Genomic DNA, 144179 nt, shown 5'->3' on the forward strand with positions numbered 1-144179 from the left:
CCGTGGAGGACGTTAACAGCCGCCATGTTCAACTTCTTTTGTAAATGGAATCATTTGATTTCTTTTGCTATTTTCTTGCATGCAGGCCCACCACGTGGCTGAGTTAACAACAACAACAAAGAGCTTGCATTCTTCATTTGTATAACCACGAATTCCATTGTTTATTTAATAAACAATTTTGCTTTACCTCCTTTGAATTATACAAGCTGATTTCTGTGTTTCTTAGTTTAATATATCTGTCAACCGAGTTCCTTTCCATTCAATCACCCTGCCACTTCGTTAATTTCTTTTGTAATTTGAGGTGCCTTTGATTTAATAAACAAACAAACAAAACTCAAATGATCCATGCATGCCAAGTAACCATGTTGGATGGCTAATTTAGGATAATTAATAAATAAAAATATTTGATATTAAAAAATAAATTAAATAAATAAATTTAATTTCATTTATTTATCTAATTAAAAATCAAACCTTAATTTATTTTCCCAAAATTAAAAGTTGATGTTAAATTAAATAAATAAATGAGTTGGACTTCATTTATTTATTTAATAAAAAATCAAATATTAATTTATTTATTTTAAAATCAATTGTGATATAAAATTAAATAAATAAATGAGTTGAATTTGATTTATTCATTTGTTGTTCTACCAGTCAGTAATTAAAAATAACTCATGTAAATCCTCGAGCTGTACTCCTCTGTATCTGCAGGCCATCTAATCTTCGAATTTTGTATCTCAAAATATTTCCAGACTCCGTGAGTACAAACACCACTTCACAATATTTCTAAGAATAATACTCCATTTCCTTTCACGGATTACTGCGTCTCGTGCACGGGTCTGATCCACAAACGACTAGTTCCGCTCTCAGGCATATCGTATTATACCTGTACAAAACCACTGTTAAGTCTTCTACCAAATATAACCAACTTCACTAGGTATCTTGAGGTCTTCACACTGATTCTGATAACTACTTCGAATGACTCCAACCTTATTCCCTCCGATGCCTGAACATATTAATGAACTTCATACGGATCACTGTTGATGTCTTCTTCACTGCAGCTGACAAAACCTTTTGTGCATATACCCAATTAACAATCTGTATTGATCCTAGTGGAACATAGATTATTTCAAAGTCCTTATTCTATATTGATTTATCCAAACCAGTATTGATGATTTATACATACAGCTTCAATCTTGCTCAACAACCATTTTCAAGAAGAAATTCTGAGAGAGTGTCAACCATATTATTGGCGCTTTGCTTAAGACTATAAAGAGCCTTGAAGAGTAAATAGAAAAAATATTCTAACTCAGGATCTATGAAGCCAGGGGTTGCTCCACATAGACCTTTTCTTCAAGCTCACCATTTAGGAAAGCACTTTTCACATCCATTTGATATACTTTAAAATTTGAATATGCTGCAAATGCTAAAAACATCCTGATTGCTTCAAATCTAGCGAATGGTGTAAAGGTTTCATTATAGTCAATCCCTTCTTCTTGAGAATAACTCTTAGCAACCAGTCTCGCCTAGTTTTTTGTAACAATTGCATCTTCATCAAGCTTGTTTCTAAAAACCCACTTGGTGCTAATCACATATTTATCTTTAGGCATGAGTACAAGCTTCACACTTTCTGTCTTTTGAATTGATTGAGCTTCTCTTGCATATCAATCACCCAATCTAGATCACCCAGAGCTTCATATACCTTCTTTGGTTCCATTTGACATAGAAACCCAAAATAAAACCATATATTTTAATGTAGCTCATCTAGTCTGAACTCCAGCATCCGGATCACCAAGTACCAAATACCAAGGATGATCTTTACTTCATACTTTTTGTCTTAGAAGATTTGTTCTTGATGGCTCAACAATTTTAGCATTATGTTGAGTCTGACTAGCGGATCCTTGTTCTTCTTCTTGTTCTGCTCCCCCTAAGTTGTTGTCAGCTTGATCTCTAGAATTTGAAACTTATGGACTTGTCTTAGAGATAGTATGAATCTGCTCTTCTACATTTCCATAATCACCACTATCATCTAGATCATCAGAATCTGAGTCAGAATTATGATTATTATCAGGATCATTGTCATGGTCCTTGTTATCTAGAACAATCCCAGGTTCATTTTTGTTATTAAAAAGATCTTCTACATCAAGATTATCAGAACTATCTTCCTTCTGAATACTTGGGAGCTTGGCATCATCAAAAGTTACATTAAGGCTCTCCACAACCTTTCGATCACTAATCACATATACCCTATATGCTTTTGACTCCATAGAATAGCCCAGAAAGATACCTTCTTCAGTTTTAGCATCAAATTTTCCAAGTTGCTCATTGTCCTTAAGCACGAAGCACTTTCCTCCAAACACGTGAAATTATTTCACTGATGGTTTCTTATTGTCCACTAACTTATAAGGGGTCTTCTCGTACATCTTGTTAATTATGGTTCTGTTTTGAGTATATCATGCAGTGTTAACTACTTCTTCTCAGAAGTAGGTAGGATAATTGGCTTCATTAAGCATAGTCCTTGCAGTTTCAACCAGTGTTAGATTCTTCCTCTAAGCCACTCCATTCTATTGTGGTGTTCTTGGTGCTGAAAACTATCTTGAAATACCCTTCTCGATACAGAAATTATTCAACTTCGTATTTCTAAATTTTGTTCCATTATCTGATCTGATAGTACGAAAAAGCATTCCAGCTTCTAACTTAATTTTACTGATGTGATCAATAATCATATTAGCTGCTTCATCCTTTGAATGTATGAATAACACCCACGTGTATCTGGAATAGTCATCAATAATCACTAAGCCATATTTCTTTCTTGACATTGATATGACATTGACTGGTCCAAACAAATCCATGTGAAGGAGTTATAGTGGCTCAGTGATGTCAGTCATTGTATTCTTCTTGTGTGATTCTCTCTTTCACTTTTCTTTCTCGCATGCTTCACAAAGTGCATCAGGACTAAATTTCATTTCGGGCAGACCTCTCACCAATTCCCTCTTAACCAAAGAATTCATGGAATTGAAGTTTATGTTGTGAATATGTTGTGTACTTGATGATTACCTAAACAAAACATCTAAGTAAATTTTACTTAGTGAAATAATGTAGCACTCGACGGATAAGAATTATAGTCCCGACGGATAACTCGTTTTAGTCCCGACGGATGAGTAACTTATTATCCATCGAGTGAGTAGCTTATGTAATAATAAGTTTGTAGCACAGTGTTGTATGCACCTTTGTATAGAATCTGTAGTAGTATATAAGTCATGTTGACTTTAACTAGATATGCAGAATAGGTTGATTAACTGTACATAAGCAATGTCTTGTAATTCTGTATAAGTGAAATGAAGTCAAGTGCCAAAATAGCTATCAACGGATGCTTAACAAAGCTTCGACGGATGATCAAATGACTTTCAACGGATGTTTAAAATAGCAGTCGACGGATGATCAAGTAAGTCATCGATGGATGATCTGAAAGTCGACGGATGATCATATCAAGATTCAAACATCAGTTGAACAGTAAAAGCTGACACACAGCCGTCGAGTTGGATACAAACACACTGTGGAAGCCCATTAACTGGGTAATAGAGGATGAAAAGCAGCAAAGATCAAGACTGTTAGATTTTATATTTATTTAGTTCTTTTGACTTTGTAATCTTGGTAATATATAAACCAAGAGAGTAGAAAAAAGAAAAACAACTAAGAGAGCTAAGAAACAAACACAGAGAAATCTTTGTAAGCACTATCTTTAGCATTTCCTGTATTCTTAGTAGTTCTATTTTGTATAAGCAGCTGTGAGCATTTCTGCACACAGAGTCCTCTCGATATATTAAATATATCTCTGGTGGAATTGTTTAAATCCTCCAGAAAGTTTTTAAAGACTCTTATTTTTAATTACTCTTGTTTTGATTCATTAAAGTTTATATTCCGCATTGTGCTAATCAAAACAAATATATCTATAATCGAGTTGAACATTTTTATTTCAAGAAAAAGTTCAAGAATTCCATTCAACCCCCCTTCTGTAATTCTTGCTATATTGTTAAGGGACTAATAATTGGTATCAGAGCAGGCTCTTAATCTACAAAGAGTTTAAAGATCAAAACAATACAGCAAGATGAACAAGAAAGATGTTGGAGTCAAGATTCCTTTTCTTGATAAAGATAATTACCATCATTGGAAGGTAAAGATGCATCTTCATATGCTTTCTCAAGATGAGGCCTATGTGGACTGCATAGAAAGAGGCCCTCATGTTCCAATGAGAGCTGCAACAGGAAATGAACCATCTGTTCCAAAGCCAAGGCATGAATGGTCTGACCCTGATCTTGAACAAGTTAGGAAAGATAAAAAGGCCATGAACATTCTGTTCAATGGTGTTGATGCAGATATGTTTGATAACATCATCAACAGCAAGACTGCCAAGGAAGTTTGGGACACAATACAGATAATCTGTGATGGTACTGAGCAAGTAAGAGAAAATAAAATGTAGCTCCTGATTTAGCAATATGAGCATTTTCACAATGAAGAAAGTGAGTCACTCACTGACATTTTTAGTAGATTCCAAAAGCTACTAAATGCTCTTAAATTGTATGGAAGAGTCTATCAGACTAAAGACTCCAATCTGAAATTTCTCAGATCTCTTCCAAAGGAATGGAAACCGATGACAGTCTCATTGAGAAACTCTCAAGATTATAAGGAGTTTACTTTGGAGAGACTGTATGGCATTCTGAAGACCTATGAGCTTGAAATAGAGCAGGATGAAAGAATGGAGAGAGGAAAGAAGAAAGGAGGATCCATTGCACTAGTGGCTGAACTGGAAAAGGAGAAGGAAGTGAAGATGGAAGCTGTGGAATCAACTTCAAAGGCCTGTGAAAGCAAGGGTAAAGGGCTAGCTACAGAAAGTGAAGATTCTTTGAGTCAAGATGACATGGAGGACATTAATGAGCACCTAGTATTTCTTTCAAGAAGATTTTCCAAGCTCAGTTCAAGAAGAACTTTGGAGCTGCCAAGCCAAATAGAAACATGGTGGATAAGTCAAAATTCAAGTGTTTCAAATGTGGCTTGGCAGGGCATTTTGCAAATGAGTGTAGAAAGTCAGATTCCAGTAAGAAGAGATTTGAGTCTGTGGATTATAAGCAAAAATACTTTGATCTACTCAAACAGAAGGAAAGGGCTTTTATTACACAAGAGAATGATTGGGCAGCTGATGGTTTGGATGAAGATGGGGATGTCAGCTATGTCAATCTAGCCCTTATGGCCAAATCTGATGAAACAGAGACAAGTTCCTCAAGCAATCAGGTAATTACTACAAACCTTGCACATTTATCTAAAGCTGAGTGTAATGATGCATTAAATGACATGTCTACAGAATTGTATCATTTGTGTGTTACACTTAAGTCCCTCACTAAAGAAAATGCTAAAATCAAAGAAAACAACTTGTTTTGAGTGAAAGGAATAATGTGCTTGAGTCTCAGTTTGTTGAGTTTGAGAAACTAAAAATTGAGTGTAGAATTGCTAAGGAGGAATTAACTGAGTCCTTGAAAAAGGAAGAAATTTTAAAGAAGCAGCTTGATCGTGAACAGGAGGTGATTAAAGCATGGAAAACATCCAGAGATGTTCATGCTCAAATCACCAAGGTTCAAGGAATTGAGTCCTTTTATGATGAAGCCTGGAAAAAGAATAAGGAGAAACTAGAACCTACTTTGGTAGATGGATTGCTGACAGATGTCTCGACGGATGATGAGGACTATCCGTCGGATAACAAAATGTGTTATCCGTCGAATGATAAAAATCCTAATCCGTCGGCTGTGAGCAAACCCCTTAGCAAAGCCAAATTAACCAAGCTAAATGAAAAGTATGGGTCTGTTTCCAAGAACTTTATTTCAGGGGAATCAAGTCAAGCCAAGAAAGGGAAGAAGGCTAATGTTGGTCACATGACTGTCAAACAGTTGAGTGACAGACTTGAGAAGATAGAGGTAAAAACAGAGACTAAAAGGAAAAACAATAGGAATGGTAAAGTAGGGATTAACAAACATAATAACTACACACCTGACAAATATGCTCCTAGAAAATTCTGTGTCAAATGTGGTAGTGTAAATCATTTTTCTGATAATTACAAATCTGCCATGCCTACTCCCATATCTGTTCAGCCTCAATTCTCTAACATGAATGACATGCCTCCTATGCCTGTTAATGCTATGCCTACACTGAACATGAATGCACAGTTTGCTAACATGCCATTTGCACCTAATCCATATTATGCTGCATACAATATGCCTCAAATGCCATTTAGCATGCCTTACTGGAATAACGTGTTTGCACCAAGCATGCCATTTCCTGTTAGCCATAACATGCATAATAATTCTGTTGCATCTAGTGGTTTCAAAGGCCCAACCCAAATGACTAAGGAAGAATCTGAAATTCCTAAGTCAAATAAGTTAAGACCTAAGAAACAGAAGAAGAAAGCTAACAAGGCAGGACCCAAGGAAACTTGGGTACCAAAATTAACTTGATTTGATTTTGATGTGTGCAGGGAAACAGAAGGAATCTTTGGTACTTGGATAGTGGTTGTTCAAGACACATGACTGGTGATTCTACCCTGCTCACAGAGTTTGAAGAGAGAGCTGGCCCAAGTATCACTTTTGGAGATGACAGCAAATGTAACACCCCCAGATCCGGGATCGGGGATCCGGGTCGTCACGGTCTTTCTTTCCACAATATCACTTCACTTAATTAATAATAATAACCTTATGCTGTGACCCCACACTAACACACACCACAACCCGTTATAGTCTCAGAGATGAAATTGAAATAAGTACAAGTCTTCGAATCCACAATTTAAAAGTTATTACAACCCAAAATGATTACTTGATAAATTTACAGTTAATTGCCATTATCTGCCACAAGTTATAATTATACATAATTGATTCTCAAAAGTAGATGGTCTGATCTACAATAGATCTACCTCTACAGCTATAGCAGCTACAACATCATCGGGAAGACGCGGGACGCTTCCCACGCGCTTGCGCTGGGTCTGCTGGAGTCTGGCCATCTTTCCTAACTGTTGTTGTGTGATGAAGAAATAAAGCAAGAGTGAGCCTTACAGCTCGCAAGATAATACATAGTGATAACAATAATATAAGTATCTAAATGGATACTTACTAAAATCTTGTACCAAGTGTAAGATAATTACTTACTAGATATAAGTAAAAACAAGGGATGAAGTTACCAAATACTTCCCTATACTTATATCATTTATAAAGCTACTAGAACTACCACTGTTCAAAGTATAAAGAGTTTTCAACAGTTCATCACATAGATGAGACTACAAGACAAGATTTGAATAGATTAAATCTTTGAAATTTTATTAAAGGAAATGAAGTCATGATACTTCATTAAGTTCTGATATATATATATATATATCCACATATACATCTTCTTTATACAATTTCCTGAAAACCTCTGTCATGTAAAGTATAACAGAATTGTAATATCCAATAAATTTGGAAAGGAAAAGAATTTTGGCATAAACCAGATATCTTGCTGATCAGGCAAAGATACCCATAAGTAACCTTTTCTACTAGTAGATGGACGAATTCCCCACTGGTCATCACCCTGGTCTCAATAGGACCTTATGCTGGACTGCCACTCAGCCACTTATGCATTTGATGGACTCCCACTGAGCCACTTACACTATTATGGACGCCCACTGAGCCCATGTTGCTTATGCCTGACTCAATAGATGGACTTACTTCCCGAACGTTGGGTAAGTAATCAAGTCATTTACCCAAAACTGCAACTGTGTTGCGAATATAAAATACACCACAGAGCCGGATCCCTCAGGTTTTGAGCGAGTATTTAAATCCCCTTAAAAAGGAAGATCTTAAATATAAAAATGAGTTTTGGGATCCGCTCTAACTTTTAAAAATTATTTTGAAGACTCGAAAACACTTTATAGAGTGTTTGGAGTAAAGCTGATTTAATGAAGTAAATCAGTCCCCAGAATATTTAGAAAATGACTTGAATATTATTATTTAAATAATATTCCCATAAAGAATAATCTTTATAAAAATAATTGAAGTAGAAGTATTAAAACTTATACTTGAAACGAGTATTAAATAACCAAAGATATACTTATATGAAAGTACTATCTTTATTTGAATAATCGAAAATAAGTTTGATTATTTACACCTTATTCTTTAATAAAATAAAGAACAAATCTCAGCCAATAATCGGAGTCATAGATCCTCAAATGAATATTCAAAAATATTCATTAAATAATATAAACTGAGTCATAAGCCCTCGAATGAATATTCAAATAATATTCAGATAATAAAATAAAAGGAGTCATAAGTCCTCGGAGGAATATTCAAGTAATATTCATTAAATAAAATAAAGTGAGTCATACATCCTCAATTGAATATTCAAATAATATTCATTTAATATAAAGGAGTCATACGCCTTCGAATAATATTCGAAATAATATTCAATAATAAAATAAAGTTAAAGTTATCGAATAACCTTATTCGATTAATAGTTTTCAAAACTAATGACCATATATATATATATATAAGTCTATATATATATATATATACCATATATACAAAATCTACTCTGGATCCTCGACTCCCGGTGTTTAGAAAAATATTTCACCTTTGGGTCCCTATACTAAGGGTATATGCAAATTACCGCTATCCTCTAGCATAGGTATTATCAACAATTATATATGGAAAGAATACGAACAGGCATGCATATATATATACCATAGCAGCATGCTTCAATATATAACAACATTTGCTAATTAACCAACATGCATCTATCGCAAGATAATGCAAATACATATACTCATCACCACAACAGTTATAACGGGTAGAAAACTTGCCTAGCGACTTGGGTGATAAAAGGCTCGGGACGAGTCTGGTAACCTATAAACAACAAGCAAGTTGGAATTAAACCAAAGTCACTTGTAAATCTATACTTTAACTAACTTAGACTCTAACGCTTGTTTTGCGCTTACTGATTCGCTTAAGTCACTCGAGTACCCTCGGCTCCATCTATTTTAATAATTTAACCTTTATGAGTTTTAAGACGATTCCTTCGCGAGTGTCTTACCAACTGCCTAACACACTTACCATAGATGTTTCATACATTAATTAACCCTTTTTGGTCTTTAACCTATGTTTCAAAGTAAGGCGAGGGGAAAAGTTTCAGTTCGCGAAATGCCGTTACTTGAACGGTCGTTTCTCCTAAACCGTGCATCGGAATCGAACGAACTATATATCAAAATGAAGCTCGTAACATGAGCTATCCAAACATGGCAATGGTCATAATCTATCAGGGGGTTCTCGGGTCCTAATGTTATGCACAAAAACAGTCTAAAGAAAATCGGACGTAACGACGGCTATGTTTACGTGATTCCCAATTTTAAACCATTCAAAACCAACCCAATTCAACCTCAAATCCAACATACAACCAACATCCATCCTTATCACATCATAACAACCCCAACCAATTCAATTTTAACATTCATACTTATGCCTAAGCTTAACTTTAACCATTCTTAAGTTCTTTTAATCAAAACAACAACATTTACCATTCCAATTCAATACCATTTCAAATCCCAAACTCTAAATCACAACATCAAGCTACAATATCACCCTACTAATCAAAAGCATCTTATAATACATAGGAATCTAGGGTTTGGAGATGATATACCTTCCTTGAAGTGGTGGGAGGAGCTAAGAAGCCTTAAGAAGCTTTGAGAAGTCTTAGGAATGCTTGGATCTTCAAGGAAAACAAGAAAAATTTCAAGTTAAAAACTTGAAAACACTATTCATAGTCTTCTTCTTTGATTAAATGAAGAAGATGGAGAAGGAATTGATGGCTTAAACTCATGATATAGCCCTAACTAAGCATGAAGATGATTAGGGAATTAACTCACCAATTTAGGAAGCTTGGATCTTTGATTTTTGAATTTCCTTGCCTTTTGAATAGTAAAAAGCCGAGAGCTCTCAAGAACAAAGCCTTGGTTCTTTTTGATTTTGATGAAAAATGATTTTGCTTGGCTTGGTTGACTTGTTTTTGTGTTTGATTTAGTTAATTACCTTGTTGCCCTTGAATTTGTGTGGTTCTCATTCAACCACACCTCCTTCCTTCCCATGTCATGCCTATGTCATGTTGTGATGTCATCTTTCCCTCCTTGTCCTCCTCTCATTGGTTGGGTGACATCACTCCCTCTAATCCCTTTGCTTAACTTCCTAATCGTTTGCCTAATGACCGCTGATCTGTTATACGGTTCGCTTAACTTTCGTTCTCGTTTATCGTTTGAAGGATCATACCCGGGATCTTATTACTTAGGTTCCCTTAACCTTTCTCAATACATTATATTCCTTTTTATGATCCTATATTATAATCCTTTAATTTAAATCTTTTTTATCTTGTTACCTTATACTCAATCCTTTCCGTATATAGTGGATTCCGGGAAAATTCCAAGTGTTCGGAAATTGGATTCTGACGATCTTTACATACACTTATATACCACATAGAGTACTAATAATATCCCAGAAGATCAATAACAGAACCCCTACATAGTGTGGCATGAAAAGTTTTCTCATTCAGCAAAACACTATTCACAAGGCTTACAAAAAGTTGAAAATTTTGGGGGTTATTACAGTCTCCCCTCCTTAAAGGATTCCGTCCCGGAATCAAACAGAAAACAAATGGGGGTACTTTTCTAGCATTGCGCTCTCTAGTTCCCAAGTTAATTCTTCCACATTATGATTCTGCCATAGTACTCTGACTAGCTTGATCACTTTGTTCCGAAGCACCTGCTCCTTCTTATCTATAATCCTTACTGGCTTCTCCACGTAAGTTAGATCTGGCTGCATATCTACCTGCTCGTACTCCACTATATGTCTGGCATCCCGATGATACTTCCTTAGCATTGACACATGGAACACATTATGAACTTGTTGCAAATTAGGGGGTAAGGCTAGCTCGTAAGCTAACTTTCCAATCCGTCTTAATATCTCAAAAGGTCCAATGTATCTTGGGCTTAGTTTTCCTTTCTTTCCGAACCTCATTAATCCCTTCCAAGGGGATACCTTTAGCAGTACTAAGTCCCCTACTTCATATTCCTTGTCCTTTCGGGCTAGGTCTGCATATTTCTTCTGTCTGTCTTGGGCTGCTACAAGTCGCCCTCTGATAAGATCCACTATATCTTTGGTCCTTTGGACCATTTCGGGTCCGAGCATCTTCCGCTCTCCTACTTCATCCCAGTATAAGGGAGATCGACACCTTCTTCCGTACAGGGCCTCATAAGGCGGCATTCCGATGCTAGCATGAAAGCTATTGTTATAAGAAAACTCGATCAACGGCAAGTGATCATCCCAACTCCCTTTAAAGTCTATTGCACAGACTCTCAACATATCCTCTAGTGTCTGGATGGTCCTTTCACTCTGCCCATCCGTCTGGGGATGATACGCGGTACTCATATTTAACTTGGTCCCCGCACATTCCTGAAAGCTCCTCCAAAATCTGGAGTTGAACCTGGGGTCTCGGTCTGAGACAATGGACGCTAGGACTCCATGTCGCGTCACTATTTCCTTAAGCTAAATGTCCACCAGTCTATCGACTGTGTATCTCTCATTGATAGGAATGAAATGAGCTGACTTTGTCAGTCGGTCTATAATTACCCATATGGCGTCGTGATTGGCTTTCGTCCTTGACAAGCCTACAACAAAATCCATCGCTATCTGTTCCCATTTCCATTCGGGAATCTCCAGGGGTCGTAAGAGTCCACTGGGTCTCTGGTGCTCTGCCTTTTACCCTTTGGCAAGTCAAACATTTGTTTACCCATTCTGCTACGTCCTTCTTCATGTTGGGCCACCAGTAATACTCCTTCAAATCCCTATACATCTTGGTACTTCCCGGGTGAATGGAATACCTTGAACTATGGCTTTCATCCAATATCTCATCTTTAAGCTCTTGAACATTCGGAACCCAAATCCGGTAGGAGTACCTCATTATCCCTTTATCATCTTTCTCAGTATGGATCTCCTCTCCAGTCATTGACTCTCTGCCTTCATTCATTATTTTCTCCTGGAACAATCTGATCTTTTCCAATAACTCTGGCTGCATTGAGATCTCAAAAAGCTTTTCAGTTCCGGTTCCGGTTACCTTTACTTCTATTTCCATTTTCTCAAAATCCCTTATCAATTCTTCCGAAGTCGTTATCATTCTGAGTCTTTCCTTTCTACTAAGGGCATCAGCCACCACATTGGCTTTCCCTGGATGATAGAGAATCTCACAATCATAGTCCTTGATTAGTTCTAACCATCTCCTCTGGTGCATGTTGAGCTCTTTCTGCGTAAATATGTACTTGAGGCTCTTATGGTCTGTGAAAATCTCGCACTTCTCTCCATACAAGTAGTGCCTCCAAATTTTTAAGGCAAATACTATTGCCGCGAGCTCAAGGTCATGAGTAGGATATCTAACCTCGTATTCCTTCAGTTGTCTCGACGCATACGTAATCACTTTACCGTGCTGCATAAGCACACACCCTAGTCCTTTGTACGACGCGTCACTATATATCACAAAATCTCCTTTTCCGTCCGGCAATGCCAATACCGGAGCCGTTATCAACCTTTTCTTTAATTCCTGAAAACTGTTCTCGCATTTCTCCGTCCATTCAAACTTCTCTGTCTTACGAGTAAGTCGTGTCAAAGGGGCTGCGATCTTCGCAAAGTCCTGTACAAATCTACGATAGTAGCCGGCCAATCCTATGAAACTCCTTACCTCTGTGGGTGTGGTTGGCCTTTCCCAATTTGAGACCGCCTCTATCTTGGAGGGGTCGACCAATACTCCTTCTTTATTGATCACATGTCCTAAAAACTGTACTTCATTCCGCCAGAATTCACACTTCGAGAATTTGGCATATAACTGTTCCTCTCTGAGTATTCCTAGAGCTATCCTCAAATGCTCTGCATGTTCTGTCTCAGTCCTTGAGTAGATCAAAATATCATCGATAAAAACTATCACACATTTGTCCAAGTACTTCTTAAATACTCTATTCATTAAATCCATGAAAGCCGCTGGGGCGTTGGTTAATCCAAAGGAGATTACCAAGAACTCATAATGCCCATACCTAGTACGGAACGCTGTCTTGGAAATATCTTCGGGTTTAATCTTTAGTTGGTGATATCCAGTTCTCAGGTCGATCTTGGAAAAATAAACAGCATCCTTTAGCTGGTCGAACAGATCGTCTATTCTAGGTAATGTGTACCTGTTCTTTATGGTTAGCTTGTTCAACTCTCGATAGTCTATGCACAGCCTCATGCTCCCATCTTTCTTCTTAACAAATAAAACTGGTGCTCCCCATGGAGACACACTGGGTCTTATCATACCCTTATCCAAGAGTTCCTGCAATTGGATAGCTAATTACTTCATTTCTAACGGGGCTAACCGGTAAGGTGCTTTTGAAACTGGCGCCGTCCCTGGGGCCAACTCAATAGCAAATTCAATCACTCTATCGGGTGGTAATCCCGGAAGGTCTTGTGGGAATACATCTTCAAATTCGTTGACTACTGGAATATCTTGTAAGTTGCGCACCTCCTTCTGCGTGTCCACCACATAGGCTAGGTAGGCCTCATTTCCTTTTCGTAGCATCCTTTTAGCCTGGGTCATGGTCAAAAATTTCTGCGTCTGCCTCTTTCCTCTAAATATAACTTCTTTCTTCCCTGGGACATTTAGCTTAACTTTCTTCCCTTTACAGTCTATCTGAGCATCATTGCTAGATAGCCAGTCCATTCCCAAAATTACATCAAACTCCCCTAATTTAAAAGGAATCAGATCAACACTAAAAGATTGCTCCCCTATGCCTATCTCACAGGCGGGGTGAATCTGGTTAACAGGAATAATTTCATGATTGGCTATTTCTACTTGTAAGGGTTCTATCAAGGGTTCAGCCTTAAGTCTTAACTTACGCGCAAGGTCCTTTAATATAAAAGATTTAGTTGCTCCCGAATCAAATAAAACGTTTGCACTGACTTAATTTAGAGAAAGGGTACCTGCTATGACATCTGAATCTTTCATAGCATCCTGGACTGTCATGTTGAAATTCCTTGCAGTAGGTGGCTTATTAGAAGCAGCCCTGCTTGCTCCCGAAGCTGCTGGTTTGTTCATTGGGCATTCCCTCTTCCAATGACCCGGGCGTCCACACTGATGACAAGTGGTGGTTGGAATGACGGCAGGGGTTGATGATGGGCACTTAGTTGAATAGTGGCCTTCCCGACCGCACTTAAAATAGGTTACTGGCTTTCCTTTACACTCCCCAGTGTGATTCCTTCCACATATGTTACAGGCTGGCAATGGGGGTCGAGACTGGTTGGAATAGGACATTCTTGACTTCTGGCCGCCCTGGCTCACGCTCACACTCATTGGCCGCTTAAACCCAGTGTTCCTTCCTGGTAGGGACACTGCTCCTCGATTAAATCTAGTTGGGAAGCTTCTTCCTGCGGAACCTCAACCCATGCTCATACTTTTCCTCTTTATTCCTTTCTTCTCTCTTTCCTTCTGCATCTGTTCACTTCCGACTTCTACAATTGTTGCCTTTTACACCAGAGTGGCATAGTCCGTAAGCTCAAGGATTGCCACCCTATTCTGAATCCACGGTTTCAGTCCCTGCTGAAACCTCCTAGCTTTCTTTTCCTCGGTGCTCACAAACTCCGGCACAAACCTTGATAACTCAGTAAATTTCGCTTCGTACTCTGCTACAGACAAGTTATTCTTCTTTAGCTCCAAGAACTTGAGCTCCATCTGGTTTTCCATAAACCTCGGGAAATACTTTCCCAGAAACAGCTGACTAAATCTCTCCCAGGTTATAATAGCATCTGTCTCCATGTTTTTCTTGGCCTCCCACCAGTAGTTAGCTTCTCCTTTCAGAAGGTAGGTAGCAAATACAGTCTTCTGTGCCTCATCGGTACTCAAAATCTCAAAAGATTTCTCCATTTCATTTAACCATGCCCTTGCCTCAACTGGGTCGGCTGATCCGTGGAACTCAGGGGGCTTAAGGGACTTAAAAGCCCTGAAACAGTTTGCCACAGCATTGTTATTTCCTTGAGGGGGTGGGTTGGGTTGACGTTCCAAATTTTGCCTTAGGAGTTGCATGAACTGGCCCATGGGATCCATGCCTGGGTTTGGTACTGGTTGCTCAACCTCAGTTTCTCCTTCTTCAGCCTCTATCTCAAATCCCTCAACATCATAGGTTTCCTCTTCCTCTTCATACAGGGAGTCATCCTGTTCTACATAATCCTCATCTTCCTCTTCACTGTGTTCCTGGTTCCTATCATCCTGGTTATGGCTTCCCTGGTCCTCAGATCCAGGGTTCGCCCTAGTTCCAATCTTTCTTGGCGGCATGATTCTGATAATAAAAAAAAATATTGGGAAAATTCAACGTTAGGTCACAATCATATACAACATTGTGCCTTGCACAGCTCTTATAATGGGGAGAACGTATATCGCAATTCTATTATTTTAAGAAAGTTCTAATACGAAGTGCAGTAATAATAATGATAAAAACAGTGATCCCGTCACTAATGAACTGAACCAAAGGAAACAAATATATACATAATGCGAGAAATACATAGTTTGATCTGGTCAAAAGTACAACAGTGCTACAGTCATCTGTCCCAAAAGTGATACACAAGAGTCTATCTGTCTAGTCAGAAAAAGGGATGCTATATACAAGTCAACTATCCCGGAAAATTGGCTCTTACTAAGGCCTCGGCTAACTAGACAACTAGACTATTCCATCATCAATCCTGAATCACACACCGGAGCGGGTCAGCTCCCATACCCTTTCCATCGCACGACGGAAGATATAGTCGGCTTGCCGCCTGGAGATCCTACCATGCCTGTCCCCCTGGAGCGATCTGAGCCTCGCTCGGGATGTGAGCTCTATCCCCGTAAGCTCCCTCCTCAAGGATCGGGGTATAGAAGCCCTAGTCTCATAAGCTCGGGTACGCCTACCCGCCCTCTCTGCATCCAACTCCCTCATGGCCTCATCCAGTCGGCCCTCGGCAACAGCCACTCGGGTCCTCAGAACATCCTGAACATATCCATGAGCTAACGAAGACTGCCTGTGGGCAGGGTCAAGAGGTGGTGAATCCGGAGCCGCTGAGGGTGCCTCCTCGGTCTGCCTAGGCTCGGAAGTATGGGTCTCTGAGCTGTCATCATCGGGAATCCAAGATAGTGGTGGAGGGGTAGAGGCTCTGACCACCGGAAGTGTGGGTAATGGGATACCAGCATACACTACCATAGGTCCAACACGCTCCTCAGCTACTGGGACCTCATCCGGGTCCTCCTCATCTGGAATAGCAATAACCTCTGTCTCTGACTCCTCTGAGGGGTCCTCCTCATCTGAAATAGCAATGACCTCCGTCTCTGACTCCTCTGAGGGGTCCTCCTCATCCTCCTCCATCTCAGGCTCCTCCTGATCCTCAACATCTAGCAATGCCTCATCATGCTCACGCTCGAACATCTCAGGGTCCTCTATCTCAGGCGCCTACACATTAAACGAGCTAAGTTACTATCATGAAACTTATAAGGGTTCCCGTAAGGGTTTTAACTGTCAGCACTACTTTAAGTAGTCCGACCATGAACTTGGCAAGAGTTCTTATTATCTTTGTGAGTTTGTTATTATATCGACGCATCATCTCTGAGGTTTATAACGCTTAGCTCTGATACCATTTCTGTAACACCCCCAGATCCGGGGTCGGGGATCCGGGTCGTCACGGTCTTTCTTTCCACAATATCACTTCACTTAATTAATAATAATAACCTTATGCTGTGACCCCACACTAACACACACCACAACCCATTATAGTCTCAGAGATGAAATAGAAATAAGTACAAGTCTTTGAATCCACAATTTAAAAGTTATTACAACCCAAAATGATTACTAGATAAATTTACAGTTAATTTCCATTATCTGCCACAAGTTATAATTATACATAATTTGAGTCTCAAAATAGAATGCCTGATCTACCAATAGATCTACCTCTGCAGCTATAGCAGCTACAACATCATCGGGAAGACGCGGGACGCTTCCCACGCGCTTGCGCTGGGTCTGCTGGAGTCTGGCCATCTTTCCTAACTGTTGTTGTGTGATGAAGAAATAAAGCAAGAGTGAGCCTTACAGCTCACAAGATAATATATAGTGATAACAATAATATAAGTATCTAAATGGATACTTACTAGAATCTTTTATCATGGGTAAGATAATTACTTACTAGATATAAGTAAAAACAAGGGATGAAGTTACCAAATACTTCACTATACTTATATCATTTAAAAAAAGCTGCTTGAACTACCACTGTTCAAAGTATAATGAGCTTTCAACAGTTCATCAGATAGATGAGACTACAAGACAAGATTTGAATAGATTAAATCTTTGAAATTTTATTAAAGGAAATGAAGTCATGATATACTTCATTAAGTTCTGATATATATATATATATATATATATATATATATATATATATATATATCCACATATACATCTTCTTTATACAATTTCCTGAAAACCTCTGTCATGTAAAGTATGAACAGAATTACAATATCCAATAAATTTGGAAAGGAAAAGAATTTGGCATAAACCAGATATCTTGCTGATCAGGCAAAGATACCCATAAGTAACCTTTTCTACTAGTAGATGGACGAATTCCCCACTGGTCATTACCCTGGTCGTAATAGGACCTTATGCTGGACTGCCACTCAGCCACTTATGCATTTGATGGACTTCCACTGAGCCACTTACACTATCATGGACGCTCACTGAGCCCATGTTGCTTATGCCGACTCAATAGATGGACTTACTTCCCGAACGTTGGGTAAGTAATCAATTCATTTACCAAAACTGCAACCGTGTTGCGAATATAAAATACACCACAGAGCCGGATCCCTCAGGTTTTGAGCGAGTATTTAAATCCCCTTAAAAAGGAAGATCTTAAATATAAAAATGAGTTTTGGGATCCGCTCTAACTTTTAAAAATCATTTTGAAGACTCGAAAACACTTTATAGAGTGTTTGGAGTAAAGCTGATTTAATGAAGTAAATCAGTCCCCAGAATATTTAGAAAATGACTGAATATTATTATTTAAATAATATTCCCATAAAGAATAATCTTTATAAAAATAATTGAAGTAGAAGTATTAAAACTTATACTTGAAACGAGTATTAAATAACCAAAGATATACTTATATGAAAGTACTATCTTTATTTGAATAATCGAAAATAAGTTTGATTATTTATACCTTATTCTTTAATAAAATAAAGAACAAATCTCAGCCAATAATCGGAGTCATAGATCCTCAAATGAATATTCAAAAATATTCATTAAATAATATAAACTGAGTCATAAGCCCTCAAATGAATATTCAAATAATATTCAGATAATAAAATAAAAGGAGTCATAAGTCCTCGGAGGAATATTCAAGTAATATTCATTAAATAAAATAAAGTGAGTCATACATCCTCAATTGAATATTCAAATAATATTCATTTAATATAAAGGAGTCATACGCCTTCGAATAATATTCGAAATAATATTCAATAATAAAATAAAGTTAAAGTTATCGAATAAACCTTATTCGATTAATAGTTTTGAAAACTATGACCATATATATATATAAGTATATATATATATATATATTTATATCCATATATACAAAATCTACTCGGGATCCTCGACTCCCGGTTTTAGAAAATATTTCCATCTTTGGGTCCCTATACTAAGGGTATATGCAAATTACCGTTATCCTCTAGCATAGATATTATCAACAGTTATATATGGAAAGAATACGAAATAGGCATGCATATATATATACCATAGCAGCATGCTTCAATATATTGCAATATTTGCTAATTAACTAACATGCATCTATCGCAAGATAATGCAAATACATATATACATCTCAACAACGGTTATAACGGGTAGAAAACTTGCCTGAGCGACTTGGGGTGATAAACGGCTCGGGACGAGTCTGGTAACCTATAAACAACAAGTAAGTTGGAATTAAACCAAAGTCACTTGTAAATCTATACTTTAACTAACTTAGACTCTAACGCTTGCTTTGCGCTTACTGATTTGCTTAAGTCACTCGGGTACCCTCGGCTCCACCATTTTTAATAATTTAACCTTTATGAGTTTTAAGGAGATTCCTTCGCGAGTGTCTTACCAACTGCCTAACACACTTACCATAAATGTTTCATACATTAATTAACCCTTTTTGGTCTTTAACCTATGTTTCAAAGTAAGGCGAGGGGAAAAGTTTCGTTCGCGAAACGCCGTTACTTGAAACGGTCGTTTCTCCTAAACCGTGCATCGGAATCGAACGAACTACATATCAAAACGAAGCTCGTAACATGAGCTATCTAAGCATGGCAATGGTCATAATCTAGCAGGGGGTTCTCGGGTCCTAATGTTATGAACAAAAACAGTCTAAAGAAAATCGGACGTTAGGACGGCTATGTTTACGTGATTTCCCAATTTTAAACCATTCAAAACCAACCCAATTCAACCTCAAATCCAACATACAACCAACATCCATCCTTATCACATCATAACAACCCCAACCAATTCAATTTTAACATTCATACTTATGCCTAAGCTTAACTTTAAGCATTCTTAAGTTCTTTTAATCAAAACAACAACATTTACCATTCCAATTCAATACCATTTCAAATCCCAAACTCTAAATCACAACATCAAGCTACAATATCACCCTACTAATCAAAATCATCTTATAATACATAGTAATCTAGGGTTTGGAGATGATATACCTTCCTTGAAGTGGTGGGAGGAGCTAGGAAGCCTTAAGAAGCTTTGAGAAGTCTTAGGAATGCTTGGATCTTCAAGGAAAACAAGAAAAATTTCAAGTTAAAAACTTGAAAACACTATTCATAGTCTTCTTCTTTGATTAAATGAAGAAGATGGAGAAGGAATTGATGGCTTAAACTCATGATATAGCCCTAACTAAGCATGAAGATGATTAGGGAATTAACTCACCAATTTAGGAAGCTTGGATCTTTGATTTTTTGAATTTCCTTGCCTTTTGAATAGTAAAAAGCCGAGAGCTCTCAAGAACAAAACCTTGGTTCTTTTTTATTTTGATGAAAAATGATTTTGCTTGGCTTGGTTGACTTGTTTTTGTGTTTGATTTAGTTAATTACCTTGTTGCCCTTGAATTTGTGTGGTTCTTATTCAACCACACCTCCTTCCATCCCATGTCATGCCTATGTCATGTTGTGATGTCATCTTTCCCTCCTTGTCCTCCTCTCATTGGTTGGGTGACATCACTCCCTCTAATCCTTTTGCTTAACTTCCTAATCGTTTGCCTAATGACCGCTGATCTGTTATACGGTTCGCTTAACTTTCGTTCTCGTTTATCGTTTGAAGGATCATACCCGGGATCTTATTACTTAGGTTCCCTTAACCTTTCTCAATACATTATATTCCTTTTTATGATCCTCTATTATAATCCTTTAATTTAAATCCTTTTTATCCTGTTACCTTATACTCAATCCTTTCCGTATCTAGAGGATTTCCGGGAAATATCCAAGTGTTCGGAAATTGGATTCTGACGATCTTTACATACACTTATATACCACATAGAGTACTAATAATATCCCAGAAGATCAATAACAGAACCCCTACATAGTGTGGCATGAAAAGTTTTCTCATTCAGCAAAAACACTATTCACAAGGGTTATAAAAAGTTGAAAATTTTGGGGGTTATTACAGTGCTTTTCTCTCATTTTCTCTCTTTTCTTGCATCAAGGGCTCCCCTTGGCTTCCTACCCTCACACCCCCACCTTCACCTTTTAAGATGGGACTCCTCTCACTCTTTTTTGCCAAGATGGAAGAAATAGCTTGCATATGTTCACTCATTTACTCTCTTTTTTTGCTGAGAGCAACTCAGCCTCTCACTCTGTTCACTCCCTTCCCTCAATCCTAGGAGTGATTGTGCAACCACTAGATCATCTGTACCTGTAGCAATAGTTGAAATTTCAAGCGGTGCTGTGATATTTAACGGATAAGAAACATCTGTCGAGGTAGTAGTTGAGAGTTTCAACGGATGACTGCTATTAAGCACATCCGTCGAGATACAATCACTGGTCAACGGATGAAGGATATTCGTAGAGATAGTAGAAATGATAGAATTCGGAGTAGAAATTATTGTTGAATCTGTGGTGATTGATTTGAGATTTTGCACAGATTTCTCAGTAAAATCAGAAAGAAATGGCAAGTGAGCCAACAAATCATCTAAAAGATGATGCTCACTTGCTTGAGATTTTGGCTTCTCCATGAGAGTTAAAGATGAAGAATCAGGAATTGATGTGTGAATCATGTCCAAATCCAAAGAATTTGTGGGTGAGTTTTGTGTGTGAGGTGTGTAACGCCCCCAAATCCGGGGTCAGGGGATTTGGTCGTCACTATAAAACTTCAATCCAAATTAACCTGTTAAATCAATAAATAAATGCCAGCGGAAGATAATTATCATCTATGACCCCAAATTAATCCAAGATCTTTTAAGGTTACAGTTCTAGAAACAAGAATTCCAAATTCCACAAATAAATTTTTCACTTTCTTTTAAATCTCTTTTCAATAAATTCCAACTCAAAACTAAACCCACTAGTATAACTTCGAAATGAAGTATACTAGGCCCAAATAAAATATACAACTATATATAATATAATATAAACAACTTTACATAATAAAACTTACACTAGTCCGCAAACCCTGGACCAACCACCTTCGAAAAGCTTCTTCTTTGCTTCCTCGAATTACGCGGCTAAACAGCAAGCTAATCTTCACTGGAGGTTAAAAATTTAAAAACAGGCAAGTATGAGCGGAAGAAATGCTCAGCAAGATTATTATGACATATATAGGGTCGTTTTGATATAAAACCGACATCTGCATCTGCGCAGAACATTTAAAATTATAATTGCTGAATCATAAAACTTTAGTTGAGGAATCCCAGATTTAATTCCTTAATTATTTTCAAAACCATTTTGATATTTTTGAGCAACATGCTTCAGCAATACTTTGAATCTTGACGAGAATAAAACTCGTAAAAACAGTGTTTACGGAAATATCGTAAACCACAATAACATGAAACAATGATCATGGAATGAATCATAAACTTTACTCAAAACTCAACTATTGATATTAATACTTATTTTGTTGTCATATCAAATTAGATATCAATACGAACTTTGATGCTCACAACACCCATACTGAAATCAACATCAATCATCTATACTAATACCACCTTTGATATTTAACAACAACGTAAGTATCAGCAAAAATAAGAAACTGAATCAAAACCACAATCCACTTTAATCTAAAACAGAATCAGTATTTTTAATCCAAAACAGAATCAGTTGATAAATCATTTATGCTATGATTATCAAAACAATAAAGAATTTTAGATATCTATTCAGATTGGAACCAATTATGCACTATGCTGTTCCTGATGATCAGTCACGAAACAACACCGGTATCCCGCAGCCATACCGTAAATATAGGTACTACCCGTATCCCGAAGACATACGGTACCTATAGGGCGCCAAGAAAAGGCATAACAAGCCTTGTCAGATATTACACTTCCGTATTACACTTCTGTATAATAGCTCACGCTGGACCGGTGCCTCGGCCTCTTACGCTACCAGTAACCATCAAATCTCAAAACCTTTTATTGAAAAAGGGTCATAATACTCGACATCCGAAATAATTTTATTTCCCCCAATTCTTGGGCAGGAATACTTGCAACAAAATCATTTTTCTCAAAATCCAAAATATTTATAAATTCATTCACTTGATAAGTAAAACCACTTAGCTACTCTCAACATAGAATAGCGGAAGAATACTTGCATAAACAAAATTATTTAATTCAGCGATATATAAAACATTTATCGATTCTAAACTGAGAATAGGGAAAGCAATACTTGCATGATACGATTCAAAATAAATATCACTTGAACAATAAGTGATGATAGAAATACTTGCCTTTGGGTTTTAGCAGTTAGTCACACTCGTAAAGACGCATCTATTCTGACATTCGGTATTAAAGTATCACCGTCTTTCTTTTCAACACTTCACCGATATGCTGCTCATGCAATTGCTAGAAGCCAGATATCCAATACCATTCCATTTCATTCTTTATCCAACGTCTTGTCTTGATCAACTCGAGAGATCCACATCTATAATTAAAAGATATAGCTTTAATTGTCTAAATGATAATTACTTGACGAACGGCGCGTCAAAACCCTATCGTCTACCCATACGATAGCCCACATATAAATATAACAGACAAACACAGGACTCTTAATCCACACACACACATAATTCACATAGCACATAAGCACATAACTCATGTATCACTTAATTCATATCACATATGACTCGGTTCATCAAAAGGGTCGACTCGATACGTTTAAAACGGAAATCAGGTCAAAAATATGATTTATCGATGAATAATCGACTTAGAATCATTCATAAAACAAGCGACCTTTCGAAACAAAAGGATTTGGGTCTCGAAAGTATTTTTAATGAAAGCAGAATATTTTTCTGAGTCTGTACGCGTTCGTTTCGTATTAAACAGACGAACGGTTGATTTATTATGAATTTTTGAATATTTTTCAGAATAAAAACGATCTCTAAATCATTTAATAATAAAATTATAGGGTTCAAACACCCTAAAATAATTTTATAAGATTTATCGAGCCTGGAAAATAATTTAAAATAATATCTTAAAACTCGAAACTATTTTTCGGAATTTTTAAATCAAAAATAAATAATTAAATCTAATTAAATAATCAATTAAAATTAATTAATAACTAATTAAAATAATTAATCAATTAACTTTTAAATTAATTGACTAATTAAATAATTAATTATCAACTAAAATTAATTAACTAACTAATTTGGATTTATTTTTGAATTAAAATAAATTTTCAGAATTAAAATAATGATTTTTTTTAAAAATAGAAATGAATTTTTCAGAAATTAAAATAGGAATTTTGAATTATTTTTAAAATAGAAATTCAGAAACATGTTTTTAGAGAACTGATTTGGGGGCAAATGAATCAAAACCGGGTCGTGAAGATCCAATCGGGTCGGGTATGAAGGTCCATCGGTTTCTGGGAAATCCCCAGATTCCGACGACCGTCCCTGAACTCCGGCGGACTTCCGACGGCCATTACACACACAGAAGATCTCCGATTTTTCATCAAAATCACTCCAATTCCTTCGAACAACTCGAATGCAACACAGCAGTCACCAACCATCATAGGAGCCCAAAATCCGGCCACCATCACCATTAAAACCGGTGACGAGCTCGGATTTTTCCGGCCAACACCGAATTCATCCGATTCTACACCAAAATCAACGAACTAGGTACGAAAATGAAGCTTAAATCATCCCCAATTCATTACAATCGATAATAACTTTAAATCATCATCAAACAATTTAGAAAAACAAAATCAAAATCAAGGAAAAACAAGAACTCGGTTTAATCGTTCTTGGACTAAAACATTTCAACCAAACACTCAAATCGATTCTAAAGATCATTTTAAAGCTATTCGTAAACTCAGAATCAGTCAACAATCCTCCAAAATCAAAAATCGAAATTCAAGAATAAGCACCAAAAATCGATTTTCATGAATACTTACTCTCAGATTGTGATGTTGATATCAACAAAAAGGGCTTGAAACAAGGATCGTTTTGGTGTGTAGAGCGTTTGATTTGGTTTCCTGGTTAGTCCAAAATCATCAATCAAAGTTTGAGAAAGAATTTCACCCCCAAGAACAAGTTCTTGATTTTCTGAAATTTTTATAAAAAAACTGAATAAAATAATTAAATCTGTTGGTATTTATATTAACTGAAAAATAAATCCCCAAAAATCAAATAAGGGTGTTTTTATCTCCTCATTAAAATAATTAAGCCCCAAAATAATAATTATGGGGAATAATTTTAAAAGCGATAAAATATAAAATTTGTATCAAAATTTCCCAAAATTTGCGAATAATGCAAAGATGCAGAAATACCGGGTATTTGAAATACGATTGGTTTTATAAAAATACAACATGAATTTTGTGGGATTTGACATCCCGAAAACACATAACCAGCATCACATTGGATCATATCGGATCCGAAAATACATTACTTAGCCGCTAAGTAACTATTAACGATACAATTTAATACCAGAATTGGATAATTATTAAAACCGAGCTTTTTATAAAACACTATATACGAAAATAACATAAAAATATCCCGTCTCTCGAGAATACGGGTTTTATTGATTACCGAAATAACTATCGTATCGAAAATCTTGCGCCGGGCCGCGCACGGGTTAAACCGTAATCCGGATTGAAAAAGTCAAAACACGGAAAATGTCCAGAATTACCAGATTAGGTTAGGAAGGAGTTTTCGGAAGAGTTTCGGGTTATAAAAACGCAAAAACGGTTGAGGTTGGACGATTCCCGGCTTTATAAAATAATTTTGGTAATTATTCAGAAAATAATTAATAATTCATAAATTAATATAAAATCATCTAACAGTCCAAAAATTATCAGAAAAATATCACAATTATCTATATTTTATTCTGGACATATAATAATTCAAATACTCAAATAATATCACATATAAACACCCGAACATCAATTCCACTTATCAGATAATTCACCAAAATTCATGTAAAATCACATAAATAATTCTAAATAATAATAATGATAATATTTGAAAATATGGGATATTACAATCTACCCTCCTTATAAGGATTCCGTCCTCGGAATCAGCAGAAGACAGCACTTAGGGTTTTCTAACCAACTTTCCATTTCCAAATAACCTCAATTTTCCATAATCTCAAATAAATCTTATATTCCTTGTATAATAAAACTTTTACAGGAGCTTCATGTGCACCACTGTTCCATTCACATCATTTGACCAATTCCTCAATAGAATCGCTTTACTGATTGCGAGTAAGAAGAATAAAGAGAAAGATATAGGGAAGAAAAGAAAGAAAGATAGAGAGAGAAATAAAAGAACAGATTGACTTCGCTATACGCCCCTGATATTCTAATCGCATTGCAGTCCACTGTCGTCCTTCGTAATTCCATCACATCGTCTTACTTTGACTTGAACAGGATACTCAGCTTAACTTGATTGGCATACCTTCGAATATTTGAAATGATAAAATCATAGAAAAGAAAAGAATTTCATATCATAACAGAATAGAATCTGAATTGGAGAAAAAGTATTGTTGAAATAAAATAATAACTGAGAGATCAATATGATCAAACGAACTTGGTATTGCGTGTCCAAATTAAGACACTACTAAAGGTTGTTAACCTTCATGTATTCACAACACACACAAGTGATGGCGTCCCATCCAACTCCTATCACACAGACAGGTATACCTTGTGTCCCCTATAGTTAGGGTTATTCATCTCAGTCAGAATGAAAGAATATCAAAGTAATTAAAAATTAAATGAATAAACTGAAAAGATTTCAAAGTTGATATTTCTGAAGAAAAATGAAATCCAGAAAACAAGATTCTGTAATAAAATGATTAAACGAGTGTTAGAGAATATATCCTCTAACAGGTACCTCTTTTGAGAGAGGTCAAAAGAAATTATAGAAAGAGAAGGTATTGCCAAAGTCTTAATACTTATCTTCTATTTGAACTCTTCTGTTAACCCGTCATCCGATTCTCGACACTTCTTCATATTTCAGGGATATCGATAATCTTCATCGTCGTCAAATCGTAGTAGCCTCGGAAGATTCCACCATAGAAGTTTGCAGCTTCTCGGAGTTCCATCCAGTTCAGGACAATCATCTCATACAAATACGCCTTATCTTAACTTATTCGTTGGTACTATATTCAGTAGTCCAACAGGAACTCGATATGAGCTCAAACGTCCTCACATAGCTATACACACTCCTACACACTCTCGTTTCTAGTTTACTATAACCTCAGCTCTGATACCAACCTGTAACGCCCCCAAATCCGGGGTCAGGGGATTTGGTCGTCACTATAAAACTTCAATCCAAATTAACCTGTTAAATCAATAAATAAATGCCAGCGGAAGATAATTATCATCTATGACCCCAAATTAATCCAAGATCTTTTAAGGTTACAGTTCTAGAAACAAGAATTCCAAATTCCACAAATAAATTTTTCACTTTCTTTTAAATCTCTTTTCAATAAATTCCAACTCAAAACTAAACCCACTAGTATAACTTCGAAATAAAGTATACTAGGCCCAAATAAAATATACAACTATATATAATATAATATAAACAACTTTACATAATAAAACTTACACTAGTCCGCAAACCCTGGACCAACCACCTTCGAAAAGCTTCTTCTTTGCTTCCTCGAATTACGCGGCTAAACAGCAAGCTAATCTTCACTGGAGGTTAAAAATTTAAAAACAGGCAAGTATGAGCGGAAGAAATGCTCAGCAAGATTATTATGACATATATAGGGTCGTTTTGATATAAAACCGACATCTGCATCAGCGCAGAACATTTAAAATTATAATTGCTGAATCATAAAACTTTAGTTGAGGAATCCCAGATTTAATTCCTTAATTATTTTCAAAACCATTTTGATATTTTTGAGCAACATGCTTCAGCAATACTTTGAATCTTGACGAGAATAAAACTCGTAAAAACAGTGTTTACGGAAATATCGTAAACCACAATAACATGAAACAATGATCATGGAATGAATCATAAACTTTACTCAAAACTCAACTATTGATATTAATACTTATTTTGTTGTCATATCAAATTAGATATCAATACGAACTTTGATGCTCACAACACCCATACTGAAATCAACATCAATCATCTATACTAATACCACCTTTGATATTTAACAACAACGTAAGTATCAGCAAAAATAAGAAACTGAATCAAAACCACAATCCACTTTAATCTAAAACAGAATCAGTATTTTTAATCCAAAACAGAATCAGTTGATAAATCATTTATGCTATGATTATCAAAACAATAAAGAATTTTAGATATCTATTCAGATTGGAACCAATTATGCACTATGCTGTTCCTGATGATCAGTCACGAAACAACACCGGTATCCCGCAGCCATACCGTAAATATAGGTACTACCCGTATCCCGAAGACATACGGTACCTATAGGGCGCCAAGAAAAGGCATAACAAGCCTTGTAAGATATTACACTTCCGTATTACACTTCTGTATAATAGCTCACGCTGGACCGGTGCCTCGGCCTCTTACGCTACCAGTAACCATCAAATCTCAAAACCTTTTATTGAAAAAGGGTCATAATACTCGACATCCGAAATAATTTTATTTCCCCCAATTCTTGGGCAGGAATACTTGCAACAAAATCATTTTTCTCAAAATCCAAAATATTTATAAATTCATTCACTTGATAAGTAAAACCACTTAGCTACTCTCAACATAGAATAGCGGAAGAATACTTGCATAAACAAAATTATTTAATTCAGCGATATATAAAACATTTATCGATTCTAAACTGAGAATAGGGAAAGCAATACTTGCATGATACGATTCAAAATAAATATCACTTGAACAATAAGTGATGATAGAAATACTTGCCTTTGGGTTTTAGCAGTTAGTCACACTCGTAAAGACGCATCTATTCTGACATTCGGTATTAAAGTATCACCGTCTTTCTTTTCAACACTTCACCGATATGCTGCTCATGCAATTGCTAGAAGCCAGATATCCAATACCATTCCATTTCATTCTTTATCCAACGTCTTGTCTTGATCAACTCGAGAGATCCACATCTATAATTAAAAGATATAGCTTTAATTGTCTAAATGATAATTACTTGACGAACGGCGCGTCAAAACCCTATCGTCTACCCATACGATAGCCCACATATAAATATAACAGACAAACACAGGACTCTTAATCCACACACACACATAATTCACATAGCACATAAGCACATAACTCATGTATCACTTAATTCATATCACATATGACTCGGTTCATCAAAAGGGTCGACTCGATACGTTTAAAACAGAAATCAGGTCAAAAATATGATTTATCGATGAATAATCGACTTAGAATCATTCATAAAACAAGCGACCTTTCGAAACAAAAGGATTTGGGTCTCGAAAGTATTTTTAATGAAAGCAGAATATTTTTCTGAGTCTGTACGCGTTCGTTTCGTATTAAACAGACGAACGGTTGATTTATTATGAATTTTTGAATATTTTTCGGAATAAAAACGATCTCTAAATCATTTAATAATAAAATTATAGGGTTCAAACACCCTAAAATAATTTTATAAGATTTATCGAGCCTGGAAAATAATTTAAAATAATATCTTAAAACTCGAAACTATTTTTCGGAATTTTTAAATCAAAAATAAATAATTAAATCTAATTAAATAATCAATTAAAATTAATTAATAACTAATTAAAATAATTAATCAATTAACTTTTAAATTAATTGACTAATTAAATAATTAATTATCAACTAAAATTAATTAACTAAATAATTTGGATTTATTTTTGAATTAAAATAAATTTTCAGAATTAAAATAATGATTTTTTTTTAAAATAGAAATGAATTTTTCAGAAATTAAAATAGGATTTTTGAATTATTTTTAAAATAGAAATTCAGAAACATGTTTTTAGAGAACTGATTTGGGGGCAAATGAATCAAAACCGGGTCGTGAAGATCCAATCGGGTCGGGTATGAAGGTCCATCGGTTTCTGGGAAATCCCCAGATTCCGACGACCGTCCCTGAACTCCGGCGGACTTCCGACGGCCATTACACACACAGAAGATCTCCGATTTTTCATCAAAATCACTCCAATTCCTTCGAACAACTCGAATGCAACACAGCAGTCACCAACCATCATAGGAGCCCAAAATCCGGCCACCATCACCATTAAAACCGGTGACGAGCTCGGATTTTTCCGGCCAACACCGAATTCATCCGATTCTACACCAAAATCAACGAACTAGGTACGAAAATGAAGCTTAAATCATCCCCAATTCATTACAATCGACAATAACTTTAAATCATCATCAAACAATTTAGAAAAACAAAATCAAAATCAAGGAAAAACAAGAACTCGGTTTAATCGTTCTTGGACTAAAACATTTCAACCAAACACTCAAATCGATTCTAAAGATCATTTTAAAGCTATTCGTAAACTCAGAATCAGTCAACAATCCTCCAAAATCAAAAATCGAAATTCAAGAATAAGCACCAAAAATCGATTTTCATGAATACTTACTCTCAGATTGTGATGTTGATATCAACAAAAAGGGCTTGAAACAAGGATCGTTTTGGTGTGTAGAGCGTTTGATTTGGTTTCCTGGTTAGTCCAAAATCATCAATCAAAGTTTGAGAAAGAATTTCACCCCCAAGAACAAGTTCTTGATTTTCTGAAATTTTTATAAAAAAACTGAATAAAATAATTAAATCTGTTGGTATTTATATTAACTGAAAAATAAATCCCCAAAAATCAAATAAGGGTGTTTTTATCTCCTCATTAAAATAATTAAGCCCCAAAATAATAATTATGGGGAATAATTTTAAAAGCGATAAAATATAAAATTTGTATCAAAATTTCCCAAAATTTGCGAATAATGCAAAGATGCAGAAATACCGGGTATTTGAAATACGATTGGTTTTATAAAAATACAACATGAATTTTGTGGGATTTGACATCCCGAAAACACATAACCAGCATCACATTGGATCATATCGGATCCGAAAATACATTACTTAGCCGCTAAGTAACTATTAACGATACAATTTAATACCAGAATTGGATAATTATTAAAACCGAGCTTTTTATAAAACACTATATACGAAAATAACGTAAAAATATCCCGTCTCTCGAGAATACGGGTTTTATTGATTACCGAAATAACTATCGTATCGAAAATCTTGCGTCGGGCCGCGCACAGGTTAAACCGTAATCCGGATTGAAAAAGTCAAAACACGGAAAATGTCCAGAATTACCAGATTAGGTTAGGAAGGAGTTTTCGGAAGAGTTTCGGGTTATAAAAACGCAAAAACGGTTGAGGTTGGACGATTCCCGGCTTTATAAAATAATTTTGGTAATTATTCAGAAAATAATTAATAATTCATAAATTAATATAAAATCATCTAACAGTCCAAAAATTACCAGAAAAATATCACAATTATCTATATTTTATTCTGGACATATAATAATTCAAATACTCAAATAATATCACATATAAACACCCGAACATCAATTCCACTTATCAGATAATTCACCAAAATTCATGTAAAATCACATAAATAATTCTAAATAATAATAATGATAATATTTGAAAATATGGGATATTACAAGGTGCTTCTATGATTAAAGATTTTGGTTGTGACTCCACATTTATTAGAGCCATGTCAATCTGACTTTGAGAAGGTGTTATAATTGAGTCTTTGACTGCAGTTTGCACAGTGTGTGCACCCTGTGTATCCCCAAGTGTTTTAGATTTCTTCTTTCTTGTGTAAGTTTGGGGTGATTCTGTGTCCCTAACCCTTTTGGCATGTGCTCTTGGCTGAGAGCTTTGTTCAATAGTTACATCCTTTTGGGAGGATGCAACTAGTAATGAGCTAGATTCCTTATTAATCACTACAGTTTGTTGGGAAACTGCAGTGTGGCTAGGCTTGGTAGCACACACCTCTCCCTCCTTATCCTTAGGGTTTCTTTGATTTTCACCATGTCCCTCACCAGGCTCACTTCCCTTCACACTCCCCTATTTAGTTTTAGTAGATTTTGAAACTAGTCCCCTTTGAAAGGAACTAGAGTGGGGTCTTTGAACTTGGATTTAGACATTTTGGTTTTGGTGGCTTGGGTAGGCATCTGTTGGGGCAAACACACGGATGTCATAGCCACAGTTGTCTGCAAAGAAATTTGTGGTAAAGAAGTAGCAGAGACAGAAGTATTTATCTCACTTACCTGAGGCCCCTCCATGATTGGCAAGTAGACTAGAGGAACCTCACTGAGGTTGTTTGCCCTGTTCAAATCAGCGATAACCCTTCTTTCTAGAACCCAACAATTAAGCTTGTTGGTTGGGTTTTTAATGATAAGATCTTCATAAACAAAATTAGCTAGCAACATAAAGAATCGGGCATAATATATGTTTTTAGACCTTTTCTTAATGTCTTCTAGCTTAAAACCTAATTCATACAGGACAGACTCATTGAAGTTATGGTACTTATCACTAAGCAACATATATAGCATGTTAACAAGTGAGTAAGTCACGGTATCAAAGTTACTAATTTTTCCAGAATATACTTTAATAAAAGAGTCACAGATAAAGCTCCACTCCTTTCTAAGGACTTTTCTCCTAACCTCACCTAGTTTGGCAGGGTCAAAAGAATAACCCATAGAAATAAGCATGGAGCTTACATCTGTGTCTGTGTGTGGAACTAGTATATTATTCTCAAGCAATTGATGACAGGCACAAATTATATCACTATTTATACAGTAATCTTTACCTTTAAGAGTGAAGGTAATAGTTTTGTCCTTCGAGTTGTAAACAGTAGTAGTCCATATCTCCTCAACCACTTCACAGTAGATGACAGGAGACTCTAAAATAGCATGTTTCAGTTTGTAGCTTCGAATGAAATCCATCATTTTGTGGTAATCTTCAGAAGATGCAATCTCCTTGTTCACCAGTGCGACGAAGTTATTCTTTTCATAAACAACCCCAGTTTGGGACATGCTCTTGACTAGGGGTGCCATTGCTGAGAATAAAAGTAATTGCAGAGAAGAAAGTTTTTGCTTTCGAGATGAAAGAGTTAGAAAAATTGCTTGAGAAAGATAAAAGTAAAATTGAAAAAGAAATAGGCTTTTATACTCTCTCAGAAATAAATGGTTAAAAATAAAAGCAAAAATAAAGTAACTAATCAAAGTTGCCCAAAATAGCTGTATAAAAATAAAGAAAACTGTCAAAATTCTAATGACTATCCATCGAAATATACTTACATGATGTAAGTAAATTCAACGGATAATGCCTAAAATTAACAGCTAAGATTGAGAGCAATTCAACGGATAAGGATTAAAAGTACCAAGAATAATATTTGATATTTCAACAGATGAAAAGATTCAATGGATATTCATTTTCAACGGATAATGAACATCCGTCGAGATGTAGATTCTGACTTAGCCAAAATTTCATCTTTGACATGAAATATCAAGTTTTATTCTGGATGCATTATAAATTGCTTAGATATCAAAACAGATTAAGAGTTACATAACTCACTTACCAACCTAGTAAATGTGGATTCATCAAGTGGATTGGTGAAGATGTCTGCAAGTTGCTTCTCACTTGAAACAAAATGAAATTCCAAAGTACCATTCATGACATGTTTTCTAGTGAAATGGTACTTGATGTCAATATTCTTGGTCCTTGAATATTGTACTGGATTTTCAGTAATTGCAATTATAACACCCTCCAAATTCGGGGTATAGATTTGGGGCATTATTAATACTAACTACTCATTAAACCTGTACAAGTATAATATAAATAAAATAATTACCCCGAACTACTACTCACGATCTTTTCAAGGTTAAGAATTGAAAATAAGAACGACAACCCAACGTTATTATAAACCAAACTAAACAACTGTCTCAAGAACTCTCTTTGTTACAAAACATTATTCTATTCATATTTTAAACTAAACAACTTTTATTCAAACTATCACTATTACTTATCCTGTTACACCAGATCTGGCAACTCAAAGCTCTCTTCTGGGATAGGGACAAACACCCTTGGTATAATAGGGTCCCCCTGCTTGACTCGCTTCTTGACTACTCGGGTTCTGATGGGTTTCATTCTCTACCTTAACTGAAAAACAAGATGAATAACAATAAAAGGGGGTGAGCCAAAATTGCTCAACAAGCCTGCAACAATATATATAGTGTAAAGAGAAAAGAATAAGTTAACCGTAATCTGTTGGTTTGAACAATCATCTGATTCTGTAAAGAATTATAATTTTCTATTACTGGCGAGTGCCAAATGAATAAGACTGGAAACAAGAACCAACATATGCACTATAACCTGTTGATCAGTCAGGATACAGTGCGGATCTATACCCAGCTGCATAGACCCAACCAACATAAGGGGTACCCAGGCAACTATGGCCTAATAATCAAGGGTCTGGTTAATACCCGGCCCACATCGTAACCATCCAGTCCATAGCTTAGCATCCGGAACAATCGATATGCTTTTGATGTATCCCAACATCAGGATATATCAAAGTATATGTAAGTAAGGTTATCAATATTGGAATATGAATAAAGAATTCAATAAATTGGGAGAACTCAAGAATCGAAATGAATTAGAAACAAGAATCAATAATTGTGTATCAGTGTATGTGAACAAGAATTATCAAGGTGTAATTGATATGGAAAGTGGGATATATTTCACTATTCAGAACTAAGAATAGGGGAAAACTTGTCTGGTGTGCACTTCACCTCGTATGCTTCACTGCCTTCTGTCTCTTGCTTGATTCGCCTTGAGGATATGGAATCTATCAAGGAAAGATAGTCATTTAAACAACTTACTTCATACGCGTATGAAATAAGTTTCACATAATCACGTAAAGCACATAAGGCACATAATTGATTTTAGATTCATAATTATTTTTAAAATCGATACTAGACTTATATTTGTATTAACAAACACTATCTGGTTCGATTTCTCATTTTTCGGGATTTATTTGACTTGATTCTACCCCTAATAGGACCTACAAGAAATTAATTAACATAAGACAACTCGCTTTTGAAAGAAATTATGATTTATAATTATTTTTAATGGAATCGGATCATTTTTCTGAGTCCAAGGGTCTTCATTTCACTTAAATCGGACTAACGGTTTAATTACTACGAAATAAATAAGATTTAATTAATTATAAATCAATTATAAAAAATTAAACCTTAATTATATTTTTAAATAATTATTTAAGAATTATTAGATGTTAAAATAATTAATCCTTAATTTTTAGAAATAATTACAAATTATTAGAATTACTTACAAATTATTCGATTAAATCGACTATTTACAAATAATTATTCAATAGGAATAACTATTACAGCTCTTCTCGTATAAATAAACGAACGCTTGAATAATAATTTCAACTTATCGAACTACTACTCGTATAAATATGAGTTACTCGCATTATTCACTCAATTATCGAATTATTAATTACATTATTTGATTATTTAATCTTATTTATTAAATTAATTACTTAATTATTAATTAATAGATAATTAAATAAATAATTATATAATTAATTAATTAATTAATTAATTTCAAATTTCTAAATTAATAAAATAATTTAGAAATTATTTATAATATTTTTCAGAGTTTAAAACCAATTTTTAATTGATTTTTAGAATTATTAAAAACTGATTTTGATTTTATAAAAATACAAATAAATAATAAAATTACAGAAACATAAAACAGGTAAAGGATTTCAGGTTTTGGGGATCAAACGGCGGGGGAGGGGAGGAACAGTTCGCCGGCGAGAGGAAGAAGATGACTGGCGCGGAAGAACTCGACGGAGAAGCCCAGAATCCGGCGAACTTCCGACGTCCGACGTCGATAAATTCTCGACCATTCGTGCACCATTCGACTCCGTTTTTGTTCCTAAATCCATCTAAACGTTACCAGGAATTCACCCATCACCACAGCAGCTCACAATCATCACGACATCAGCAAAAACGGCCAAAATCTCCGATGAACTCGCGGTTTTCCGGCGAGAGACCAAAATCCCTCAAAACGCAACCAAACAACTCGATTCTTATGCCAAATTAAAGCTACAGACTTCTATAATCATTCCCAACAGTTCATATCAATCAAAAATATCTATAAATCTAAAGAAAATAAATCAAAAACACTAAAACCCAAGAACTCGACATAACGTTCCAGGGGTTATAAAATCAAAGTAAAAATACCCAATCACTCCTGAGACTACAATAAAACTAACTGAATCAACCAAACAATCAAACGATTCTTCAAACTCAAAAACCAAAATTCATATCAAGAACACAAAAATCGATTTTTAAGATTAAACAAACCTCAGTTGATGATATTAGTATCAATAGATTCGTCTCTTCACAAGGATTGTATTGGTTACTCGAGCTTTTTCAATGGATTAGTAAATCTCCCAAAATCATTGATTGATCTTCTCCCTCCTCCAAGAACACAAGCTTCACCACACTTTCTAATTTTTATTTTCTGATTTTTAACAATTAATTAACTAAAAATTAATAATAATCCATCTATTTATACTATGGAAAATAATACCCCTAAATAAAATTAAGGGTCCAATTACACATCAAATAAAAATATTTGGCCCCAATTTTTATAATTTTTGGGTATCAATTATAAATATCCAATAAATACAAAATATATGCCAAAAATTCCCAAAAAATATGAATATTACAAAAATGCAAGTAAAAATGATGTTTGATAATTTCATGATCATATAAAAATAAAAATATGATTTTTGTGGGGTTTTTGACTCCCGAAGGGGTCCGGAAAAGTCATTTTTCGCGAAAAAGGTAAATTTGTAAAACGTCTAGGGGTTCAGAATAACGATATGGTATAGGTCGTTCTTGGCAAAATAGGGCCAATGATTTTGTTTGAAATACAGGCTTTTAAAACACTGTTTGAGCTGTACGGATTTTGATATAAAACCTATAACTTATAATAAAACACTCAACAAATACACGAAACACATTCTGATCAAAACAGACAACACGTAACACATAGCAGTTAGGGTTTTATGACTCAACACATTTAATCACATAATAATACACATAATTATCTTTATTAGAATATAATACGAACGTAATTTCTCGGTCGTTATAGCAATAGCATTTGTATTATCACAGAAAATAAGAATCTTTTTAACCTGTAGACCATAGTCCAACAGTTGATTTTTCATCCATAAAATATGTGCACAACAGCTACCAGCAGCAATATATTCAGCCTCAGCTGTAGAAGAAGAAACTGAATTTTTCTTTTTAATGAACCAGGATATTAGCTTATTTCCTAGAAATTGACAGGTTTCTGTAGTACTTTTTCAATCAATTTTACTGTTAGATATATTTGATAATGTCATGGCTAATATGTTTTATGTTTAGCTTTCAGATCTTATTGAACAGGATAATTCAGTACTTAACTGTTGATCAGTACTTATACTGGAAGTCAGGACTTAAGGATATCAGTACGTATGTTATCAGGATATAATCATCAGAAGATAGATATCAGAACTTAAGTGCTGAAGGACAATCAGATAAGGACAGTAGCTGATTAAAGGAAAGAAGATCAAGATAAACATAAGAAGAGATATGCATGAAGAAGGAATTCTGTGAAGAATGGAATACTTGGAAGAAAAGATATCTGATTGATATATTTTAGGAAGCAGAATTATATTCCATGTCAATTAGCGATTATCTTGTAACTGTGTAGTATATAAACACAGATATAGGGTTTACACTATAAGTGTTATCATTATTAGAGAAGATTATTCATTGTAACCCTAGCAGCTCTCGTGATATTTGTTCATCACTGAGAGGTAACAGTTCCATACTGTAACAGAGTTTATTGTTTCAATAAAGTTTGTTTTCTGTTACTTAAATTCTTAAAGTTCGAATTGAGTGTACTATACACTGTATTCACCCCCTCTACAGTGTGTGTGTGTGTGACCTAACAATTGGTATTAGAGCCTATCTGTTAACATACATACAGTTAAAGATCCAAACACAATCATGTCGGACACAGAAACTCCAACTAAGCCTACCAAAACTGAGGAACCACCAAAGACATAAATTCAGAGTCGGTATGAGACCATCATAGTTCCCATACTGAGACCATCTGAATATCCCATATGAAAGGTAAGGATGACCATGTTACTGGAAGCAACAGATCCAGAATACCTTGATAGAATCAAGCAAGGTCCTCACAAACCAACCAAACTCATTGTTGCAGTTGCAGGTGAAGCAGCAAAGACCGTACCAAAGGAGAAGAGTGATTATACTGCTGAAGACATAACATCAATTGCTAAGGATGCTAAGGTACGATACTTACTGCATAGTGCCATTGATAATGTAATGTCAAACAGGGTAATCAACTGCAAGACTGCTAAGGAGATATGGGATGCTCTGGAAACAAGGTGTCAGGGAACTGACACAATTAAGAAGAACAGGAAGACAATACTCACTCAAGAGTATGAAACTTTGACTCAAAGACTAATGAGTCATTGAATGATTTATATGATAGATTTGTCAAACTTTTGAATGATTTGTCATTGGTTGATAAAGAGTATGATCTTGAAGATTCAAACCTTAAGTTCCTGTTAGCTCTTCCTGAATGCTGGGATTTGAAGGCAATGACAATAAGAGACAACTACAATCTTGATGAAACAACTCTTGACGAAATCTATGGAATGCTCAAGACTCATGAGCTGGAGATGGAACAAAGAAGCAAGAGGAAAGGAGGAAAGTCAATGACAGTTGCTCTTAAGGCTGAAGAAGAATTCCCCAAAGCAGCTTCCTCAAAGAAAGACAAGGGTAAAGCTCTTTTCATAAAGTCTGATACTGAGTCATCAAGTTCTGAGAGTGATGATGACTCAGATTCTGAAAGCTTGCCTGAGACTGATGCTGATGAGGAGATGATGAAGCTGTGTGCTCTTATTATGAAAGGAATCACAAAGATTGCATACAGGAAGTTCAGGAAGGGAAAGAAGTTTTCCAAGAAAGGCATAAGTTCTGATAAGAAGAATTTCAGAAGATCTGAAGGCAGAGGAGGAAAGTCTGACAGAGGAGATTACACCAATGTTAAATGCTATAACTGTGGTGAGAAAGGCCACATATCTCCTGACTGCAAGAAGGTAAAGGGTGACAAAGGCAAGGCTCTTGTCACAAAGCAGAAAAGCTGGACAGACACCTCAGACTCTGAAAGTGAGGAGAACTATGCATTGATGGCAAATGCTGATAAAGAAAGTGCTGAGAGCAGTTCTGAAGCTGCTGAAACAAAGGTACCTGAGACTACTTATGCTTTTCATACTGATGATATTAATGAGTTGAGAAGATATCTTAAAACCATGTTTGTTAGCTATAGAGATCAAACTTTAACATGTGAAAGATTTACTTCTGAAAATCTTGCATATAAGAAAAGAAATGATTTCTTAGAAAAAGAGTTAGTCATGTTCCATCAAACTCAGAAGGATAGAGATGATGATGTTTATGTTAGGAATGAAGTGCTAAAATTAAATGAATCTCTAAAAACTGAGTTAGAAAAGGAAAGAGAGATTATCAGGACTTGGACTAACTCTGGCAAAACAACTCAAAATTTGCTAAGTAGTGGAAACTGGAAAGAGGGCTTAGGTTATGGAGAAGATAAGAATGATAAAGGAACTGAAGAAATTAAGCCTGTTGTTAAGCAAAAGCCAAAGTTTAAACCTGTTAAGTTTGTAACTGTAAAGTCTGAAAATGAGAAATCAGAAGTTAAAGAGGAATTAACTTCTGACAAACTAAAACAGGAAAAGACAGCTGAAGTGAACATAGGCTTAATGACAAAGAAGCAGCTTAAACATAAGCTGAAAGATGTTAAGAATGCAAACAAGGTAAAATCACCTAGGAAAAATAGGAATGGAAAGGAAGGTGTGAATAAAAGCAATGATTATAAACTTGTTCCTGATGCTCCTAGGAAAACATGTCATAACTGTGGAAGTTCTAACCATCTGGCTTCTTTTTGCAGGAAGAATAAGAATATTAACTCCTTACCGTCAAAAACAGGAGTTAAGAGTCAGTCTGTTAGATACAAACCACAAAATCCTTGTTTTCATTGTGGTAGTTTATGGCATTCCATTTATACTTGTAAGGAATATCATAGTTTGTACTATGATTATTATCAAATAAAACCTTCTTTGAAGAAAGTTTCCATTGTTCCTTCTAGTGTAAATTCTGATTCAAAGTCTGATAGTGTAAGTTCTGATAAGAAAAATGTTAACATAAACTCTGATGCTAAATCCGCTGCAAATGTTAACAAACTTAATAAGGCCAAAAGATCCAAGCAAGTCTGGGTCCTTAAAACTAATAATTAGTGGTCTTTGTGATTGCAGGGCAACAGGAAAAATATTCTAGTTCTGGACAGTGGATGTTCAGGATATATGACTGGAAATAAGGCCCTGCTATCAGACTTTGTGGAGAAAGCTGGCCCAAGTGTTTCTTATGGAGATGGCAACATTGGAAAAATATTGGGATATGGCAATATCAATCTTGGAAATGTCATAATTAAACAAGTAGCTCTGGTCTCAGGACTTAAACACAACCTACTGAGTATAAGTCAAATCTGTGACAGAGGTTATCATGTTGATTTCTTTGAAGAACACTGTGAAATTGTGAGTAAATCTAAAGGCAAAGTTGTTCTGAAAGGATACAGGCGTGGTAACATTTATGAAGCTAAGCTTTCAACAAGTACTGATGGTTCTGCAATCTGTCTGATGAGTAGAGCATCAATTAAAGAAAGCTGGAATTGGCATAAGAAACTCTCTCATTTAAATTTCAACAATATAAATGAACTGGTCAAGAAAGATCTTGTGAGAGGATTGCCAAACACAGTATTTGCTCCTGATGGTCTTTGTGATTCATGTCAGAAAGCCAAACAAAGAAAATCTTCATTCAAGAGCAAGACTGAATCATCAATTCTTGAGCCTTATCATCTAATACATATTGATCTATTTGGTCCAGTAAATGTCATGTCTATTGCAAAGAAGAAATATGCGTTGGTCATAGTGGATGAGTTCACCAGATACACATGGGTGTATTTCTTGCACACAAAAAGTGAAACTGCATCTATCTTGATTGATCATGTCAAACAGCTGGATAAAATGATCAAAGATTCTGTGAAAATTTTAAGGAGTGATAATGGCACTGAGTTCAAGAATTTGATAATGGAAGAGTTCTGCAAAAGCCATGGAATAAAGCAGGAATTTTCTGCTCCTGGAACTCCACAGCAAAATGGAGTTGTTGAACGGAAGAATAGAACTCTCATTGAAGTTACACGTACAATGCTTGAAGAAGCAAAGCTTCCAACCTATTTCTGGGTTGAAGCTGTGCAGACTGCTTGTTTTACTCAAAATGCAACACTCATTAACAAGCATGGAAAAACACCATATGAGATGGTGAAGAAAAAGAAGCCAAATCTGAAATATTTTCATGTATTTGGATGCAAGTGTTTTGTTCTCAAGACTCATCCTGAACAGCTATCAAAGTTTGATCTAAAAGCTGATGAAGGAATCTTTGTTGGATATCCACTTTCCACAAAAGCCTTCAGAGTCTATAATTTGAGAACAAAAGTGGTCATGGAATCTATCAATGTCTCTTTTGATGACAAGAAGATCACTGGTCTTGAAGATTTCATTGACCATGATCAGCTGAGATTTGAAAATGAAGACTCAAATTCTGATACTGAAAATCCTGACAGTCTAAGTCCTGATACTGTAAACTCTGATGGATTAAACTCTGATGTTATTGAAACTGTGGTGACTACGTCAAAGGAAGATGCACCTATGCAGGGGGAGTATACTCAAGATCCTACCACATCTCAAGAAACATCAGAACATGCATCTGGCTCTTCAAGTTCTGATTCGTCAAGTTCTGATAAGCCAAGTTCTGATAGTGCTGAAAATCTAAATACTGAAGAATCCAACTCAGAGAGCATAGTTTCAGGGGGAGCATCAGAAAATGAAAATGAAGATAGCATGGATCATGGGGGAGCATCCAGTTCTAGAGAAAACCTTCCATCTGCAAGGAAGTGGACAAAATCACATACACCTGATTTGATAATTGGAAATCCTGATGCAGGTGTCAGAACTAGAACAGGTACTTCAAATGAATGTCTCTACAATTCTTTTCTCTCTCAGACTGAGCCAAAGAAAGTGGAAGAAGCTCTTCAAGATGCTGATTGGGTGCAAGCAATGCAGGAAGAGTTGAATAAATTTGAAAGAAACAAAGTCTGGACCCTAGTGCCAAGACCAAAGAATAGATCTGTTGTTGGTACAAAGTGGGTATTCAGAAACAAAACTGACAGTGATGGCATAATTACAAGGAATAAGGCAAGGCTGGTTGCAAAAGGATATTCTCAACAGGAGGGAATTGATTATGATGAAACATTTGCACCAGTTGCTAGGCTAGAAGCCATAAGGATATTTTTGGCTTATGCTGCTCACAAAAAGTTTACTGTCTTTCAAATGGATGTGAAAAGTGCTTTTCTCAATGGAGAATTGGAGGAAGAGGTATATGTTGAACAACCTCCAGGTTTTGTAGATACCAAACATCCAGATTATATCTACAGGCTTGATAAAGCACTTTATAGACTTAAGCAAGCTCCTAGAGCATGGTATGAGACTTTAGCTCAGTTTCTTCTGGAAAGTGGATTCAACAGAGGGACAATAGACAAAACACTGTTCTACCTCAACCATGGAAAGGACTTACTTCTGGTCCAGATTTATGTTGATGATTTCATTTTTGGATCTACAAATGACAAACTTTGCAAAAAGTTTGCCAAACTAATGCAGTCAAGATATCAGATGAGTATGATGGGGGAACTTAGCTATTTTCTGGGCCTTCAAGTCAAGCAGAATGAGGAAGGCACTTTTATTTGTCAAACCAAGTACACCAGAAACTTGCTGAAGAAATTTGGAATGTAAGATTGTTCAAGTGCATCCACTCCAATGGCCACTGCTAGAAAACTGGATAAGGATACCGGTAAATCAGTAGATATTACTGACTACAGAGGTATGATTGGCTCTCTACTCTATCTAACTGTTAGTAGACCTGATATCATGTATGCTACCTGTCTTTGTGCAAGATTTCAAGCAGATCCAAGAGAACCTCACTTAACAGCTGTAAAAAGAATCTTTAAGTATCTTAAAGGAACAGCTGCTCTGGGATTATGGTATCCTAGAGAATCAGATTTTAAACTAATAGGTTACTCAGATGCAGATTTTGCAGGGTGCAAAATTGACAGGAAAAGCACAAGTGGAAGCTGCCAATTTCTTGGAGGCAGATTGGTTTCTTGGTACAGCAAGAAACAAAAGTCAATTTCCACATCAACTGCAGAAGTAGAGTATATTGCTGCAGGAAGCTGTTGTGCACAGATTCTTTGGATGAAGAATCAGTTACTGGATTATGGGTTAACATATTTCAAAATCCCTATTTACTGTGATAATCAAAGTGCTATTGCTATGACAGGTAATCCAGTTCAATACTCAATGACAAAGCACATCAGCATCAGGTACCACTTCATCAGGGAACATGTGGATGAAGGTACAGTGGAATTGCATTTTGTTCCCACAGATCAACAACTAGCAGATATCTTCACAAAACCACTGTGTGAAGCTACTTTTACAAGATTGGTAAATGAACTTGGAATGGTTTCAGGTTCTTTCTCTAAATCTGCTTAGTCTTGTTATGTGTTATCAGACTTTATGCTCAGTATTTATAGAATTAATCTCATTGTATATTCTATGCTTAATTGATAAATGTCTTTAAGTACTGACTGTTGTCTGATATATGTTTCTAAACTCTGATAAGTGATATGTTTGTTCTAGTACCTATTCAATCCTATGAGGATAACTGTGCTAGATACCGACCTACTAGTCTTCAATAAACAAATGATTCTATGTAAGAAGTAATTATTTCAGTGAAAATCTTATGACACTAGCAAATTCTGATAATTGAGCTTAGTTAAGTTTACTTTGTCTATCTTATTACTAAGTCACAAATTAGAATAATGCTACTCATCTGTTAAGTTCTGATACTAGTAAAACTGCTGAATGTACTAAGTGCTGATAAACCTCACTTATCAAAAGAAAAAGCAAAAAGATCAAAGAATAAAATCAGGTACTCCTTTGAGATCTAGAGTAAAAATGTGGAAGGGACGACCCAAGTGCATTGCTGGTATTAAGTAAATATGCATTAGAAAAGCAAAATATTTTCTTGGTGACTTTTCACACTCTATGATTACTGGAGAAATACTCTGATAATAGCATAAATTCTGATAAACAGTCGTGACTCACTTACACTGAGAAGCCACTGTAAAATAGAATTGCAAAAGATGCATAAAATTAGCACAAAACAGTTGAGGTGGACTCAAGCATGAACTCATTCATCAGTAGGTTTCAGAACAATGACAGATCTTTAGCAAAATTTTAGTTATGCCTTATTTCTAAGATGTACTGAAGTGAATCAGACTTTACTCTTTGTCTGTTATTTAGCTTAATGCACACACTAATCACTCCATCTGAATGATGAAAATTTCTGTGGTGGTCTATGTTATTTTAGATAAACAGTCATTGTGTCACTTTGCACTAATTCTGAGGACAAGTTCTAGTTACACGTTCTGATGATTAAGTTCTGACGTCTATAACTCAGAACTTGTATGAGGATTTACTAAGATGGGCATTCCTTTTTCGAGTTAAGAAATTATGTTCTTATGACTGTTAAGTTCTGGTATAGGTCTAAGTTCTGATTTCTCAGTCTAATCCTTTACTTGGCTTATCCTTTACTTGGCTTATCTGTGGTAAACGAGGAACTCCCAGTATTATCTTCCAAGTGGGTGATTCATCCTATGTAGTCACTCCTGGTACAGTACGAAGAGCTTTACATCTTCCAGAAGATTGTACTTTCTCTATACCAGTGAAATCAGAACTTCGGGAGTTAATGACTGATTTGGGATATGAAAAGAGTCTGATGAAACTAGGACAATTGAAACGGGCTCATATCAGAAGAGAATGGAGTTTCTTCTTCGATTGCATCACCAAGGCTTTTGGCAACAAGTGTTCAAACTTTGATGTTATCCCAATAATTAGTCAACACATCGGGTATGCACTTATCAATCAAACTCACTTTGATTTTGCAACTGCTTTAATTGGTTTTATTGGGGATAGGATGACAGAGGATAGAACTGTTGTTTACTTTGCTCGATTCTGTCAACTTATTTATACGTATTGTACTGATGAACCCCAGTTAGTCAGCACTCAAACCCCACCTTTTAAGGTTGCAAAAAGGTACTTTAACGACCTGATAAATGCTGACACAAAGAAATCAATAGTGAGACCATTACAGATTCCTCAGTCTGTGAAACAGATTCTGGTAAATGCTGATCCTGCTAATTACCAATCTGTTTACTCCAATGTTCAACCAACTCACCATAACCAAAATTCATCATTTTCAGTCCCTACCACTCAGGGTATATCTCAGCCTACCCTCAGAACTTATCTCAAATCCTATCTCTCCACTTCACAGACTGCTCAACCTTCTTCTTCCGCCCCTACTGTGAAGCCTACATCCTCTAAGCCAAAGAGAACAAAGACTGTTCCTCAAACACCCCAAAAGAGGAGGAGGATTACTTTGAGAGATGAATCAGATTCTGAGGAACAGATTCCTTCTTTAGAACCTGTGGTAAATGAAGCTGAGAAAGCAACTTCTCAGAAGGATTCTGATATTGGGGGTTCTAAGCTTCTCAAAAGGCTTAGACGAATGACTGTTCCTGAAACTCCCAAAGAATCCAAATCAACCAAGAAGTACAAGAAATAGAGGGCACAAAGGCTAGTTTCAGATGATGAAGAGGAAGCAGCTAAGGAAGGGGATCAGGAATCTCTGATCTCACAAGACAAGGAATTTGCTCCAGTTACTTCTTCTCCATCCACTCCATCTCAGGAAACCGTATCTGACAGGGCTAATTCACCATCTGCGTCTCTTGGTAATCCAGACACAAGTGCTGATATTGCTGATCAACACTTAGTTGTGTCTGAAGTATTTCTTTTAGAAGCTCCAACATCAAATAATCCTTTGACAACACCTGTTACTGATGCTGTTCAAACTCCAGAATTATCAACAACACTTTCTCTACATCAAGATGCTGATGATCAGACTTTAGGTGAGCATCAGGATATGGCTGTTGATCAGAACTTAGTATCAGATCAGCAATTAGAGGATGTTGAAGCCTTCATTGCTACATACACTGTTATCTTATCAGAAGATACTGATTCTTTAAGTTCTGATGCTGCAAATGTTGGAGATACTGGTGATGCTGCTCCAACTGTAGATGCTGATGAAGCAGGTCCTTCAGGACATACTCCTCAACCGACTCTTCCTAAGTCTGAACTGGTAAAGGAGTTTGTTATCAGGGATGCACCAGTGCCTTGGTGTGAAACTCCTGCAGGACAGGAGTGGACTAAGGAATGGAACTCAGTTTCATGTGTTCCAAATGCATTACATCTTGCTGAGCACTTGACTAAAGCTGATGAAATGTTAAATTCTGATGATTTTAAAACCCAGCTTAGAGTCACTGCATTGAGTACTAAACATCTACAAGGTCTTCATTCAACTACTCATGCAGAGCTACACAAGATTCAGGAGAACTTTATCAAACAAGAACAAGTTTGGAAAATTGATAAGAAAAAGTTCTTTCAACCTACCATTGACAGGATTGCTTATATTGAGAAAACTCAAGAGAAACAACAGGCTCAGATTGATCAAATTCTGACAAATCAAGCTTCTCAGCAATCGCAACTTACTGAAATCCAGACCTCAGTGGAATTACTTATCTCTCTTTTACTACCTGCTGATGCCAAAAAGGGGGAGAAGGTAATTAAGTCCAAATGCAAAACCAAAACATGACACTGCAAGGAAAGGATGATGGAAAAGATGACCAAGGAAACTCTGGAATGGGTAGTGGTCATAGTCAATGTAGAAGATTCACATCAACACAAGCTAGTCACAGAACAAGTTCTGATACTGGAAAAAGAATAAGTTATGCTGCTGGTAAAAGGATAAGTTCTGATGAACTCCTAGATCTTGATGAGGAAATGTCAAGACAGTTATTTCTTCAAGAAAATCCAGGAATGGACTTGGAAAGTTTAAAGGAAGAAGAAGCCAGACTTAAATCAGAGAAAGTCACATCTAAATCTGAAGCTTCTGGTAAAAAGTCACTTCCAAAACTCAAAGGCATTGTGATCAAAGAAAGGACACATACTGAAGCAACATTGGCTAGATCACAACCACAGATAGATCCAAGATCCAAGGGTAAAGAAAAGATTGGTGAACCTATCAAGGCTTATGTACCTCCTGAGGAAGAAGAAATTACTGATGAAAAAGATGATCTTGCTCTGACTTCAAGAAAAGTTCTTAAAATAACCTCTGACATGGCTCAAGTTGTTCAGAGTCAAGAAATTATAAGTTCTGATATTCAGAAGAAGCAAGTAACCTCTGACAGAGCTCAAGTTAACTTGATATCAGAAAATAGATCAAAGACACTCCTACCAGGATTCACTAAAGCAAAACAGACTCAATCTTTGAAGACTACTGCAAGTGGATTTGAAGAAAGAGTAGTTACTGGAAAGGAAGCTAGAGATAAAACTGGATTGGGAAGTGCTGATGAAAGAAGAGTACACAACACTACCAATGATCCAACTTCCTTGAGTGAACTAGGTATTGGAGCAACTCCTGAGAGATTGAATCAACTGGAATCTGTACAGATGGTTTACCATACCTACTTGAAAGAATACATCATGTTGTATTTCATGACAGATGGTAGGGTTTATCATATAAGACAAAATGCCATTCCATTGAAGTATTTTGAAGAATTGGAGCATATACTTTTCTTACTTCAAGTGGATGACAGAATAACAGGGACTGCTGCAAACTATTTAAAAGAACAGATTCAGAGACATAAAAGGCTTTATTCTGTTAAGTCTGACAGCATATATGTTCCAAAGTACAGAGATCACAATGGTGATATTGTTGATATGAAGCCTAATACTGCACAGATCAGAACATATCTTGGTATTAAGGGACTTGAATTCAATCTAGAGTCTGACAAAGCTTATGTCATAAGACTAGATCAGGAGTTGAGAAAAGCAAAGATTAATGATCTCAGAGCTGCAATCTTTCAAACTGGTGAAGATACTGCAGAGCTTAAAGATGTTAAAAGGAGAATGATTGATGAACTCAGATATGCTGAGAAATGTTTGTTAAAGAACTATCTCAGAACAACTCCTGACATTAGAGAGATCAGAAAATGAAGAAGCCAAGTCAAAGATCTACAACTGCTTAAATTCTGATATTTATACAGACTGAAGTTGTTAATCAGAAGTTGAAATTGGTAAAAACTTTAAGGACTGTAAGTTGTAGTTATCTAGTCTAATTCTCATGCATTTGTACTTAATGTTTTTGACATCATCAAATATATGTTAAACTTGTATATTATGTTAATTTACAAGTTGGAGGAGATTGTTAGATATATTTGATAATGTCATGGCTAATATGTTTTATGTTTAGCTTTCAGATCTTATTGAACAGGATAAATCAGTACTTAACTGTTGATCAGTACTTATACTGGAAGTCAGGACTTAAGGATATCAGTACGTATGTTATCAGGAGATAATCATCAGAAGATAGATATCAGAACTTAAGTGCTGAAGGACAATCAGATAAGGACAGTAGCTGATTAAAGGAAAGAAGATCAAGATAAACATAAGAAGAGATATGCATGAAGAAGGAATTCTGTGAAGAATGGAATACTTGGAAGAAAAGATATCTGATTGATATATTTTAGGAAGCAGAATTATATTCCATATCAATTAGCGATTATCTTGTAACTGTGTAGTATATAAACACAGACATAGGGTTTACACTATAAGTGTTATCATTATTAGAGAAGATTATTCATTGTAACCCTAGCAGCTCTCGTGATATTTGTTCATCACTGAGAGGTAACAGTTCCATACTGTAACAGAGTTTATTGTTTCAATAAAGTTTGTTTTCTGTTACTTAAATTCTTAAAGTTCGAATTGAGTGTACTATACACTTTATTCACCCCCTTTACAGTGTGTGTGTGTGTGTGACCTAACATTTACAACCTGCATAATCTGCATCTGAATAACCAGTTAGATCAAAACCAGAATATCTAGGATACCAAATGCCAAGTTTTGGTGTTCCTTTGATATATCCAAAAATTCTCTTAATAGCTATTAAATGAGATTCTCTAGGATCAGCCTAAAATCTAGCACAAAGATAAGCAGCAAACATTATATCTGGCCTATTGGCTGTTAAATATAAAAGTGAGCTAACCATGCCTCTATAGCTTGAAATATCCACAGACTTTTCAGTAGTGTTTACTACAAGTTTAGTTACAGTGGCCATGGGAGTTTTTGCAGATGTGCAATCCATTAAGTCAAACTTCTTTAAATGGTTTGACTAATGAATATTCCATCACTAACTTGTTTAACTTGTAAACCAATAAAGTAAGTTAGTTCTCTCATCATGCTCATTTCATATTTACTTTGCATTAATTTGGCAAACTTTTTACAAAGTTTTTCATCTGTAGAGCCAAATATAATATCATCTACATAAATTTGAACAAGTTTGCTAGAGCCATTAACAATTCTAAAGAATAAAGTCTTATCAACAGTACCTCTTGTGAAATGATTTTCTAAGAGAAACTTTGACAAATCGTCATACCAGACTCTAGGTGCTTGCTTCAGTCCATCAAGTGCTTTCAAAAGATAGTAGACTTATTCTGGAAAATTAGGGTCTTCAAAACCAGGAGGTTGACTGACATAGACTTCCTCCTCCAAATCTCTATTTAGAAAGGCACTTTTATTATCCATTTGATAGACTTTGAAGTTGGCATGGGTTGTATACACTAGAAAAATTCGGATGGCTTCAAGTCTTGCAACAGGAGCAAATGTCTCATCAAAATCTATTCCTTCTTGTTGAAAGTAGCCCTTAGCAACCAATATAGCTTTGTTCCTGACCACTATGCCATGTTCATCCATCTTGTTTCTGAATACCCACTTGGTGTCAATAGGATTCTTTCCTTTAGGCTTGGGTACCAGTTTCCAAACTTTATTCCTTTCAAATTGATTTGGCTCCTCCTGCATAGCAAAAACCCAATCAAGATCCAACAGAGCTTCTTCTACCTTTTTAGGTTCTTCCTGAGATAGAAAGCTATTGTATAGACATTCTTCCTGAGTTGCTTTCCTAGTTTGCACTCTTGAAGATGCATCACCAATAATTAGCTCAAATGGGTGATCTCTAGTCCATTTTCTCTGTTGTGGTAGATTTGTTCTAGATGAAAAGGCCTCATAGTTGTCTTGATGTGTGACTGAGTTTTGATTAGAAGAAACTCCCCCTGAGTTTGTGGATCTTTGACTTGAATTTTTGATTGTGATCTGTATTGGCTTTCAACTCCTATTGATGGCTCAACGGATGTTGATCTTTGCCTTTCGACGGATGATGCAGATTGTCTCTCAACAAATGATGCACTTGGTCTTGATGGATATTGAATTATGTGCTTCATTTGTTGTAGACTTTTCTGCATTATCTTTAGATATTGTTTCTTGATCACTTTCATCATCACTATCACAAATCATCTCAACATTGCCAAATTTGAGGCTTTCATGGGAATCTCCATCTTGCAGTCCTTCAATCTTCTTATCATCAAACACAACAAGTACAGATTCCATAATAATGTTGGTTCTGAGATTGTAGACTTTGTATGCTTTTCCAACTGCATACCCAACAAAAATGCCTTCATCTGCTTTGGCATCAAACTTCCCATTCTGATCATTTTGATTCCTTAAGATATAGCATTTACAGCCAAAGACATGAAGAATGTTTAATGTTGGCTTCCTATTCTTGAACAATTGGTAGGGTGTCATACATTTTTCTTGATTAACCAAAGAAATATTCAGAGTGTAGCATGCAGTATTTACAGCTTCTACCCAAAAGTATGTTGGTAACTTTTATTTTTCTAGCATTGTTCTTGTAGCTTCAATAAGAGATCAATTCTTCCTTTCCACCACTCCATTTTGTTGTGGAGTTCTTGCTGCTGAAAACTCATGCATGATCCCATTCTCTTCTAAAACAATTTCATCACAGAATTCTTGAACGCAGTTCCACTGGCACTCTTAATTCTTCTAACTTTGAAATCAGGATGATTGTTGACTTGCCTTATGTGATTGATGATTATTTCACTAGCTTCATCTTTGGATTTGAGAAAATATGTCCAAGAGAACTTTAAGAAATCATCCACAATTACTAGGCATTATCTTTTCTTTGAGATGGGACTGGTCTAAATGAATCCATGTGCAGTAGTTGTAAAGGTTCTTCAATTGTTAAATCTAGCTTCTTTTTGAATGATGCATTGATTTGTTTCCTTTTGACATGTATCACACAATCCATCCTTTGAGAATTCCATTTGAGGAATGCCTCTTACCAAATATTTTCTAACTAGTTAATTCATAGTCTTGAAATTAAGATGGGACAGCTTCTTGTGCCATAGCCAACTTTCATCTTGACTTGCCTTGCTAAAGAGACAAGTGACAGATTCTGCATTTGATGAGTTGAAGTCAGCTAGATACACATTTCCTTTTCTCACTCCAGTGAGAACCGCTTTGTTGTTTTTCTTGTTGGTCACACACAGGCTTCAGAATTGAATGTTACTGAGTTGCCCTTATCACAAAGTTGGCTGATACTCAACAAATTATGCTTGAGTCCATCCACTAGGGCAACTTCCTCAATGATGAAATTTCCTTTAGAAATCAAGCCATATCCCATAGTATAACCCTTGTTGTCATCTCCAAAAGTGATATTTGGGCCAGCTCTCTCCTTGAACTCAGTGAGCAGGGTAGAATCTCCAGTCATGTTCCTTGAGCACCCACTATCCAAATACCAAAGATTCTTTCGGTTTCCCTGCACCCAACAAAATCAAATCAAGTTGATTTTGGTACCCAAGTTTCCTTGGGTCCTATTTTGTTAGCCTTTTTCTTAGGTTTCTTAAGCTTGTCCTCATTTGACTTGGGTATTTAAGATTTATCCTTATTCAATTGAGTAGAACCTTTAAAACCATTCATCATTGTAGAATTATCATGCACAGGCTGGTTAACATGGAAAGTCATATTGTCACGACCCCAAATTTAATACAACAAAAGCTAATATTAAAGACATACATTATAAAGGTGACATGTTACAGAAATTATCCAAGATCGCTAGGTTTAGTGTATGAACAGCCCAATTACTAACTATTACAAACCAAACGTTCTCTATTACAACGCATCTCCTACTGCTGGATTACTTAACTACCTGAGCTCGCATATGGTACATGGATTGGTTCGATGATTCTCCTCCGGTGGACTTACGAGCTATCTGCTTCACCCTAACCATTATCTCTGAGCTGAAAGATATACAGGGAAACAAGCAGAGAGCCAAATGCTCAGCAAGTTCTACTAGAAAAAGATAAATATAGGGTAGAATAGTTCATAATATAAATAGCATGGGAATGGCATAATCATTTTGTAAAAAGAAACATTTGAAAACAATCTTTTAATCAAAATCTCATTTTGACGCTACGGACTACAGCTGATGATCAGCCGCGAAGTAATCCCGAACCTTACTGGGTTCTAAACAATTTTAGTGGAATCCCGACGAAGCTTTTAAGCCTCAAATATTAAGTGTGGAAAGGACATGCATCTTAGTCCAGATCCACTATTCTCAAGAAAACATTGTGTCCCTTTGACAATTCAACTTTAAAGCTTTGCATTTTATAAAACTTAGATGCCAAAGAAAAACACTTCAAAAGCTCTTAAAGCATGAAAGGATCATATAGGTATTTAAGGGATTATAACTTCAACAACAATTATACTAGGACAAGATTTATTGCCAAATGAATTGAATCATCAAGGCAAAGAAATCATTTTGAGGTTCTATTGCAAAGGAATGATTCACTGGTTATGAAAATAATCAAGTGAAAAGGGTTGATATTGTAAGTATATGACAGGATCAAATATACGGGCATCTAAGGTTTCAATGAGCAAAGATATAAGAATTCAATCTAAAAAGGTTCAAGAGCAAAGCAATAGGTAACCAATCAAAAAGAGTTCCAGAATAAAACAATAGGTAATCAATCAAAAAGGGTTCAAGAGTAAAACAATGAGTTCAGGGAAAGGTACATTGTAAAATGACAAATCTGGGATTATGAACTGGTAACATTACGATATAAGCAATTGGGTACATTAAAGGTTGCTACTTTAATTAAGGTGCGATCAAGGAAATGGAATCAATCTGGATTGTATAAACATGGTGTAAATAGGTAGAGATCACTCTGGATAGATCATGACCATGGTGAGACATTATACTCCTCAATTTAAATTGCAAAACTGATAATAGGGTATGGTAATTATTTAATCTTGACTTAGAATATCAACCCGCAATGATTCCATAACAATAATACTTACATCATTATAGAATTAAAGGAAACAATACTTGCATAAGGAAGGAGGTGTACTTGCACTTAGATCAATTCAAATGATTTAATAACATTATATAAATGAATAAGGTTCGAACATATGCTATATATCAAGAAAGGTTTACGATACTTGTATGATATAGTTTGAAGAAAACATCACTTGCACGATAAGTGAGGATAGAGACACTTGCCTTAAGAAGGCTTGACCAACTTTCGTCTTGATCGTCGGAGCAACCGGGAGCACTAATAGAATTTGACGGCAAGATTACTATCTTCTCCTGATCCTACACAATAATATTAAACCTCACCAAGATATATTCTTTCGAACCCCATCCTAGTTATAGAAAATTCGACTCATTTTGGCACTTAGGCCTATTTACATATTTAACTCTTTAGTATTCACATATTATGCTCCAAATAATCATTTAGGATCACATAACACATTTGTCACATAATATACATCATTGAAATAATGGTGCACTATTGAGTAATGAATGATCTCACTCCACCAACACAATTGACTCGAAATGCTTAACTAGTCTAGTGCAACCCAACTAGCTCTCCAAATTTAAAGTGCCCTTATTAGCCAATCCCCATTTCACTTAGCCACACCTATGGATTAACCTTCTACTGACCTTTGACTAACAAATAAACTCAATGATCAACTCAGGCCTCACCTCTAAGAATATAAAAACTAAGTGCAAAGACAAAGTATTCCTAAGTGCAACTCATAGGTGACATCGAATGGTAATAAGTGACAATGATCCCCCTTCCACTCAAAGTTTGCCACTCAAATTACTACACTGGAATCTCAGGTCCTAAATCTAACTTTTGCACTTGGAATGACACCAAGTCCCAACCTAGGCCTCCTTAGGTCTACTCTCAAAGATGGCTCTCCCTTGTCCTAGTGACACTCAAACTGCCCTGATTTGAACTCACTTTATACTCTTGGTTTTAGCTCTAAACCTTCAAATTATGACTTTAAAAACCTCCCACATACTCCCTAGTATTAATTCTATACAAGACCTAATGAGGGCCTACCAATGACATCACTTTCTAAGCTTAAAAGTGCTCCTCACTCAAACTGTCTCTGTTCTGACCAGAAGTCATGATTCGACTTGTGCACCTAACTAAATGGGCTGATTTCTTACATTTAAAGCTTCTTGGATCAACTATAGGTCAATTCCTAACTTCTGATGGCTTTATCAATTTCTAAAAATAGGTCAATTTCTTAAATCACACTTTCAAGTACTTAAGCATAAACCAAGCACAAATCATAACATGCAAATATAATACCAATTATATATACTTAGTAAACATCTTAATACTCTTATTTATCAAAATAAAGCTTTATCTCTTACATGAAAATCAAATCAAGACTCAAAATCCCATAGATTATGACATACATTCACTAGTTCGACTTTAACCAAGAATATACTAATAGTACTTTGGTTTTGTTCCAAGAATATTGACATGCAACCTTATCAAGATCATACTTATATAAAATTTATAACATGCAAAAGTTTTATACTAAGATAACCATCATATAATCATGATTTAAGCTTATAATAATCAAAAATCAACATGCAACATAATTTACTACTCCATTCGGCTCCTTTGGAGTCATAGCCGAATGGATGAAGGAGAAATGGCGCATGCATGTGAGTAATTCTCACATTATTTTGCCCTTTACAACCCTTATGCTAATTTAACTCTTTAGTTTGAACCTTAAGTTCATAAGAACTAAGGTTTTCTACTTGAGTTTGAACTTACCTTTTACATGCAACACCAAATCATCCAATAAACATGTATATCTCAACACAAAAGTGTATGGAAAGAGTTTATCAAATTTAAGAAAGTGAAATTACACATGAAATCTTGATTTTTGGAAATGAAAATGAAGAAGTGTGTGTGTGTATGTGTGTGTGTTTCGGCCGAGAGTGAATAAGGAGGGAGGAAGGAGAGTGTTTTTCTGTGCAAGTGGAAGAAATGACACAAGTCTTGATCTTTTGTTTATTGTTAAATGTAGTGGGGTGGTTATTTACTGCTTTGTCCTTTTTTCTTTAACTAACACAAAATGCATGTAAGGCTAAAGTGGTAATTTGGTTAGCATTAGATGAGTTGTGGGGTAAGAAATGACATAACTATCCTTGATTTGAATTGTGAGTGGAAATGGATGCAAGGGTAATTATGTAATCTAATAACTATTAATCTAATTAATTACAAAGAATACATTTTATAAATAAAACTGCAAATCCATAAATAAGAAGAGTGACATCATAAAATAGCTTAGAATTTAGGAATTTAATAATATACAATTCGAAATTTATTAATAAAAAATGATTTTTAAAATGATTTTTCTTAGATAATAAAATGCATTTTATAACTTATATAAATAGCAAATAATGTATTTCTTGTTTTTAAAAATTTTAATAATACCACACAATTATTTGGCATCAATCAAGTCACACAAAAATATATATTCATAAATTAATCCAATATACTTATATATATATCAATTAAGGGATAAAAAATACCGGTTATGACATATGTTGTGGATATATTGTGAATGTGATGATTTCATTAACAAAACACCTTAGTAGATTTTACTTAGTGAAAAATGTAGCACTCGACGGATAAGGAATCTAGTCCCGACGGATGACTCAATATAGTCCCGACGGATGATAATTAATTATCCATCGAGTGAGTAGCTTATGTAATAATGAGTCTGTAGCACATTTCTGCATACACCTTGTTTAGATTCTGTAGTAGCACTCAAGTCATGTTGACTTTAATTAGATATGTAGAATAGGTTGATTAATTGTACATAGATGATGTCTTGTAATTCTGTATAAATGAAATGAAGTCAAGTGCCAGATTGCTACCCGACGGATAAACAACAATGCCACTCGACGGATGATCAACAAGGCAACCCGACGGATGATCATGTACCCGACGGATAATCAATTCTAACATCAGTTGACAGTGACAACACAGTCACATACGTCGAGTGTATGAAAAAAGAATATGGAAGCCTATTCAACTGGGTTTTAGAGAACAAAGAAGCATTGCCATTTCCATGCTATTATGAAGATATTCAAAGATGTTGGAATAGAGTAATGAAGCATCATAGTATTAGACTTGATAGGTTTTGTTTTATTATCTTGTCTTATTACTTTGTAATCTTGGTGATATATAAACCAAGAAGTAGCAAATAGAACAACAAGAACACTAAGCAAGAATTTTCTCAGAGAAATATTTATAAGCTGTATTTTTAGCATTTCTCTGAAAACTTAGTTGTTCATATTTGTAAGCAGCTGTGAGCAAATATTGCTACATAGAGTTCTCTTGATATAATATATATCTTTGGTGGATACATTCAAATCCACCAGAAAGTTTTTAAAGACTTATATTTTTAATTACTTGTGTTTTGATTTTACTAACTTCTTATTCCGTATTTTGCAAATCAAACACTTATATATTATTAAGATAGAACATTTTATAATTTGAGAAAAAGGTTCAAGAATTCCATTCAACCCCCCTTCTGTAATTCTTGTTGCATTGTTAGGGAATAACAATTGGTATCTGAACAAGCTCTTAAAAAACAAAGAGTTTAAAGATCACAACAAAACAGCAAGATGAACAAGAAGGATGTTGGAGTCAAGATTCCTTTTCTGGATAAAGATAATTACCATCACTGGAAGGTAAAAATGCATCTTCACTTAATTTCTCAAGATGAGGCCTATGTAGATTGCATAGAGAGAGGCCCTCATGTACCAATGAGAGCTGCAACTGGAAATGAGCCATCAGTTCCCAAGCCAAGGCATGAATGGTCAGATCCTGATATTGAACAAGTCAGGAAGGATAAGAAGGCCATGAATATTCTGTTCAATGGAGTTGATGGTGACATGTTTGACAATATCATCAATTGCAAAACTGCCAAGGAAATTTGGGATACAATACAGATTATCTATAATGGCACTGAACAAGTCAGGGAAAATAAGGTGCAGCTGCTAATTCAGCAATATGATCACTTTCATAGTGAAGATATTGAATCTCTCACTGACATTTTTAGTAGATTTCAAAAACTACTAAATGCTCTGAAGTTGCATGGAAGGGTCTATCAGACAAAAGACTCCAATCTTAAGTTCCTTAGATCTCTTCCAAAGGAATGGAAACCTATGACAGTCTCATTGAGAAACTCTCAAGATTACAAGGAGTTTACTTTGAAGAGACTGTATGGCATCCTGAAAACTTTTGAGCTTGAAATAGAGCAAGATGAGAGGATGGAGAGAGGAAAGAAGAAAGGAGGACCCATTGCACTAGTCGCTGAGTTAGAAAAAGAGAAGGAGATGAAGATGGAAGCTGTTGAATCAACTTCAAAGGTCTGTGAAAATAAGGGCAAGGGGTTGGTAGCAGAAAATGAAGATTATTTGAGCCAAGATGACATGGAAGATATTGATGAATATCTAGCATTTCTTTCCAGAAGATTTGCCAAGCTCAAGTTGAAGAAGAACTTTGGAGTAGCTAAGCCAAATTGAAACATGGTGGATAAATCAAAATTCAGGTGTTTCAAATGTGGCATGGCAGGGCACTTTGCCAGTGAGTGTAGAAAGTCAGATTCCAGCAAAAAGAAGTTTGAGCCTGTGGATTATAAACAGAAATATTTTGAGTTGCTCAAACAAAAGGATAAGGATAAGGATGTCAGCTATGTCAATCTAGCCCTAATGGCCAAGTCTGATGAAACAGAGATAAGTTCTTCAAGTAATCAGGTAATCACCACTAACCTTGCACATTTATCTAAAGCTGAGTGTAATGATGCAATAAATGACATGTCTACAGAATTATAATTTGCATGTTACACTTAAGTCCTTACTAAGGAAAATGCTAAAATCAAAGAACATAATTTGTTTTTAAGTGAGAGGAATAATGTGCTAGAGTCTCAGTTATAACGACTCCTGTATTTTTGAATTATTTAAATATGTAATTATGGAATTATTAAATAAATAAAATATGTGTATTGGTTTTGACCGCTATATGTTGTTTGATTATTGATGTGTGATTTATAGTGTACCGGGTTGTCCGTGTGGTTAATTGGAATCGTATTGAATTGTTTTCAATTTCGAAAGTGGATTTAGAGCAAATTTAATTGCATAAATATTTGGAATGTCTTTAAAAAAAATTTATGATTTTATAATTACAATAATTATTTATGGGATTTTATAAAATTTAGCAATCAATATTTCCTTAATTATTTAGCCCTGAGTGATTTTCTGATTGTAATTATTTGTAAAATCTGTATTTAATTCCCGAATTCTTTAAAAATTATAAAACTCATATTTATTTAAGTTTGGAATATTCCGAGAATTTTAAAATTATTTTGGGGATTTTTTAGATTAATTTCACTCGCGCGTTGATTCTTTTATTTGTTAAAAGCGGGTATAAATTGCGTTTCAAAAATTATTTTAAAATTTCGAAATTCATATTTTTATAAACTACGGGATATTTGTAATATTTGAAAACTATTTTCGTAATTTTCTGAATTTATTTTAAGTGCAGCTCGGTTCGTTAATTCTGAAATGTGGGTATGAGTTGCGTTTCAAAAATAGTTCTAAAATTATGGAAAATTTATTTTTAATAACTTTGAATTATTTGTGATATTTTAAAATTAATTTAGAATTTTTCGGGATTATTTTTATTCGCGCAATGGTTCGTTAAATTGTAAAAACGGAATAAAATAGGTTGTCAGAAAAAGAAGAGGGACATGTGTTGTATTCTTATAATTCTTGTAATATGTGGATTGAATTTAGGCCACAAGCAGATGATTTATTTTCAACCCTGTATTCCTCTTTCCTTGTTCTTCGATGCTTCTCTACCCCGGCCTTCTATTTCCTCCGGTAATACCCCCGCCGCTTTCTCCTTTTTCTTGCCTCTCATGTCTTCCCTGTTCTATTTTCCTTCTTCCTCCTGATTTCTTTTTCCCCCAGCGTGTCCTTGGGCAATTATGTGTGCGTTTGAGTGTGTGTTACGTGTGTGTGTGTGTATTTACGTATAAGTGTGTGGGTGTGAGAGAACTGCTTGTGTGTCGCCTGCCTTCTCTTCTTTCCGGCTGTCCACTCCTTCCTGTTATCGCCGACGATTGTTTTGGTTCCGTTTATGTTCCTGGTTGTTGCAAATGTTATTCAGGCAATAGCTTTGTGCAGGAAAATTGATTTGATTTTTAATCAATGAAATTATTTGATTATTGTGTATTAATTATTTTAATCGGCGAAACCCATGACTGGGAGTCCGACTCGGGTACCTCCGGGTTTTACTGCCGTCAACGATGAATTCTGATGAGTTGACGGTGAACTGTGATGTTTATTCTGAGTCCTAAAATTTTAAAATATTAATTTAGTTCATAAAGTTATTTTTAAAACGGAAAACATTTATCGGGTACATAAAGATTGTATCGAGATTTTGGTTGCCTAGTTGATTGCGGTTGTTGTTGAGTGATTTGGATTATAAATGGTGATTTTTAGATTAATTGTTTTGATTGATTGATTGTTGCGATTGACGTCGATATTGTGTTCGACGGGTAGTCTGATAAGCAAAGGAAGCGCTGCCCGATTTTTAGGAACGTACCCTGTAACATATCGGAACTACCGGTCGAATGTAAATAATTATATAGTTATAAATAAATATTCTGTAAAATATAACGGACAATTTGTTTCCTAAAACGATGAGTATATGTGTTTTCCAACAACGACTATTGATACGAGATTTGAGTATATGAATCCTGTATGTGCGTGTACTATAGTAATATATATAAGTACGAGTCGGGTTTGTTATCTTTTGGGTAGGATTGGTATCGAGGATATGTCAAGCATAACTGAGTATTTAACACAGAGTATTTCGACCCAGTAGGTTCTAGTCGGGAAACCAAAAGTGGATGTTGGACTAAAGATAACCTAGTGGTCATTCGACGAGCTCAGTAGAGTTTCAACAGAAAAACCTGAGTGTTGAAGTCGAATCCAATGTGATCTAATGGTTGGACGTTAAAGCTTGAGCGACAGAGTCGGCTCAGAGTTTATCAGTAATAGTTGTAATGCCCTGTAAGGCAAGTACTCCTAAACCTTTTTCGAGATATAATGCAAATGTTTCTAAATTCTCTCGTGAAATATTGTTAAGTATTCAAAATAGCTCTGTTTTATATTGTAAGTACTTTGAATCATTCAACCTTGAACCTGAGCCACATCATTTGATCTTTGAGCCGTAAGCCTTATTCTTTGTAAACCATTCCTTGTTGATTTCCAGATACTAAACCACACAAATATGATACTACTCTCCAAATATATAACCACCAAACAACAAATACTGGAACAGAATTGTTTGAACATCCCGAAACTTTTATATTCAACCAAAGCTTGTGACATCAAAGAACTAAACCTTGTAAAATCATTGTTCATCTAATACCCGATTCTCATACAGGCTGAAGGCCATTTCTTATACATACTTCGATACCCCCTTGTGATACTCATGAAATGCATCATGCCTTTATATAAATGTTTCATCACTGTGGATTATGATCTTGTTTTATTAAATTATATTGTTTATCATATTGAATTGCTTTAGAATTGGATAGTTTTCTTTATGTGGACCAGATTCATGGTCAGACCAGATTCGTGGTCGAATTAGGCCAATGTGTGCCTTGGATCCAGTTTATAGAGCAGAGTTGTGTGCCGTGCTCGGGGTTAGTGCGTGACAGGTTAGCAGCCTAACCTTGGTTTTAAAAAATTTAAAATGAATATCCAATTCTAATGATTGTTTAACTAGAGACTTGATTCCTCTGAATCATCTCATTTGATCACTTGATTGACCTCAGTTATTGTTATTGTGACTTGCTGAGCTAGTTAGCTCACTCTTGCGAATCTTTTTATATATTTTACAGTTAAAAAGTATATGGATGATAGTGAAGTTCCTCAGCCCAAAGTGCGAGCTAGAATTCCAGTTTGAGTTGGATCGAGCTATCAGGAGCTTACTACGGTAGTGAGATAGTAAGATTGTAAGAATAATTTCATTATCAGTTGTAAGTTCAATTAGTTGGGATTTGGTACGTTATAATAAAAGTTAAGGTTGTGTCTTGTTTTCATACTTTAACCTGTCGCGATCCATGGTTGTGTAAAGCAGGGTCATTGCAAATAATATTTATTATATTGGTTTATATTTTGTGTATGTGTTGTGGATCTCAAACTTCTGACCCGGGTTTGGAGGGCGCCACATCAGTTCATTGAATTTGAAAAATTTAAAATTGTGTGTAAAATTGCTAAGGATGAATTAACTGAGTCCTTGAAGAAATAAGAGATATTGAAGAAGCAGCTTGAACGAGAACAGGAGGTGATTAAGGCATGGAAAACATCTAGAGATGTTCATGCTCAAATCACCAAAGTTCAAGGTATTGAGTCCTTTTGTGATGCAGTCTGGAAGAAGAATAAGGAAAAGATGGAATCCAATTTGGTTGAAGTATTGCTAACAGATGTAGACTCGGCGGATGATGAGGGTCATCCGTTGGATAACAAAAAGGGTTATCCGTCGAGTGATATAAATCCTCATCCGTCGACTGTGAGCAAGCCTGTGAATAAATCCAAACTTGTCAAGTTAAATGAGAAATATGGATCAGTTTCCAAGAATTTTGTTCCAGGAGAATCCAGTCAAGTGAAGAAGGAGAAAAAGACTAATTTGGTCATATGGCTGTCAAGCAATTGAGTGACAGAATGGAAAAGATTGAGGTTAAAACAGAGGCTAAAAGGAAAAATCATAGAAATGGTAAAGTAGGAATTAACAAGCATAACAACTACACACCTGATAAATACGCTCCAAGAAAAATCTGTGTCAAGTGTGGTAGTGTAAATCATTTGTCTGTTAATTGCAAAACTGCCATGCCTACTTCCATATGTGTGCCACCTCATTTTCCCAACATGAATGTCATGCCTTCTATGCCTATGAATGCTATGTCTACACAGAATATGAATGCATAATTTGCTAATTTGTCATTTGAACCTAATCCTTATTATGCTACATTTAGTATGCCACAAATGCCATTTAGCATGCCTTAATGGAATAACATGTTTACTAATAGCATGCCATTCCCTGTTAATCAAAATATGTATGATAATTCTGTTGTAATGAATGGTTTCAAAGGTCCAACTCAAATGACTAAGGATGAATCTAATATCCCCAAGTCAAATGAGATTAAACCTAAGAAACAGAAAAAGAAAGCTAACAAGGCAGGACCCAAGGAAACTTGGGTACCAAAATCAACTTGATTTGATTTTGATGTGTGCAGGGAAACAGAAAGAATCTATGGTACTTGGATAGTGGTTGTTCAAGACACATGACTAGTGATTCTACCCTGCTCACAGAGTTCAAGGAGAGAGCTGACCCAAGTATTACTTTTGGAGATGAAAGCAAGGGTTATACTGTGGGATATGGCTTGATTTCAAAAGACAATGTCATCATTGAGGAGGTTGCCTTAGTGGATGGTCTCAAGCATAATTTGTTGAGTATCAGCCAGCTTTATGATAAAAGCAATTCGGTAACCTTCAACTCAGAAGCCTGTGTTGTGAATAATAAGAGGAGCAACAAAGTGGTTCTTACTGGTGTGAGAAGAGGAAATGTGTACCTAGCTGACTTCAACTCATCAAATGCAGAATCTATTACTTATCTTCTCAGCAAAGCAAGTCAGGATGAAAGTTGGTTATGGCACAAGAAGCTATCCCATCTAAACTTCAAGACCATGAATGAACTAGTAAAGAAAGAACTGGTTAGAGGCATTCCTCAAGTGGAGTTTTCTAAGGATGGATTGTGTGATGCTTGCCAGAAGGGAAAACAAATTAAAGCATCATTCAGAAAGAAGCTTGACTCAATAATTGAAGAACCTTTGCAACTGCTACACATGGATTTGTTTGGACCAGTCAATGTGTTGTCCATTTCAAGGAAAAGATTTTGCTTAGTAATTGTAGATGATTTCTCAAAGTTCTCTTGGACATATTTCCTAAAGTCTAATGTTGTGTTCCCGAATCTAGGGTAGAAAAGAAAAGAATAGAAAATAACCAATTTTCCATTCTCTCCTAATCTTTCCAAAAGTGGGAAGAAGATTTTGGAGACAAAAATAAAGAAAACTTCTTCCCAAATCTGCAGCTTTCTTTTCCTTTCTTTCATAAAAGTTGTTCGGGAACAAGCTGAAGAAATGTATTCTTTACCTTTCTTTTCTTTTCTCTCCAAAAAACGTTTCTGGAACCCAGCGTAAAGATGAGGCTAGTGAAATCATCATCAATCACAAAAGGCAAGTCAATAATCATCCTGATTTCAAAGTTAGAAGAATCAGGAGTGATAATGGAACTGAGTTCAAGAATTCTGTCATGAGAGCATTTTGTGAAGAAAATGGGATCCTGCATGAGTTTTCAGAAGCAAGAACTCCACAACAAAATGGAGTAGTAGAAAGGAAGAACAGATCACTTATTGAAGCTGCACGGACAATGCTTGAAGAATCTAAATTACCAACATATTTCTGGGCTGAAGCTGTAAATACTGCATGCTACACTCAAAATATTTCTCTGATTAATCAAGCAAAATGCATGACTCCCTACCAATTGTTCAAGAACAAGAAGCCAACTCTAAATTTTCTTCATGTCTTTGGCTGTAAATGTTATATCTTGAGATATCAAACTGATCAGAATGGGAAGTTTGATGCTAAAGCAGATGAAGGAATTTTTGTTGGATATGATGTTGGTAAAGCATATAGAGTCTATAATCTAAGAACCAACATTATTTTGGAAGCAATAGATGTTGTGTTTGATGATAAAAAGATTGAAGGACTACAAGATGGAGATTACCATGAGAGCCTCAAATTTGACAATGTGGAGATGGTTAGTGATGACAGTGATGATGAAAGTGATCAAGAAACAGTATCAAAGGATAATGCAAAAAAATCTACTACCAATGAAGCACAAAATTCAACATCTGTCGAGTTGCATAATGCTTCATCCATCGGAAGACAATATGCTTTATCCGTCGGGAGACAATCTGCTTTATCCGTCGGGAGACAACCAGCCTCATCCGTCGGTACTCAAAATTCACCATCCGTCGGGTCTTTAAAAGAAGCTGGAAGTCAGAATAGACCACTTACAGAAAGTTCCCCTTTCTGAAATCAAAGATCCATTAACTCATGGGGAGTTTCTAACAATCAAAACTCAAACACACATCAAGACAACAATGAGGCCTCTTCATCTAGAGCTAATCTACCTCAACAAAGGAAATGGACAAAGGATCACCCCTTTGAGCTCATCATTGGTGATGTATCTTCTAGAGTTCAAACAAGAAGAGCAACTCAAGAAGAATGTTTATACAGCAGCTTTCTTTCTAAGGAAGAACCAAAGAAGGTAGAAGAAGCTTTGTTGGATCCTAATTGGATTTTAGTTATGCAGGAGGAGCTAAACCAATTTGAGAGGAATAAGGTATGGAAGCTGGTGCCCAATCCTAAAGGAAAGAATCTAATTGACACCAAATGGGTATTCGGAAATAAGATGGATAAAAATGGCATAGTAGTCAGGAACAAAGCTATATTGGTTGCTAAGGCCTCTTGTCAATATGAAGGAATAGACTTTGATGAAACATTTTCTCCTGTTGCAAGACTTGAAGCCATCAGAATCTTCTTAGCCTATGCAGCCCATGCCAATTTTAAAGTCTATCAAATGGATGTCAAAAGTGCCTTTCTGAATGGAGATTTGGAGGAGGAAGTCTATGTGAGTCAGCCTCCTAGTTTTGAAGATCCAAATTTTCCAGAATATGTATACTGTCTTTTGAAAGCACTTTATGGACTGAAGCAAGCACCTAGAGCCTGGTATGACACTTTGTCAAAGTTTCTTTTAGAGAATCACTTCACTAGAGGTACTGTAGGCAAAACTCTTTTCTTTAGAAATGTTAATGGCTCTAGTATACTTGTTCAAATTTATGTAGATGATATTATTTTTGGCTCTACAGATGAAAAACTTTGCAAAAAGTTTGTCAAATTGGTGTAAAGTAAGTATGAAATGAGTATGATGGGAGAACTAACTTAATTTCTTGGTTTGCAAGTTAAGCAAGTTAGTGATGGAATATTCATTAGTCAAACTAAATACGTTTTTGATCTTATAAAAAAAGTTTGATCTAATGGATTGCACATCTGTAAAAACTCCCATGGCCACTGCAACTAAGCTTAATTTAAATATTACTGAAAAGTCTGTGGATATTTTAAGTTATAGGGGCATGGTTGGCTCACTTCTGTACTTAACAGCTAGTAGGCCAGATATAATATTTGCTACATGTTTGTGTGCTAGATTTCAGGCTGATCCTAGAGAATCTCACTTATTAGCTATTAAGAGAATTTTCAGATATCTCAAGGGAACACCAAAACTTGGCATTTGGTACCCTAGAGATTCTGGTTTTGATCTAACTGGTTATTCATATACAGATTATGCAGGTTGTAGAATTGATAGAAAAAGTATAACAGGCACCTGTCAATTTCTAGGAAACAAGCTTGTGTCCTGGTTCAGTAAAAAGCAAAATTCAGTTTCTACTTCTATAGCTGAAGCTGAATATATTGCTGCTGGCAGTTGCTGTGCATAGATTTTGTGGATGAAAAACCAATTGCTAGACTATGGTCTGCAAGTGGAAAGAATTCCCATTTTCTGTGATAACACAAGTGCAATTGCTATCACTGAAAATCCAGTACAGCATTCAATGACAAAGCACATAGACATCAAATACCACTTCATAAGGGAACATGTAATGAATGGTATTGTGGAACTACATTTTGTTCCAAGTGAAAAGCAGCTTGCAGATATATTTACCAAGCCACTAGATGAATCCACCTTTTTAAGGTTGGTAAGTGAGTTAGGTATGCTAAATTACTCTTAAATCTTTTCAGATAATTTGCAAGTTGTATTGCAGCCAGAAACTTAATTGATTTTTCAGTCTTGGATGAAATTTTGGCTAAGTTAAAAGTTACATCTCGACGGATGATCATTATTTATCGAGTTTGATCATCCGTCGGTATACATTTTATTAATAAAATCAATTACTTTTCTGGAATATTTTATGACTCGACGGATAACTGATTTATCCTCATCCGTCGAATTGTCTGAATCTTAGCCATTAATTCCCTGAACTTTATCCATCGAGTATACTTACAGTTTATAAGTATAACACGACGGATAATTGAAGGAATTTTTACAGTTTATTTTTAAACGGCTATTTTGGGAAATTCTTATTGGTTACTTTATTTTACTTTATTATTTTTTACAGTTATTTTTGAGATAGTATAAAAGCTTAATTCATTTCCATTACTTTTCTTTTATCATTCTCAAATCATCTGCTCTAAATTCTCTCTTTCTCAAAAGCACTTAGCATCTCTATCTCTGTAATTTCCACTCTGTAACAATGGCACCAGTCGTCAAGATCATGTCACAAACTGGATTCATCTATGAGAAGAACAATTTTACGGCTCTAGTAAACAAGGGGATTCAACAGTCTGGTGACTACCACAAAATGATGGATTTTGTGAAGAACTGCAAACTCAACTATGCCATGCTAGAATCACCCACCATCTTCTGTGAGGTTGTTGAGGAAATGTGGTCAACTGCTGTGTATAACTCAACTGATAAGACCATCGTACTCACTATTGAAGGTAAAGAATCCTATATTAACTGTGATGTTGTTAAAGCATGTTTCAAGATTCCTGATAATACTGTAACTTCACCACACACAGACACAGACATTATTAACATGCTTAACTCCATGAACTATGCACTCTCTACTTCTAAGTTAAGTGAAATTAGGAGGTTGGGTCTTAGGAAAGAATGGAGTTATCTATGTGATGTAGTTACTATGGTATTCTCTGGTAAAATCAGTAATTTTGATTATGTCAATATCTTTATGCTTAACAAGCTTTACATGCTAGTTACTGATAAGTACTTTAACTTTAGTGATCTTTTTTGTTTGAGTTGGGGTTTAAGTTAGGAGAGTTAAATAAGAGGGGTAAAAATGTTTATTATGCTAGATTTTTTATGATGTTAGCTAACCACCTCTCTGAGGGAATTGTGCTTGAGAACTCAACCAAAAAACTAGATTGTTGGGTTCAAGAGAGAAGAATTATTGCATATTTGAACAGGGCAAACCATCACAAAGAGGTGCCAATCTTCTATTTCCCTATAATGGAAGCACCTCAGGTAAGTGAGGTAAGTTCATATGTCTCTACTATTCCAACCTCACAAATTTCCTTGCATTCTAGTGTAGCTATGGCAACTGTGTCAATGACCCAACAGTTGCCTACCCAAGTTACCAAGCCATCAAAGATTTCTAAATCCAAGTCAAAGAAAGCCCCCTCTGGTATCTCTCAAAAGATGTCAGTTGCAAAATCCACCAAATCTAAAGAGGGGAGTGTGAAGGTGGGTAAGGTAGGTGAGGGACAGGGTGAACATAAAAGAAACCCTAAGGATAAGGTTGGAGAGGTGAGTATTTCCTAACCTAGCCACACTATAGTTTCCCAACAGACTCCAGTGCTTAATAAGGAAATTAGCTCATTGCTAGTTGCATCCTCCCAAAAGGATGTGACTATTGAACAAAGCTCTCAGCCAAGAGCACAGGCCAAAAGGGTAAGGGACACATGCTCACCCCAAACCTATACTAGAAAGAAGAAACCAAAAACTCTTGGGGATGCAAAGGGTTCACACACTGTGCAAACTGGTGCTAAAGACACAGTCGCTGCACCTTTTCAAAGTCAATTTGATGTGACTCCAATAAATATGGAGTCACATCCAAAATCTTTAGTAATAGAAGCACCCCAAACACCAAATTCTCTCATAAACTCTTTGGATGTGGATATGATAAACACATCAATTCCTGATTCCCCTTCTTTAACTCTGTTGGGGAAGCCAAAATCTAGTGCAAGTGAGTATCATCTTTTGGATGATTTGTTGGCTCACTTGCCAATTCTTTCAGGAACTGTTGAGACATATGTACCAAAATTTTTATCAATCTGCACAGAGTCTATAATAGTTTCCACTCCAAACTCATTTCTTCCTAATCTCTCGATGGAAATTATTTATCCGTCGAGTAGTGATTGTATCCCGACGGATAAGCTTAACAGCAGTTATCCATCGGATAGACAAACTGCTAAGTCGATGGATATCCCTTATCTGTCGAGTTTCTCTGCACAGCTTCCAATTTTATCAATTATCTCAAGTGTAGAAGACTTAGTGGTAGTACAATCACTCCTAGGATTGAGGGAAGGGAGTGAACTGAGTGAGAGTCTGGGTTACTCCCAGGAAAAAGGAGAGGTAAAGAGTGAAAATATGCAATCCAGTTCTTCAGGATTGGCAAAAGAGAGTGTATGGAGTCCCAACTTAGATGGTGAAGGTGAGGGTGTGAGGGTGGGGAGCCAAGGTGAGACCTTGATGCAACAAAAGAGAGAAAATGAGAGAAAAATAGGTACTGAAGATATAAGGATGGATGTTATTGTAAGTGAGTTAATGAATGTCCAGGATGTAGACAGGGAGAGACTATCTCAACAACCTTAAGTTGTTATAGATTCCACCTCCCTTGATGCTGAGACATTTACTCACCTTGTTCCAGCATATCAACTTCTAGCTGAATAGGGGAATGACAATGCAGAAAGGATGCTTAACTTGGAGCACACCACACAGTCAATGCTAAGGGCTAAGGATGCCATCACAGCTTTGCCCTCTACAGCTGGTGATGTTGATTATGAGACTGGTGGTTCAGAAGATTTCTTTGGAGGTGAAGGTGGAGATAGTGAAGAAGAGCCATTAGACATAGGGGGAGAAGTAGGTTCTAGTTCAAGATCAGACATGACATCTTGGGCATTTTCAAAGCACTGTGATGAACACTACTTCAAGACAACCCTGATTCAACTCATAAATCAGATAAATTCTGCTCTTCAAACCACCACAAATGCCAACACCAAAAAGCTCCTTCAAGCACATCTTGCTTCTCTGCAACTACAATAAATTCAAGGTTTTCAATATGCTCGAGATGTCAACATTACCAAAGGTGATATTGATGAGACTAAAAAGGCTATTTCTGACAAGATGGACTCTAAACTTCCAGAAGCTACAATGCTTGACATCAAGAGACAACTCAGGAAAAATTCTGATCTTGCCACCAAGATAGATGCCTTAGATACAAGAATGTCAGCAATGGAAGCATCTCTTATAGCAATTCATCTACACCAAGCTCAACAGGCAGAATTGCTTCAGAAACTGGTGGTTGCACAGACCTCCTCTACTCAACTTGCTGATAACAAAAAGGGGAGAAAGAGATTTCTAGAAGTGAGGAGGAGTAAAAGGTGCTCAACATTGAAGTTAGCAAAGTAATTGTGCCTTTAATTACTTTCACCAAGCCACCAGCCAAAGATAGCATTGATCTGATAAATAAAGCAGCAGCCAATTTAAGAGCAGCTAAAAAGGAGCAGTTGATTCCAATCAACTGGGAGAAAATTGATGAGGACATTCAAAAGAAGTTTGGGCTAGCAAAGAAGCCAGAAAAGTCAGCCATTCATCACTCTCAAGTCATGCAAATCTCTGTGAATGAAATGAGCATGAACTATCTGGAAAGAGGACAGTCATCCTGCATCAAATCTCCAAAGGCTGAAGTACTTTTAAAGCCAAGGGTGAACTATCCAAAATCATCACTAAAGAACCCTTTGGATACAGTGTATGAGACACCAAAGCCTGACAAGAAGAAACTATTGTCAAGATCTATTGCCTTCTACAAGGATCCAGCTGATTCAGCTTTGAAAAGGAGAATTGCTAAAGTTTTCAGAAATGGTAAAGAGATTTGTGTGGTGGCTGGACATCCTCAATTTGCTGAAGTAAAGAGAGAAGAAAAGGCAAGATTAAAGCAAGAAAAGAAGCAAGCTGCTCTAGATGCTAAAAAGGTTAAACAAAAGAAAGAGCAAGCTGCTATCTTGGCCAAGCTACAAGCTGTGAAACCAACATAAAAAATTCCTAATCAACCATTCGAAATCACTGAATCTCAAGATCCAAAGAAGCAAGTTGAACCATAACAGAAGAAATCTCACAGATACATGGAATTGGCCAAAAGAACCAAAAGGAAATTGAACTTTATTGGTAAGGAATTGGAGGATCAGTTTCCCAAGGAATCCACTCCAACTACAACTCAAGCATCAAAACCCTCAGTGGTATTTGAAGATATTAAGGTGGTGGATCCTTACAGGAACATTCATGGTGAACCTATTGTGCCTAAGGATGAACCAATAGACTGGGAAAGTCTACCAATTCCTGAATTCAATTTGCCAATCCTTAACAAGCCAAAAAGAACAAAGTTAAGAGCAATCAAGAAAGTGAAGTTGTCACCTCTCAAATCCAAATCTCTAATCAAAGCTCAATCCAAAGTCAACAAGGGAGATTACATGTACTTATGTGACATCAAGGAATTCTCTGATCTAAACCTCTATCTAGATGAACTGGAAGAAGTTAGAGGGATTGATGCCTACAGGAATATACCTGAAAGGTTAGTTTTCAAGTACAAGGGAGGAAAGAAGATTCAATGGCCACTTCACACGAACCTTCAAGAAAGCCAATCTGTGCTGATAAATGTTTATTCATCATTCAAGAAGAACTTTGGATTCAATGTAACTGCAAGAAGACTGGTTCTAAAGAAGATTGAAGAACTGAGGAGTATTAGAGCTAAAGATGCACTCCCAAAGACTCTAACTATTCCTTACACAGGAAGTAGAGTGCATCTAAGGCCCTACTTGCTGGTAGAGTTCATGGATGATAAAGGAGTTAGAAGATTTTTCAGATTAGAAGACCAATTGAGCAACTCTAGCAATGAGACTCTTTTGGAGATGCAAGAAAAGCTAAATCTCTCAGAATCTGATGAACTGAAATTCCACAGACAGCTCCAAAATCAAATAGAAGAAAACAACAGAAAGCTTGGAAAGAGATTCAGACCTTCAAGGAACTAGATAAATCTGCTCAGGCTAGAGGACCATCTTGAAAATGACTGTGAGCTAATCTTGTGCATTTTGTTATTTGAAGCACTTTACAGTTTTATCTACTCACTTTTAAAGTTGTATATTTAGGGTGTTTTGCTATCATCAAGTTTCTCTTAATTTATGGCTACAATTCCAGTAGACATAAATTGGGGGAGATTGTTGTGGATATGTTGTGAACGTGATGATTTCATTAACAAAACACCTTAGTAGATTTTACTTAGTGAAAAATGTAGCACTCGACAGATAAGGAATATAGTCCCGACGGATGACTCAATATAGTCCTGACGGATGATAATTAATTATCCATCGAGTGAGTAGCTTATGTAATAATGAGTCTGTAGCACATTTCTGCATATACCTTGTTTAGATTCTGTAGTAGCTGTGGCGCCCTCCAAACTCGGGTCAGAAGTTTGGGGTCCACACACCTTATTCATAACCTGCTTATAACAATAATTAAGATAATAATAATATGCAGTGACCCTACTTACCAACTACCACGGACCGTAACAGGTTAAAGTATGCACACAAGTCAAACACATCTACTTATATTACAAACCGTTCAAATCCCAACTATCCAACTCATAACTGAGTATTAAACATTATTACAAACTTTTACAAACTTAAATTATCCCAAAAGAAGCCTACTAGCTCAGCTCAATCAACCTGAACCCCTAGCTCTCGCACTGGACTGGGGATCCTCGGTACCAACCGGTTCCTTCTTAACTGAAAAAGAACAGAAACAATATTGCACAAATGAGCTAACTAGCTCAGCAAGTCACAATGACAAAACTGAGAATAATGATCATCAGGTGAATATGGTTTTGATATCAAGTGAACAATGGATTATGATTTAGAATTGGATATTATATTTTCATGTTAAAAACCAAGGTTAGGTTGCTGATCAGTCACACACTAACCCCGAGCAAAGCACACAGCACTGCTCTAACTACTGGATCTAAGGCACACATTGGCCTAACTTGACCATTATATGGTCTGACCACGAATCTGGTCCACAATTTTATAAAAATAATCCAATTCTAACATAATAACAGAATAAGCAATAATAAACAATATCCAGAATTATTAACAACATTTGATGTTCCATAATGAAATGGTTTTAATCTGCATAAGGACCAAAAGAGCATTTTCAAAGTTTGGATGCTAGGTAATGAAAGAATTGGCTAACAATGAATCAATGTTTCAGGGTTTCAAGGATTTGGTCTTTCAAAGCGTAAAATACAAAGGTTTGAATGTGTAAGCAATATGGTTCAGTGTTTAATATTTAGTTTGTATGTATTTGTGGAGTAGTATCGTATATTTGAGGTTCGTGTTTGGGGTATACAACAATCAATGGTCTAGAAAGAATCAGGTTACAGCTCAAGATTAATAACTGGAATCAAGGTTTAGGATTCAGTGCTTCAAAGCACTTACAATATAAAACAGGAATATCAATCACGACAATATCTCGAGAAAGTTCAGAACACTTGCCTGGTATTAGCTTACTACACTGTACTCGTTTCCAATCTCAACCGTCTTACTCCTCAACTACTGGTTTCCCTTTCCTACGCCTTGCCTCTTCTGCTCACATATCATAAGCATCTATCAATATTTAACTCATAGGATTCTATTCAACACATACTTTTATCTACCCTTCGTTTCACCCAAATCCGATTAACGGATTGAAAGTTACACAATAAACCAGTAAACATCGAATATACAGGCCGACAGTCAGCCAACAAGTCACATATAACACATAACACGTCACATAATCAATGATATATCATTTATAAATAAGTCTCGGGTCATAAACAGGCTTTTTCAGGTATTTAAAATGATTTTTAAAACATTTTTCGGAATTAAAACGGGTCGTTGGATTAATTTCGGAATAATAAACAGGGTTCGGTTGGCCAATTCTGGCTCCGAAACAATTTTATAATAATTATCGAGCCATGGAAATAATTTAGAATAATATTTTAAAGCTCGAAACTATTTTTCGGAATTTTTAAATCATTTTTAAACAATTAAATCTAATTAAATAATTAATTAAAATCAATTAATAATTAATTAAATCAATTAATCAATTAATTTTCGAATTAATTGACCAATTAATCAATTAAAAATTAACTGAAATTAATTAACTAACTAATTCAGATTTATTTTGGACGGAATTAAAATAATAATTTTTAGAATTTTCAGAAATTAAAAATTGAATTTTTATAATGACAATAAATAGGAAATATGATTTTTAAATATTTTTAAAACAGGAATCCAACTTTTGCAAACTCTGGAAAGTTCAGGGACTGAACTTCATCGTTTTCAAAAGTTGGGGTACTAAACTGCAATTTTCCAGCCCTTCGCCGGAAAACAGTCAGGTTCGCCGGAGAACTCAACTCCGACATCCTTCCACCACCACAAACTCCAGATTTAATCTACAATTTACCAGAAATCTAACCATACCATCAAATCAACCTAACAATCCCTGAGTTGGCCGGAATTTGGCCGAGAAGTTCGCCGGTTTCCGGCGAGCTCGACGTAAACTTCAAAACACAACTCCCTTCTCTACAGACCTCGTTGATTCATGAAACTTATACGACTGGATTGCAAATTTCACAGAGAACACAACCCACTATACCACAACATCAATCTATTCCAAAATAAGAAACCCCCAAATTTCAATTAAGAACATTCATACGGGTTATAAACCCTAATTTTAAAATTCAAAAATCAAACTCAAATTTGAACATGTTATTGAACTCCAAATCAGACGTATAATATATCAAAATCATCAGGAAAACAAGCTCTACAACATGCAATCATCAAATCATACAAACAATCATCCGAACAAAAATTCATATTTTTAATAAAATTAATTCGAAAATAAATAAAAATATATAAAAATACCCTTGATTTCTGCAGTAAAACGAAGCTCAGAATATGGTAGAACACTTCAAATCCTTCGTTTTGGTTACTCAAGCTTTGAAAACAGAGATCGGTAACGCCTTCGTTTTGCTGTTTGATTCTTAGAACAGTTTATGAAATTAGGGTTTTTCTCTGAAAATTATAAAATTAACTATATGCAAATGATTTTGATACGAAATAAAATACGGGAAAAGGGTATTTATAATTACGGAAAATTAGTATCCCGTTGGATCATTCGGGATATAAAACGGTACGTTTATTTATAAAAACTGATCCAAACGGTATCGGTTTTCGGGATAATTATCCAAACCAGTACAATTTGTACTGCGGTCTTGGTCTCAGCGCCTGGTTACACGTACTACGAGGTGATAATTGGGATAGTTTAACAAAAAGCTCCCGTTTATCGAAAATACGGGTTTTATTGATTTGCTGAAACGAATATTGTATCGAAAATATTGCGCCGGGACCCGCGCAGAACAAACCGTACGCCGGATCGAAAAAGTCGAAACATGGAATATGCTCGGAATATTACAATTCGGTTAGGAAGGAGTTCTCGGAAGAGTTTCGGGTTCCAAAAGCGTAACAACGGATGACGTCAGTTGGTTCCCGTTTTTATAAAATAGATTTTAAATACTCAGAAAAAGATTTTATAAATTTCATATGATCCTTATAAATCCATAAATCAACATAAAAATAATTAGGAAGATATGACAATTATCTATATTTTATTTTGGACATATAAAAATTAAAATACTAAATTAATATTTTTTTTTAAAAATCCAAACACAGATAACACTTAACAATTAATTCACATAATGGATATTGAACACATATACTAATCATTTATTAACAACATAATTACACGATATATCCTGGATATTACAGTAGCACTCAAGTCATGTTGACTTTAATTAGATATGTAGAATAGGTTGATTAATTGTACATAGATGATGTCTTGTAATTCTGTATAAATGAAATGAAGTCAAGTGACAGATTGCTACCCGACGGATAAACAACAATGCCACTCGACGGATGATCAACAAGGCAACCCGACGGATGATCATGTACCCGACGAATAATCAATTCTAACATTAGTTGACAGTGACAACACAGTCACATGCGTCGAGTGTATGAAAAAGGAATGTGGAAGCCTATTCAACTGGGTTTTAGAGAACAAAGAAGCATTACCATTTCCATGCTATTATGAAGATATTCAAAGATACTGGAATAGAGTAATGAAGTAGCATAGTATTAGACTTGATAGGTTTTGTCTTATTATCTTGTCTTATTACATTGTAATCTTGGTGATATATAAACCAAGAAGTAGCAAATAGAACAACAAGAACACTAAGCAAGAATTTTCTCAGAGAAACATTTGTAAGCTGTATTCTTAGCATTTCTCTGAAAACTTAGTTGTTCATATTTGTAAGCAGCTGTGAGCAAATCTTGCTACACAGAGTTCTCTTGATATAATATATATCTCTGGTGGATACATTCAAATCCACCAGAAAGTTTTTAAAGACTTGTGTTTTTAATTACTTGTGTTTTGATTTTACTAACTTCTTATTCCGCACATTGCAAATCAAACACTTATATGTTATTAAGATAGAACATTTTATAATTTGAGAAAAAGGTTCAAGAATTCTATTCAACCCCCCTTCTGTAATTCTTGTTGCATTGTTAGGGACTAACAACATCCTCTCCCCTTTAAAGGATTATGTCCCCAGAATCTAAGAAAAATAGGTGAGGGTACGAGACTCGCATTTCTGACTCTAATTCCCATGTCGATTCTTCGACTTTGGGATTTCTCCAAAGCACTCTTACCATCTTTACCGACTTATTTGTAAGACTCTTTTTTTGCCAGTCGAGTATTTTGACAGGTTGCTCCACAAATGATAAATCTTTCTAAATTTCTAATGGCTCATACTCTATCACATGTTTAGCATCCAGATTATACATTTTAAGTAGTGACACATGGAATAGGTTATGAACATGCTGATATTGAGGCGGTAGAGATAGCTCATTGGCTACTTTTCCTACTTTATTTAGAATCTCAAAAGGACCAATGTAACGAGGTGCCAATTTTTCCTTTTTCCTAAATCGGGTGAAACCTTTCCATGGCGACACTTTCAGCAATACGGCTTCACCTACTTGGAAACTCACATCCTTTCGGGAGGGATCTGCATACTTCATCTGTCTATCTTGAGCAGCAGTTAGTCTTTTCCGGATTAAGGCGATCGTTTCCTTCATTTGCTGAACCAATTCAGGACCAATTACTTTTCCTTCTCCTACCTCATCCCAAGTTATCGGGGATCTGCATTTTATTCCATATAAAGCTTCATATGGAGGCATTCCAATACTATAGTGGTAACTGTTGTTGTCTACAAGTGATAGGTGATCATCCCAACTTCCTGCGAAATTAATTGTACAACTGCGCAACATGTCTTCAATTGTTTGAATAGTTCTCTCACTTTGACCGTCAGTTTGTGGATGATATGTTGTGCTCATATTTAGCTTCGTGCCCAAACTTTCCTGAAACTGCCTCCAAAATCTTGAGTTGAATCGTGGATCTCGATCCAAAACTATCCAAATTCGTACGTCGTGTCGTAACACAATTTCGTGCACCTACATATGGACCAACCTATCCAATGAAGTCTTCTCGTTGAATGGTAATAAATGTGCCGATTTTGTGAGGCGATCAACTATAACCCATATGGCATCATGTCCGGATTTTTTTCGAGGCAGTCCCACTATGAAATCCATGGCGATATTTTCCCATTTCCACTCAGGAATCTTCAATGGCTGAATCAATCCACTTAGACTTTGATGTTCCGCTTTTACTCTTTGACACGTGTAGCACTTAGAGACCCAATCTGCAATCTCTCTTTTCAAATTTGGCCACCAAAATATCTTTTTCAAATCCTGGTACATCTTGGTACTTCCCGGGTGAATCGAAAATTTCGAGTTGTGTGCTTCCTGTAGTATCTCGTTCTTTAATTCAATCACTTGAGGAATCCAAATCATTGATGAAAATCTTAATATTCCTTGCTCATCCTTTTTCGTACATGCTTCTTCTCCCGTCAGTTTATTATTCTCTTGACTCATCACTTCTTCTTGACATTTCTTTATCCTCTATAATAGCTTTGGCTAAAAATTCATGGCATAACAAATTTCTTTTAATGTCCCACAATTACAAAGTTCCAACTTAAATCTCTCAATCTCTTCGGATAATTCTCTTGGCATCATATTTAACCTTTCCTTCCTACTCAAGGCATCGGCTACTACATTAGCCTTTCCTGGATGATATTGATTAACTCCAACCATCTCCGTTGTCTCATATTGAGTTCCTTATGGGTGAAAATATACTTCAAGCTTTTATGATCTGTATAAATTTCACACTTTTCTCCGTACAAGTAGCGTCTCCATATCTTGAGTGTGAACACTATGGCTGCCAATTCTAGATCATGGGTTGGATATCTCAATTTATGAGGCTTTAGCTGTCTCGAGGCATATGCAATCACCTTGTTATGTTGCATTAGCACGCATCCTAAGCCCTTATGTGAGGCATCGCTATATATCACAAAATCTCCCTTGTCATTGGGTAGTACCAATACTGGAGCGATAACCAACCTCTGCTTCAATTCTTAAAAACTTTCTTCACATTCCTCATTCTATTCAAACTTGTGATTCTTTCTTGTTAGCTTGGTTAATGGCGTAGCGATCTTTGAGAAATCCTTCACAAATCTTCTGTAGTACCCGGCGAATCCTTAAAAGCTTCTTACATCCGTGGGAGTCTTTGGTCTCTCCCAACTCATAATCGCTTCAATCTTGGCAGGATCCACTCTAATTCCTTTGTTTCCAATTATATGTCCAAAAAAATGCAATTCTTTTAACCAAAACTCACACTTTGAAAATTTTGCATACAATCTTTCTTGTCTAAGAATCTCCAAAACTATCCACAAGTGTTGATCATGCTCTTCTTCCGTCTTCGAATATACTAGAATATCATCAATGAATACCATAACAAACTTGTTGGATTTTTAAACGCAGCGGGGCGTGGAAAAACACTTTTACACATACAAAATCCAAATAAAAGCATATAAATCGTGAATAAAAATTCGAGGGATCGAATCTAACCTTTAAAAATAATTCGGAGACAACGATCAGAGATCCTTAGCAGTTGCTCCTCAAGTGTGAAGCACTCCACCGGTATCCACCAAGAAAACGATGTTAAGGAGGAGGAAGGAGGTGGAGAGAATTGGCTTTTCCAAACTTTTTGGGTTTTCGGGTTCTAATGAGGTTGGAATAAAATAGGGTCTATAATAGTGTATTTATAGGCAAAATTTTCAGCTGAAATTTTCCCATAAATAATATTATTATTATCCCAATTATTATTCTCATTAATAATTAAAACACCTTTTAATTATTAATCCTTTTTCTAAACACTTTAGAAATAATTCTCTCTCTTGATTTAATTTCCAAAAATTAAATCCTTAATTAATAATATTAAGAACTTTTCTTAATTAATTTATAATCAATTAAATCTCATTTAATCAATTATTAAATTTGCCAATTAATTATTTATTTCACAAATAAATAATTATTAGCCATTATTAATTAATTCCTCCACCATTAAATCATTCTCTTTTTATAGTGTGACCCTGTAGGTTCAATATTAAGCCGGTAGTAGAAATAAATAATAATAAAACTATTTTATCATTATTTATATAAATTCTCTAATTTATTAAATATGATTAATTAATTAATCACATTTATTCTACATCGTGAGTGATGCTTCTCAACATATCGCGACTATCTGGATAATATGAATTCACTGCTTAGAATACCAAGAACCTGTCAGTGAATAGTTACCGTACAATAAACTCCTTCTACCCTACAATGTCCCGATTAAATACAAGGCATGGATCTCGTGTCAAGCCTATCTAATTTAATCACTTGCTTACGATTTACTATGCGTAGTTCTATGCAAATTAGAAACTCCTTTCTCATTTCATTTACTCTGGCCAGAGATTCCTGAACTAGCATAAGTGGATCAGCCTTGAACATTCGCTTCCTTCACTGGAAGGGGTAGATCCTTTATTGATCATACACTATCTTCGTGTACAAATTCCTATACCCAGAAGAGCCCTAATAATTGTCCCTGGAGACTAAGAACTAAACCAAAGCATAGTTCAGTGTACACAAGATGACTATGATGACCTCAAGTCTAAGGATACTTGTACAACTATCACTATGTGAACAACTGCTGACACGTGAGTGAACTTCATCAGTTGTTCAGCTATGTGAGTCATGTTCAGTGAACTTATTCCATAATAAGCACCTACATACTAGCTATAGTGTCACCACACAAATGTCTATGAGAACAGACATCCTTCATAATGAAGCAAACATAGTATGTACCGATCTTTGCGGATTATTAATTACCAGTTAGTAATCCTATGACCAGGAACTATTTAAGTGTAAAGTTATCATCTTTTTAGGTCTCACTATTATGATCTCATCATAATCCATAAAAAGCTTTACTCTAAACTATGGTATATCTTATTTAAACACTTAAATAGATAGAGCCCATAATAAAAACAAAACAAGTCTTTTATTAATATCAATGAAATCAAAACAGATTACATAAAAGTTATTCCTAAATCCTAATACATGATTGGACTTAGGACATATTCCTTTCAATCTCCCACTTGTACTAAAGCCAATCACTCTGGTATCTAATACCCATCTCATCTTTATGACGATCAAAGTGACTTTCAAAAAATAGCTTTGTGAGTGGGTCTGCTATGTTGTTATGTGTGTCAACTCTATTTTAATACAATACAAGAAATATTACAGCGCTCCCACTAACCCTTTTGTAGACGCATGGTTCATCTTCGTTTTTGATAAAATCAAACTCTTTGATTGTCTCATCAAAACGAATGTTCCATCTTTCGAGAAGCCTGCTTTAAACCACATATGGTTCGCAGCAGCTTACACACTAGGTTTTCATTTCTCTTGGAAAGAAAACCATCTGGCTAATTGCCAGATCTCATAGTCGTAGTAAGCAGCATTCGCAAGCAAAATCCGAACTGATTTTAACAGGGCTACAGGTAAAAGGTTTCATCAAAGTCAATCCATTGCCTTTGTTTGAATTCTTTTGCCACAAGCCTGGCCTTAAAGGTCTCCACCTGGCCATCTGCTATAATCTATCTTTTGTATACCGTATACATAGATTCCTTTCCGGATTTCATGGCACTATGCCATTTCTCTGAGTCAACACTACTCATAGCCTCATTATAGGTCACAGGGTCGTCATCATCAATGATCAACAACTCATTTTCATTCTCAATGACAAGGCCATAATACCTCTCAGGTTGGCGAGACACTCTCCCTGATCTATGAATGGGCTGTTCCACAAAAGGTTGTTCAGTCAGAACAGGTGTTTCCACTTGATCCGTAGTAGTTTGTGCTTCTTGAACTTCATCAAGTTTAATTTTGCTCCCACTGTTTCCTTCAAGGATAAACTCCTTTTCCAAGAAGGTAGCATGTCTGGAGAAAAACACCCGATGATCGGTTCAAAAGTAATACCCTAAAGTCTCTTTAGGATATCCCACAAAACTATATTTTACGGATCGATATTCCAGCTTATCTGGGTCAATTTTCTTGACATAAGCTGGACATCCCCAAATCTTAACGTGTTTAAGACTCGGTTTCCTTTCTTTCCATATCTCATACGGAGTTTGAGGAATAGATTTGGAAAGCACCTTATTCAGTAAATATGCTGAGGTTTCCAATGCATAACCCCATAGGAATACTGGAAGATTTGCATAGCTCATCATGGACCGAACTATGTCTAACAAAGTTCGATATCTCCTTTCAGATACTAATCTGGAGGAGTCCACTGGGAGACTATACCATTTACTTTGAGATAATCCAAAAACTCTCCATTCAAGGTATTCACCACCTCGATCTGATCGAAGAGTTATAATACTATGTTTGGTTGTTTCTCCACTTCATACTTATATTCTTTGAACTTTTCAAAGGCCTCAGACTTGTGTTTCATCAAACACATATCCGAATCCAGATCTATCATCTATGAAAGTAATGAAGTATGAAAATCCACCCATGGCTTGCTTAGATATTGGTCCACATACATCTGTGTGTACCATTCCTAGCAAATTTGCAGTCCTCTCTCCATGTCCACTAAATGGAGACTGCAGTGCCACTATGAAGTGAGATTTTCATCATCCCTTTTCTTTTATTAGTTTGTTCAATCTGAAGTAAATTATGTCACATTTATACAGACCATTATTTAAAGTACCACGTCCATAAAGAATATTATCTCTAAGAATAGAACATTCATTATTCTCAATAATAAATGAAAATCCAGCCAAGTCTAACATGGGAATAATATTCCTCACCATCGAGGGAACAAAATAACAATTATTTCAAACAATAGTCTTGCCCGTAGGCATATGTAAATGAAATGATTCTACATCTTCAGCAACAACTCTTGCTCCATTTCCCATCAGTAGAATCACCTCCTCTTCTTCAAGAGTCCTACTTCTCCTTGGTCCCTGCAACAATTGCAGATATGAGAACCACAGGCGGTATCTAATACCCAAGTAGAAATTTGATTTAATGACATATTCACTTCTATCATGAACATACCTGAATCAGAAGCGGTAGTCTCACTACCCTTCTTCTTCTTCAATTCTGCAAGGTAAACCTTGCAGTTCCTCTTCCAGTGCCCCACCTTGTTACAGTGAAAGCAAACAACTTTGCTCTTGGGGTCTTCAGCTTTTGGTGGAACCGGCGTTTTTTCACCTACTTTCTTCTTCTTGGAATAGTTCCTCTTCCTTTTCTTAGGATTGGAACCTTCACCAATTAGAAGAACAGAACTCTTCTTAAGGGGAAAATTCGATTCTGCAGTCTTGAACATGTTGTGGAGTTCAGGCAGGCTGACATCCAACTTATTCATGTGAAAGTTCACAACAAACTGCGAGAACGAACTCAGAAGCGATTGCAAGACCAAGTCCTGGTTCAGCTCCCCATCCATGGCAAAACCAAGTTATCCAAGACGTTCAATCAAATTGATCATCTTAAGTACATGGTCATTCACAGATGATCCCTCAGACATCCTACACCCGAACAGCTCCTTCGATATCTCATATCGAGCTGTCCTCCCTGCCACATCATACAACTCTTGTAGATGCATGAGGATAGTGTGAGCATCCATATGCTCATGTTGCTTCTGTATCTCAATGTTCATGGAAGCTAGCATGATGCATTGAGCAACATTTGCATCATCTATCCACTTACGATACATAACATGTTCATCATTATGTGCATCACTAGCAGGTTCAGTAGGCTTATGTGAGTCAATCACGTATTCCAGCTTCTCAATCCTGAGAACAATTCTCAAGTTTCGAAGCCAGTCAGCATAATTAGGACCAGTCAATTTGTGAGCATCTAGTATGCTCCTGAGTGATAGTGCAGAAGACATAACGTACAAAGTAAATCTGTAAATGATAAACACATAACAACACTTAGAAAATATTCGATTTCATTTCAAAACACTATATAAATCGGGTCTTTATTCATAAGTGGCTCCCACTAGTTTTCTTAATTTATTCAACCCTCTACATGAAAAATTAAGCATTCATAATGCTAGTGAGAATAGGGATCCTACATTCCATTACACAACCCCGGCTGTAGCACGAACCGCCATGCAATGTTCAATAGGCAGACAACTCTTGTCAATTACATCTCATGTTATTCCCTAATCAAATTTTAGCCTCTTGAATAATTGAGTCTCGGCTGTAGCACGACAAACTCAATATTCTAAGTCAAGTCTAACCCAACATTCTATACAGTTGAATCAGTCCCTAAAGGCCCACGGCTGTAGCACGTATCGACCTTTAGATTCTTATTCAATGTACACATCTCTATGTAATAGACAAGTATTTCTTATTTCGAAATCAAAGCCCTTGGCTGTAGCACGAACCGACAATGATTCAAAAATAAGAACTACTTTCTATCATGTTGGAAGGCTATGACCGACACAAGCCCGTTGTGTCATTGGCCAATTACTACTTGATATTATTTAATTTTAGAGGGATTATATTACGTTACAATCATAATCATATTATAAAGAGATTCTTCCTTTTAAATTAAATATTTCAAATCAATAATCAGACGATTCCCAGATCGGGTGGAGCATTGTCAAGAGGCGTCACTTAATAACCCTTTCTTACAGATAGAAATCTGTTGTTGACAGAATCATCCTTTCTCTCATATCGAAAATTCATATTCAATTACGTCTTTCACAAACACAAGAATCTCATGATTGTATTCATAATATTATTATTAAGGTTATGAAACAATTTCACTATACTAGGTTGTCTAACAAACGCCTTATGTTTATTTAAGTTCACATAAATCTATCATCGCATGATAAACTAAGCATATATCACATATATCAACATGAATAAACATCAAGGTAGGCATGTTATATCATCTAGCACATTAGTCTAAGCATTATACATCTCTATGTATCACATGAAGCATTTAAAAGCAATTAAAAATAGTCAAAAACAGCTTTAAAACACTTCATGGAAATATAAACAGTTCAAAACTTTTATATAAACTAAAATTGATCACTCCATTAGATCCGTCTCGGAAAAACGAATCCAACGGTATATTGCACGCCCAAAACGGAGTTACGAAACTTCCAGAAAATCAATTTTAATATCAACAGACGGGCTGTAACGCACTACAGGAACGCGTTACAAGCCCTGTAACGCATTCCGGAGATGCGTTACACCCCTTTTAAGCCATTAAAGGGTGTAACGCATACCGTGAATGCGCCACAGGTGTGTAACGTATTCCCGGAATGCGTTACACCCCTATTTTTTTTTATTATTATTCCGCCGCCGGACAGCTTTATCTTTCTCGGTTGCCGTGCCTGACAACTCACCTCAGAACAGCCGTCCTTGCCATACAGTAAACAACAGACGTACAGCAGATATATGCACTAATATATATACTTACAATTTATATATATACATATATGATTATTTAATTACGAATTTAATTGCTAGAACTTCAAAAATTCATAATAAAAAATCTATACATCCTAAAATTATGAAAAAACTACCCAGACGATCTACAACACTTGTAGAACCCAGATCAACATTCAAAATTATTCTGAGAAACGATTTCTCATCAGACTAAATTAATCCATGATATAACTTGTAAAAATCATAATTAATTCATACAAGCACATAAAATTCTGAAATTTTTACCACAGATCTATATGCATACAACCCATGCTCTGATGCCATTGTTGGATTTTTAAACGCAGTGGGGCATGGAAAAACACATTTACACATACAAAATCCAAATAAAAGCATATAAATCGTGAATAAAAATTCGAGGGATCGAATCTAACCTTTAAAAATAATTCGGAGACAACGATCAGAGATCCTTAGCAGTTGCTCCTCAAGTGTGAAGCACTCCACCGGTATCAACCAAGAAAACGATGTTAAGGAGGAGGAAGGAGGTGGAGAGAATTGGGTTTTCCAAACTTTTTGGGTTTTCGGGTTCTAATGGGGTTGGAATAAAATAGGGTCTATAATAGTGTATTTATAGGCAAAATTTTCAGCTGAAATTTTCCCATAAATAATATTATTATTATCCCAATTATTATTCTCATTAATAATTAAAACACCTTTTAATTATTAATCCTTTTTCTAAAGACTTTAGAAATAATTCTCTCTCTTGATTTAATTTCCAAAAATTAAATCCTTAATTAATAATATTAAGAACTTTTCTTAATTAATTTATAATCAATTAAATCTCATTTAATCAATTATTAAATTTGCCAATTAATTATTTATTTCACAAATAAATAATTATTAGCCATTATTAATTAATTCCTCCACCATTAAATCATTCTCTTTTTATGGTGTGACCCTGTAGGTTCAATATTAAGCCGGTAGTAGAAATAAATAATAATAAAACTATTTTATCATTATTTATATAAATTCTCTAATTTATTAAATATGATTAATTAATTAATCACATTTATTCTACATCGTGAGTGATGCTTCTCAACATATCGCGACTATCCGGATAATATGAATTCACTGCTTAGAATACCAAGAACCTGTCAGTGAATAGTTACCATACAATAAACTCCTTCTACCCTACAATGTCCCGATTAAATACAAGGCATGGATCTCGTGTCAAGCCTATCTAATTCAATCACTTGCTTACCATTTACTATGCGTAGTTCTATGCAAATTAGAAACTCCTTTCTAATTTCATTTACTCTGGCCAGAGATTCCTGAACTAGCATAAGTGGATCAGCCTTGAACATTCGCTTCCTTCACTGGAAGGGGTAGATCCTTTATTGATCATACACTATCTTCGTGTACAAATTCCTATACCCAGAAGAGCCCTAATAATTGTCCCTGGAGACTAAGAACTAAACCAAAGCATAGTTCAGTGTACACAAGATGACTATGATGACCTCAAATCTAAGGATACTTGTACAACTATCACTATGTGAACAACTGCTGACACGTGAGTGAACTCCATCAGTTGTTCAGCTGTGGGAGTCATGTTCAGTGAACTTATTCCATAATAAGCACCTACACACTAGCTATAGTATCACCACACAAATGTCTATGAGAACAGACATCCTTCATAATGAAGCAAGTATAGTATGTACCGATCTTTACGGATTATTAATTACCAGTTAGTAATCCTATGACCAGGAACTATTTAAGTTTAAAGTTATCATCTTTATAGGTCTCACTATTATGATCTCATCATAATCCATAAAAAGCTTTACTCTAAACTACGGTATGTCTTATTTAAACACTTAAATAGATAGAGCCCGTAATAAAAACAAAACAAGTCTTTTATTAATATCAATGATATCAAAACAGATTACATAAAAGTTATTCCTAAATCCTAATACATGATTGGACTTAGGACATATTCCTTTCAATCTCCCACTTGTACTAAAGCCAATCACTCTGGTATCTAATACCCATCTCATCTTTATGACGATCAAAATGACTTTCATAAAGTAGCTTTGTGAGTGGGTCTGCTATGTTGTTATGTGTGTCAACTCTATTTCAATACAATACAAGAAATGTTACCGCGCTCCCACTAACCCTTTTGTAGACACATGGTTCATCTACGTTTTTGATAAAACAAAACTCTTTGATTGTCTCATCAAAACGGATGTTCCATCTACGAGAAGCTTGTTTTAAACCACATATGGTTCGCAGCAGCTTACATACTAGGTTTTCATTTCCCTTGGAAAGAAAACCATCTGGCCATTTGCCAGATCTCATAGTCGTAGTAAGCAGCAATCGCAAGCAAAATCTGAACTGATTTTAACAGGGCTACAGGTAAAAGGTTTCATCAAAGTCAATCCATTGCCTTTGTTTGAATCCTTTTGCCACAAGCCTGGCCTTATAGGTCTCCACCTGGTCATCTGCTCTAATTATTCTTTTGTATCCCGTATACATAGATTTCATTCTGAATTTCATGGCACTATGCCATTTCTCTGAGTCAACACTACTCATAGCCTCATTATAGGTCACAGGGTCGTCATCATCAATGATTGACAACTCATTGTCATTCTCAATGACAAGGCCATATTACCTCTCAGGTTGGCGAGACACTTTCCCTGACCAACGAATGGGCTGTTCCACAGAAAGTTGTTCAGTCAGAACAGGTGTTTCCACTTGATCCGTAGTAGTTTGTGCTTCTTGAACTTCATCAAGTTCAAATTTTGCTCCCACTTTTTCCTTGAAGGATAAACTCCTTTTCCAAGAAGGTAGCATGTCTGGAGACAAACACCTGAAAATCCACCCATGGCTTGCGTAGACATTGGTCAACATACATCTGTGTGTACCATTCCTAGTAAATTTGCAGTCCTCTCTCCATGTCTTCTAAATGGAGACTGCGGTGCCACTATAAAGTGAGATTTTCATCATCCCTTTTCTTTTATTAGTTTGTTCAATCTGAAGTAAACTATGTCACATTTATACATACCATTATTTAAAGTACCACGTCCATAAAAAATATTATCTCTAAGAATAGAACATTCATTATTCTCAATAATAAATGAAAATCCAGTCAAGTCTAACATGGGAATAATATTCCTCACAATCGAGGGAACAAAATAACAATTATTTAAAAAACAATAGTCTTGCCCGTAGTCATATGTAAATGAAATGATTCTACATCTTCAGCAGCAACTCTTGCTCCATTTCCCATCAGTAGAATCACCTCCTTTTCCTCAAGAGTCCTACTTCTTCTTAGTCCCTGCAATAAATTGCAGATATGAGAACCACAGGCGGTATCTAATACCCAAGTAGAAATTTGATTTAATGACATATTCACTTCTATCATGAACATACCTGAATCAGAAGCGGTAGTCTCACTACCCTTCTTCTTCTTCAATTCTGCAAGGTAAACCTTGCAGTTCCTCTTCCAGTGCCCCACCTTGTTACAGTGAAAGCAAACAACTTTGCTCTTGGGGTCTTCAGCTTTTGGTGGAACCGGCTTTTCTTCACCTACTTTCTTCTTCTTGGAAGAGTTCCTCTTCCTTTTCTTAGGATTGGAACCTTCACCAATTAAAAGAACAGAACTCTTCTTAGGGGGAAAATTTAATTCCGCAGTCTTCAAGATGTTGTGGAGTTCAGGCAGGCTGACATCCAACTTATTCATGTGAAAGTTCACAACAAACTGCGAGAACGAACTCGGAAGCGATTGCAAGACCAAGTCTTGGCTCAGCTCCCCATCCATGGCAAAACCAAGTTGTCCAAGACGTTCAATCAAATTGATCATCTTAAGTACATGGTCATTCACAGATGATCCCTCAGACATCCTACAACCGAACAACTCCTTCGATATCTAATATCGAGCTGTCCTCCCCGCCACATCATACAACTCTTGTAGATGCATGAGGATAGTGTGAGCATCCATATGCTCTTGTTGCTTCTGTAGCTCAATGTTCATGGAAGCCAGCGTGATGCATTGAGTAACATTTGCATCATCTACCCACTTACGATACACAACATGTTCATCATTATGTGCATCACTAGCAGGTTCAGTAGGCTTAGGTGAGTCAATCACGTATTCCAGCTTCTCAATCCTGAGAACAATTCTCAAGTTTCGAAGTCAGTCAGCATAATTAGGACCAGTCAATTTGTGAGCATCCAGTATGCTCCTGAGTGATAGTGCAGAAGACATAATGTATATTGTAAATCCGTAAATGATAAACACATAACAACACTTAGCAAATATTCGATTTCATTTTAAAACACTATATGAATCGGGTCTTCATTCATAAGTGGCTCCCACTAGTTTATCTAATTTATTCAACCCCCTACGTGAAAAAATTAAGCATTCATAATGCTAGTGGGAATAGGGATCCTACATTCCATTACACAACCCCGGCTGTAGCACAAACCGCCATGTAATGTTCAATAGGCAGACAACTCTTGTCAATTACATCTAATGTTATTCCCTAATCAAACTTTAGCCTCTTGAATAATTGAGTCACGGTTGTGGCATGACAAACTCAATATTTTAAGTCAAGTCTAACCCAACATTCCGTACAATTAAATCAATCCCCAAAGGCCCACGGCTGTGGCACGTAACGACCTTTAGATTTTTATTCAATGTACACATCTCTATGTAATAGACAAGTATTTCTTATTTTGAAATCAAAGCCCTCGGCTGTAGCAGGAAATGACAATGATTCAAAGATAAGAACTACTTTTCTATCATGTTGGAAGGCTATGACCGACACAAGCCCGTTTTGTCATTGGCCAATTTCTACTTGATATTATTTAATTTTAGAGGGATTATATTACGTTACAATCATAATCATATTATAAAGAGATTCTTCCTTTTAAATTAAATATTTCAAATCAATAATCAATAATCAGATGATTCCCAGATCGGGTGGAGCATTGTCAAGAGGCGTCACTTAATAACCCTTTCTTACTGATAGAAATCTGTTGTTGACAGAATCATCCTTTCTCTCATATCAAAAATTCATATTCAATTACGTGTTTCATAAACACAAGAATCTCATGATTGTATTCATAATATTGTTATTAAGGTTATGAAACAATTTCACTATATTAGGTTGTCTAACAAACGCCTTATGTTCATTTAAGTTCACCTAAATCTATCATCGCATGATAAACTAAGCATATATCACATATATCAACATGAATAAACATCAAGGTAGGCATGTTACATCATCTAGCACATTAGTCTAAGCATTATACATCTCTATGTATCACATGAAGCATTTAAAAGCAATTAAAACAGTCAAAAACAGCTTTAAAACACTTCATGGAATATAATTAGTTCAAAACTTTTATATAAACTAAAATTTGATCACACCATTAGATCCGTCTCGGAAAAACGAATCCAACGATATATTGCACGCCCAAAACGGATTTACGAAACTCCCAAAAATCAAATTTAAAAATAACAGACGGGCTGTAACGCATTACAGGAACGCGTTACAAGCCCTGTAACGCATTCCGGTGATGCGTTACAACCCTTTTAAGCCATTTAAAAGGTGTAACGCATTCCGTGAATGCGCCACAGGGTGTAACGCATTCCCGGAATGCGCGACACCCCTTTCCGCCGCCTGACAGTTCTCGCACGGAATTCCGTGCACCGTCCCTGTCAACTCGGTCTTTCTCTTTCCGTGCCATCACAGACAGCCACAACAGCAGATATATAGCAGATGCAGACTATACAAACATATATATATACTATATATACATATATTTACTTATTTAATTACGAATTTTAATTACAAGAACTTCAAAAATTCATAATAAAAAATCTATACATCATAAAATTATGAAAAAAATACCCAGACGATCTACAACACTTGTAGAACCCAGATCAACATTCAAAATTATTATGAGAAACGATTTCTCATCAGAAAAAATTAATCCATAATATAACTTGTAAAAATCATAATTAATTCATACAAGCACATAAAATTCTGAAATTTTTACCACAGATCTATATGCATACATCTGATACCATTGTTGGATTTTAATCGCAGCGGAGGCATGGTAAAACACTTTTTACACATAAAATCCAAATAAAAGCATACAAATCGTGGTAAAAACATATGGATCGATTACTAACCTTTAATAGCGATCCAAAAGCAATGATCGGAGATCCTTAGCAGCTGCTCCTCAAACGTGAAGCACTCCACCGGTATCCACCAAGAAAACGATGCTAAGGAGGAGGAGGTGGAGAGAATTAGGTTTTATAAAATTTTGAGGTTAGAATAAAAATAGGGTTTATAATAGTATATTTATAGGCAAAATTTTCAGCTGAAATTTTCCCATAAAATATTATTATTATTAACCCATTTATTATACTCATTAATAATTAAAACACCTTTTAATTATTAATCCTTTTTCTAAACACTTTAGAAATAATTCTCTCTCTTGATTTAATTTTCAAAAATTAAATCCTTTAATTAATAATATTAAGAACTTTTCTTAATTAATTTATAATCAATTAAATCTCATTTAATCAATTATTAAATTTGCCAATTAATTATTTATTTCATAAATAAATAATTATTAGCCATTATTAATTAATTCCTCCACCATTAAATCATTCTCTTTTTATGGTGTGACCCTGTAGGTTCAATATTAAGCCGGTAGTAGAAATAAATAATAATAAAACTATTTTATCATTATTTATATAAATTCTCTAATTTATTAAATATGATTAATTAATTAATCACATTTATTCTACATCGTGAGGGATACTTCTCAGCATATCGCGACTATCCGGATAATACGAATTCACTGCTTAGAATACCAAGAACCTATTCAGTGAATAGTTACCGTACAATAAACTCCTTCTACCCTACAATGCCCCGATTAAATACAAGGCATGGATCTCGTGTCAAGCCTATCTAATTTAATTATTTGCTTACCATTTACTATGCTTAGTTCTATGCAAATTAGAAACTCCTTTCTAATTTCATTCACTCTGGCCAGAGATTCCTGAACTAGCATAAGTGGATCAGCCTTGAACATTCGCTTCCTTCACTGGAAGGGGAGATCCTTTATTGATCATACACTATCTTCGTGTACAAATTCCTATACCCAGTAGAGCCCTAATAATTGTCCCTGGAGACTAAGAACTAAACCAAAGCATAGTTCAGTGTACACAAGATGACTATGATGACCTCAAGTCTAAGGATACTTGTACAACTATCACTATATGAACAACTGCTGACACGTGAGTGAACTCCATCAGTTGTTCAGCTGTGCGAGTCATGTTCAGTGAACTTATTCTATAATAAGCACCTACATACTAGCTATAGTGTCACCACACAAATGTCTATGAGAACAGACATCCTTCATAATGAAGCAAGCATAGTATGTACCGATCTCTGCAGATTATTAATTACCAGTTAGTAATCCTACGACTAGGAACTATTTAAGTTTAGAGTTATCATCTTTTAGGTCTCACTATTATGATCTCATCATAATCCATAAAAAGCTTTGCTCTAAACTATGGTATATCTTATTTAAACACTTAAATAGATAAAGCCCGTAATAAAAACAAAACAAGTCTTTTATTAATATCAATGAAATCAAAACAGATTACACAGGAAGTTATTCCTAAATCCTAATACATGATTGGACTTAGGACATATTCCTTTCACACATCCCTTTTCTTCTGGGCATTCCATCCTTTCTGGAATCTAATTCTCTTCACATTCCTGTCTTGTTGATATCCTGATTCTGACCTCTCATTCTGATGAAATAATTTTCTTTTCTTGTTATCTCTTTCTTTCCTAGATTGTGCTCCATTACTCTCTATCAATGCCGCCTTCTGAACTACCCCAACATAGGTACCAATCTGAAACATCGACACTCTATCTCGAATCAAATATTCGAGCCCTTGTTGAAATCTCTGAGCCTTCTCTGCATCAGTATCCACATACTTGGTCACAAATCTTGATAATTCTGTAAACTTTTTCTCATATTCCAAGACTGTCATACTTCCTTGTTTCAATTCCAGGAATTTCATCTCCATCTGTTTCTGCATATACCGGGGGTAATATTTTTCCAAAAATAACTCCTTAAACCTAGTCCAAGTAACTGGCTGAACTTCTTCCAAAGCTTTTACTGAATCCCACCAATAAATCGCTCCCCCTTTTAAGAAATATGTGGCATATATTGTAATATCCGAGACATGACGTGTAATTATTTGTATTAATAAATGATTTTTATGTGATTCTATGTGATTTTGGTGAATTATTTGATGATTGGTGTTGTTATGCCGATGTTTATATATGGTAAGTATAAGTATGTTTAATTTATTGTGTCCAGAATAAAATATAGATAATTAAGGTATTTTTCTGGTAATTTTTGGAGTGTTATATGATTTTATATTGATTTATGAATTTATTAATTATTTTCTGAATAATTACAAAATCATTTTCTAAAGTCGGGAATCGTCCAACCTCAACCCTTTTTACGTTTTTATAACCCGAAACTCTTCCGAAAACTCCTTCCTAACCTAATATGGTAATTCCGGACATTTTCCATATTTTAACTTTTTCGATCTGGATTACGGTTTGACCTGTGCGCGACCCGGCGCAATATTTTCGATACGCTAACCCTTTTCGATTACATTATCTTCGTACAAATCGTTTTATAAAAGCCCGGTTTTGATAATTATCCGAAACAGGATAGTGCTTATCCAAAACAGGATAGTGTTTATCCAAAACGGATAATGTTTATCCAAAATAAACGTATTAATCGATCCAACATGATCCAGAACGTACTAATATTCTGTAAATATAAATAGCCCTTTCTTATTTCATTTTCATGCGTAAAATCATCATCAGACAGTACGAAACCTTGAAAACCAGAGAAAACTTTATTAAAACACCGTATTTTTTAAAATCAATCGCACAAACGAAGGCGTTATCGAACTCCGATTCGGGCGTGCAATATATCAAAACGAAGCTCTCAAAATCCTCTTCCTGAATCAACCATCTGTTTTTGCACAGAAATCAAGGTATTTCCTTAATTTAATTATTTTAATTCGAATTAAATATGGATTAAATTATGAATTTTTTGTTCTTGATATTTTTGATATGATTTGATGGCATAATGATGTAGATCTTTTCTTCCTGGTCATTTTGGTATATTATATGTCAAAAACTGAGTTCAATAACATACTTAAAATGACGTTTAATTCTCTGATTGAAGAAATTAGGGTTATATTCATATGAATGTTCTTGATCGATTTGGGTATTCCTTGGTTAGGGGTTATTAGTTGATTATGTTAAATAGGTTGTATTCCTTGTTGAATGTGGAGTCGATTAATGTATATTTGTGTAACAGCTGATTCCTGGATAACCCGTAATTGAGCTCGCCGATTTTAATCGAGCTCGCCGGAATTCTATTTGTTTTTGCCGGAAAAGACAATACAGAGGTTGCAAACCCGAACTGAACCCATCTCTGAGTTGCTGCTGTGTTGAGGGATTGATTGGAGTGTAGAATCGAATCAAACAATTCTGTGTTTGTCCGAATTAGCTTCGCCGAATTATTTTTCGGCCGCCGTGTTCTTCAAAACCCAAGTAACCCATTCGGGTCAATTTTGACCCGGGGTTTGACCCGGTTTTGATTCATTTTGTTGCAGAAAATTCTGAAATGCTATTTTTACAGTTTAGCCCTCAAGGTTTTTGTGTTTTTGCAAACTCAGACTCCTGTTTTAATAATTTACAAGAATTATATTCTCTTTTTATAAATTATTTTCAGAAAAATGTTTTTATTTATTTAGAAATCCAAAAATTAATATTTTCAATTCTGAAAATTATTTTTATTCTAAAATAAATCTTAATTATTTAATTAATTAATTTTAGTTGATAATTAATTATTTAATTAGTAAATTAATTTAAATATTAATTGATTAATTAATTTAATTAGTTATTAATTAATTTTAATTGATTATTTAATTGGATTAATTATTTAAAATTTATTTAAAAATTTCGAAAAATAGTTTTGAGTTTTAAAATATTATTTTAAATTATTTTAAAGGCTCGATAATTATTATAAAATTATTTTAAAGTCAGATTCGGGTGTTCGAACCCTATTATTTAATTATAAAATGACTCGGAGTCCAATTTAAATTCTGAAAAATGTTCAAAAATTCATAATAAATACCTAGAAAATCATTCTGACCCCGAATCTTCTTTGAAAAATATTTTGATCGAGTATCTTGCGTGCTATGTGCTACGTGCTATCTGATTGATGTGTTATATGCCTATGTGGTTATTGTTTGACTATTTTGGTCATAACTTTCAATCCGTAAATCGGATTTGGGTAAAATGAAGGGTAGATAAAAGCTTATATCGTCTATGTGACGATTAGAATGGTTTGAGACTGATTATTGATAGATTTTGATGCCTAGCAGAGTAAGCGATGCATAGAAAAAGAAAGTCAGTGATCCGTAGATAGAATTGAAGCGTAGAAAGAGAAGGAAAGTGATTGACGAATAGAAGCAAGGCGTAGAAAGAGAAGGAAAATGAATGATGAGTAGAACTGTTAGATGAATATAAGTAAAGTTGGAAATCATCTATGATAAGATAAGTCTTTCTGAACCTTTCTTCGAGATATATTATGAATATTTCTGAACTTTCTCATAACATGTTGTTATTATTCAAAATAAATCTTATTTTATATTGCAAGCATTTTAAACTATTCAACCTTAAACCCTGATTCTTATTGATCTTGAACCATAAGCCTTATTCTTCATAAACCATTAATTGTTGACTTCTCAGATACGAGCCAAACATATACGATACTACTCCACAACTACATACACACCATAAACTAAGTATTTCAACAGAATTTCTTGAGTACGCAAAAACTTATACACCCTGGAATACCCTAACACATCAAAGGTCAATACCCTGTATTATCATTGAACCATTATTCTTCCTATACTTGATTTTTCATCAGGCTTAAAGCCTTTCTTCATATTTACACCTTGATATAACCTAGTGATACCTATGAAATATTTTATGTTCTGAGATAAATGTTTTATCAATGTTGATTATGATTCTATTTTATTGAATTGCAATGGTTATCCTATTGAACTGTTTTAGAATTGGATGGTTTTATAAATGTGGACCAGATTCATAGTCAGAACAGATTCATGGTTATATTAGGCCAATGCGTGCCTTGGATCCAGTATATAGAGCAAAGCCGAGAGCCTTGCTCGGGGTTAGTGCGTGAATGATCAGCAGCCTAACCTTGGTTTTTAAAAATGAAAAGAATATCCAATTTTATTCATTGTTTATCTAAAAACTTGATTCTTATGAATCATTTCAACTGATCATTGTTGAACCTCAGTTATTGCTATTATGACTTGCTGATCTAGTTAGCTCACTCTTGCAAATATGTTATGTTATTTTACAGTTGAAAAGGAAATGGTTGATAACGAGGATTCTGAGTCTAGTGTGCGAGCTAGGATTCCAGGATAAGATGGACAGAGTTAGCAGGAGATTTATAATGTAGATGAGTTATGTAAGATTATAAGAATGATATCATTATCAGTTGTAAGCGGAACTAGTTGGGATTTGGTACGATGTAATAAAAGTTAAGGTTGTGGCTTGTTTTCATACTTTAACCTGTTGTGATCCATGGTTATGGTAAGTAGGATCTTTACATATATTACTTTCAAAAGCAGGTATATATATATATATATTGAGTGTGTATGTGTGTGTGTTGTGAACCCCAAACTTCTGACCCGGGTTTGGAGGGCGTCACATATATGGTCTTCTGTTTTTCCCCTAATCGAACCAATTTGAAAGATCTTTCCATTTCTTTTTATCCAAGTGTTGGCTATAATCGGATCAGTGGTGTCATGAAATGAAGATGGGTTCACACTCTGAAAGGTTTTGAAAGTCACAATTTGTTGAGGTGGTTCTGGTGGATCTGGTTGATGTTGGTGTTGATCATGATTCTCTTGGTTTCAAAATTATTGTTGTTGGAATTGTTGTTGAAGAGTTTGTTGTTGTTGGGCAATTGCATTAGTTTGTTATTGCAGAGTTTCCAATATTCGAAGGATATTGGGGTCGGTTGCAGAAGCGATATTGGTTTGCCTTGTCTTTTTAGGAGGCATATTTCTGAAAAGAATATTGGTAACAAGCAGGTATGATTATAACAGATATATTTCAAAGCTAGATTATCACGGGATTATATGATCATATGAATTTAAATTCTTAACAAGGCTATTCATGGTTATAAATAGAAAAGCAGAAAAAGATAGGTAAAATTGAAATAACGAAAGTGGATAAATAATAGGAATAGAGTTAGGTTACATCATGGTCGAATAAAGTCAACATCATAGGTCTGAAAAGGAAACATCGAGTACAACAGGTCTGAAAAGGAACATGGAGTACAACTAATAGTTCAAAAGATTACAACGTCATCGCAAATGCCAACTAGATAAGGAAATGGAATCTAATCTCCTAAAACACATCCTCATCCTCCTCCTGAGGGTCATCCTCTTCCTGAAAATCATCCTCCTCATGAGGTTCATTCTACTTGCTATCTTCCTTGTGAAGCATGTTCACCACACTTTGAAGCTCATCGGCAATCATCTGGTAGGTGTACAGGCTGGTGTGGTCTTTGTGAGGTGGCATCTCTCCAAGCTTAGTGTTGATATGGTTGAGCAGAGTCTCAAGCCTCACAGTTACTAGTGACCTCAGTCTCTCTCTAAGTTTCTGGGCATCCTGAAATGTCTCCTCCAAGCGCTCCATCAACTTTCCATACTTGCCCTGAAGCATATCCATCTCAAGTCTCAAACTAGCATAAACGGAGAAAAGAACGGTATCGGGTGGTGGGGAAATCGTGAACGAATGCTCTAGTTGTTGTCAAAGGAAGTACATATATATGTAAGATTATTAGCAACAGACTTGATTAAAATCTACACTCTCGATTAATATACTTATACCTATATATATCCTAAATCTATTTGGGCTTGTTCAGTGACTTTAAACCTTAGCTTTAATAACAAAAACTGTCACGACCCCAAATTTAATACAACAAAAGCTAATATTAAAGACATACATTATAAAGGTGATATGTTACAAAAATTATCCAAGATCGTTAGGTTTAGTGTATGAACAGCCCAATTACTAACTATTACAAACCAAAAGTTCTCTATTACAACGCATCTCCCACTGCTGGATCATATAACTACCTGAGCTCGCATATGGTACATGGATTGGTTCGATGATTCCCCTTCAGTGGACTTACGAGCTGCCTGCTTCACCCTAACCATTATCTCCAAGCTGAAAGATATAGAGGGAAACAAGCAATGAGCCAAATGCTCAGTAAGTTCTACTAGAAAAGATAAATATAGGGTAGAACCGTTCATAATATAAATAGTATGGGAATGGCATCATTATTTAGTAAAAAGAAACATTTGAAAACAATCTTTTAATCAAAATCTCATTTTATGACGCTATAGATTATAGCCGGTGATCAGCCGCGAAGTAATCCCGAACCTCACTGGGTTCTAAACAGTTTTGGTGGGATCCCGAGGTAGCTTTTAAGCCTCAAAATATAAGTGTGGAAAGGATATACGTCTTAGTCCAGATCCACTATTCTCAAGAAAACATTTTGTCTCTTTGACAATTCAACTTTAAAACTTTATATTTTATAAAAATTAGATGCCAAATAATAACATTTCAAATGCTCTTAAAGCATGAAAGGATCATATAGGTATTTAAGGGATTATAGGTCAACTTTAAGTACTAGGACAAGATTTATTGCCAAACGAATTGAATCATCAAGGAAAAGAAATCATTTCAAGGTTCTATTGCAAAGGAATGATTCACTGGTTATAATAATAATCAAGTGAAAAGGGTTGATGTCGTAAGTATGTGACAAGATCAAATATATGGGCATCTAAGGTTTCAATGATCAAAGATATAAGTATTCAATCTAAAAAGGTTTAAGAGCAAAGCAATAGGTAACCAATCAAAAAGGGTTCCAGAATAAAAAATAGGTAATCAATCAAAAAGGGATCAAGAGTAAAGCAATAAGTTCAGGGAAAGATACATTGTAAAATGACAAATCTAGGATTATGAACTAGAAACATTACGGTATAAGCAATTGGGTACATTAAAGGTTGCTACTTTAATTAAGGTATGATCAAGGAAATGGAATCAATCTGGATTGTATAAACATGGTGTAAATAGGTAGGGATCACTCTGGATAGATCATGAACATGGTAAGACATTATACTCCTCAATTTAAATTGCAAAAATGATAACAGGGTATGGTAATTATTTAATCTCGACTTAGAATATCAACCCGCAATGATTACATATCAATAATACTTGCATCATTATAAAATTTAAGGAAGTAATACTTGCATAAGGAAAGAGGGGTACTTGCACTTGCATCAATTCAAATGATTTAATAACATTATATAAATGAAGAAGGTTCGAACACTTTATATATATCAAGAAAGTTTTACGATACTTGCATGATATAGTTTGAAGAAAACATCACTTGCACGATAAGTGAGGATAGAGACACTTGCCTTAAGAAGCCTTGACCAATTCTCGTCTTGATCGTGGGAGCAACCGGGAGCACTACTCGACTTTGATGGAAAGCTTACTATCTTCTCCTGAGCCTACACAATAATATTAAACCTCATCAAGATATATTCTTAAGAAACCCATCCTAGTTATAGAAAATTCGACTCATATCGGCACTTAGGCCTATTTACACATTCGACTATTTAGTATTCACATATTATGCTCCCAATAATCATTTAGGATCACATAACACATTTATCACATAATATACATCATTGAAATAATGGTGCACTATTGATTATTGAATGATTTTGCTCCACCAACACAATTGACTCGAAATGCTTAACTAGTCTAGTGCAACCCAACTAGCTCTCCAAATTTGAAGTGCCCTTATTAGCCAATACCCAATTCACTTAGCCCCACCTATGGCATAACCTTCCATTGACCTCTGACTAACAAATAAAATCAATGATCAACTCAGGCCTCACCTCTAAGCATACAAAAACTAAGTGTAAAGACAAAGTGTTCCTAAGTGCAACTCTTAGGTGACATCGAATGGTACTAAGTAACAATGATCCCCCTTCCACTCCAAGTTTGCTACTAAAATTACTACACTGGAATCTCAGGACCTAAATCTAACTTGTGCACTTGTAATGACACCAAGGCCCAACCTAGACCTCCTTGGGTCTACTCTCAAAGATGGCTCTCCCATGTCCTAGTGACACTCAAACTGCCCTGATTTGAACTCACTTTATACTCTTGGTGTTAACTCTAAAACTTCAAATTGTGGCTTTAAAAACCTCCCACATACTCCCTAGTATTAATGCTATACAAGGCCTAATGAGGGCCTACCAGTGACATCACTTTCTAAGTTTAAAAGTGCTCCTCACTCAAACTGTCTCTGTTCTGACCAGAAGTCATGATTCGACTTGTGCACCTAACTAAATGGGTTGATTTCTTACATTTAAAGCTTCTGGGATCAACTATAGGCTAATTCCTAACTTCTTATGGCTTGGGCCTCCAAATTCTTAACAAATGCCCATTCAAAACTCTCCTACGAACTAGTGCAAATTTCTGGAAAATGACAAACCTTATACTAACCCTTCCACCTTAACTCCCACTTATAAACCAAGCATCAAATTAATCAATCAAGCTTATCTACTATACTTACTCTCCTAAACTCACAATTTATCTAAAGTTTGAGATCATTCCATACCCTTATGCACCAAAAACCGAATTAAATGCTCAAAATAACAAACCATTACTTAAATCACACTTTCAAGTACTTAAGCACAAACCGAACACGATTCATAATATGAAAATATAATACCAACTATATATACTTAGTAAACATCTCAGCATACTCTTGTTTATTAAAATAAATCTTTATCTCTTACATGCAAATAAAATCAAGACTTAAAATCCCATAAATTATGACATGCATTCACTATTTAGACTTTAACCAAGAATATACTAATAGTACTTTGGTTTTGTTCCAAGAATATTGACATGCAACCTTATCAAGATTATACTTATATAAAATTTATAACATGCAAAGGTTTAATACTAAGACAACCATCATATAATCGTGATTTAAGCATATAACAATCAAAACTCAACATGCAACATAAGTTACTACTCCATTCGGCTCCTTTGGAGCCATAGTCGAATGGATGAGGAGAAATGGCACATGTATGTGAGTAATTTTCACATTGTTTTGCCCTTTACAACCCTTATGCCAATTTAACTCTATATTTTGAACCTTAAGTTCATAAGAACTAAGGTTTTCCACTTGAGTTTGAACTTACCTCTTACATGCAACACCAAATCATCCAATAAATATGTATATCTCAACACAAAAATGTATGGAAGGAGTTTATCAAATTTAAGAAAGTGAAATTACAATTGAAATCTAGATTTTTGAAAATGAAAATGAAGAAGAGTGTGTGTGTGTGTGTGTGTGTGTGTGTTTCGGCCGAGAGTGAAGGAGGGAGGAAGGAGGGTGTTTTTGTGTGCAAGTGGAAGAAATGACACAAGTCTTGATCTTTTGTTTATTATTAAATGGTAGTGGGATGGTTATTTACTACTTTGTCCTTCTTTCTTTAACTAACACAAAATACATGCAAGGCTAGAGTGGTAATTTGGTTAGCATTAGATGAGATAGTGGGGTAGGAAATGACATAACTATCCTTGATTTGAATTGTGAGTGGAAATGCATGCAAGGGTAATTATATAATCTAATAACTATTAATATAATTAATTATAAAGAATACATTTTATAAATAAAACTACAAATCCATAAATAACAAGAGTGACATCATAAAATAGCCTAGAATTTTAGGAATTTAATAATATACAATTCGAAATTTATTAATAAAAAAATTACTTTTAAAAATGATTTTTCTTAGATAATAAATGCATTTTATAACTTATATAAATAGCAAATAATGTATTTCTTGTTTTTAAAAATTTTAATAATACCACACAATTATTTGGCATCAATAAAGTCACACAAAGATATATATTCACAAATTAATCCAATATACTTATATATATATATATATCAATAAAGGGATAATAAATACCGGCTATGACACATATTTTATGCAAACATGTTGTTCCAGTAAGGCATGCTAAATGGCATTTGTGGCATACTAAATGCAGCATAATAAGGATTTTGTGCAATGGCATATTAGCATACTGTGCATTCAAATTATGTGCATGCATAACATTCATAGGCATTGTAGGCATACTAGGAAATGAAGGAGGTGCAGACATGGGAGCAGCTACTAGCCCTTTTCCCTTGCCTTCACAAACTCTAGGATTTGGTGCATATTTCACAGCTTCGACCTTTATCTCCTTCTCTCTTTCTTGCTCAGCAACCAATGCAATGGATCCTCCTTTCTTTCTTCCTTTCTCCAGCTTCTCATCTTGCTCTATTTCAAGCTCATAGGTTTTTAGAATCCCATACAATCTGTCCAAGGTAAATTCCATGTAGTCTTGAAAGTTTCTTAGTGAGACTGTCATGGGCTTCCATTCCTTTGGTAGAGATCTAAGGAATTTGAGGTTTGAGTCATTTGTATGATAGACTCTTCAATGCAACTTTAGAGCATTCAGCAGCTTTTAAAATCTACTGAAAATGTTAGTGAGTGACTCACTTTATTCACTATGAAAATGCTCATATTGTTGAATCAAGAGTTGCATTTTATTTTCCCTTACTTGCTCAGTTACATCACCTATAACCTGAATTGTATCCCAGACCTTTTTAGCTGTTTTGCATTTTATGATGTTATCAAACATGTCACCATCAACACCATTAAACAAAATTTTCATGGCTTTCTTATCCTTAGGAACTTGTTAAATATCTGGATCAAGCCATTCTGCTCTAGGTTTTGGGATGGATGGCTCATTTCCCGTAGCAGCTCTCATACAGACATGAGGACCTTTCTCAATACAGTCCACATATTCTTCATCTTGAGAGAGGAAATGCAGGTGCATCTTCACCTTCTAGTGGTGATAATTTTCTTTGTCCAGGAATGGAATTTTTACTCCAACATTTTTTCTGCTCATCTTGTTAGTTGTTGTGATCTTTAAACTCTTTGTTTTTCAAGAGCTTGCTCTGATACCAATTGTTATTCCCAAAATATCTAACAAAGAATTACAGAAGGGGGGTTGAATGTAATTTTGGCTTCTTTTTGAATTTTAAGAACTGTTTTACCTTGAATATACAACTGTGTTTGATTTAGCTAAGGTGCGGAATGAAAGTATTGAAGAAATCAAACACAAAGTAATCAAATACAAGTATTTAAAAACTTTCTGGTGGATTGAACTTTTCCACCAGATATATATATATATAAATTTGAGAACTCTGTGATGCAAGATTTGCACACAGCTGCTTACAAGTTGAACTTACAAAGAATATATAAATTCTTTACAGATATAGCTTTTTCTATTTCTCTGGTAATTGGTTACTTACTTCTATCTTGTTCTACTTGCTACCCTTGGTTTATATACCATCAAGTTACATGATAGAAATTAAAATGACAAACAAATAAGACAAAATGTTTCTAGTCTAATTACATGCTTCTTCATCTCTCTATCCAGCATCTTTGAATACCTTCAGTTTAGCATGGAAATGGAAATGCTTCTTTATTCTCTAAAACCTGTAAATAGGCTGCCACATTCCATTTGCATACAATCAACGCATGTGATTGTCAAGTCACTATAAACTCCTTTTGAATTTGATCATCCGTTGAAACTCTGTGGGATCATCCATTGAGACTTTAGTTGATCATCCGTTGAGAGTCTGGTTGATCATCCGTCGAAACCTTGTGGAACATCCGTTGAGACTATCTTTATAGCAATTGACTCTATTTCATTTATACAAGATTACAAGGCATCTGATATTTACAGTTAGCCAACCTATCTTGCATATCAATCTAGTAGACAACATAACTTAGAACATTCTACAACATCTAGTTCTCTAAGGTATTACAATATGCAGAAATGTGCTACTAAACTTATTAATACATAAGCTACCCTTTCAACAGATGTTGAAGGGATCATCCGTTGAAAGCTATAAAATCACTAAATTAAATCTACTAAGGTGTTTTGTTTAACTTATCATCAAGTACATAACATATTCCTAACAACAAGTCAAAATGAAGATATGAAGATTGGAGATAGCGACAAGTCAATTTGTCATTAGAGATCTCAGAGATATCGACAAGTCAAAATGTATATAGAGATCTCTGAGATATCGACAAGTCAATTCTGCATGTAGAGATCTCAGACATATCGACAAGTCATTTAGCATGTAATGATCAGGAGACCTCGACAAGTCAAATATACCTATTGAGAACTCAGAGATCTCGATAAGTCATTATACTTATCGAGATGTCACTTCTCAATAGAACAAACTAGAGACCTCGACATGCCTTTCAAATACAGAATGCAAACAAATTCAAGATTCAAGTTATCATTCAACAAACGATCTATCAACTAGATTAAAAAGTCTACAAAGTAGTTGTGGAGAATACAAGATCAAGGGACAAGATTAACTAGACAAAGGATGGTCACTGACCTGCAAGATTCTGCACAGATTTTCGAAGGTAGAAATGGAAATAGAAAAGGGTTGCTTTTGAAAAAAGTTTAGGACATTTTAGTGCAAGTTTTATAAACCCGTACTGCTAGTGTATAAAGCATGCATCGGTCCTTAGTTAAAAAAAACAAAACAAATAGTTTTACATTTTCTTGTATTCTCTCAAGGTAGAAGCTAAGTTCTTATATTTTTAAGAACACGGAATTTGTAGCAAGACAAACTTAATTAATACAAATTATGTGAGTTTTGAAATATTTTATTTGTTGTGCTTGTTGTTTTAATTCTGCTAACACATTATCTCTACAATCAAAGTGCTTTGTTCACACACCATATCCAAACAAGTTTTAAAAAGCTAATAATCAAAAGAAACACAATCACCCCCTCTGTGTTGTACTTAATATCTAACAAGGGGTATCTTCAAAACTCCCATAGTAGCTCCCAAAGACACTGAGCTCTATATTTGTAGATGTTTGTGGGAGTCTATTAAGGTCTTGATATCTTGTTGCCGACTGGTGACTAGAGAAGTGAGTTATGTGACTTGATTTGACAGAGAAGTGTTGGAAGACTGAAGATCTGTAACTTGTGCTTGAAGATTTAGGATTTGAAGGTTGGTAGATGTGGAAGGTATAGATTGTGAACTAGATGCAGAGATAGTTCCAAGTGAATTCTGAATAGCATTTTTGATCTCCTCCATTACCAAAGTTGATGGTTCATACTTAGCCTTGTACAATTGATCCAACTTGACCTTGGAGTAAATATTTTGAGTAATTTGTTTTGGATCACCTCATGCAAGGCTATGAAAGATTCCCTCAGTTTGAATATATTTACTTCAACTGGTGTAAAAGAGAGAGCTTGAAGTCTGTCTGAGAATTTGTTAAATTTTGTCTTCATGTCTAAAAAGGTTGGCATGAGTTCATCAATCCTTTGATTTATCGATTTCTTCACTTCAAGCTGATGTCCATCCAGAGTTTTCTCTGATGCTCTTCCAATGTGATGAAAGGCTTTTAACTGAGCTTTGTATACTTTAGTGATGGCATCATACACTTCTTGAGGAGTGAAGACCTTGGAATTACTTCCCAAAATAGTAACGTATTTTTTTTAAACTTTTCCAAAGCCTTCTATATGTTCACTGTGAAGTCTTTTGACAACCATGCATCCACATTTCCATCTACTTTATCTGCAATCTTAGCTTGTTGTTCTTCTACATCCTCCTTATATGACAGCAGAATGGCCTAATAGTCTTGATTAGACATATCAGTGATAAGAAGTTGTTGGGTGATGTTGGCTAGGCATATAAGATGATCAACTAGAAGATCATTTACTGTTGTTGGTTGGGCTTGAACATCTTACAGCCATTGAGAGATGAGGTGTGAAGGTTGAGTAGAAGTGGAGGGTTAATTTGAAGTGTTTGAGGTAGATGGTTGATTTACTTTGTTTGGGATGAATGGAGTAGAAGTAGGAGTTGTTCTTGTGACAGGTATCACAGTTTGACTCACAGTATGAACTGTGTTTATGATAGTTTGTTGTTCACTAGTAGAGTAAACCTCCATTCGAATTGGAGGGGATTTGACCAAGTTACTATCATGTACCTTGGTCTCAAACCCTTGTCCCTCTTGTAAGGGACTGGCACTTGAATGTTCTTGATAACTTGCCTCCCCAATAACTGGATCATTGGAAATTATACTCTCAGCTTCAATTGACAAAGCAATATTAGCCAGGGTTGTGAGGGGAGTTGTTCCCGTTTGAGAAATGTCCAATTGAATTGAAGAAGATTTGAGTAGCTCCCCCTCAAGAGTACAACCTTCAAACCTTTTAGTTTATGAAGACTGTTTTGCACATGAAGGTGCAACTGGAACCTGCACGGGGTCTTCAGTAAAAACTGATGAAAACCCTGTGTTTGTGATGGTGTCATCAAGGTCTACCTCAGCATGTAGCCTCTCACCATCTAAAGATTATTTCTGAGTGGTGAACACAGTTTCTTGAACTGTGTCACTTGATGTTGGAAAAACTTGAGAAGTAGATTCAAGCCTCTCATTGTAAGATGAAAAAATTTGAGTAATGAGATGAGTGATTTCAGGAATGATTTTTAGCAACTCCCCCTGAATGGATGAGTGAGTTTCAATTGATGCCATTGTTGGGATTCGTGGTATAAATGCAGCGGAAAAAATTAAAAATAAATATGAAAAACTAAAACCCCAAACACAGGATCCATGTGGAACAAGATATTTAATTCGAAGAATAGATGTTTACCTTAATAAAGCTTTCCTTCTGAATGTTATGAACGTTCTGATCTTGATGAACCAACACAGCAGCCCTCCTTTCGAAGATCTGCTCTCCAAGGTATCCACACGAACGTCCGATCGTCCAACGATCACCGGAGCCGGTACTAGCCGATTTGGTCGCCTTTTTCCTCTCTCTCTCTCCCTCTCTCTAGCCTCTCTAATATGTAGAGCTGCTAGGGTTTTCTCAAAAACGTGATATTTTCTACCAAACCCTAAAAATATACAACTTAATGTATATATAGGGAGAGAGGGAATTTGGGCCTAACCCTAATCATAATGGGCTTCTAAAAGGACCCATTCTGATTTTGGGTTTATATTATTATTAAATTCGAATTCTAATATATATACAATTAATCAAGTCTTAATTAATTTAATAATTAAATTCGAATTAACAATAATAAAATATTTAAATTCATAATTTAAATAACACTTTGTTTTAAACGTTCTTTGTGTGTGACCTTTAGGTTATTATTACGTTGGCAATAATTTTATTTTCTAAAAATAAAATTATAAACAATGAGTGGTATCTAGTAATACATCATTGCTCCCCAAGTAATAATAATAATTGGTAATTCAATTAAATCTTTCGTGAATAATATATAATGTAACATAATCTCTTTAGCCTTATATTATAGATCAAACTCGAGGCATGCATTGTGTCATCCTCTGTTAATGTTTAATCCTTCTTTCCTTGATCAATGAGTAAACTATTAAACAAATAAGTATTTGAGTACGGCCATGCATTTTATAGTCTTACTCAATTAAGAGGCCAATAATATCAATCCTTTAATAAAGGAGGGCTAAATCCCATCTAGATCATTCATATTTCTCATACGATTCATAATATACCCAATGTCTACTTTTATTATTACCCGGTCAAGGATAACTTTCAATAGTATCAAAGTATAGTAATTCTCGTATAGAAATATAATGATTTCAGGTCAAAGGACTAATACATCATTATCACTGTGAGATTAACTTATGACACTTTAAACATGTAGTATCTCACAACGGGTCAATCCAGTACCATGTATTTAATACATGTGCCTGTGTTTTGACTTTAGTATCACCATACCTATGATCAATGAGATGTGATCATCAGTCAACAAACACACTAGTCTCAACATATTTATTATCGTCCCTTAATAATAATACTTGATTAGGGACCTTTAGGAATATCAATACTATTCTCATAATCTCATTTCTAAGTCACGACTTATAGATATTGATTTACATATCATATTTCAAGGACATTTATTAATCTAACATTTTATCGTGGATAATAAAGATATAATAAATTACTAAAAAATATTCCATAGAATCATAATTAATAATCCAAATATTTCATAATATAAACATAACAGTGTTGTCTCCAGGGAATAAACACTAACAATGCTCTCACTGTGTATGCCAACCAAATGACTTTTTTCACCCTCTTGAGAGTGCTCAAGAGGGGGTGCAGACTCTTGACAGGATCCATTGGGGAGAATGTTAGTTTCAATAGTGACACCTTGTTAAGAAGGCACCCCTCGAGTCTGTTGTTGCCCCTTTGTTACAACTGCATCTTTTTGAGAAGATGCAGAGGTGGGTATTTGATTTGTCAACTCAACCTTCCTTTGCTTCTTTAGCTTTCTAACCAAGGGTGACTCTTTTTGTGCTTGGTCCTCACCACTCTCAGTAACAACTACCATAGGTGTTTGCTTTCTCTTCTTTTTACTAACTCCTTCCTTTTGAGAGGATGAAGTAGTTGGCTTCCTAGCATCTATTGGTTGTGAATGAAAGGTCTCAACTGAGGAAGACCCCCATGTGTTATCCTATTTGTGTACTTCTACAGTTGCAGATACCATAGTTGTATGAGTTATAACACTTGATTTTATATCAAGCATAGGGTGAGGATAGGTTCTAAATCTCTCCAACATGAAGTCAATGATATTTAGAGCTATCTTTAACTGATTTTTTGTAGTTAGTGAACCAAATAAAACTTTGGACACCTATTTACAAATGCCAATTTAATTTCTATCTATATCATCAATCATATGAATGTCAGCTACTTTATTGTTTATAGTGGACATTATAAATTTAGGGAATAAGATTTCTTTACCTCTACTTACCAAAGGCATTGTCAGCCTTGTGCTCAGTTCTTCCAGGATAAAGCTTCCAACATTGAGTTGTCTGTTGTAAGCCATGGAGTACACCAACTTATGCACTATACTGGAGATGTTGCCATAACCAGTCTTTATGCATGTGAATGCTCTAATGATAGAATCAAACACAAAAGACCATTCTCTCATTAAATTCTTCTTGTTCAGTCTGGCCATGTCAATCTTCTCACTGTAGTTGATGAAGTCCATAAACTCAACCAATTCCTGAGTTGTTGGAACCTCCAAAATATTGTCTGTAGGAATCCCCAAAGCTTTGTTGACATCATTTGCATTGAATTCCACAGCTACACCCTGAATTGTGCAATTAACCACCAAAGATACATCTTGATTTTCATGGACAATGGTGTTGATAACAGAAGAGTTCCATAATTCATTCAACACATCCAGGTAAAGCACATGATTAGCAGTCAAGGCCCCTGAGAGATATGAATCATCAATGAATCTCACAAAATACTTGAAGTTGTCAGGGGCTTGGTTTGCATCAACAAATGCCAAATAGTTGGTTCCCTATTTTGGGATAAAAGTTCTAACATTATTGGCAGCCATTTGAAGTGTTTGAGTTTGAGTGGATAAGTGTTTAGAGGAAGAAAAATCTTGAAATGAGTGAGAGCAGTGAAAATGTACAAAAATTAGGTAAATTGAGATCTCGAAAGCGTAAAGAGGGGTTATGTCAAGATGTTTGGGTATTTATAGGCTAGAGATGTGACTTTTTGAGAAGTAAGAAATAAACGGTTGATATTTTCTTATTAAGAAGTCACGTGAATTACAAAACTCATGCCGATATGTCATTATCCTGACTCTTATCAAGAACTAGATAGTGACTTATCAAGAGGTAAAGCTAATACCCAGTTTGTCCTAATTGGACTGATAACTTATATTGAATAAATCAACATAAAATTAGAACTGATTCTATAGCAAAAGTATTTTATTGAAATAATTTATTAAATTAAATTATTTCAATGCTGAGGTATTGATAAGTCTAAAGTTTGTACTTGTAGAGAACTCCATATAAATATGTATATCGAGATCTCTACAGTGCTTGTCGAGAAGTCATAGAATGACTTATAGAGATGTCCATAAAGAAGTCATAAAAGACACTTATCGAGAATTCCATCGAGAAGTCATAAAATGACTTATCGACAAGTCATTTAGGCTTATCGAGAATTAAGTTCTCTAAATACTCTTGATTTTAACTGATATCTATCTTATATTAATTTCACATATTAAAAATGTAAATTAATAATTAGACAACTTTTCTTAGAATTAGAAAAATTCTAAGTTAAATTAGAATTTGAAAAATAAACATACAGAGAATCCTGAAATATTATAAATTATATTCCAGTTAATTTCCAATTAAATCAAATTAATTTTGATTTATCAGAAATTAATCTGTTGCAACTTATTAGCTGAGTGCTTACCTTTAGGATGAAGAATTTAACATACCAATTTCACCTACAAATCTAGTGAAAGTTGCTTCATCCAAAGGTTTAGTGAAAATATCAGCTAATTATTTTTCTGTTAGAACAAAAACAATCTCAATAGTACTATTTGCAGCATGTTCTCTAATAAAATGGTACCTTAAATTAATATGCTTAGTTCTAGAATGATTAACTTGATTAGAAATAATAGATATGGCACTAGTATTGTCACACATGATTGGAATTTTATGCAACACTAGGGCATAGTCCATTATTTGATTTCTAATCCAAAGCACTTGAGCACAACAACTTCCAACAACTATGTATTCAGTCTCAGCTGTGGAAGTTGATACAGATTGTTGTTTCTTACTGTCCCAAGATACAAGTCTTTGACCAAGGAATTGATAGCTACCATTAGTACTCTTTTTGTCTACTCTGCATCCATCAAAATCTGCATATGTATATCCAACATCTTCAAAATTAGTTCCCTTAGGATACCACAATCTCAAGTTTGTTGTTCCCTTCAAATATCTTAAAATCCTCTTGACAGTCATCAAATGTGATTCTTTGGGATTTTCTTAAAATCTAGCACACATACATGTTGCAAACATGATGCCTGGTCTACTAGTAGTTAAGTACAACAAAGATCCAATCATTTCTCTATAACCTGAATGCCTACACTTTTTCCTTTCTTATCTTCATCCAACTTGGTAGCTATGGACATCGATGTTGATGCGGACGAGCATTCAACCATCCCAAATTTTTTCAACGAATCTTTGACATACTTGGTTTGACCGATAAAGATTTCATCACTTATTTGGCTAACTTGAAGGCCTAGGAAGTAACTTAGTTCTCCCATAATGCTCATCTCATATTCACTCTGCATGAGTCTTGAGAATTTTTGACATACCTTTTTATTTGTAGATCCAAAAATGATATCATCTACATAGATTTGAACTAGGATAATGTCATCACCATATTGCTTGTAGAATATAGTCTTATAAATTATCTCTCTATTGAATCCATGTTTAAGTAGAAATTCTGAAAGTATGTCATACCATGCTCTAGGTGTTTGCTTCAATCCATAAAGAGCCTTTAACAGTTTATAAACAAAGTATGGAAATTATGGATCTTCAAACCTAGGTAGTTGTTGCACATAGACTTCTTCTTCCAATTCACCATTAAGAAATGTACTTTTCATATCCATTTGATACACCTTGAAATTTGAATGTGTAGTAAATCCAAGAAAAATTCTTATTACTTCAAGTCTTGTAACTAGAGTGAAAGTTTCATCATAATCAATTCCTTCTTCTTGTGAGTAGCCTTTGGAAACCAGTCTTGCTTTGTTTCTTGTTACAATTCCATCTTCATCCATTTTGTTCATATACACCCATTTTGTTCCAATGAAGCTTCTGTTCTTTGGTGCAGAACCAATTCCCAAACTTTATTTCTTTCAAATTTATTTACCTCTTCTTGCATAGCACTTATCCATTCAGGATCAAATAGAGCTTCCTCAGATTTCTTAGGCTCAATTTGAAAAAGAAAGCATGCATGCAAGCATTCATTTGCAGTAGCACTCCTAGTATTCACTCCATCATTTGGATCACCAATTATAGCATCTCTTGTGTGACTCCTATCCCATTTTTTGGTGTGATCTTGTTGACTAGAGTTGTCTGCATTTTCTTCATTGTTGTCATGACTTGCAGAACTATCATTTCTTTTTTCTCTAAGTTTGTTCCATCAAATTCAGGTGTGTTTCTACTTTAAGATGAATTCTCATCTTCACAATTCACTGGTTCATTTGATTCTTAATCTATCATGTTGTTTGTGTTTATCTCAGCTTCATCTTCAGAATCATTATCAATATTTAGATTTTTAAATTTTAAAGCTTCGGCTTCATTTTCATTTAGGCATTTCAAGCCTGGACACTTGTCATCATCAAAGGTCACATCTGTGCTTTCCATGATTTTTTTCTCTAGCACATAAACTCTGTAGGCAGTTCTTTGCAATGAAAATCCCAAAAAATAGCTTCAAATACTTTAGAGTCAAATTTTCCAACAAATTCAAAGTTGTCTTTGAGCACAAAGCTTTTGCTTCTAAACACGTACAAATGCTTTACAATGGGCTTTCTTTTTGACAAAATTGAGTATGGTGGCTTAACAAGGTTTTTGTTGATTAGATATATGTTTTGAGTGTAGCATGCAGTGTTGAAAACTTCTTCCCAAAAACTTGTTGGCAAATTGACATCTTGCAGCATTGTTCTTGCAGCTTCAACTAAAGTTCTATTCTTCATTTCAACTATGCCATTTTTTTGAGGTGTTCTTGCAGCTGAAAACTCTTGAACAATGCCCTTGTCTTTGCAGAATTCACTTAAAGCTGCATTCCTGAATTATGCGCCATTATCACTTCTCAATCTTTTAACACAATTTTGATCCTCAACCTGCTTCTCAACTTTCCTTATGTGTTCAATGATGATGTGTGGATTTTCATCTTTTGAATGTATAAATTCCACCCAAGTGTGTCTTGAGTAGTCATCATCATCACCAATGCATATTTTTTCTGGATGGAGATAAGACATTAACTGGTCCAAACAGGTCCATATGAATAAACTGTAATGAAGCACTTATTGAATTTACAGTCTTGTTCTTGTGACTGGACCTCTTCATTTTGCCTTTTTGACAAGCCTCACAAACTTCATCTTGAGCAAATTCCAGAGTTGTCATGTTTCTCACTAATTACTTTTTCACCAAGGTATTGATTGCTTTGTAATTCAGGTGAGAGAGTTTCTTGTGCCAAAGTTTGTTTTGCTCCATGGATGCTTTGGTGTAGAAGCAACATATTCCATCCTTGTTTGCTGAATTCAAGTCTGCAACAAATAGGCTTCCTTTCCTTGCTCCTTTCAGAGCAACTTCACCAGTTTTCTTGCTAGTAATTAAGCAATTTTCTTTGTAAAATATTACTTTGAAACCTTTATCTATAAACTGGCTGACACTGAGAAGATTTACTTCAAGACCAGCAACTAGTGCTACATCATCAATGACAACATTTCCAAAAATCAACTTGCCATATCCCATTGTGAATCATATGCTGTTGTCTCCAAAAGTCACCAATGGGACAGCCATCTCCTCAAACCATGATAGCAGGGCCTTATCCTATGTCATATTCCTGGAACATCCACTATTAATGATCCATATAACTTTATTCTTCTTTCCTTGCACACAATGAGGATTAAGTGTGTTTAGCTACCCAAACAGTGTTGGGTACTTTCTTCTTTTTCACAGAAGTTGCACAAGTAGAATTTGAACATTCAAATAGAACAACATTCATAGTTTCATCAGCATTTTCCTTTTTAATCTCATATCCAAGATTGACTTCCTTAAGATATTTTCTTAATTTATGACATCTTATCATAACCTTCATATTGCAAGGTATGTAATCAAACTTATCATAGAAGAAATAGGGATCTTCAGCCACAACCTCATTATACTTGCATGATCCAACTTTTGGCTCACTAACAGCCTTTCTACAAAAGTGATATAGGTGATTTGTTGAGTCATATTTCTGATATTGCTTCTTTGGAGCATCTTCAAAATAGGCATAATTGTTGCTTTTGTTTACACCTATTTTTCCATTCCTATTCTTTTTCTTTTTCCTAGTGTTTTCAGTCTTGATCTCCTTAGTTGGTGTCTTGGTAGCTTGACTCACTATAGGCTTCCTCTAACTTTTGGTGATAGGAGTGGTTTCTGCATTTTTCTTCTTTTTGTCTTCATCTGTAATTTCTTGCTTGGTGACCAACTCTTCTTCACTGAAATTTACTTCAAAAGCTTTGAAGAAGGGTGCATTTACATTCTTCAGCATCACAAGAATATCATGATTCACAGTGTTTTTCCTTTGTCAGCTTCATTTTTATGAGAATTCAAAGCCTTGTAGTCCAAATCAATAGTTATGTTAGCACATGGTTTTTTTTTTCTCATGATACTAACCAACCAACTGAGATGCATTCTTGAATGATTTGAGCTTTAAATCATTTTTTTCAATTATTTTTCTCAACACTTCTTCTACTTCTCCAGCACACTTAAGCTTGTACATGAGGTACTCATTTTCCTGTTTGACTGTTTCAAGACTAGCAAGTTGCAGTTCTAGCTCCTGTTTATTAATCTCAAGCTTCTCATTAATTTTTGACAACCTGCTCACTTCCTCAGTAGATGCCATCATGCTTGTGTTGATATGAAACATCTCTACACTCATTTTTTCAACAGTTTCTTTATATTGAGTGGCATTTAATTCAGTTGTAGTTAGAATATGTACCTCTAATTTGGATGCAGATAATTCTCCTTGCTCTAGATACATGAGAGCATATTTTTTATATTCTTCATTGCCATCCGCATTATCTGTATCATCCCAAATTTTGTCTTCTGCAATATAAGTTTTTCCTTGTTACTTTCTCAAGAGTAATTCATACTTTGCTTCCAACTCCAAATAAGCTTTATCTTTCTTTACTTTCTTTGGCTTTCTACACTCAGTGGCAAAGTGACCTATTTCATCACAGTTATAGCACCTTATCTTTGATCTGTCAATATACTTTGACTTGTAGCCACTTTTTCAGCTGAGTTTAACTGAGTTTTTTCTTACCAATTGTTGTTGTTGTTGGATGTATGACCCATGCTCTTGAAGTACTTTGGCTTCTTAACCCTGGTGTTAGAAAATTTCCTTGCAAGATAAGCCATTGACTGGTCCATCTTATCCAGTTCATCAAGGGTGTAGAATTCATCCTTTTTCAGCTCTAAAATGACTTGCTTTTGTGGCTTCTTATTTTTTTGCTCGACAGTTTTAACAACTGGAGTCTGAGCTTCTAGTTCATCTTCAGATTTTTTACTGTCATTGGAAACCAAGGCACTAGTTCCATCAATAACATGCCCTTGATTGGCTTTCAATGACTACCTCTGTAACATTTCTAACTCATAGGTCTTCAAAATACCATACAAGACTTCCATAGATATTCTACTTAAATATCTTCCTTCTCTAATAGCAGATATATTTTATTCCAAATTATTGGATATATTTGAGATGTCATGTCTAATATGTTTCATGTTTAGTTTTCAGATCTTAACAAACAGGAAATATCAGTTCTTACTGGAATCAGTACTTACTGGAAGTCAGGACTTAATGTCATATCAGGACTTAAGGTCATATCATAATTTAAGTACAGAGGACTTACAGTTAAGGAAGGAAGCTGATTAACAGTAGAAGATCGAGACTAATACAGAAGAAGATATGCAAGGAAAGAGTTAGAGGACTAGAAGAATTATATAAGATATCTGATTGATATATTTTAGGATACAGAATTATATTCCATATCAATTAGAAGTTATCTTGTAACTGTGTACGATATAAACACAGACATAGGTTTACACTATATGTGTTATCATTATCGAGAAGATCATACATTGTAACCTAGCAGCTCTCGTTATATTTGTTCATCACTGAGAGAGAACAGTTCCATTGTAACAGAGTTTATTATATCGAATACATCTATTTTTTGTTACTTGTGTTCTAAATCGATTTGATTGTATTAAACACTGTATTCAACCCCCTTCTACATTGTTGTGTGACCTAACAAGTGGTATCAGAGCCTATCTGTTAACACACATACAGTAAAGATCCAAAATAATCATGTCTGAAGAAGCAGAAAATCCAACCAAGCCCGCCAAAACTGAAGAAACTCCTAAGACTCAAACCCATAGTCGATATGAGACTATTAGGGTTCCCATGGTGAGACCTTCTGAGTATACCATATGGAAAGTGAAGATGGCTATGTTTCTGGAAGCTACAGATCCAGAATACCTTGACAGAATTAATGAAGGACCACATAAGCCAACCAAGCTCTTTGTTGTAGTTGCAGATCAGCCAGCAAAGACCATACCAAAGGAGAAAAGTGAGTATACAGCTGAAGATATCTCATCTATTGACAAGGATGCAAAGGTAAGGCATTTGATGCATAGTGCCATTGATAATGTCATGTCAAACAGGGTAATCCACTGCAAGACTGCAAAGGAGATATGGGATGCCTTGGAGACAAGATGCAGGGAACTGATGCAATCAAGAAGAACAGGAGGATTGTACTCACTCAAGAGTATTAGCACTTTGACTCAAAACCTGATGAGTCATTAACTGGTTTATATGACAGATTTGTCAAACTCTTGAATGATCTCTCACTGGTGGATAAGGAATATGATCTTGAAGATTCAAATCTTAAATTCCTTTTAGCTCATCCTGAAATTTGGGATTTGAAGTCAACTACTATAAGAGACAACTATGCTCTTGATGAAACTACTCTTGATGAAATTTATGGTATGCTCAAGACTCATGAACTTGAGATGGATCAAAGAAATAAGAGACATGGGAGAAAGTCAAGAACAGTTGCTCTTAAGGCTGAGGAGGAATTCCCCAAAGTTGTTATCTCAAAGAAAGGCAAAGGAAAGGCACTCATCATAAAGTCTGATTCAGAATCATCAAGTACTAATGATGATGATTCAGAAACTGAAAGTCTACATGAAGTAGATGCTGATGAAAAGATGATGAAATTATGTGCTCTTATGGTAAAGGGTATCACAAAGATAGCCTACAGGAAATTTATAAGGGGAAAGAAGTTTTCCAGGGAAAGTGGAAGTTCTGATAAGAAGGGATTCAGAAAATCTGAAGGCAAAGTAGGAAAGTCTGACAGCGGAGATTACTCGAATGTTAAATGCTACAACTGTGGTGAGAAAGGCCACATATCTCCTGACTGCAAGAAAGGAAAGAGCGACAAAGGAAAGGCTATTGTCACAAAGAAGAAAAGTTGGACAGACACTTCAGATTCTGAAGATGAGGAGAACTATGCCTTGATGGCAAATGCCGAACTATGCTTTGGTTTAGTTCTTAGTCTCCAGGGATAATTATTAGGGCTCTACCGGGTATAGGAATTTATACACAAAGATAGTGTATGATCAATAAAGGATCTACCCCTTTCAGTGAAGGAAGCGAATGTTCAAGGCTGATCCACTTATGCTAGTTCAGGAATCTCTGGCCAGAGTGAATGAAATTAGAAAGGAGTTTCTAATTTGCATAGAACTAAGCATAGTAAATGGTAAGCAAGTGATTAAATTAGATAGGCTTGACACGAGATCCATGCCTTGTATTTAATCGGGACATTGTAGGGTAGAAGGAGTTTATTGTACGGTAACTATTCACTGAATAGGTTCTTGGTATTCTAAGCAGTGAATTCGTATTATCCGGATAGTCGCGATATGGTGAGAAGTATCCCTCACGATGTAGAATAAATATGATTAATTAATTAATCATATTTAATAAATTAGAGAATTTAAATAAATAATGATAAAATAGTTTTATTATTATTTATTTCTACTACCGGCTTAATATTGAACCTACAGGGTCACACCATAAAAGAGAATGATTTAATGGTGGAGGAATTAATTAATAATGGCTAATAATTATTTATTTATGAAATAAATAATTAATTGGAAAATTTAATAATTGATTAAATGAGATTTAATTGATTATAAATTAATTAAGAAAAGTTCTTAATATTATTAATTAAGAATTTAATTTTTGGAAATTAAATCAAGAGAGAGAATTATTTCTAAAGTGTTTAGAAAAAGGATTAATAATTAAAAGATGTTTTAATTATTAATGTGAATAATAAAGGGTTAATAATAATAATATTTTATGGAAAAATTTCAGCTGAAAATTTTGCCTATAAATATACTATTATAAACCCTACTTTTATTCCAACCCAAAATTTTTAGAAAAACCTAATTCTCTCCACCTCCTCCTCCTCCTTAGCATTGTTTTCTTGATGGATATTGGTGGAGTGCTTCACGTTTGAGGAGCAACTGCTAAGGATCTCCGATCGTTGCTTTTGGATCGCTATTAAAGGTTAGTAATCGATTCATATGTTTTAATCACGATTTATATGGTTTTATTTGGATTTTATATGTGTAAAAGTATTTTACCATGCTTCCACTGTGATTAAAATCCAACATTGGTATCAGAGCATAGGTTGTATACATATAGATCTGTGGTAAAAATTTCAGAATTTTATGTGCTTGTATGAATTAATTATGATTTTTACAAGTTATATTATGGATTAATTATGACTGATGAGAAATCGTTTCTCAGAATAATTTTGAATGTTGATCTGGGTTCTACAAGTGTTGTAGATCGTCTGGGTATTTTTCTTATAATTTTATGATGTATAGATTATTTATTATGAATTTTTGAAGTTGTTGTAATTAAATTTATAATTAAATAATCATATATATATATAAATTGTTAGTATGTATATATATATACATCTGCTGTTGTTTGTTGATTTGCACAGAAACAAAGTAAAGACAGAGACAGCAGCACGGTTTTCCGTGCATGTAAAGGCGGCGGCGACTCACAGAAGAGGGGAGGATCGCGCGTCTGCCATGCGTGCGTGGGGCTCACGCGCTGGTGGGCCAGGTGCGGCGCGTGTCAGACATGCGCTGGTCAGCACTGCTGACGTCAGCATAGGGTTTTGGGCGCGTGGGCGCGTGGTCGGCGGTGTGACACGCGCCTGACAGCGCGTGTTCGCGTCACGGCGCGTGGGTTACCTTCCCGGGGCGCGTGGGAGCTCAGAATTGGGCATTTTTTGTGCCGTTGGATTCGTCTTTTCGAGACGCTTCTAATGGTATATTATATGATATTTTATGAAATTGTTTCGAACTGTTTATAGCTAACAGAAGTGTTTTAAAGCTATTTTTGACTGTTTTAATAGCTTTTAAATGCTTCATTTGATACATACAGATGTATAATGCTTAGACCAATATGCTAGATGATGTAACATACCTACCTTGACGTTTATTCATGTTTATATATGTGATATATGCTTAGTTTATCATGCGATGATAGATTTAGGTGAACTTAAATGAATATAAGGCGTTTGTTAGACAATCTAGTATAGTGAAATTGTTTCATAACCTTAATAATAATATTATGAATACAATTATGAGATTCTTGTGTTTATGAAACACGTAATTGAATATGAATTTTCAATATGAGAGAAAGGATGATTCTGTCAACAACAGATTTCTATCTGTAAGAAAGGGTTATTAAGTGACGCCTCTTGACAATGCTCCACCCGATCTGGGTATCATCTGATTGTTGATTATTGATTTGAAATATTTAATTTAAAAGGAAGAATCTCTTTATAATATGATTATGATTGTAACGTAATATAATCCCTCTAAAATTAAATAATATCAAGTAGTAATTGGCCAATGATACAACGGGCTTGTGTCGGTCATAGCCTTCCAACATGATAGAAAGTAGTTCTTATTTTTGAATCATTGTCGGTTCGTGCTACAGCCGAGGGCTTTGATTTCGAAATAAGAAATACTTGTCTATTACATAGAGATGTGTACATTGAATTAGAATCTAAAGGTCGGTACATGCCACAGCCGTGGGCCATTGGAGCTGATTCAATTGTACGAAATGTTGGGTTAGACTTGACTTAGAATATTGAGTTTGTCGTGCCACAGTCGTGACTCAATTATTCAAGAGGCTAAAGTTTGATTAGGGAATAACATAAGATGTAATTGACAAGAGTTGTCTTCCTATTGAACATTACATGGCGGTTCGTGCTACAGCCGGGGTTGTGTAATGGAATGTAGGATCCCTATTCCCGCTAGCATTATGAATGCTTAATTTTTCACGTAGGGGGTTGAATAAATTAGATAAACTAGTGGGAGCCACTTATGAATAGAGATCCGATTCATATAGTGTTTTGAAATGAAATTGAATATTTGCTAAGTGTTGTTATGTGTTCATCATTTACAGATTTACTATATACATTATGTCTTCTGCACTATCACTCAGGAGCATACTAGATGCTCACAAGTTGACTGGTCCTAATTATGCTGACTGGCTTCGAAACTTGAGAATTGTTCTCAGGGTTGAGAAGCAGGAATATGTGCTTGACTCACCTAAGCCTACTGAACCTGCTAGCGATGCACATAATGATGAACATGTTGTGTATCGTAAGTGGATAGATGATGCAAATGTTGCTCAATGCATCATGCTAGCTTCCATGAACATTGAGCTACAGAAGCAACATGAGCATATGGATGCTCACACTATCCTAATGCATCTACAAGAGTTGTATGATATGGCGGGGAGGACAGCTCGATATGAGATATCGAAGGAGTTGTTCGGTTGTAGGATGTCTGAGGGATCATCTGTGAATGACCATGTACTTAAGATGATCAATTTGATTGAACGTCTTGGACAACTTGGTTTTGCCATGGATGGGGAGCTGAGCCAAGACTTGGTCTTGCAATCGCTTCCGAGTTCGTTCTCGCAGTTTGTTCTGAACTTTCACATGAATAAGTTGGATGTCAGCCTGCCTGAACTCCACAACATGTTGAAGACTGCGAAATCGAATTTTCCCCCTAAGAAGAGTTCTGTTCTTCTAATTGGTGAAGGTTCCAATCCTAAGAAAAGGAAGAGGAACCCTTCCAAGAAGAAGAAAGTAGGTGAAGAAAAGCCGGTTCCACCAAAAGCTGAAGACCCCAATAGCAAAGTTGTTTGCTTTCACTGTAACAAGGTGGGGCACTGGATGAGGAACTGCAAGGTTTACCTTGCAGAATTGAAGAAGAAGAAGGGTAGTGAGACTACCGCTTCTGATTCAGGTATGTTCATGATAGAAGTGAATATGTCATTAAATCAAATTTCTACTTGGGTATTAGATACCACCTATGGTTCTCATATCTGCAATTCATTGCAGGGACTAAGGAGAAGTAGGACTCTTAAGGAAGAGGAGGTGATTCTACTAATGGGAAATGGAGCAAGAGTTGCTGCTGAAGATGTAGAATCATTTCATTTACATATGCCTACGAGCAAGACTATTGTTTTTTTTAAATAATTGTTATTTTGTTCCCTCGATTGTCAGGAATATTATTCCCATGTTAGACTTGGCTGAATTTTCGTTTATTATTGAGAATAATGAATGTTCTATTCTTAGAGATAATATTCTTTATGGACGTGGTACTTTAAATAATGGTCTGTATGTATGTGACATAATTTACTTCAGATTGAACAAACTAATAAAAGAAAAGGGATGATGAAAAACTCACTTTCTTTGGCACTGCAGACTTGGTCATATTAGTGAAATTAGACTACGAACATTGCATAAGGAAGGGTTACTTGACCCCTTTTGATTTTGAATCATATCCTACATGCGAGTCTTGTCTATTGGGTAAAATGACCAAATCTCCATTTAGTGGACATGGAGAGAGGGCTGCAGATTTGCTAGGATTGGTACACACAGATGTATGTGGACCAATATCTACGCAAGCCATGGGTGGATTTTCATACTTTATTACTTTCATAGATGATAGATCTAGATTCGGATATGTATTTGATGAAACACAAGTCTGAAGCCTTTGAAAAGTTCAAAGAGTATAAGTATGAAGTGGAGAAACAAACCAAAAATGGTATTATAACTCTTCGATCAGATCGAGGTGGTGAATACTTGAATGGAGAGTTTCTGGATTATTTCAAAGAAAAGTGTATAGTCTCCCAGTGGACTCCTCCAGATTGGTATCTGAAAGGAGAAATCGAACTTTGTTAGACATGGTTCGGTCCATGAAGAGCTATGCGAATCTTCCAGTATTCCTATGGGGTTACGCATTGGAAACCTCAGCATATTTACTGAATAAGGTGCCTTCCAAATCTGTTCCTCAAACTCCATATGAGATATGGAAAGAAAGGAAACCGAGTCTTAAACATGTTAAGATTTGGGGATGTCCAGCTTATGTCAAGAAAGTTGACCCAGATAAGCTGGAATCTCGATCCGTAAAATATAGTTTTGTGGGATATCCTAAAGAGACTTTAGGGTATTACTTTTACACCGATCATCGGGTGTTTATCTCCAGACATGCTACCTTCTTGGAAAAGGAGTTTATCCTTGAAGGAAACAGTGGGAGCAAAATTGAACTTGATGAAGTTCAAGAAGCATAAACTACTACGGATCAAGTGGAAACACCTGTTCAGACTGAACAACCTTCTGTGGAACAGCCCGTTCGTAGGTCAGAGAGAGTGTCTCGCCAACCTGAGAGGTATTATGGCCTTGTCATTGAGAATGACAATGAGTTGTAAATCATTGATGATGACAACTCTGTGACCTATAATGAGGCTATGAGTAGTGTTGACTCTGATAAATGGCAAAGTGCCATGAAATCCGAAATGGAATCTATGTATACGGTATACAAAAGAAAGATTAGAGCAGATGGCCAGGTGGAGACCTTTAAGGCCAGGCTTGTGGCAAAAGAATTCAAATAAAGGCAATGGATTGACTTTGATGAAACCTTTTACCTGTAGCCCTGTTAAAATCAGTTCGGATTTTGCTTGCGATTGCTGCTTACTACGACTATGAAATCTGGCAAATGGCCAGATGGTTTTCTTTCCAAGGGAAATGAAAACCTAGTGTGTAAGCTGCTGCGAACCATATGTGGTTTAAAGCAAGCTTCTCGTAGATGGAACATCCGTTTTGATGAGACAATCAAAGAGTTTGGTTTTATCAAAAACGTAGATGAACCATGTGTCTACAAAAGGGTTAGTGGGAGCGCGGTAACATTTCTAGTATTGAAAGAAAGTTGACACACATAACAATATAGCAGACTCACTCACAAAGCTACTTTCTGAAAGTCACTTTGATCGTCATAAAGACAAGATGGGTATTAGATACCAGAGTGATTGGCTTTAGTACAAGTGGGAGATTGAAAGGAATATATCCTAAGTCCAATCATGTATGAGGATTTAGGAATAACTTTTATGTAATCTGTTTTGATTTCATTGATATTAATAAAAGACTTGTTTCGTTTTTATTACGGGCTCTATCTATTTAAGTGTTTAAATAAGATATACCATAGTTTAGAGTAAAGCTTTTTATGGATTATGATGAGATCATAATAGTGAGACCTAAAAGATGATAACTCTAAACTTAAATAGTTCCTAGTCATAGGATTACTAACTGGTAATTAATAATTCACAAAGATCGGTACATACTATGCTTGCTTCATTATGAAGGATGTCTGTTCTCATAGATATTTGTGTGGTGACACTATAGCTAGTATGTAGGTGCTTATTATAGAATAAGTTCACTGAACATGACTCGCACAGCTGAACAACTGATGGAGTTCACTCACGTGTCAGCAGTTGTTCATATAGTTATAGTTGTACAAGTATCCTTAGACTTGAGGTCATCATAGTCATCTTGTGTACACTGAACTATGCTTTGGTTTAGTTCTTAGTCTCCAGGGACAATTATTAGGGCTCTACTGGGTATAGGAATTTGTACACGAAGATAGTGTATGATCAATAAAGGATCTACCCCTTCCAGTGAAGGAAGAGAATGTTCAAGGCTGATCCACTTATGCTAGTTCAGGAATCTCTGGCCAGAGTGAATGAAATTAGAAAGGAGTTTCTAATTTACATAGAACTGAGCATAGTAAATGGGAAATCAAATGATTAAATTAGATAGGCTTGACACAAGATCCATGCCTTGCAATTAATCAGGACATTGGAGGGTAGAAGGAGTTAATTGTACGGTAACTATTCACTGAATAGGTTCTTGGTATTCTAAGCAGTGAATTCGTATTATCCGGATAGTCGCGATATGGTGAGAAGTATCCCTCACGATGTAGAATAAATATGATTAATTAATTAATCATATTTAATAAATTAGAGAATTTATATAAATAATGATAAAATAGTTTTATTATTATTTATTTCTACTATCGGTTTAATATTGAACCTACAGGGTCACACCATAAAAGAGAATGATTTAATGGTGGAGGAATTAATTAATAATGGCTAATAATTATTTATTTATGAAATAAATAATTAATTGGCAAATTTAATAATTGATTAAATGAGATTTAATTGATTATAAATTAATTAAAAAAAGTTCTTAATATTATTAATTAAGAATTTAATTTTTGGAAATTAAATCAAGAGAGAGAATTATTTCTAAAGTGTTTAGAAAAAGGATTAATAATTAAAAGATGTTTTAATTATTAATGTGAATAATAAAGGGTTAATAATAATAATATTTTATGGGAAAATTTCAGCTGAAAATTTTGCCTATAAATATACTATTATAAACCCTATTTTTATTCCAACCCAAAATTTTTAGAAAAACCTAATTTTCTCCACCTCCTCCTCCTTAGCATCGTTTTCTTGGTGGATACCGGTGGAGTGCTTCACGTTTGAGGAGCATCTGCTAAGGATCTCCGATCGTTGCTTTTGGATCGCTATTAAAGGTTAGTAATCGATTCATATGTTTTATTCACGATTTATATGCTTTTATTTGGATTTTATATGTGTAAAAGTGTTTTACCATGCTTCCGCTGTGATTAAAATCCAACAAGATCAAACTTTAACATGTGAAAGATTAACTTCTGAAAATCTTGCTTTTAAAAAGAGGAATGATTATTTAGAAAAAGAGTTAGTCATGTTCCATCAAACTCAGAAAGAAAGAGATGATGCCTTTTATATTAGAGATGAAGTGCTAGAAATGAATAAATCTCTAAAAACTGAGTTAGAAAAGGAAAGAGAGATTATCAGGACTTGGACTAACTCTGGCAGAACAATTCAGAATTTGCTAAGTAGTGGAAACTGGAAAGATGGCTTATGTTATGGAAATGACAAAAGTGAAAAATGAACTGAACAAACTGAGCCAATTGTTGTTAAACAAACTGTTAAGCCAAAGGTAAATCCTGTTAAGTTTGTAGCTAAAACTGTAAAGTCTGATTCTGAAAAGATGAAAGATATTGAGACAGAAGTTGAGACAGAGTCAAGTCTTGACAAATTAAAATAGGATAAACCGCTAAAGTTAACATAGGCTTAATGACAAAAAAGCAGCTTAAACATAAGCTGAAAGAGATTAGCAGTATGAACAAGGTAAAAGCAGCTAGGAAAAATAGGAATGGAAACGAAGGTGTGAATAAAAGTAATAATAATATGCATGTTCCTAATGCTCCTAGAAAGAAATGTTATAACTGTGGAAACTCTAACCATCTTGCTTCTTTTTGCAGGAAGAATAAGAATATAAACTCTTTACCTCCTAAGTCAGGAGTTAAGAGCCAGTCTGTTAGGGTTAAGCCACAAAATCCTTGTCTTCATTTTGGTAGTATATGGCATTCCATTTATACTTGTAAGGAATATCATAGTTTGTACTATGATTATTATCAGATAAAACCTTCTTTGAAGAAAGTTACTTTAATTCCTTCTAGTGTAAAGTATGATGCAAAGTCTGATACTGTAAAATCTGATAAGAAAAATGTTAGCAAAAACTCTGATGTTAAATCCGCTGCAAATGTTAACAAAACTAATAAGGCCAAAGAATCCAAGCAAGTCTGGGTCCTTAAAACTAACCATTAGTGGTCCTTGTGATTGCAGGGCAACAGGAAGAACATCCTAGTTCTGGACAGTGGATGTTCAGGACATATGACTGGAAATAAAGCCCTGATATCAGACTTTGTGGAGAAAGTTGGCCCAGGAGTATCTTATGGAGATGTCAACATGGGAAAAACTCTGGGATATGGCAAGATCAATCTTGGGAATGTCATTATTGAAATAGTAGCTCTTGTCTCAGGACTTAAACACAATCTGTTGAGTTTAAGTCAAATCTGTGACAGAGGTTATCATGTAGATTTCTTTGAAGAACACTGTGAAGTTATAAGCAATTCTACAGGAAAAGTGATCCTGAAAGGTTACGGGCATGGTAACATTTATAAAGCCAGACTTTCAACAAGTACTGATGGTTCTGCAATCTGTCTGTTGAGTAGAGCATCAATTGAAGAAAGCTGGAATTGGCACAAGAAACTCTCTCATTTAAATTTCAACAATATAAATGAGCTTGTAAAGAAAGATCTTGTGAGAGGAATGTCAAAGTCAGTTTTTGCTCCTGATAGCCTCTGTGATTCATGTTAAAAGGAAAAACAAAGAAAATCTTCTTTCAAGAGCAAAACTGAGCCATCAATTCTTGAGCCTTATTACCTACTGCATGTTGATCTATTTGGTCCAGTCAATGTCATGTCTATTGCAAAGAAGAAATATGCTATGGTTATAGTGGATGAGTTCACAAGGTACACTTGGGTGTACTTCTTGCACAAGAAGAATAAAACTGCATTTACTCTAACTAATCATGTCAGACAGCTGGATAAATTGATCAAAGATTCTGTTAAAATAATGAGTGATAATGGCACTGAGTTCAAGAATTCGATCATGGAAGAGTTCTGCAAAGAGCATGGAATCAAACAGGAATTTTTTGCACCTGGAACTCCATAGCAAAATGGAGTTGTAGAAAGAAAGAATAGGACTCACTCTCAGCCAAATCATCCCAGCCAAATCATCTTCCATTTTCTCACAAACTCACTCTCTCTTTTAATTCTCATCATTTTTCTTTTTCATAAACAAAAAAGGTTCATTTCAATTTGTTCATGAACTATGAAACTTTCAATATCGAGTTGAGTTGTGATGACTGACAACAGGAGTGGCATGTTACCGCCATTCCTGAAGAACTCTGGAACTCCGTTCCACAAGAGGTTCACACAGACCTCTTGTTCTTTTCGATGGACTGCCATCTCCATCTTGATCGATTGGAAGAAGAAAGGAGAGAAGCTCTCCATCAGCAAGAACGAATCATCCATCTTGCAGTGCTCTTTGTCAGCAGCAGAAGGAACTAGTCGATAGGTCTTCTTAGACTAGAACTAAGGCTGTTGATGTTAAGAATCTTAGAATAGGACTATCTTGTAATTTTTGCATGTAATTGATAAATTTCATGAAATGTACTCATCTGATATATTAATGAAATTTTCTTTAAATTGCAAGATTTAGTCTCTATTTCTCAAATTATGTGACTGTGCATGTTTTAATTGCAATTTGTTAATCTTTACTTCATCTATTTTTAACTTTATCATGTGATGAATGTTTTGATTACAATTATGGTCAATAATAAATTTTGTTGATTTGAGGATGAAACAATTGAAGCACAGGTTCCTGCATCAGAACCTGTGATAAATGAAGCTGAAAATGTTATTTCTTAGAAAGAAACAGCAGCTCAAAGTTCTGATACTTTGACAAGGAAATTTGTAAATTCTGATGCTGCAACAGCAACTCCTTCTTTGGCAAGGAGATTGAAGAAAATGAAGGCTAGGAGGTATTTGGCTAAATCTTCATCAGAAGATAATGAAGAAGCAGAGGAAGGGGATCAGGAATCTCTGATCTCAAAAGAGCCAATCATCATTGAAGCTCTGATTTCTCCAGTTCAAGCCACAGACACTGCTGCTAATACAGTGGTTAACCCTCCTGACTCTCCAATAAAAGCTACAGATGATGCTAAAGAACAAACTGACAACTCTGGATAGATATTCACAATTTGAATATACCTCAAGTTTTTTATCTGGAAGCTCCAACTACTGAAGCTCAGCCATCTACAGTCAAATCTCCAATCTTAGATGCTGAGATACCATCTACATCAAAGAGACCAGCTCTGGAGATAAATTCTGATGATCAGAATTTAGATGATGTTATTCTTGAATCTCCAGTTGCATCACACACTCTTGTACTGTCAGAAAATGATGAAACTTCCTCAAGTTCTGGAGACAGTATTTTTGTTGAAACTCCAGTTCCTATTATGGGCAAGGAAGCTTTGGTGAAGAAATTTGTTAGACAGGATGCTCCTGTACCTTGGGAAGAAACACACAGGGGAGTTGAGTGGACCAAGAAGTGGAATGAATCAGATTTTATTCCATGCACCAAAATTCTGACAGAGCATGTATCAAAAGCTGATGAGTTATTATCAAATTCTGATTTCAAGACTCAACTCAAGGTTACAGCTATGAGTACAATAAGTCTTCATGGTCTACATTCTATTACTCATGCTAAGGTTGATACACTCAAGGAACAAGCTGATAAGCTAGATCTACAGCTCAAGCTTGACAAGAATAGGTATGTCAGACCTACTCTTGAGAAAATTGAATCCATTGAGAAGGTTCAAGAGGAGCAACAGGCCCAAATTGCTGAGGTTCTGGTTAATCAAGCTTCTCAGAAAGCTCAATTGGATGAAATCCAATCTTCAGTTGAACTTCTTCTCTCTCTCTCTTACTTCTTGATGATGCCAAAAAGGGGGAGAAGGTAGTTAAGTCCAAATGTTCACCTACTCAAGTACTGAAGAAGAAGGATGATAAAGGTGATGACCGGGGAAACTCTGAAAAGAGCAGGGGAAACTCTGAAAAGAGAAGAGGTCAAAGAAAAGTTTAAGGAAAATCTTCTATACATAACAAGTCAAGTTCTGATCTTGTGAATGTTCAAAGTCTGAAGTCAAGTACTGATAAACAAAGTCTGATGTCAAGTTATGATATTCTGATTCAGTCAGGATCAAAAGATTCTCAGAAGTTTATGCAAACTCTGAAGCTAAAAGGGAAGTAGACTACTGTTTATTACAAAGATCTTAAAATCCAGACACTTGATGAGGAGATAGCAAGAAGATTATTTCTGAAACACAATCCAGGAATGGATTTAGAAGCTCTCAAGGAGGAAGAAGCTAGATTTGCAACTGAGAATACAAATCTTAAGTCTAAAGCTTCTGATGGAAAGAAAACTCCAAGGCCTAAGGAAAAAGGCATTGTGATCAAGGAAAAGTCAAATTCTGAAATTTCAAAGTTCAAGACTAGATCACAGACTGAGAGTGATCCCAAAGACAAAGGGAAAGGAAAAGTTGATGAACCAACCAAGTCACTGGAGATGAAAATTCCTCAAGTTCTGATGAAACCGGTGTGCAAAATGGTTCAAGTAACTGATGATAATCTTGTTGAAGATGAAACTGTTCAAATTCTGAAAAGAAGAAAGATAATTGAAGAATCTAAAACAACCTCTGACATTGCTCAAGTTGTTCAGAATGAAGGAAAGCAAGTTACAGAAGAAACAACAAATTCTGATCAAGCTATCAAGACATCAACTACTGACAATGTTCAAGTTGATTTGAATAAAATGACAATTGTTGATAAGAAGAAGCTGTTATGGAAGAAAGCTACTCCAGTTGAACCAAAATCCAATCTCATGATTAATCAACTCACTACATTTGGGTTGAGAGCCAAGCAACCTAGAGATAGAGCTGGATTAGGTTCTGACGAAGAAAAGATTCAAACAGGAATAGAAGTTACTCTAAGAGATCCTTTCATGTTGACAGACAAACCATATGAACAAATTAAACAAAAGCACCTTGACAAAGTGTTGTCTGCTCAAGTTGTGATAGATGCTCATGATAAGGAGAATCTAAAAGAGAAATTGATCTTATTTCTCAATGATGGAAGGACTTATAGACTAATGATACTGATGTACTAAAGAAGTCTGTTAGAGAGCTTCAACATATTCACTATCTTCTGGAAGTAAAATCTGATCTTACAAGAAGATGGTCAGAATACATTTTGGAGGCTATAAAAGATCTACTCAGAATCTCTAGTATAAAGACTTTTCATTACAGTCCAATGATTACTGAAGATGATGGAAGAGAAATTACTATGCTGAAGAATTTTGCTAAGGTGGAAGTAATTCTGAAAGGAAAATTCTTATGTTATAATGAAAACTCTTCACATCCTAAATTTATCAGACTTGGTGATGGACTTGAAAGAACATCCATTCAAGCTCTCAGAACAGGCATTTATCATATTGGTGATAGTAAAGAAGAAGAACTGATGTAGGTCAAAGTACAGTTAGTTGAAGTTCTGAGGAAAGCTGAAGATAAGTTGGTGAAAGATTTTGTTAAGAAGGATTCAGATTGATCCAGTAATGTTGGTATAGTTGGATGTTCTGTAAGTTGTAATTGATAGTCTTATTAAACTCTTATTGTATTTGAACTTAAATGTTTTTGACATCATCAAATCTATTAACTTGTATATTCTTGCATAATTTACAAGCTGGGGGAGATAGTTGGATATATTTGAGATGTCATGTCTAATATGTTTCACGTTTAGTTTTCAGATCTTAACAAACAGGAAATATCAATTCTCACTGGAATCAGTACTTACTGGAAGTCAGGACTTAATGTCGTATCAGGACTTAAGGTCATATCAGAACTTAAGTACGGAGGACTTACAGTTAAGGAAGGAAGCTGATTAACAGTAGAAGATCGAGACTAATACAGAAGAAGATATGCAAGGAAAGAGTTAGAGGACTAGAAGAATTATATAATATATCTTATTGATATATTTTATGTGACGACCTCAACCCCGGTGTAACACCCCTAAATCCGGGGTCGGGGATTCGGGTTGTCACGAGTTCCATTTCCCTTATCAATACTTAATCCTAATAGTCAACCAACTACTGAGTACTGTGACCCCACAATATACACACACACCACAAGTTATAGTCTCAGAGATGAATACCAAAAATAACACAAGTCATTTTATTCCACCATTATAAACTGTTACACCTTAAAAGGGTTTCTTAATAAATTTACATTTCTTTGCCATTATTACAATTCATATAGATACATAAGTCTGGTACATCAGAATTTGAAAGTCTAGCCTATTGGTAATTTCTACCTCAGCTACAGCGGCATCAACGCTTCCTGAAAACTGCGGAACGTTTCCTAACCGCTTGCGAATTGGAAGCTTGGTCCTGTTCATCTTTTCTATCTGTTGTTGTGTGATGAAAGAAGAAAGCAAGGGTGAGCAACAAGCCCACTGAAATAATATATATAATAATTAACAATGTATGAGTATTCTCATCGTACTCAAGAAAGTCTTGGTTAAGAAGAAATGAACTAAGTTGATATCTTAACGTGACCAATTCGCAAAATATTCAGTATATACATACATATATACTTTTCACAATCTTTGAAATCCTCTAACATGTATAATATACACAGAGTTCCTGTTTATAACTGTATAAAAATATCGTTGCAAGGTGATCTCATATATCTAACCTTGTCTCAATATTTTTCTGAAAATCTTTGATATGCATAAGATAATCATTTACTAGATATAAGTTTAAAAGATGAAGTTACAAGATACTCCAATATACTTATATCTTTTCCGAATACTACTTGAACTACCACCGTTCAAGGTATAATCTGTGTCAAAAGTTCATCACATAGATGAGACTACAAGATATGATTTGAATAGATTCAATCCTTGAAATATCATTCAAAAGAAATGAAGTTACGAGATACTTCATTAAGTCCCGATATATATATATATCCATATATATATCTCTCATACATTTCCTGAAAACCTCTGTCATGTAAAGTATGAACAGAGTTGTAATATCCAATGAATTTGGAAAGAAAAGAATTTTGGCATAAACCTGATATCTTGCTGATCAGGCAAAGATACCAATAAGTAACATTTTCTAGTAGTAGATGGACGAATTCCCCACTGGTCATCACCCTGGCCGCAATAGGACCTTATGTTGGACTGCCACTCAGCCACTTACGCATTTGATGGACTCCCACTGAGCCACTTACACTTTCATGGACGCCCACTGAGCCCATGTTGCTTATGCCGACTCAATAGATGGACTTACTTCCCGAACGTTGGGTAAGTAATCAATTCATTTACCAAAGCAGCAACCTCGTTGCGAATATAAAATACACCACAGAGCCGGATCCCTCAGGTTTTGAGCGAATATTTAAATCCCCTTTAAAAGGAAGATCTTAAATATAAAAATGAGTTTTGGGATCCGCTCTAACTTTTAAAAATCATTTTGAAGACTCGAAAACACTTTAAAGAGTGTTTGGAGTAATGCTGATTTAATGAAATAAATCAGTCCCGATATATTAGAAAATATCCGAATATTATTATTTAAATAATATTCCCACAAAGAATAATCTTTATAAAAATAATTGAAGTAGAAGTTGTAAAACTTATACTTGAAATGAATATTAAATAACCAAAGATATACTTACACAAAAGTAATATCTTTATTTGAATAATCAAAGTGAGTTTGATTATCGACACATTATTATTTAATAAATAAAGAATAATAATTAGTAAATAATCGGAGTCATAAGTCCTCGAATGAATATTCAAAATAATATTCATTAATAAAATAAACGGAGTCATAAGCCCCCGAATGAATATTCAAAATAATATTCATTAATAAAATAAACGGAGTCATAAGCCCCCGAATTAATATTCAAAATAATATTCATTAATAAAATAAACGGAGTCATAAGCCCCCGAATGAATATTCAAAATAATATTCATTAATAAAATAAAGTTATCGAATAAACCTTATTCGATTCATAGTTTTAAAAACTATATCTATATATATATAAATATATATAATATACTCGGGAACATCGACTCCCGGTTTTAGAAAAATGTCCACCTTTGGGTCCCCTATACTAAGTGTATACGTAACTACTACTTATCTCTAGCATAGGTATTATGCAACTATAAGCATTTGAATCAACAGATATATATCAAGATTACGAAACAGACATGCATATATACCATATCACATGCTCCAATATATCGCAAGATTTGTTAATTAACCATCATGCATCCATCACAAGATAATGCATATACATATGTATACATCACAACAACAGTATAACGGGTAGAAAACTTGCCTGAGCGACTGGGGGCTATAAATGGCTTGGGACGAGTCTGGTAACCTATAAACAACATTTAAGTTGGAATTAAACCAAGGTCACTTATAAATCTATACTTTAACCAATTTAGACTCTAACGCTCGCTTTGCGCTTAATGATTCTCTTAAGTCGCTCGAGTACCCTCGACTCCACCATTTTTAATAAATTAACCATTAAGAGTTTTAAGGCGATTCTTTCGCGAGTGCCTTACCAACTGCCTAATACACTTTACATAAATGTTTCATATTCCAATTAGTCCTTTTAGGTCTTTAACCTATGTTTCAAAGTAAGGCGAGGGGTAATGGTTTGTTCGCGAAACGCCGTTACTTAAAACGGTCATTTCTCCTAAACCGTACATCGGATTTAAACGAACCACATATCAAAACGAATCTCGTAACATGAACTATCTAATCATGGCAATGGTCAAAACCTAGCAGTGAGTTCATGGGTCCTAATGTTAAGAACAAAAACAGTCTAAAGTAAATCGGGCATTACGACGGCTATGTTTACGCGATTACCCAAATTTATACCATTCCAAATCAACCCACAACCATCCCACAATCAACATCCCAACCAAACTCCATCCATACTTCACCATAAGAGCCCCAACAACTCAATATTATCAATTTATACTATTCTCAAACATTAATTTAAACTATACTTAAGTTCATTAATCAATAATCCAAGAATTACAACTCCAAAAACATCACAAAACCAACTAACCTCTACATACACAACAATCAAGCCTATCATGAACTATAACAACAAAACTAAACCTAATAATCAAATTAAATTTAGGGTTTGGAGGGGTTATACCTTCCTTGGAGAGTAGAGAATCAAGTAATTAGCTTGGAATCACCCTTAAAAGTCCTTATCCAAGCTTAATCTAAACAAAAACTCAAGAACAAAAATTTTAGTTCTTGAAAAACACTATTCACCATCTTCTTCCATGATTTTTAGGAAGAGATTGTGAATGAATTAGAAGCTCAAACTTATAGGATAGCTATATATATGCATAAGGAGTCTTAGATAATTACCTTGCTAATTAACAAAGCTTGGACCTAGGATTTTGAATTTTCTTTCTTTGAAAAAGAAAAGAAGCCGAGAGCTTTTGATGAAGAAGGTGAAATAGCTTTGTCTTTTTTGTGAAAAATGAATTGTTGGTTGACTTGGTGGATTTGTTTTGTTTTGATTTATTACCTTTTACCATGGTAACTTTTGTGTGGTTCTTAATCAACCAACAACACACCTTTCTTTGTCATGCTTATGTCACCTTGTTATGTCACCCTCCCCCACTTGTCCTCCTCTTATTGGTTTGATGACATCATCATCCCTAACCTCCTTGATTAACTCTTAATTGCTTGCCTAATGACTGCTGATCTGTTGTGCGGTTAGCTTAACTTTCATTTTCGTTTATCGTTTGAGGGATCATACCCGGGATCTTATTACTTAGGTTTCCTTAACCTTTCTCAATACATTATATTCCTTTTATGATCCTCTCTTATAATCCTTGAATTTAAATCCTTTTTATTCTGTTACCTTATACTCAATTCTTTCTGTATCTGGTAGATTTCCGGGAAAAATCAAAGTGTTCGGATTTGGATTCTGACGATCTTTACATACACTTATATACCACATAGAGTACTAATAATATCCCAGATGATCAATAAAAGAACCCCTACATAGTATGGCATGAAAAGTTTTCTTATCCAGCATAATCAGCAAAACACTATTCATAAGGGTTTCAAAAATTCCAAAAATTGGGGTTATACAGTCTCCTCTCCTTAAAGGGATTCCGTCCCGGATCAGATAGAAAATGAGTAGGGATACTTTCTTAGCATTGCACTTTCTAACTCTTACGTAATTTTCCCACATTGTGGTTCTACCATCAAACTCTGACTAGTTTGATAACTCTTCTCCTAAGCATTTGTCCATTTTTGATCTATAACCCTTCCTGGTTGCTCCATGTAGGTTACGTCTGGTTGCATGTCTATGCACTCATATGCCCCTATTTGTCTGGCATCCGAATTACACTTCCTTAACATTGATATGTGGAACACGTTATGAACTTACTACATGTTCGGGGGTAGGGATAGCTCTATGCTAACTTCCCAATACGTCTTAATATATCCAAGGGTCCAACAATTCGTGGGCTTAGCTTTCCTTTCTTTCCGAACCTCATCCATCATTTCCAAGGCTTTCCAAGGGAATAACTTTAACAACAAAAGGTCCCCTACTTCATATTCTTTGTCCTTTCGTTGTCAAATCAGCATACTTCTTATGTCCATCTTGGGCTACTACTAGCCGTCCTCTGATTAGATCTATTATATCCTTGGTCCTTTGGACTACTACGGGTCCGAGCATCTTGCGCTCTACAACTTCATCCTAACATAAGGGAGATCGACATTGTCTTCCCACAAGGATCTCATAAGGCGATATCTCGATACTGACATACGATCTATTATCGTAAGAAAACTCAATCTGCGTTAAGTGATCATTCCAAATTCTTTCAAGTCTATTGCACAAAATCTCATCATAGCTTCTAGCATTATAGCTTTTGCTTCTCAATACCCATTCTTTTCCAGTTCGTAATCGCTACTACCTTCCGTTCCTAATATTATACTTGTTATACTTTTGCTTGTTAGCGTTCTATAACCTTTTAATAACCATGTCAACCTTAGTATCACAAATGTGTTTCCATTCCGAATACCACCATAACTTTACTACTCCTTTTTCAGCTGTTTCTATTTTCCAAAATTTGATCAATCATATAGAAGCAAAGAAATTTGTTGAGAGATCACTATGATTGTGAACACTTGTTCTATTGCATAGTTAGTACAGAAGGTGGCCAACCTTTAATACTTGACAAGCAATTAAACAACATGTGGTATCCTACTTCTATCACACAGATAGATAGTCATTCGGCAATACCTCCCCTTCTGGAAGGGTTGTTCTTCTCAGCTTACATGAAATGAAAAGAAGAGAAAAGAACGAACTGAAGAGAATTGTATATACGTAAAAAATTTATTGCCATAAAATATCTGGCTTGGAATCTACCTCTGAACTATAGAGGTTTGTCATAGGAGAACAAAATATATATATATTTCAACATCAAGTATTGTAGCATCGTACTTCACATGCCTAAATATTTTCGCTATTCCGTCCATCATTCTATGGACCATGCTCTTCCTCGAGCTTATACACAATCACCTTTGAAACTCCCTCAATATCGAAAATCGAATCTGGGATCTTATTCTAGACATCATCGTTACTAGAATTCTATGCTTGCATCGCAACCTTCCTCGTATAATAATACGACTCTCTATTGATAAGAAGGAGTAAATATATCATAAGTAGATAATCGACTTAATTAGCCTATCAACGATAACTTGTACATTACCACGACCCGATTAGTGGTATATAATCTTAACATCCATTACAATACAACTCTCACGGTTGTTATCATCTCATTACTCGCAGAATCATTGCTGTATTACTATGGTCCACCGTTGACCCACTGTTGTCATTCATTTTCCATGAAATCTTAATATCTAACCATACAAAGTCCATACCTACCTTATCGAATTCTTCTAAGGAGTTAACATAATCACCATTCATAATTTATGAAGAACATTCCATATCCTGACGTACATTCATGACATGAAGCAGATAAAATTGCAGAAGAGTTTCAATCAAAGAACCGATAGCAGGTTAATACCATTCTTAATCATATGCCTTCAATGGAAGAATTAACTCAAAGGTTCGTTTAGTCCTTTTTAAAACATGGTCCTGGCTTATTCTCAAGATAGTTCCTTCTAAGATAGATAGCCCGCTCATGGCGATTACACGAATTAAACCTTTACCAAACTACTATTACGGTTGGGTATTGCACAGTCATCAGAAGTAATGTCAATCTTCCAAACCATAGTACAACCTTCACGGCTTCAACCATTATCACTGCATTCCTCTGGCACAAGCGCCTATAATTATCCTCTTACCTTTAAGGTGTCGGCCACCTCTTTGGCCTTTCCTGATAGTAAAATTTCCTTACAGTTAATGTCATTTTAACCACCTCCAAATAGATTTTCTACCTCATTTCAATCACTGCTTATGTGAAGATTTTTTTTCTTAATATCTGATGAGTAAAAAAAATCACCATTTTTCCATAAGTTATTGCTTCAGTCTTTAGAGGTTAATCACTGTCACGACTGACTCTCAATCATACTTAGAACATCTTTTATCTTAGGCCCTAATTGCCCTGAACAATTTCGGCCTTTACTGGTTCGATCCCTACTTTCTCGTGGTTTAACACGTGCCCCACTTGGCATCATTATAATTACGTCATATTTCCTTTATCAACATTTTTATTCTTGAGAATTTTTAATATTACCTTTCTCCTTGTAAACCTCTAAGGTTATCCTTGAATCGTTCCTCCTGTATTCCCTAGATACAGGGCATATCAAGATACCATTTATTAATACCAGAATCATTGTCTATATACTTCTGAAAAATTTCTCCACTGATTCTTAAAGGTTGTTGTTACCTTAATCCTTTCCAATTCATACTACCAAAACTCATGATGTCCCTATTAAGGGCGAAATGCCAACCTTTATGCATTCCCCTAGGATTCATCTCAAGTTATCGAGGTTCTATCCTTAATTCAACCTTTAAAAAGGTACATGCATCCTTCCATGGATAAATCAAGTCATATATCCTTGATGAGGGTGTCTTTATTCAATCATTCCCACCTCGATAGTATATGCCTAATTCCATAATAATATCCTTATCTAAAATGAGGTCAATCCATATGGCCTCCAAAAGACAATAACGGTTATCCACTTTTCTTGCCTAATTCGGTAATGATAACAAGGATGTTCTAGAAGATATTGGTCGTGTTCAACGTGAACTTTTTCTTAATAATTCCGTATTTACTTTTGTTGTTTATCTCAACAGTCATCTCAATGTTGGGATATCTCTCATTCCTGGCGTCTTCCTTCCTGGGTATCAAGCCACCGGTCTTACACTCCACATTCTTGAAGGTCACTTCCTTCATCCAATTTTCCTAATTTCTTACTTTCTTGTCTCCTCAGTCTATCCGCGTCTCATTATTTATCCTTCGAACTATCTCAAGGTTTCCCGAATCCTTCCAACTTGAAGGGGGTACAATATATATGTATCTCTTATACCTTCAACCATCAATTTAACTAATGGTGAATCACCCTCATCCTGACGATTACTTACTTTTCTATTTCTATTGCTACGAGTCTTTAGGGTTTCCTCATACCCAAATTCCTTATTATTCCTCAAACTCTATTGCCTTTATATTCCTTTCCACTTCGGTTTCTTTTTATTTTCCTTTCTCTTATCATTATTTCCTGAACTAACACAACATAAGCATTGATTTCAAACATCCCGTCATTCTGGATTCGTGTCCTCAGAACGAATCTTGACAACTTTTACAACTTAGATTCATAATTCATCATACTCGTTCGCCTTGTTCTGGCTCTAAAGCTTTTACACTATCTCCATAACCTTGGGAAGTACTTTCCTGAAAACAATTGACTAAACTGTAATCAGTTTATCATATCCTCTTGCTCCATGCCTTTCTTGGTCTTTCACCAGTGGGTGGTCTCTCTCTTAGGAGGGTAAGTGACAAAAACACTCTTTTGTGATTCGTCAATCATTTAGAATCTCAAATGATTCCTGTATTTCCTTTAGCCAGGCTCTTACCTCGGCTGGGTCAGCTATTCCCTTGGAACTCTGAGAGCTTAGCGACTTAAAGGTCCTGAAAGAATTTCACACCACATTGTTTCCTCAAGGTGGTGGTTAGAGTAAAAGTATAAGTTTTGTTTTAGGCAGGTCCATGGATTGCCCAATAGGAGTACCATCCTGGTTCTTCCTATCTTGCTCGACTTCTGTTTTTTCAGTCTAAATTTTTCTTCCTACTCCCCATAATTGGGGCCTTCTTTTAATTTAAAATCTTCATTTTCCACTTCATTATATTCTGGGTTCCTTATATCTTAATTACGACCTCCCTGATTATCACATTCAAGGTTTTCCCCTAATCTTATTCCTCATGGGGGCATAATACTTGGAAAAATTTTGAGAATCTCTGGATATTTGTCTTACTTACTTTGCTTAAGTCTTTCCCTCGTTCTGTCCTTGCATGATTGCAAATTATGAATTCTCAAGTTCTATAAACTTCATGACACTCTCTTAAGTGTTAATAGTGCAATTAACAATATGAACTTATCACAAACAACTGATCTGAACTGAAATTAACGAGTATATACATAACCATTTGTTCGAGGGTACAACTACTGAACACATTAAAGAGAATTACATCATTTGATCTGATCGCTTCAATCCCAAAACTATTACCATAGATAATCATCTCGTCATTAAAACTAATCATTCATAACTTAGGCTAATCCTCCAAAAGCGGTGATACATGAAACCCTTGTCTAATCGCTCTGGCTCTGCACACTACCATGGATCAAGAAATGCGGGCACGCATGACATCCCTAACCTGCTCCATCACAGAGGTGATGAGGTCTAAGATAGTGGCAAGTAGAGCTGGATCAATCTGACCCTCAAGATGGCCTCTAGCTGTAACACGGGTGGTAGCCTCAATCCTTTCCATGCTATACGTTAATCCTGCCGGAAGTACCCCGCCCTCAATCCTCGGTGCAGTAAGTCGACCCAACAGATCACTCCTAACATTACGGGCCTCAGACAGGCCACCCAAAGTCATATAATAATCGGCGATAAGAGAAGCCTGAGTGGTTGCATCTAGCAGTCCATGGGGTGCAGGTGGTGCAGACCCAGGAGATCCAAATGGATAACCTAGCACGGTATCAGGTGACAATGGTGCAGGAGATAAAGGTGGCATTTCCTCAGTAGGTGCTGGGCTCTGTACAGGGGAGGGAACAGGAATTGGTGGAACCTCATGGATGTCTTCAGGAACCTCGGGAAGAGGGTCTGATACTGGTATAATTGGTGCCGTGAAAGGCCCCACTCCTTCTGCCCTCATTAAACTTTGTGCCCTTGGTAACTCTTCATCCTCTAGTGCCACCCTCGCGGCCATTCTTGCTCTGGTAGTCGCCCTGACTACGATCATCAATTCCTCAGCGGTCCTCTCTTCATTCTCGTTAGGATCCTCCACGAGATCCTCCTCAGCAACAATCCCTTCTGGGATAACAACCTCAACCGCAACATTCTCAATATGAATCTCATCTGGTCCCTCGTTAGGGTACTCTATCGGATTCACAATTTGATCTCCAACATGTAATAAAACATCCTCATGTTGATGCTCCTGAACCTCAGGGTTCGGTGCCCCGCTGCCCTATACGAGAACGAACTATGTTACTATCATAATATTTATAAGGGTTCCCGTAAGGGTTTTAACTGTCAGTACTATGTTAGGTAGCTCGACTATGAACTTGGCAAGAGTTCTTATTATCTTTGTGAACTTATTATCTTAACGTCACATCATCTCTGAGGTTTATAACGCTTGGCTCTGATACCATTTCTATAACACCCCAAAATCCGGGGTCGGGGATTCGGGTTGTCACGAGTTCCATTTCCTTTATCAATACTTAATCCTAACAGTCAACCAATTACTGAGTACTGTGACCCCACAATATACACACACACCACAAGTTATAGTCTCAGAGATAAATACCAAAAATAACACAAGTCATTTTATTCCACCATTATAAACCGTTACACCTTAAAAGGGTTTCTTAATAAATTTACATTTCTTTGCCATTATTACAATTCATATAGATACATAAGTCTGGTACATCAGAAGTTGAAAGTCTAGCCTATTGGTAATTTCTACCTCAGCTACAGCGGCATCAACGCTTCCTGAAAACTGCGGAACGTTTCCTAACCGCTTGCGAATTGGAAGCTTGGTCTTGTTCATCTTTTCTATCTGTTGTTGTGTGATGAAAGAAGAAAGCAAGGGTGAGCAACAAGCCCACTGAAATAATATATATAATAATTAACAATGTATGAGTATTCTCATCGTACTCAAGAAAGTCTTGGTTAAGAAGAAATGAACCAAGTTGATATCTTAACGCGACCAATTCGCAAAATATTCAGTATATACATACATATATACTTTTCACAATCTTTGAAATCCTCTAACATGTATAATATACACAGAGTTCCAGTTTATAACTGTATAAAAATATCGTTGCAAGGTGATCTCATATATCTAACCTTGTCTCAATGTTTTTCTGAAAATCTTTGATATGCATAAGATAATCATTTACTAGATATAAGTTTAAAAGATGAAGTTACGAGATACTCCAATATACTTATATCTTTTCCGAATACTACTTGAACTACCACCGTTCAAGGTATAATCTGTGTCAAAAGTTCATCACATAGATGAGACTACAAGATATGATTTGAATAGATTCAATCCTTGAAATATCATTCAAAAGAAATAAAGTTACGAGATACTTCATTAAGTCTCGATATATATATATATATATATATCCATATATATCTCTCATACATTTCCTGAAAACCTCTGTCATGTAAAGTATGAACAGAGTTGTAATATCCAATGAATTTGGAAATAAAAGAATTTTGGCATAAACCTGATATCTTGTTGATCAGGCAAAGATACCAATAAGTAACCTTTTCTACTAGTAGATGGACGAATTCCCCACTGGTCATCACCCTGGCCGCAATAGGACCTTATGCTGGACTGCCACTCAGCCACTTACGCATTTGATGGACTCCCACTGAGCCACTTACACTTTCATGGACGCCCACTGAGCCCATGTTGCTTATGCCGACTCAATTGATGGACTTACTTCCCGAATGTTGGGTAAGTAATCAATTCATTTACCAAAGTAGCAACCTCGTTGCGAATATAAAATACACCACAGAGCCGGATCCCTCAAGTTTTGAGCGAATATTTAAATCCCCTTTAAAAGGAAGATCTTAAATATAAAAATGAGTTTTGGGATCCGCTCTAACTTTTAAAAATCATTTTGAAGACTCGAAAACACTTTAAAGAGTGTTTGGAGTAATGCTGATTTAATGAAATAAATCAGTCCCGATATATTAGAAAATATCTGAATATTATTATTTAAATAATATTCCCATAAAGAATAATCTTTATAAAAATAATTGAAGTAGAAGTTGTAAAACTTATACTTGAAATGAATATTAAATAACCAAAGATATACTTATACAAAAGTAATATCTTTATTTGAATAATCAAAGTGAGTTTGATTATCGACATATTATTCTTTAATAAAATAAAGAATAATAATTAGTAAATAATCGGAGTCATAAGTCCTCGAATGAATATTCAAAATAATATTCATTAATAAAATAAACGGAGTCATAAGCCCCCGAATGAATATTCAAAATAATATTCATTAATAAAATAAACGGAGTCATAAGCCCCCGAATGAATATTCAAAATAATATTCATTAATAAAATAAACGGAGTCATAAGCCTCCGAATGAATATTCAAAATAATATTCATTAATAAAATAAAGTTATCGAATAAACCTTATTCGATTCATAGTTTTAAAAACTATATCTATATATATATATAAATATATATAATATACTCGGGAACATCGACTCCCGGTTTTAGAAAAATGTCCACCTTTGGGTCCCATATACTAAGGATATACGTAACTACTGCTTATCTCTAGCATAGGTATTATGCAACTATAAGCATTTGAATCAACAGATATATATCAAGATTACGAAACAGACATGCATATATACCATATCACATGCTCCAATATATCGCAAGATTTTCTAATTAACCATCATGCATCTATCACAAGATAATGCAAATACATATGTATACATCACAACAACAGTATAACGGGTAGAAAACTTGTCTGAGCGACTGGGGGTTATAAATGGCTTGGGACGAGTCTGGTAACCTATAAACAACATTTAAGTTGGAATTTAACCAAGGTCACTTATAAATCTATACTTTAACCAATTTAGACTCTAACGCTCGTTTTGCGCTAAATGATTCTCTTAAGTCGCTCGAGTACCCTCGGCTCCACCATTTTTAATAAATTAACCATTAAGAGTTTTAAGGCGATTCTTTCACGAGTGCCTTACCAACTGCCTAATACACTTTACACAAATGTTTCATATTCCAATTAGTCCATTTAGGTCTTTAACCTATGTTTCAAAGTAAGGCAAGGGGTAATGGTTCATTCGCGAAACGCCGTTACTTAAAACGGTCGTTTCTCCTAAACCGTACATCGGATTCAAACGAACCACATATCAAAACGAAGCTCGTAATATGAACTATCTAATCATGGCAATGGTCAAAACCTAGCAGTGAGTTCAGGGGTCCTAATGTTAAGAACAAAAACAGTCTAAAGTAAATCGGGCATTACGACGGCTATGTTTACGCGATTACCCAAATTTATACCACTCCAAATCAACCCACAACCATCCCACAATCAACATCCCAACAAAACTCCATCCATAATTCACCATAACAGCTCCAACAACTCAATATTATCAATTTATACTATTCTCAAACATGAATTTAAACTATACTTAAGTTCATTAATCAATAATCCAAGAATTACAACTCCAAAAACATCACAAAACCGACTAACCTCTACATACACAATAATCAAGCCTCTCATGAACTATAACAACAAAACTAAACCTAGTACTCAAAGTAAATTTAGGGTTTGGAGGGGTTATACCTTCCTTGGAGAGTGGAGAATCAAGTAATTAGCTTGGAATCACCCTTAAAAGTCCTTATCCAAGCTTAATCTAAACAAAAACTCAAGAACAAAAATTTTAGTTCTTGAAAAACACTATTCACCATCTTCTTCCATGGTTTTTAGGAAGAGATTGTGAATGAATTAGAAGCTCAAACTTATAGGATAGCTATATCTATGCATAAGGAGTCTTAGATAATTACTTTGCTAATTAACAAAGCTTGGAACTAGGATTTTGAATTTTCTTTCTTTGAAAAAGAAAAGAAGCCGAGAGCTTTTGATGAAGAAGGTGAAATAGCTTTGTGTTTTTGGTGAAAATGAATTGTTGGTTGACTTGGTGGATTTGTTTTGTTTTGATTTATTACCTTTTACCATGGTAACTTTTGTGTGGTTCTTAATCAACCAACAACACACCTTTCTTTGTCATGCTTATGTCACCTTGTTATGTCACCCTCCCCCACTTGTCCTCCTCTTATTGGTTTGATGACATCATCATCCCTAACCTCCTTGATTAACTCTTAATTGCTTGCCTAATGACCGCTGATCTGTTGTGCGGTTAGCTTAACTTTCATTTTCGTTTATCGTTTGAGGGATCATACCCGGGATCTTATTACTTAGGTTTCCTTAACCTTTCTCAATACATTATATTTTTTTTATGATCCTCTCTTATAATCCTTGAATTTAAATCCTTTTTATTCTGTTACCTTATACTCAATTCTTTCTGTATCTGGTAGATTTCCGGGAAAAATC

This window comes from Apium graveolens, chromosome 9 (genome assembly GCF_009905375.1).
Source record: "Apium graveolens cultivar Ventura chromosome 9, ASM990537v1, whole genome shotgun sequence".
Classification (NCBI taxonomy): domain Eukaryota; kingdom Viridiplantae; phylum Streptophyta; class Magnoliopsida; order Apiales; family Apiaceae; genus Apium; species Apium graveolens.